At 38.1% G+C, this 144,179-nt stretch overlaps 6 protein-coding genes, 2 long non-coding RNA genes and 9 pseudogenes across 8 annotated transcripts in view; 2 read left to right on the forward strand and 15 right to left on the reverse strand.

Annotated features, from left to right (window-relative positions):
- Positions 1-19,728: 19,728 nt before the first annotated feature.
- LOC129351459 (uncharacterized) lies at positions 19,729-20,807 on the forward strand. Its single transcript, XR_008604735.1, has 3 exons — positions 19,729-19,852; positions 19,930-20,007; positions 20,649-20,807. It is a non-coding gene; the product is annotated as an uncharacterized LOC129351459 (long non-coding RNA).
- A 4,552-nt stretch (positions 20,808-25,359) lies between these two features.
- On the reverse strand, positions 25,360-33,562 carry LOC129351411 (uncharacterized; annotated as a pseudogene).
- A 3,243-nt stretch (positions 33,563-36,805) lies between these two features.
- LOC129351428 (uncharacterized) lies at positions 36,806-38,280 on the reverse strand. Its single transcript, XR_008604732.1, has 3 exons — positions 38,148-38,280; positions 37,944-38,029; positions 36,806-37,076 (listed from the first exon to the last, which is right to left on the reverse strand). It is a non-coding gene; the product is annotated as an uncharacterized LOC129351428 (long non-coding RNA).
- Positions 38,281-45,632: 7,352 nt separating this feature from the next.
- Positions 45,633-62,682, reverse strand: LOC129351453 (FHF complex subunit HOOK interacting protein 1A-like; annotated as a pseudogene).
- Positions 62,683-65,149: 2,467 nt separating this feature from the next.
- LOC129351272 (SH3 domain-containing protein 19-like) lies at positions 65,150-90,112 on the forward strand. Its single transcript, XM_055020167.1, is given in 18 exon segments — positions 65,150-65,568; positions 73,437-73,473; positions 76,911-76,951; positions 78,348-78,408; positions 79,392-79,527; positions 80,168-80,318; positions 80,394-81,177; positions 81,179-81,501; positions 83,239-83,304; positions 85,079-85,307; positions 85,914-86,145; positions 86,217-86,426; positions 87,421-87,479; positions 87,560-87,804; positions 88,654-88,682; positions 88,847-89,021; positions 89,223-89,317; positions 89,397-90,112. Coding segments are annotated over 18 exon segments (3,072 nt in total). The 5' UTR covers positions 65,150-65,477; the 3' UTR covers positions 89,505-90,112.
- Positions 90,113-93,009: 2,897 nt separating this feature from the next.
- Positions 93,010-95,096, reverse strand: LOC129351277 (tripartite motif-containing protein 16-like; annotated as a pseudogene).
- Positions 95,097-97,237: 2,141 nt separating this feature from the next.
- LOC129351288 (E3 ubiquitin/ISG15 ligase TRIM25-like) lies at positions 97,238-101,167 on the reverse strand (annotated as a pseudogene).
- Positions 100,021-105,012, reverse strand: LOC129351311 (E3 ubiquitin/ISG15 ligase TRIM25-like; annotated as a pseudogene).
- A 242-nt stretch (positions 105,013-105,254) lies between these two features.
- LOC129351312 (zyxin-like) lies at positions 105,255-107,545 on the reverse strand (annotated as a pseudogene).
- LOC129351283 (tripartite motif-containing protein 16-like) lies at positions 107,166-109,406 on the reverse strand. The gene is made up of 2 exons (XM_055020172.1): positions 107,878-109,406; positions 107,166-107,681 (listed from the first exon to the last, which is right to left on the reverse strand). Exons 1-2 carry the CDS (start codon positions 109,264-109,266, stop codon positions 107,631-107,633), a joined length of 1,440 nt encoding a protein of 479 aa, XP_054876147.1. The 5' UTR covers positions 109,267-109,406; the 3' UTR covers positions 107,166-107,630.
- A 653-nt stretch (positions 109,407-110,059) lies between these two features.
- LOC129351289 (tripartite motif-containing protein 16-like protein) lies at positions 110,060-110,956 on the reverse strand. Its single transcript, XM_055020183.1, has one exon. The coding sequence runs from the start codon at positions 110,894-110,896 to the stop codon at positions 110,237-110,239; it is 660 nt and encodes a 219-aa protein (XP_054876158.1). The 5' UTR covers positions 110,897-110,956; the 3' UTR covers positions 110,060-110,236.
- A 2,187-nt stretch (positions 110,957-113,143) lies between these two features.
- LOC129351313 (uncharacterized) lies at positions 113,144-118,622 on the reverse strand (annotated as a pseudogene).
- Positions 118,623-120,258: 1,636 nt separating this feature from the next.
- On the reverse strand, positions 120,259-121,981 carry LOC129351314 (tripartite motif-containing protein 16-like; annotated as a pseudogene).
- A 1,766-nt stretch (positions 121,982-123,747) lies between these two features.
- LOC129351285 (E3 ubiquitin/ISG15 ligase TRIM25-like) lies at positions 123,748-125,464 on the reverse strand. Its single transcript, XM_055020179.1, has one exon. It carries the CDS (start codon positions 125,462-125,464, stop codon positions 124,091-124,093), a length of 1,374 nt encoding a protein of 457 aa, XP_054876154.1. The 3' UTR covers positions 123,748-124,090.
- Positions 125,465-128,122: 2,658 nt separating this feature from the next.
- Positions 128,123-130,043, reverse strand: LOC129351279 (tripartite motif-containing protein 16-like). Its single transcript, XM_055020171.1, has one exon. It carries the CDS (start codon positions 129,880-129,882, stop codon positions 128,185-128,187), a length of 1,698 nt encoding a protein of 565 aa, XP_054876146.1. The 5' UTR covers positions 129,883-130,043; the 3' UTR covers positions 128,123-128,184.
- A 3,198-nt stretch (positions 130,044-133,241) lies between these two features.
- Positions 133,242-135,773, reverse strand: LOC129351278 (tripartite motif-containing protein 16-like; annotated as a pseudogene).
- Positions 135,774-137,395: 1,622 nt separating this feature from the next.
- The window catches only part of LOC129351275 (serine/threonine-protein kinase DCLK2-like), a 20,707-nt gene continuing 13,923 nt past the window's right edge, over positions 137,396-144,179 (reverse strand). The window contains exons 11-16 of the mRNA XM_055020169.1: positions 143,924-144,070; positions 143,692-143,825; positions 143,185-143,262; positions 142,843-142,939; positions 142,421-142,501; positions 137,396-142,317 (exon numbers count right to left, since the gene is read on the reverse strand). Of these exons, the coding sequence (XP_054876144.1) occupies positions 142,192-142,317; positions 142,421-142,501; positions 142,843-142,939; positions 143,185-143,262; positions 143,692-143,825; positions 143,924-144,070 (663 nt within the window). The 3' untranslated portion in view covers positions 137,396-142,191. The remainder of the gene's footprint in view (positions 142,318-142,420; positions 142,502-142,842; positions 142,940-143,184; positions 143,263-143,691; positions 143,826-143,923; positions 144,071-144,179) is intronic.

The raw sequence follows: 144,179 nt of genomic DNA on the forward strand, positions 1-144,179 counted from the left end.
GAGGCAGAGGACTAGTGAGTGTGAGAACCACTGTCCAGGACGAAACAACTAAGATCCATAAATACATCAGGGACAAAGCCTCAACAGACAATGTGCTCAGTGAATGTCTCAGACAACAGGGAACGGAGGTTCAGGTGCCAGAGATACCATCATGGGAGGACAAGCCCCTACATGGGATGTACCACCAGCAAATAACCCAAGTGGCTGATATCAGTAAATCCTACCAATGGCTGGAAAAAGCTGGACTCAAGGACAGCACAGAGGCCCTCATCCTGGCCGCCCAGGAACAGGCCCTAAACACCAGAGCAATAGAGGCCCAGATCTACCACACCAGACAAGACCCAAGGTGTAGGTTGTGCAAGGAGGCCCCTGAGACAGTCCAGCACATCACAGCAGGGTGCAAGATACTGGTAGGGAAAGCGTACATGGAGCGACATAACCAAGTGGCAGGCATAGTGTACAGAAACATCTGTGCAGAATATGGACTGGAAACCCCGAGATCAAAGTGGGAAACACCCCAAAGGTGGTAGAAACACCAGAGCTGAGATCCTGTGGGACTTCCAGATCCAGACAGACAGAATGGTAAGGCGAACCAACCAGACATTGTCGTAGTGGATAAACATCAGAGGAAAGCCGTTGTGGTAGATGTAGCAATACCAAGTGATTGCAACATCAGGAAAAAGGAGCACGAGAAACTGGAGAAATACCAGGGCCTCAGGGAAGAACTGGAGAGGGCCTGGAAGGTGAAGACCACAGTGGTGCCTGTGGTCATCGGGGCCCTCGGGGCAGTAACCCCCAAACTGGAGCAGTGGCTACAACAGATCCCAGGAACAACATCAGACATCTCAGTCCAGAAATGTGCAGCAGTCCTTGGCACAGCCAAGATACTGCGCAGAACCCTCAAGCTCCCAGGCCTCTGGTAGAGGACCCGAGCTCAGAGGATAAGAACCACCCGCGGTGGGTGATGTTAAGAATTAAACAGAGGAATAACTTGATTTAGCTCGTTAATTAATTCTTTGTCCCGAATTCCTGTGTCTGTGTAAGTGTGCAGAGAGAAAAGAGCAATCATACGACGTCAGACTTCAGATATTCAGAGTTTTATCCAGAGAAATTTAATGCAATTCAGAATGTTACAACAAGCATCTCACCCTAGATTATCCAAAAGTCCAAGACATGACAAAACAGAGACAAAGAACTGAGTAAAAAGACAAAAGATTAACAGAAGATGCATCCTCCGGGAAACTCTCACTCAGCACAAAGAGATTTCAACTTCTGCTGTGAAACAAACCATTTTTTATAGACTGCGTATTCTCCTCATTTAAATATAGCATTAGGAGTGTTCTTTTCCTTTGTGTGGGCTGTCTTAATGTTAATTTTATTACCTCCTGCTAAGGAGCCCCAAAAGCAGATATATGGCCCAGTCTTCTCGTACCAGCCGCTGTCCAGTTTGATATATGATTGCAGCTGCAGTGTTATCTCTGCCTCAAAATGTTTCCACAAGAAAGTAGTTTGTATTTTTAACCAAGCTTGCACACAATGTAATGCTAAATAATGACTATAAGTTTGGATCTAATAAGTAACTAATTCAAAACATGCTTAAAGAAATATAGTTAATTCTAATATAGATAAAATTATTTATAAAAAGTTTTAAGATCCTAGTGAACTTTTGAACCATGCTCAGGAATTTGTTAATTGCCTGGCAGACAGGCTCCCTATGTAAAGAGATCCAAGGAGTCTAGGCCTGTTTTCTGTCTACTCCTCTGCGTTCAGAGAGTCACCAGCTGTCCCAGTTTGGATCTGTATCTAAGTTTATCTTAACCTAAAAGTTAACTTATGTACTATTGTGCTACTTTAAAATTCTTATTCCAACAATGAGAAGGGAATTTTTAATTTTTAAAAATATATAAGTAAATCTTCCTTATGCCAGGCCATATCTTATTGCTTTTGTTTCATCTTTTTGTCCATATTTTCTACAAAACTGTGTGTGTAAAGAGGAAGAGGTTCTCAATGACCTCAGCAACCAGGAAGAGAACTCCAGTTTAGATAAAGAGGATCCAGAACCTCTGCAGATAAAACAGGAACAAGAGGAACCAGAACATCAACAGTTCAAAGAGAAAGAGAAGCAACTCTGCATCAGTCAGGATGAAGAGCAGCTTGTGCTGCTTTTTCTTAAATCATTTTTGTTGTTTTACTTTTTACTTCAATTGGAAAGTTTTTGATCTCTTGAAGAAGATGTTCTATAATCTCTGTGACTGGATTATTTATAACACCAGATTATATTCAAAAGGCTTCCTAAAATAATGGTGTATCTTTTAGAAAACTGTTCTAACATCATTTCCTCAGGAGTCTCAGGTGGAAAACACTAACAGTGAACCAGATCTGTCAGCATACATCATGGACTTAACCTGCCTGCTAATTTCATTTAGTTCAACTGTAACTTAGCTATTTAGGAAGGTCAGCAATTATTCCGACACACTGCAGATCATTTTCTTCCTGAGCTGAATCAGTTGATTGTGTCAGATCAAATACGTTCAGTTTAAAATGCTCTTATTTTGAAATTACACCAAGAGTTTGACGTTGCTAGGTAACGTCAAACTGCTTTGATTAGCTGTGAGATAACAGGCAGTCAGTGTTCCAACTCTTCCATTTTTGTGGAATCTGTTTATCAGAGAAGCACAAACAGAAAATCTGGTAGAAATCCTCTGAAAATGAATCGCTTTGTTACCGATAGTCTTCGAGACATGGGCATTTATATTCCCAAAGAAGGTGATTGTTCATACTGTGGAGATGGTTGGTTCTGCTTCTTCCACTGGCAGAACAGGACCTCACAGTGAGACGCAGCAGACCGATGGATCGCTTCCTTCGCGAAACTCTTCGAGATATGGGAATATATGTTCCCCGTGGTCCAGCTGACTGTTTCTACTGTGGAAGATGTATATTCTGCCTTTTTCTGGCAGCAACAGCACCACAGGTTGGACCAACCACAGGACCTCATGGTTGACCAACCAGAACTCCTCTGGTTGGTCAGCCCTGCGGTCCTCTGTTTGAACCAAGCAGAGGACCGCAGGTTGGACCAACCAAAGGACCGTAGGGTGGACCAACCAAAGGACCGTAGGGTGGGCCAAGCAGAGGACCACAGGTTGGACCAACCAAAGGACCGTAGGGTGGACCAACCAAAGGACCGTAGGGTGGACCAACCAAAGGACCGTAGGGTGGACCAACCAAAGGACCATAGGTTGGACCAAGCAGAGGACCGTACGGTAGACCAACCAAAGGACCGCAGAACCCTGACAGAACAGAACCAAGTATTGAAGAAATCCTACCGATTCCTAGTACGAGTTCTTATACTGAAACGATACGAGAAGATAAGTCACTGACCAGGGAGGACGTTATCAGCACTGGTAAAACATTTGTAGGACTCAGAAAGTTGTATGAAAGCACCCCATTAACTTTAGCAGATCCTGTTTTGATTGAAATACCAGAAACAAATCCTTCAATCATCGTGAGGTTGGATATTTTTTCTGACGAGATGAGGGAACTAATCTCTCAAATCACTAATCGAGCCTTGGCTGAGGTGACAGAAACTCAAGAAGTTCCCCATGATTTTATGGAGACTTCAGAACATTCTTCCACTTTTATTGGGTCTTTTAAGAAAACGTTAAGAAGAGTTTATCACAGAGTTGATGAATTTTCTGCATCTGTCGTTGGGAGGTCTGTGATGCCGTTTCCTGCAATAGGCCTGGCAACCCTTCTGGTGATCCCACTACTGGTAGGTGGGCTCCTAACACTGAGAAAGATTAGACAGTCTTGACACCAGTTACACACTGGCAGCAATCCAAGAAAATGATAATCCTTCAGATTAGCAACATTTTCTTTCAGGTTTCTTGTGGTTTTGCTGTTTCTGACTCATCAAAATGATTTAAATAAACAAAAATAAGCCTTGTAATTACCAACAGCTGTATGAAAACATTCAATTTTCATACAACACATAGACAAACAGGACAAACAACCAGGACAGTATTACATCAGAATAATTCATAAAAACATTTCTCCTGTAACTTAAAAAATTTTTTTCCTCAATGTTACAAAATTTGAGCTGACAAAAAAGCCTCATCGTATTTTGATTTAAGAAAAATAAGTGTTTTTGGATACACCATCATTATCATCATGCTTTAGAAAGGTAATTTATTGCACTACTGGATTTACTTTTGTTCTACTTTTAACCTCTTTGTCTATATTTTATAAGTGCTTGAATCATATCTTCTGATTCAGGCTTCCTTAACAGAATCTGTTCCCCTTTCTGTCAACAAATTTCTTCTTCTTCTTGTAGTGGTGAGTCTAGTTAGAAAACACAGCTTATTCTGATAGATTCCACAGTAACAGACAACAGAGGAAGGAGACGGTTAATATGGGGAGCAACATCACAAAACCCGAAGCACCAATAAAAGACTAAAGAAGCATAAAAAATAAAGTCAAAGAACAAATTTTGACAAACTTCACATTTACAACATTGTTGCATTTATATATATTACATTTTTCTCTGTTATTTTTATTTGCTGTCTCTGAAAAGTGCGTTGATTTTTAGATCACTGCAGTTTTCATTACTTTATTCGATTCCAGAACCAGTCAAGCAAACCTTGTCGTTCTTGAGATGCATTGAATTATTGACCTGTCATATCAGGTCAAGAAGGATGACCTTTGACCTTAACGCTGCACCAGCTGGTGAAGATGTGATCAGTTTCAACCAATCTATATTTATTAACAAATAATCTCAGGAAATGTATCTTTTTTATGTCATGACATATTATTTTTGTTTCTTCAGTAACATTTGCTTAATTTGACCAGATGGTGGCGCTCTGAGATTATAAAGCACTAGTTCTGCTTGAACTACTTCTATGAGCATTTTGTTTTCTTTTAAAAAGATCAAAATGTATAAACTTATTTAAATGTTTGCTCCATTAAAATTTCAGACTTTTCTAGCCTGAAGCATAACCTTCATTGCTGCAGAATCTAAAATCTGCTTAATAAAGTAGATTTTTATTTGTTCTTAAGGTGAACAAATAAAAATCTGTTCACTTTAATAACTGTCTTTATCAGTCTTTATCTTTATCAGGCTGATAAAGACGTTTATCAGCCTTTATTCCTGATAAAGACGTTTATTCCTGTCTTTATCAGGAATAAAGGCAGCTTCCTGGAGGTGTGGCTTTGGCTCAGTCAAAGTAGGAAGCAATCTAAACATTTCCCTACTGCAGATCAGCATCGACGGACCGAGGAGTTCGGTTTAATTCTTACAGAGGAAACTCCTAAAAATTAAGTAACTAAACTAACTAATCGTCGAAGGTGAGCAGAGTCATGTAGTAAAATTTGGAAATTTTTCTCTGAGTAATTTTATGTGAGTTGTTGCTCACCTTTCTCATAAATTGATCTTTATGTAAACAATCTGCTTTGTGGAAAGGTTAAAATTTGCTCTCCTGGACTTGTGTATGTTTTAATGTTCATCATAACTGATGCTAAAATGTTTGTAATGTCTTTAAATCGCTAGTTGTGTAATGTTGTTTTATTGTTTGTATTTTTGGTAATTCAACTTTTAAAGGAGAAATTCTTTTAATTTTGGTTTAGTGTTTATTTTTCTATTTATTTAATGTGCAGCTCATGATATCCTTCATTTCTAGACCTGATCTGAGTGAAAACAAAAGTGAAATGAACATTTAGTCGTTTTAATACAGATAAAATGGAAGCAGGTTTTAAAACACGATTCAAAGTGAATAAAATTAACATCTAATTTCTTGTTTGCAGGTTAATAAAAATGTGGAGGATTGTCTTGTTGTTATCGGTGCTGATCGGGGCTTTGTGTCCTGCTGCGATGGTGAGGAACTGATTTCTTCTGATTTGTTTTTCAAAAGAAATTTTTAGTTAATTATGGTTTTAGAGGATCCTTAACCAAACTTAAGCATAAATAATTATTATTACAGAGACTATTCCATGTTTCTACATGTAGAATCAGGTGTTTGTAATGTGAGTTTTATATTAACATTTATTACATTTTCCTTCATTGCAAATACAAACTTCATTCAGTTTCATTCGACCAAGTAGTTCACAGCTGACTTTATCATCTGACTCCTGCAGGAAGACCTCCGGTCCATGTGAACAACACTCAGCAACAATACCAGCAGAGGAACACTCAAACGTCACACTTTCGTTTCAGTTAACTCTACCTCTGACTCACTGTACATCGATCTGATGGTCATAGAGTCACAAAGGAGCATTTATCTGTATGACAGCAAAAGATCTGCCTGATCCGTATATAAATGATCAGTTCAAAGGTCGACTCAGTGCGACCTCCAGTGGACAGGAACGGGTGGATGAGTTTTTCCTGTCTGACCTGAGGCTGAGCGACGCAGGATGGTATCAGTTGATTGTTGTCAGTAAAGGAAGAAGTAACCTCACAAAAATGGAGCTGTAGTTGGAGGTAAGCTAAAAAAAAAAAAAAACTGACGCATGCAAATCAAACTGTGACCAGTGACTTTACTTAAACAGGATAAACCACGAGTTTTATTTTTTAATATGCCTCACATTTTAAAAATCTTGTTGCTCTTTCAACTATTTTGAATTTTGCTTTTTGGATATAAACTGATGCACTGTAAAAAAATAATTTCGTGATCAAAGAGATTTTAACTAAAATATAATCAAGATAATTATTAATTTTTTATTAATTTTGTTACTTATTCTGAAATAAAACTGTTTATTGTAAAATCTACTTATCCTAATTGAATAAAATAAAAATAATTTTGTTTATGGACAGTTTTGTCAGTGGTTATAGCTTGATATACTATCACAGTTTTTAAGTGAAAATCACTTCTTGTGAATATCTTTCTTTTCTTGTTACAGCCAGAAAAAATGGCCAAGAAACGAGCCCTTCAAATGTAACGGCTAAAGGTGAGGCTGTTGTTCAATATTTTACATTTTTGAAAATGCAAAGTTCTAATAAATCACTTCAGATTTCCTTCTGGTTTATTCAATAGGGAATTAACTTCTGATGGAGATAGAAACCCAATTTGAAGGAATTAAATAGCAATTTTCAGTATTTTTAACTGAACTTGACCTTTACTTGATTGTGCTATAAAATTATACTAAGATAAAGTCTAATTAATATCGGTTGTAATATGTTGCCTTAATTTAATGAGTATTTTTTTTAACTACACCCGGTCAAACTTTTCTACAATTTCTTCAGTCAGCTTCAGTTTCCTCACATAAAACTTGACATTTTCTTCCAGGATTTTATATTTAATGTCTCCTTCTTGCTTGAGCACCTTGAAGTTCAGACATTGATCCCTTCAGTATTTATTTATTTGTCTTACTGCAGTCAGTCGAGGGTTTTACTGACCTGATGTAAAACAGTTCCTCTCACCACACCCAGGTGTGACAGGATTTGTTTCTCAGTCACATGATGGCTGGTTGCCCTGGGTGACATGTTGCTCTGATGTTCAGGAGGTTAAATTAGTTCAAAGCTGCAGCTGCTATTGTAAGCAGAAATAATTCACTAATTCAGATCAAATCAGTTTAATGTTGAGTTCTTACTGAATGATTTTACATTTGGTCAACAAATCAGATTTGCTGCTGGGGTTGAGTCATTTCTGGAGCTGCTGAAGGTCAATATAGTGTCAGTATCTTTTTATTTTTGTGTCTACTGGTAAAAAAAAAAAATCTGTATTTTCTAAAAACGTCAAAAATTTATTTTTGTTTCATCTTTTTGCAGATGTCAAGACAACACAACGGGGAAAGATTGGATGTATGCAGCATTTTGTTTAATTGTTTGTTTAATTGTTTATTTAATTGTTAAATTCTGCAACTACCACCCAGATGACCCCCCATCCATGATATAACTTACCTTACCATGGCTCAGTTTATCCCTTTCTGTCAAACCAGGGTCACACTGACTGAAAAACAAAAAAAAAAATAAGATTTTAAATAATTTTTTGCCGTGGCTTAAAAGTAAAAAATCTTGTGCACCTTGCAAGATGCTGGATGCCAAATCATAATGTCTTTCAAGTCTTTCTTGACAAAATTATCCTTTAGATGCCCAGTGTGAACCCAGAGTTACAGTGAGGGATAAACAAGACATCAGGACACACAAAAGTGTGTCCTGATGTGTCCATCAGGACACACAAAAGTGTGTCCTGATGTTTGGCGGGTTGAGGACATTTTTCTGTCTCAACTCACCTGCACTATGAAATCTGTGGCTTCCTAGGAGATGAAAAGCATCATTTTAGGCTGCCACGCCATTTGAGTTATGCGACTACCTCGTTTTCTATTTTGGGTTGTCACTGTAATGGTGTTAAACTACATGTTCCCCATTATTGCTCTTTGCTTACATCAGTTTTACTTTAAAGTAATTCTCTCTTGCAAAGGACAGACATGAATCCCCAAAAAAAACATGAGGTCTGTATTCCGCAACTCATTTTGGTTGTTCTTAGCTTCATATGGCTTAAGTAGCTTAAAGTCATTTAAAGTTACTTAAGCCATAGTCTAAGTCTGTAAACAAGCTCATCTTTATTCATTATGGGAAAAAGATGATTTTACAGCATGCGTTAACCTTTTGGTGAATTTCCAAAAGCACAAGCGCATTAATTCAACTGACCTTGTACAACTTGTCGGTTACTAATGTAAGGTTTTTTTGGTGAAGCAATCTATTGTTGTATCACCTTTAAGCCTGAAATAGTTAAACTATGATGACAAGTGTTCATGTGTTCAGTTTCAAACAGAAACACTTCAGATGTTAAAGGAACATTTGTCGTGACTGTTGAAAAGTTAGACTTCCGAGCAGTGCTTCCACAACCTTGGATGCACGTTTGTGGTCATGTTAGATGCAGTCATGGTAAAAGAAAGTACAGCCACTTTCAGCTTTAGGGCTTCACGTATCAGAACATGATAAACAAAAACATCTGGTCTCATCAGAACCTGACTGCAACATTTGCTCTGAGAAGCAAATGTTGCTGTTTATTTAGTTTATTATTCTACAGTTAGAAACAACATTTGAACAAATTAAAGGTATTTAACCAAAAGGTTAGAGAAAAAACAAAATACCCAGAGCTTCATGTCAAGTTCATGACGAGTCAATTAGAAGAACATTGAAGTTTTAACTGGACCACGAGTTGAAATGTGGTTCAGTTACACTGATTTAGCAAAAATCTATTTTTTAAAAATCAAATCAAACTATAGGGTGAGGCTGGTAATTTGGACTCATTTTCAGACATCCCAGCTCATCTCAGTCATGAATGAAATTCAGTGTAGCAGCAAATCTACAAGACAATCAAGAGAAAGACACCCAGGAAAATGTTGGACCTAGAAACTCCTAAGAAAGTGTTTATGAAATAAACCTTCATCGTCCTCAATGGAAAGAAGCGACACAGGAAAGAGGAAAAACCCACATCTCTCCACAAACGTACAGTTCTTTTTACTATGACTGCAGGCCAGATGGGCCAACCAACTTTTATTCTGAAAACACTTTCAGAAAAAAAAGTGCTCTTAGTACCCGTGAGCAAGGCACTAAGAGCAGGTTGCTGCTAGTATGGAAAGTGATACTGGTGATTCTCTACTATCAAGTTCAGAGGACTCCAAAGCACTTCATACTGCTTTCAGTCCTTCACTCTCACACTGGTGCAGCAGGTGAGTGAGGCTGCAGCACAAAGCGTTTTGATTGGTTGTCAAAACCTGTAAAATCGCTTCATAAGTTCGTTCACCTTTCTGAATGTTTCATGAGTTTATCTAAGATTTACTCCGGGATGATGTTTCTGTTTCTGAGCTTCTCTCTGGGTTCTTTTATTTTTAGGGCTTTAAAGAATCAAATGTTAGTTTATGGTTTTGGGTAAAAAAAAAAAAAAAGTAATCTCAATTATGACCATTTTAATCCAACTGAATGTTCCTTTAGTCAATTTTTTTTCTTTGTTTGCTGTTTGACTTTGTTAAACTTTGTTAAACTTTGTTCCTTTTAATTTTTTTTATTTCAGTCTGAATCTGCTGTATTGCAATAAATCCATGTAAATATTTGATTTGTGCTGTTAAAATAAAACTCCTTGAGAAAATGTAAGTTATGTTTTTATTGGATTCTACTCATCAACACGTCCTTGAAATTTAATCTAAAATAACAAAAAAAATCCTGATTTGTTCATTTCTAACAGTTTGGTTTCCAGTTCATCCCAAAGTTCATATTTTTTAAAATGCAAACAGAAAAATGAGTTTGCATTTTATTCTTAACTATTAGGTCAAATATTTTATAATTTTTAATAAAATAACTCAGACTCACAATAAATTACAATGATCTGAACTTGCGTTCATCATTCAATAACTTTTTGCTTGTTTGCTTTTACATAGAAATAATTTTACACTTAAGACTTTTTGATTTCAAAGTGTGAAAATACTTTTAACACTTTATTTATTTAATAAGTTAAATAAATCCTGCAGTTTGCTGAGCTTCAGACAAACCAAACGTTCTCATCAGAAAGTCCAGATGAAAATAAATTCTGATGGCGAGTGAAACATCGACGTCTCTGTTCCTCGTTCTGAGCTGAATCTGGTCCAGCAGGTTTTTAATTTGCTCCTGACGCCCAGTTATCCGTTCAGCTGCATTCTGCTGGGCTGCAGCCAAGAACAGAGGAGTGGAAACACAAAACATGATGAAACATCATCGTCTGCGTTGGTGTTTCTCCTGAAATGAAACTTGATTTGAGACGATCGTCTTTCTATTTACGTTAAATTGTTAAACTTCCCAAAAGCAGATCCAGACCTGAAATTCAAACTATTAAATAGTTCTGTGAAATTACAAGGTTTTTAAAGCAGCAGCTGAATTTACACTGCAAAAACACAAAATCTTACAAAGCATTTTTGATATGAAAATATCTTAGTGCACGTCAAATTAAACAAACTAAAGTAACTTTCCAGTAAGTTTTCAGATCTTGTTTAAGTCTAATTTCGTAATACTGATGAAAAAAATCACATCAAACAAGACATTTTTCCATGTTAGAGGCGAATAATTTGTCAAAACAACTAGAACTTTTTCATCAATATCAAGAAATTATTTACTCAAAACAAGACCCTAAAACTTACTGAAAAGTTACGTATTTTAAATGTACTAAGATATTTGGAGACCAAAAATACTTGATAGGATTTAGTGTTTTTGCAGTGAACAGAGTTTTTCTGGAAAATAAACTTGTTTTTGTTTTTAGTTTGTATTTTTTATGTGAGCAGAATAACATGTGACAGTGGGATACAGCTAATGCTGCTGAAGCTTTTAATTTGAGTTGATTTAGAGTAAAGAGATGATTTTAGCCAATTTATCCAGATTTTCAGCTGATATTTTTTCTTTCGTTCCTCCGGATTCTAAACTATGTAACCATAACCAGACATAAAAACGTTAAACGTTTACATATTAATCACATTATAGTATCTGAATATGTAAAATGACCTCCATAATAACTTTCACTCTTATTTTGACCCTTTTTACACCATGCAGCTCTTGTTGCACATTTTGATTCCTAATACCTGGAAAATATTTATTAGGGTGATGAAACAACATTTCACTGCCTCAGACTAGGAGGCAATCTGCAGGAAATGAAGCTCGGTTCGAACGAAATGTGATTTAACAGGTTTTTGTACCTTAAATAGCACAACCAGCATCTGTTGGGATCTACGTCTCATTCCAGACATGTTTGTATGTCAAGGTTACTTTGTGAATCAAGCAGAAGGAAACTTTTTTTTGATCGATTCTGTGAGATTTTATGCTTTTCTCTGCTGTTGATCAGCATTATTACAGTATAAAGTAACATCTTTAAAAATGATAACTGGATTAAAAAACACACTTTAAATGAGCTAATCTGACCAAAACTGGTCTGCAGTCTAGAAACAACCTGACTTCCTGAAACTAAATCTGATAAAAATAGAGAAAAACAAGCATTTAGTGTGAGTTTAAAAGGTTTACTGGTGTAATTTGGATCAGCGGTGGATCATATAAGTATGAGGTTATATTCTTTATCAGACCAAGAAAATCTCATTGTGATCCCGAAATGTGTCAAACGTAGAGAAATCACAGATTTTTCTCATTAAAAATGTTTTAATCCCGTTTAGTTCACTTGTTCTGTTTGTTCTGGATCAGCCTAAAGCAGCAGCAGTTTTAAATCTGACCTCAGATCAGTTTGGGTTTTACGGAGGGATCAGAGTGAAGTGATCCGACTGGTTCTGCTGTTCTTCCCTTTGTCTCTCTGACAGCAGGAATGAACCTTCATGGTTTGTTTTTATCACACCGACGTTTATTTTTCATCTTTTTGGCCCATAAACAGATAATCTGACATGTTTTATTAGTTATTTATAAATGGTGTTGAGAGACACCAGTTCTGAGCTGGAACTGGACCAGGATGAAGCTGAACTGGACCAGGATGAAGCTGAACTGGACCAGGATGAAGCTGAACTGGACCAGGATGAAGCTGAACTGGACCAGGATGAAGCTGAACTGGTCCAACTGGACCATCAGTTCCTCTTCCTGCATTAGCAGCTCGTCCTGTGATTGGATGAGAAGAGAACGTGTCAGATTCTCATTCGTTCCCACAGCCTCAGTGATCAGACCAGTGATCAGACCAGTATAGCTCCACCTCTCTGCATCAGAAGCTCAGTGTGTTTATATGCTGCTTTCATTTTATTAACCAGTTTTTAATTTTTAAAAGAAAAAACTGAATTCTGAGATTAAAATCAGAATTGTAATTATAATTTTTTTGCTTTTCTTAATCCTCTTCTGTATATTTCTGTACAAAGTGCAGATTTATTGTGATGTTTATTATTTTAAATGTTCACTAAATGGCAGTAAAAAACCATGACTGTATAAACAAGGTGACCAAAGAAAGATAAATCTCTGACCAGCACAGACGGTTAATGCAGAAATAAACTTTTATTTTTAATAAGGGTAAAATTGTTGCCAACATAATTTCCTACATTGTAAAATCATAAGAACATTATTAGTCTTTTTTATAACTGAGCTTATATAACAGGTAGAATCATGTCTATACTAAAAGTTGACTTTTTGCTAAAAAGCCAAACTTTTCTGCACCAAATCAGCTTTTATTTGTTTAGCCAAATAAAATAAACTGAGAATATATTTGAACTCAATCGAACCCAAAGTCACTGGAAAGCTACATGTTTTCCTTTTGAAACAGAAAATGTGCTAAAATAATGAACGCGTGAATAAACATCAGATGAATGAAAGCATCGAGTTATTTCATAAAGCATGTTGTGATCTTCAGCGCCCTCTGCTGGCCAGGAACAAACACGGCCAGTAAATCCCTTTGCACTTTAAACCTCATTTTCCTTCCTAAATGTCTCTTCAGTTTTATTATCGTTATAGTTCAGATATCATCTAAACCTCCACTAAAGGCCAGACTCTCTTTTAAAACGGTTTTCTTCAATTGTTTCCCAGATTTCTGGAGTTTTCTGAAGATCTTAACAACTTTGGCTGATTTTCTTCACCGTTTTTATTCATTTCAGCTGTAATTTAAACCACAGGCTTGAAGAAGCTGCTAAACATGAAGATTACCATTAATAATCGCATTTCTTTATAAATATCCTCATTCAGATCATAATATTGTAAAAACCAGGAAACAATTAGCTGAAAAGTTGACATGTAAAAACTGGTCAGCTGTAAGAGAAATCTCAGGTTCTGTTCTGGAGAAACTTTAATGCAGAGACTGAGATCGAGTCCAAATTCAGGGAGCAAAAACAATCTTTAATACATCTGCAGACGGAGAGCAAAAATACACAGCATGAGGCGAAAATCAAAATCTGCTCTAAAACTCAGTTACATTATTCACCTCTCTCTGCGAACAGAGGTGGAGTTTTAATCTTAAAGGACCAAATGAAGGAAAACAAACAGACAGAACAGTTCAGCATTTTACGCTCATTCACCATCATGTCTAGTAAAAACTAAACACTCTGTCTCCATGCAGGGAAGGAGAAACAGCGAGTTCCTGCAGACACAGTTAGTTTGTTCTGCAGTTTCTTTACTATGATACACTGTATGATGCAAATAAAACATTTTCTCCTTGAAGAAAAATCTACTTCACATAAGATATCGATCATCTCCTGATAATAAACTGATATGAATAAGATAAAACTGGAACGTCATCAGAAAGTTTTAAGCTCAGAAATTAAATCAGGGAAGTTTTTTTCATTTAATCTTCTCAACATAAAAATCCAATCTGTCAAACGGATCCTCTGTGATTCCTCCGCTTTTATTATTCCTGTTGAACAAGCGGATCATTTCATCACTTCTGCAGCTGAAACAGGAAAACTGACACCCACAGACCCACGGCAGGACGCGCGGAGCGTCAGATCCACGGCAGGACGCGCGGAGCGTCAGATCCACGGCAGGACGCGCGGAGCGTCAGATCCACGGCAGGACGCGCGGAGCGTCCAGATCCACGGCAGGACGCGCGAAGCGTCAGATCCACGGCAGGACGCGCGAAGCGTCAGATCCACGGCGGGACGCCCGGAGCGTCAGATCCACGGCGGGACGCCCGGAGCGTCAGATGCACGGCAGGACGCCCGGAGCGTCAGATCCACGGCAGGACGCGCGGAGCGTCAGATCCACGGCAGGACGCCCGGAGCGTCAGATCCACGGCAGGACGCGCGGAGCGTCCAGATCCAGTCAGGTTCATGATTTAAACATTTAAACCGATCAAAACGGGACTCAATCAATATTATTGAAACAATTTAATCCTGTTTTGTGTTATTTTAAATTTTCTTTTTCTAGTTCAGGTTCTTTGAGTTCTGTTAAACATTTACTGACTGAACATTTAGGAACATCTGAAACATTTTCACCATTTAAATTTTCTGTTTTAAAGAAACTATATGAAGTTTCTAATCATTTAACTTCATTAGTCCAATAAATCCTGCAGAGTTCTGACGGGTTCGGCGGATTTTAATCTGACTGAGACTCAAAACAGTTTTCAGACTGAATCTTCAGCTGATGATATTTAATCATCTTCTGTTTGAGTTCATTTCTGTAAATGAAGCAGTCGGTGTTGTACCTGCATCTGGAACACGGAGAAGTCAGAGGTCAACCAGAAACATTCTGGCTGACATGGTTTTTCTGTGCTGAGTAAAAACCCTAAAGTTTCATAAATTATCCAGAACAATTTCATTTCTTTTTCACAATAGTGAGATAATCTGCCAGTGTTGGAACTTTTTCATCAACATCAAGGAATTATTTACTTAAAGCAAGATAATTTATTTTACTGAAAAGTTATTTTTGTTTTATTTCAAGTTTACTAAGATATTTGCACAAGAAAACAACAGCAACAGCAATGCACAGTGGCTGATCTCTCTACGAGAGGACCACAGCAACCTCCCTGAGCAAGCCCCGGTAACCATCACTGTGACAGATGTTCAAGAAAAAGTCTCAGGTATGAAAAACTGGACAGCACCAGGGCCTGACATGATCCATGCCTACTGGCTAAAGAAACTCACTGCTCTCCATGAGCGACTGGCAGCCCAAATGAACCAGCTGCTACAAAGTGGGACTCACCCTGAATGGTTAACTGAAGGGCGGACAATCCTAATCCAGAAGGATCCATCAAAGGGTCCAGTCCCACCCAACTACCGACCAATAACCTGCCTCTCCACAACCTGGAAGCTCATGTCAGGCATCATAGTGGCCAAGATAAGCAAACACATAGATAAACACATGAGCACGGCACAGAAGGGTATTGGTGTAAATACCAGAGGAGCCAAACACCAACTCCTCGTAGACCGCACAGTTGCCCGAGACTGCAAAACCCGACACACCAACCTGTGCATGGCTTGGATCGATTACAAGAAAGCCTATGACTCAATGCCGCATACTTGGATCATTGAATGCCTACAGATGTATAACATCAACAGGATTCTGAGAGCCTTCATTGCAAACTCGATGAAGCTGTGGAAAACCACCCTTGAAGCCAACTGCAAACCACTTGCACAAGTGTCCATCAAATGTGGCATATACCAAGGAGATGCTCTGTCCCCGCTACTGTTCTGCATAGGCCTGAACCCCCTCAGCCAAGTTATCAACAAGACTGGCTACGGATACCGACTCAAAAATGGGGCCAACATCAGTCACCTCCTCTACATGGATGACATCAAGCTGTACGCCAAGAGTGAGCGAGACATCGACTCACTGATCCACACCACCAGGATCTACAGCACTGACATTGGGATGTCATTCGGACTAGAGAAGTGTGGTCGGCTGATCACACAGAGGGGGAAGGTGATCCATACAGAAGGAGTCTCACTCCCACAAGGAACAATAGCGTCTACTTGCGTCTACTTGCAACACGTGTCAAACTCATGGTCCGGGGGCCAAACGTGGCCCGTTACAGCTTTTTATGTGGCCCTCCAGACTCCATATTACATCTTTAAGTCCCTCTAGATTTTCAACAAATCTGCAAAACTCAAACAAAATTCACACAATCTACAAACTCCCACATTTTATTCAGATTTTTACTGCAAATTTTTCTCAAAAGATTTTGGTTTAAGTGACTGCCGCTTAAGTTATGACCCATGATTAATAAAAATGTTTAACATCATACATGAGCACAAAAATCATACAAATTTCTTAGATACTTTTAAATTAGAACCACAAATCATGATCATTGATCATCGCAATAAAAATTGATCATTTTGATTTAAAAAAATCCATTCTGTCATTTACAGCTGCAGCGATTTGATGCCTCTATCGGATGTTAATGTTGGCCAATAACCAATATTTACCGATGTTATTGATCCCTCCTCACCAGTGAAGCTCCTGTGCTTCAGGTAAACCCCCCACCGTGCGGCGCCGCGTCACTGTGACATCATCAAACAAATATCACATGACCAATGGTCAACAACGACCAATCCTCCAGAAAAACAGCAACAGCCTTGAAATATTGATCTGTAATTTCGGTTCAGTTTCACGTTTATGTTACATAAATAATATAATCAGACTTTACCAACGTTAACACGTTAGCGTTATGCTTCTATTGGTGCTTTATTTGTACCACTTTAAGTTTTTCTGTGCAGAAAATAATAATTTCTCTTTTGTAGAGCAAATCTGAAGTATTAAAAAGAAAATGCAGCTGTGATGCAAAGATAAGGTTCTGTTTCAGGTTATTTAGTAAACAGCAGATCTAAATTTTTCTGGTTGTCTTGATTTCTGTAGATTCAGCAAATTAGCGAATCATTAAAACATTGATATTTGTTTCTGGGTAAAAGAGCAAACGTTGGATTGAAGCAACATTTTTCTGGTGATAATCTGTTGTCTTGTTGCTCTGAACTATTTTACATCCAGAGTTTCTGACCTGCTTTGTAGATTTTGTTTTAAGTGTTGATATTTTAAGTGTTGACTCATCATCAGTGACGGGTTTTAAAACTGGAAACGTGGCGGCAGCTTTAACCTTTACTGACCTTTATGTGGCGACGAGCTTTTTGATCGATTTTTACTGCAGGCGTTGATCCTCCTCTTTTCTTTTGGTTCTTCTAAAATAGACGTTTAAGTCATAAAACTCTGGGATTTTTTAAACATGTTGAAACAAGAACAAATGATGATCAAGTCTTAATTTAGACACTGGTGGATGGAGCAGCCAAAAGTTGTACTTTAATAAAAGTAGCTTTACTTCAAAGTATTTTTACTAAAGTAGTAAAAGTTAAAAGGGTAAAATGTGTTTGGTAAAAAAAGTTCTGATAAAGTCATTTAAAATTAAAAAATTACGTCATCATGCAGACAAAAACAGAAAGTTAAGTGGAAATTTAGGTGTTTTAAGAACCAAAATGGCAATAATTCATATAAGTAACAAAAATAACAAACTTAGGCAAAAGAAAATGTTTCCAAATTAACTTCACTTAAAACTATGAATAAAATATTTGTTCCAGTGACTTTTTTCTGTTAATTGTTGGATCATTTTTCAGTTCGTTCTAAAAAAAACTATTTTATGTCGTTTAAACTTCCTGGATGTTTAACGTTGAAACTCCAACATTTTATCAGTTTTATCATTTTAGAAACTGCAGTCAACCAAATCTCGATTCTCATTTTGAAATTTTGATTCTCTGTTCTTTTATTCTGCAGGTCCATAAATTATCTGTTCATGCTCAGATTGAGCACAGGAAGTGCAAACGGAAGGGGGTAAATCCTGAGGGAACTGAACAGACGGATGAATGAGACACCTGCGACCACAGAGCTGCAGAAACCGTTCATACATGTAAGTATTAAAGTAATCTATTACTTTTAAGGACAAATATGTTTGTTGCAACAAGAGGCTTTAATGAGCTTAGAAAACAAGAAGGGGGGGTTTGCTAAAAAATCCTTCAAACATCAACATGTGAAAAGCTCAGCCTGTCCTGCTTGAATAAACATCAATAGAGCTTTGGGCTAATCTGTAATCTGACTACTGTTTGGATTAAATCTGAGATTTTTACAGAAATATCAGGTGAAGCTAAAACAGCTACATAAGGAGTTTAGGGTAAAGCATTTACAGACAAAAACGTTATTTTATCTTAAATGTAAAATGTTTGTATTTATTGTACAGTTCTGTCATAATTTCTGCTCTGACTGGGTTGTTTTATTTAGCTAATTGTCTTTTGTCAGGGTCTATATACTCCAGTTAACGATTAATTGATTTCTAAATTAGTTAACGGTTATTTCAACAATCAGTTAATTGTGATCTGATTAACCGTTTCAATCCTGCTAGAAAGTGGAGTTAGTCAGAGGAGGATAAGTGAACTCCGGTGCTGTTTGAGTGAATGTGTGAATGCCAAACAGACCAGAAATGGCTCCAAAAGCAGGAAGTGGACTGCGCAGGGCATTCTGGGTAAATGCAGCCAAAAGAAGCGTGCTAGCCTAGCGCTAGCCAGTCCCAAAGAGCAATCCTACTGTTGCACTGAGTCTATTCTTCAGAGGTTTTCATGTTATTTCCTTCCTCTGGTTCTTGTTGTAGCGCCCCCACTGGTGAGGAGAGGAACTGTTTTGTCAACTAAGTGACCAAATATTTGATATTAATTGATCAAAGTGTAAAAATATAATATAATTTATGATTATTATTAGAAGCATATTGATTAAAATGAACACAAACACTGAGCCATATTATTACATTTTCACTTTTAAAAAGAGCAACTTTGTATTTTTAATAATTGCATGTATGTTATCGCATAAAGTATTACAAATTATGTTCAAGGATGTATTTATTTACATTTTGTGTTGATTTTAAGACATTCCTCAGTTATATTTTGTAACTTTATGGCCACGTTGTGCTAACAGAGAAGAGCCCTTCCAGAAACAGCCGGCCTATTATACAGGATTTATAAAATAAAAATTTTTTATCTTAAACTTGTAAAACAAACCTTTATTTACATTCTCTTGCAGGAAACATGATGCAGGCGATAAAGTTCCTCCTCTACATCTGTGATCTCTGCAGTCAGTTTTTATACTCAATTATTCTTTATTATCTTACCTTTGAAAAGAGAAGCGTCACGAACTGCTCGATGGTCTACAGAGCCAAAGAAAACGACAACATCACCGTCGATTGGAGCACTAACATGAAAACTAACTGGACTCTCATCAACGTGATCTGTGAATTTGTCTCGGACTCGGTAAAGATAGTTTTCGACACAGTCGGAGGTTCCCTGGTTCCGGCTGATGAGCAGTTTGCAGGACGGGTCCATTTGGACAAAGACGCTCCCCAGGAGGCAAAGATCCGACTCCATCTGTCCAGAGTCCAAACCGGAGACTCTGGGATTTACACCTGCTACCTGAACGCCGACTTCGATGACGTCACAGAGAAATGGAGACTTCAAATGAAAGGTGAAAAAAAAAAAAAACATAAGACGTTTTTGTCAAACAAGAAAAGAAATGTCACTGAACTGTTTTTTCCCCTGCAGAACAATTTGTTCTGAACGTTACGATTGGAGGAAATGACAATCCGTCAGGAAACATACTTTTTGTCGCGACGCCTCCATGTAAGTCTGTGGACTTTGATACAGTTTTCATGCTTCCACTTCTGTTTCTGCTGCTCCTAAAAACATCCCAAGAGCTCAAACTAAACAACCCAACCATGTTTGGTGATACGTTGTCCTGCGTTCAGTCTGAAAAACGCGTCCAAAACTCTGAGTTGGACGCTGGACATTTTGCTCCAGACTCGTTGTTTTTCGTTTCTTTCTTTGTACAACGGCGGATGAAACTGAGAGGTTGCCACCAAACTATTATGCAGTGAAAGCTTGTTCATAACGGAGGCTCAGATTTATTTTCTGAACATTTTGTGTTGAGTTTCTACTGAACAAACGACGGCGGCTGATACCTAGCAACCCAATCCTAACTCCAGCAGATTTGGTCAGCCGTTTTTTTGTTTTAAACTGTTAGCATCCATTTTCATGTGAGTGTAAAGTTGAATTGGGGGCGTGGCCAGCAACAGCTTATATGGATTTAAAGTGACAGGATAACGAGTTTGCTCTGTTGTTTCCTCCACTTCTCCAATTTAAGGAAGCGTTTATAAAGTCACACCAATGTTTGTGTTGTTTTTCCTAATCTTTTTGGAAACCTGACAAAACAGCATAAATATTTGTTCTTTTAGTTTTTATTCTGATGCTTTTTCTCCATGCAGATGCTGAACTCGCTCCAACCGGACCGGACCAAACCATTAGATTGGCTGTGACACTTTCAGTCGCTGCTGTATTTGTGGCTCTAATACTTTACATTCTTTACCGTTTTGTTCAATCTCGAAGGTAATTTTCAATGTGACTCTAATTCAAAACCAGTAAGAGTTTTGCACCAGAAAGGTGCGTTTAGTTATAGAAAATTGTCTGTCGCTCCTCTGAATGTCGAGGGAAATTTTTCAGGTTGCTCTCTCCGCCTCGGGCCTCATGGTGACATTTTTTCATCAGCCCAGTTTCAGAGGAGTGGCTGTTCCTGGAAAAGTACTCCCTCTGCCACCACAAGCTTCTTTGTAGTGGTTTTTGTGCTGAGTGCTACAGAGCCTGCGTTTACAGAGACCAACCACAGCGGCTGTAATGGAAACTGTTACACTAAATAATATTCTGCCTGCAGTGGAAGAACATTAATAATGAACTGAATCCTCTGCTGATTCTCTCCGCAATAAGAAAAATCCACAGAAAACAGCTTTAAATTAATTGCTTGTCACGGAAACATCGTGATCCACAGGTGTTTAACTTTATGTACCTGTTATTCTCCAGTTTTAAATATTGTTTTATTGATCCAGGAAGTTTGATTCTGATTGAATCTGAGGCGGATATCCTCAAGAAACATGCTGGTCAAATTAAAAAAATATTTCCATTTTGAATCTAAATATATCTATTACTATTTTTGTTCATTTTTACTAATTGTGGATTTAGCCATTGGTGGATTTTTGGTGCTGAATTAGTTTCGTTTTTTGTTGTTGTGGTCAAGCTGTTTAGGTAAAATAATATAAATGTACTGTTTTGTATATTTGCTCATTTATTTGTTGTTTTAATTTTAAGCTACAGTTACCAATTGGTAAGCTAGCAATTAGCTTTTAGGGCTGCTAAGTTAGCATGTTGCAGCTAAATGCATGTCAATAAAAATCAAGTGTTAAGAAAATAAAAATAATAAAATGACAAAGTCAAAACAACACAAAAAGTGTTAAGTGATATTTTGACTTTATTCTCATCATGTTACAACTTTATTGGTGTAATTTCTTGACTTTATTCTCTTGATTGTATTTTTTCTGATACAGCCCTTTTATGCCACCATATAAAGAGCTACATCAGTGCAGGAGGATATTTGAAAATATTTTTTATTCTTATTTTAGCAGATGGTTTGAATGATTACGCTGAGTGAATCAGTTTGTGTCAATTTATCCATGCATCTATGCAAACTGACCTGGTTCCTCGATGTTTGGGTTAAACGTGTCACTGACGTCATGAAACTATTGAGTAAAGTTAATTTGTCATGTTTTTTTGTGCTCTAGTTTTCCATCTGCAGTGAAGCAGAGATCAGGCTCTGTGGGACATTACAAAATGTTTCTGTGAAACACAAACTTATGCACTGAAGTGAAAGTCTGAAGAGCAAAGAACACATTTCAAGCTCAGACTGATATTTAATACACTGCTGGGCTGCTGGAAACATTTATTTTGAAAGTCCAGTTGGACCTTTGCTCAGTGCAGATGATGGATGATGAGTAACTCCATACATGCATGAGTGATTTACCACTTCATGACTCTGGAAAGTCATAAATCACATTACAGGTTTACGTTCTTATACTTGATTAAGAACACAAAGTCGTATTTATTGCATCCACTATGACAAAAACAGACATTTTCTGTATAGTTGTTGATTTTGTTCTGTGTGAAATTATTGTAACTTCTTTATTAATTTTGTACCATCCATGTTTTTAGAAAACGTAAATTACTTGATGTTTTTCAAAGAATGTTCAGTATTTTTGAGCCTGGCTTGTAATAAACCTCATAATTTCATTAAACCATAAAGTCACATTGTGTGTAAAGCTTGCTGCACTGCAAAAACACAAAATCTTACCAAGAATTTTTGGGCCAGATGTGATTTGTTTGTTATAATCTGAGCTCTTCAGAGCATGCAGATAGTAAATAGTAGGTGTCCAAAGACAAAACCTTGGGGTACACCGGATGTAATTTTTGCATCTGGTGCAAAAATTACCCTGTTAAAGATAACAGGGTAATTATACCTTGTTTTATGAGTTAAAAAAAGGTTAATTTGAAATAAAATGGCTAGAATACTACAATGTTGTGTTTTTGTAATGTAATATCGAATAAAATAAAGCCTTTGTAATCAAAAAGCATCAAATTAAGAAGAAGTATGACCTTTCTGTCACCTTTTTGTCTTGTCAAACAAAAATAATTTAAATTCTTCTGCCTGAGAATTTAGATTATTTCCTGTATTTTGATTTGTTGTTGACAAAAGGAAAATATTTACACTTGAAACTAAATAAATATGTTTGATAAAATGTTATGTTTCTGTCATGTGGAGACTAAAATTATCACTCAAGAAAATATAGTTAATTTTAATCTTTGAAACTTCAAATTTAAGCGAAAGTAGAAGGTGTCAGTTTATGTGGGAGTGTGAAGATGACTTGCAGAATGTGCAGGAGGGAGTGGGGGACTTTCCCCTTTTTATGGGCACTACAAGCCGTTTGTCATCTGAAAGCTGATAAAGCCTCGGTGGGTGTGAGGAGGACGGCTCAGGTTGCAGTGATGCTGCCATGTGTTTTTATTTTCTGTGGTTCTCCGTTCAGTTGGAGGTCAGCAAAATTTTAACTGTATGTCAAGTAACAAAAAGAAGAATAAAAATAAGGCCTCTGTGGAAACATTAAGCAAAATAAAAGGCGAACTGAGGCGGAAATATAAAGGTTCTCAGTAACTCCAGTTGCAGAGCATCTTGGGATGTCAGTTCTTATCAGTCTGTCTTTATTCACTCTGAATGAAAAACCAGAAGGTTTATTCAGATGCTGAATAAACTTTAGTTAAATGTAAAAACGTTTCCTATTATAAAGGTTTTAGGAAAATCCAGACTCTGCAGACATCTGATTTGTTTCTATCTCTCTTTTACACACGATGACTGTGACACTAGATGAAAGTCTAATTATCTGGTTCGTTTGGAGTTACAGTGGAACAGAAATAGTTTATCGTGATGCATCTCTTCCTGTCTGATTCTTAGTTTTTGCGGAAACTGTTTGGACGGAATAAACCAGTTCAGGCATTAATCAACTCCAGCCAAATTTAAACAGAGTTTACGTATTTAGAAAGTGAAAGTCGTCACACCTGCTGGACAGTACGAGCCAAATCTGAGCTGAAGAGGAGGAAACAATGATCTCTGCATGAGAGACAAGTTTGTGACAACCTCGTGATTCTTCGAGGCACCTGGAGTTTCACTGTGACTCTACAGCGCCGAGTTATTTTCAAGTTTCTACAGGATAAGTATAAAGTTACTATTCAGTGTTTGAAGTGTGGCTGTGTGGGGTAGTTATGAGTAATCAGTATCTCACCAGCAGCGCGTCTTTCAGAGATGAGAGATTTTAATGTGGTAAACGTCCAAATAAATCATTACCATAAAAGCAGGAAGTTCTTGATCTAAACGAGGTTAATGAGGTTAGCTTTAACCTCATTTGATACAAGATGTGTTCAGGGACGTCAGTAAATTACCCTTCTGTAATGTTGGAGCACACAGAACATGAAACTTCCAGGCGTTGGTAAAGTTTTTGATATCGCACGACTTGTTGAAAAGATAAATTATCATGTCAGTTAAAAATAGACAAAATGTTTTAAATAATCACCATTTTGTTAGGATTCAAAATAGAAATAAAGATAAAACAAAAAGGAGATGGAAAATTATGTAAAAAATAAAAAAGCTGAAATATTCCAACTAATGACAAAAAAACATCTGATCTAAAAGTACATTACTAATACTTACTTTTGTCGTCATTTTTTGTGGAAACTAAATGCAAATATTACAGGAATAAACAAAAAACTCATTGGTTTGCTATATACGAAGTAAAAGATATGAACTGTTTTATTTTTTTTTTACTGTTAGCCAAAGTTAAACCAAAAATGTTTTTATGTCACTTTTCGACAGACTTAATCATAACGTGATATAACAGGATTTAAATTAAAGCAGAAAGATGTTTTATTAAAACAAAACAATTTTATTTTAAAACCAACAAAAAATGTTTTTATTTTAAAACCAACACAAAATGTTTTTATTAAAACCAACACAAAATGTTTTTATTTTAAAACCAACACAAAATGTTTTTATTTTAAAACCAACACAAAATGTTTTTATTTTAAAACCAACACAAAATGTTTTTATTTTAAAACCAACACAAAATGTTTTTATTTTAAAACCAACACAAAATGTTTTTATTTTAAAACCAACACAAAATGTGCTTCACTGACAGGAAGTTTGATTCACTCATGTTAGAGTTAATGATAAAATGACATCATTTCCATGAACGTAATAAAGTTAGGACTAAGAAAACGTTTCTTATCAGTTTGGATCAGAGCATTAATTAAAGCAGTAGCTGCATATTTTTACTTCTGTACAATAAAGAAATTATTCATAATAACCAAAAACAATTCTGCAGAATTAGATTTGAAATTCAAAGCTGTTGGGTTTCTGTTATCATGTGAGGCACAAAATATAGATTTAATAAGAAGTTTTTACAAAATTGTACATATTGACGGTAATTAGCTTCTAGTCTTTACAGTTTATTTAGTTTGAGAAACGATAATGTGTAAACAGGAAGCCATAAAAACTGTCATAAACTAAAACAGTTTGATTTGATCAGATGCTGCAAGTTGCAGGTTTTCTAGATTTTTTTAATCATCTGTAAAAAAAAATTAAAATTAATAAAAAACTAACATTTCATCGTCAAAACAGTTCAAGCTAACTTTGGTTTAGCTTTGAGTTCAGCTTGTTTCAAGTAAGCAGGGAAGAGAGAGAAACCTTGAAAGACCTTCTGCTGATTGTGGTGGAAGGACATCCAGTCTCACTCAGTGTGAATGTTCTGGTGCTATGAGGAAGAGGAGGAAGAGCAGAAGGAGAAAGAGGAGAAAGGGAGAACCGAGGAGGCTGGTGGAGAAGTTAGGAGCTGATCGGACCAGGCCGGATCGTCAAGGTTTTTTCCACAAACGGGTCGCTGGAGCAAACGGCTACAAAAGGAGAAAATGCAACAAAAGAGAGATAAATATGTTTCTAAACAAAATTATTTAAACTCAAAAATCTTCCAGAAAAAAACAAGCAAAAATGTATTTTTACAAGTGATTCATAAGTCAAACATAAAAACTAATTTTTCAAAGTAAAAGGTCAAAATTTTACTTAAAAAATACAAAAAAGCAGCTAAAGTCCAGAAAAGATGATTGTTGGGGTTTTTCCATGTTGCAGAGTGTGGATGAGCGCCACCTACTGGCCGAAGTTTCATCAACTGAAACCCACTCAGCAGTGCAACGTGTTACTTCCTCATTATGAAATAAAGTGTCTGAAATTCAAATGGAGCCAAAAATATTTGAACATAAAACTTTCACACACAAAGTTTTTCATTTATGTCACATTTTCCTTTTGCTTGCAGATAAAATGATATCAAACTTAATATTTAAAACTGCACTTTAATTAGTTATTTTAATTTTCAAATATTATAGATAAATATGATATTTAAGCCTAATTTCTAACAATATGTTGAATTGATGTGGAACTAACCTTAAAGTTTTTATTTTCCATTTTTAGTGGAGCTTCTGCTCCTTTTGTTTCCAAATTAAAACAAAAGTTTTAAATCCTTTAAAGTTGTTCTAATACTGAAGCTACCGGGAAACTTTGATACTTTAGAAAAGAATCAACATATTTTTTCCACCGAAATAGTTTTTATAGCACCTGTTGATTGTATTTGTGTATTATTTAAATGAGCTTACATGGATTGTTGTTGTTGTTTCCGTTCTGTTGCTGCGTCTCCTCGACTGCGTCGAAGAACAAGTTGTTGCTGCTCATCTGGTTGGATTTCTTCTCTTCCTGGTCGCCTCCCGATAACGAGCTGCGGCTGGAGGAAGGAGGAGGACGAAGGTCCCTGCGGTCGTTTGCTTCTGGTGGATCCTGAAGAGCTGCAGGAAAGGAGTAAATGTCTGAATTCACCAAACCTGGATCTGGATCATCAAATGTTACCTTGAAGGGGAAAAATTGTGCAAAACTCACTTTTCACGTTTCCATTTAGTTTCTACTGCTTCCAAAATCAGTCTGAACTCTTTTCACGCAAGAAATTAATGGATTTTGGTGTCTGGAAAACAAGTTCTTTCAAAAACCCCTGGTTGTTAGGTCACTCTGTGCCGTTACTGAGCTGGATTTACCAACGTTTGCGCTGTACAATGGCTGCTGGAAAGAACTAGTGATTTGTTGTTGACTCAGCATCCATTTCTTCTTCCTCAGGCTCACAGATGTGCGGTTGTGCAAATGTGTATCTGTTTGCAGCCATTTTCAGTTTATTCTGATTCTGAAAGGAGCTAAAATAGGCAGAATCTAATTATGCATCCTTGATGAGGTTAGGGTTGATCGATTGATGATACGAAACATGTTTATTAAATTTTTGCTCAAAATAATTCTGAAGTAATGAGATTTTAGTCTGGTTAGTTCTGCATAGTTTGATCTCCTTTCAGGATGAGCTGCTTCAGAGGCTCATGTGGCTTTAAATCCAAATAAGCTGCTGTTGGTCACGTTTACGCTGGCACGTCAAAATAGCTGCAAATAGATGCGTAATTATACAACCATATATCTTTGAAAAGCAGAAGTGGAGCCTGATGTGCAACCAACAAGAATACAGCAAGACAAAGCTCTTGTGTTTTGTAGCAGTCATTGCACGGCAGCAAAACCAGCTGACAGAATATGCTGGAGCTCCATGTGGGGCGCAGTGTGACTGAACAATTGGGAGATTTTTGGAACCGTTCATTTTCCAAACACCAAAAATCATCTGGGTTTCTGTTTGGGATGTTTTTAGAAGCAATGGAAACCCAGATGGAAAAATTTTCATTTTGAATAATCTGTGCCTTTAAACACGCAGGTATTTGCTGAAAATCCTGCTATTTAAATACTTTAGACTTCCAAACATTGGTACCGTTCTCTTCCCCGTCTGCGGTTTCCTCCGGCTGTGGGCCGGTGCCGTTGGGTACCGGTGTGGTGGACAGGTCATCAGAGATCACGTCTTTGTTAACCGGTTGGTCTGAGAAACAAACAAAAACAAACAAAAACATTGTTTCTCAGGTTGTTAGACTTTTAAAGACATTTAGATGGAGTTAGTTTGTTACCCAGGTCGTCCAGGTAAACCTGGCCGAAGGTGCCAGTTGGTTCGTAGACGTTGCTGGAGGCCGCAGGTCGCTGGAGGTCAAACGAGTACGTCTGGAAAAGATAAATAGCAATGAAAACATTTAAATGTTGATCGTTTTTCTTTAGGGAAACATGGATTTATTTGTTGTTTCTCACCCTGGACGCCCTGCGCAGCATGTAGAGGATGACACACGAACGACGATCACGATGATTATCAACACCAGCAGGATGTAAGCTGCCGAGAACAAAACGTTACGTCCTGACTGGCCTCATTTTACATTAAAACACAGAACAAATAAACAAATATCTTATTTGGATGGTTGGAAGTATTCACATTATGCTGAGTCAATTTGCCTTGTATTCTAGTGACCACTAGGGGGAGCTAGAAACTTAGCAACATGATAGAAACAAAACATCTGCAGTCAATAAGAACAGTTTTAATAGCATCTATTTTTAGTTTGGCTTGTTTTTAAAAACAGAATGATGATGAATCTCCCTGCAGGAATCATGATTATTCACCTCATAGTGAAAAACTGAGTTTAAAAAGAATAAGAGTGAAGATGAACTCAACAGATGAACTGGAGGAAAAAAAGTGAACTTACCCCAAGATGAACTGCTTGGAGACCCTGAAAGAAACACATTAGATTCAGTTTTTCTCTCAGGAGAAAATTGATTTAATGTTGGTTTCCTTTATTTGTGCCCAGATCCAGAACGCAGCAGCAGCGTTCTGGATCTGGCTCAGGGAGCCAGGGACCCAGTTCTGGATCCCTGCAGCTCAGAGAACACACTTTAAAAAACTATTAGTTTTATAAATCACTGAACGGCTTAAAGATCTGCTGCTGTCGTCACAGCAACCTCCCAGAACCAGCTCTGCATCCTCAGAACCAGAACCAAACACGGAGAAGCAGCATTCTGCTTCTCTGCTGTGGTTTGTTTTAGCTTGTGTTGTTTTAGCTCCTTATGTTTCCGAAACGGCAGAAAGCATTACAGAAACAGTAAATAAATGTATCTTACATTAACAATTTACTTCTGTGGATATTCACACAGTGAAACTGAACAAAAAAAAAGACGTGTCTTTATTCAGGAACAAATTGGAGCCGGTCATCATGAATCTCCCTCCTGAAAATGGCAGCTCAGTGGTGAAGATGTGTTTGTTTTTTGTCCTGTGGCCGTTAGCGTTCTGGTTTGGTGGATTAAACATGGCGCATCTGAACGTGTTACTGTGGCTGCTGGTGAGCAGTTAGACAGAAATCAGGCGTGTGAGACGCTGTGGTTTGATGCAGGAAGACAAAACGAGGCAGAGCGTGAACCTGCAGCCTGCATGAAGCTACCTGCTGCTGATGCTGCCGTCGCTGAGGAGGTCGACCTTTCGCTGGCTTCTGCTTTTGTTTCCTGCCAAAGAGGAAACAAAAAACTCCATCAGTTAACTCCATCTAACATTATATTTGGAAGCATGTGGTGTTTTGAAATGTTTCTCCTCTTGGATTTCTGAGAACCGGCTTTGTGTTTCTGAAGCTTTTCTTGTTCTGAGCTTTGCACTCCAACCCAAAATCACTTCCTGTCTGCTGTTTGTCTGGAGCGGCTTGATGAAGCTCACAGCTAAAACTGTTTATAAAAAACGTTTTATGTAACTTTACACAACAAGCAGCATCCAAATGACCACATCCGCATTTCATGTGAAGGTTTGGCCAAACTTTGTTCATTGATGCTGTTCATGTTGTCAATGATGAGTTGATACATCAATAATGGATCAGATGGAGGTCAGAGTTTGATCTTTTTTATTTACAGAAAGTTAAAAAAACTGAAAAAGTGTGTAAAACATTACAGATTGGATTCATTTATTAATCCTGAATAGAATATTTGTTTTGCCATAGAGTCGTAGATGCAGCTCCTGCAGCAGTCTGTCTTCCAGCATGTTTGTAGAAGCCTCTGACTGAAGAATGTTGTTCCTCAATGTAGCACAAGATGGAGAATTTCTAACACAGCAATTTTGCACTTTTAGTAAAAACAAAGCAATGAAGGAGGAAAATAAATCATGTAAATTCATGTCTATGTTTAACTTTAAGGCAAATTAAACAGATTTGTGCAGAAAATTGGAAAAAATTTCCAGTTGAAATGATTCAAATCATCAGAGCTTTTTAAAATCTAATAGAAAACATGTTTTATTTTTTAGAAAAAGTATTTGGTTCTGCTCTAGAACCAAATTATTCCATTAACCTCTGGCAGATTATTTTCTTATAATATGGGAAAATGTCTTGTTATAAGTGAAATAATCTGCCAGAGAGACTTGGTACTTTTTCATCAACAATAAGCAAACACCGACTTAAACTGAAAAGTCTCTAATGAGTTAATTTTCTCTAATTTGAATTGTACCAAGATATTTGCAGTAGAAACTGGACTGAAATCCTTGGTAAGATTTTGTGTTTTTACAGTGCAGATATCTGCAGCAGCACCAACACGGTTAAATCACATTAATAATGAACTATTGAAACATGCAGATTAACAGGTGACTGGGGTTCCTAATCCCCAGCAATAATCCACTGGTCTTCTGTTTCTGACTTTGATGAATGTTTTGGTTTGAGCTGCAGCCGCTGGATAAAACCACTGGGATTACTGGGGACTGTTACCGTGGTTACTGATGGTGAGGTTGGGCCCTGATGCACCGCGGGCGATGAAGTCGATGCTGATGAGGCGTTGTTCATCTCCTTCATGGTTCCGTTAATCTCCATCTCAGATGTCGGATTAAATAAATAATCTGTGGCTAATATAAAGGAGACAAAAAGTGAAGAATAATCTCAAATCTCTAATAATCCAGAGAAACAACATTCCTGCACTTTAAGTCAATAACATAAATACTTTAGTTCAGGTTCTGTATTGGAATTAGTTTGATCTTTAATTGAAAAGAATATTTTTTTAACTTTATTTAGGAAAAACAACACAAATGTGATCTGCAGTGACGCTCCGCTCCAAACTCCACACCAGTAGGTGGCGGTAAAGCACCAATTTCGTTGTTTGCCAACCACCAAAAAACATAGAAGAAGAAAAGGAAAGAGGAAAAAGTTGAAGAATCTGATTTATTTTTACCATTTGTCTTGACATCCAGGGTCGTGTTTGTGTCATTTCGTTGTGAGGGAGTTCCTGGAACTAAATACGATGCAGAAAACAATAAAATAAATATAAATAAACAGATAATAAAACTAGAACATTCTAAATTAAGATCAGTGATGGTGTAGAAATGGTCAGATTTATAAAACATTAAAAACAGAATTTAAGTTTGGAGATTTTATTCTAATGTTTAATAGGAAAAGCCTTTGGGACGGGAGTCTGTAAGTACCAGGATGTAAGAGTTTATGAGACAAGAAGTTAAATGTTAAAACAAATACAAATACATACTTTATCTGAAATTCATTAAACGAAGCAGAATAAGGTGAAAAAAATTGATGCTTGCAGCAACGATTGCGTCTCTTTGGAAGCAGTTTAACAGGTAGAACCTCAGTTACATTTAGTTTTAGGAGTATTTTTAATTTAACGTTAGTAACTTTATCACATATTACATTTCTTCTCTTACTTGAGTAAAATGTCTGGATTTTCTACCCACTGAATGAAAACAGCAGACCTGCAGTTTCTGTTTTCATTGACAGAAACTGATTTGGAAAAAGTTTCTTCAGTTTTTTTGTTATTTATTTGATTTATCATCATTTTGATCCATAAATGCCAAAAATTCCACTTAAGTTTATATTTTGGTCCGTCTGATGGTTTAATTTTTAAATATTAAATGACTGATGATTTGATCAGTTGCTCAATACTTGAGTCAACTTTTACCAAATACTTTTTACTCTTATTTTTGACAGTAGCTTGTTCACTGTGTGCTAAAAAAATAACCTTTAAATTTGAAAATGAGTTCAGTTTTGACCAACAGGGGCTGTGACCCAGAAAGAAACAAATATAGACTTTTCTAAATCGTTTAAATGTCAATCAGGCCTTTATGAAGCATTCATAAAACTTATGTAATTTTTTAAAGGCCTTTTAATAAATTAGCAAAATTATACAGTGAATTTTTCAGAACAAATCCCACCTTACAGAGTTTATGTTTTAAGAAAGAAAAGTCACAAACCAAATATAATTCTTCAGCATCTGTAGTTTTTACTTCTATTATTTGGTGTATTATGTATATAGAGCTCACATGATGTGGATAATAATATGTTTCATGATAAATCAAGTCAGTTTTTACCTGGAGTTGCAGGAGGTGTCGTCATTAGTGAAACAGCAGAAGCTGCTAGAACTGCAAACAAAGATAAATATTATAAAAGAAACATCTTTAAATCATAAAGTAACATAATGTGAGCAGCATGCAGTTCACTGATACAGATGACTGAGTTTTCTTTAAGCTGCAGCTGCTTTCAGATGTGTGAGAAAACAAACTGTTGGTGCAACACGAGAGCAAAGAGGTGATAAAAGTCTGAGAATAAAGAAAACATTCAGCTTCTCTGATCACATCTTGATTCTGCTCCATCTGCTGCAACACGGGATGATCAGAGCTCATAAAACCTTCAGCTGCACAGTTGCTAACATTTAGCATGAAAACTTTTAAACCAAAGCAACAAGAAGCAGCTGCAGCTGTCGTCACACTGAGATGTCAGATCACTGCTGATTCTCTGCATTTTGTTTAAACTTTTAGAACTGAAAACATGTTAGCATCACTTATCTAAGCATAACGTTGCTAAACTACAACCTAGCATTTAGCTTCAGGTTCTTTTGGTCTAATTTTAGTGCAACAATCTCATTAGTTTTGAAATAAGACAAAAATAACTTAAAATGACTTTTCAGCAAGATATAGGATCTTATTTAAAGTAAATTTCTGCATCTTTTCATTCTAATCATCAAATGAAGATTTTTCATTATAAGAATCCTAAACTATAATTAAATCTCAGTTTAAAGCTGCAGCCTAATCAGCAGGACCACAATAACACTGCATGTTCTTTATTTGATCATTTTAGCTCTGATTAAAATGAACTTTCAGTAAATTTGGACACACCTCATCATAAACCTGAGTTATTAATTCCTAAGCAGAAATATGCAAATATTACACTTGCACTGACATCACTTTGCATTTGAAAAAAAATAAAAGTTCATTTGGCGGAAACCTGAGCTCACTGCGGCGTTTGCTGGCTTTGCATTACTTCCTGCATGGGAGGCATCCACTAAATTAGCTTGTGGAAATTATGCAAATGCAGATTTATGACTAAGTTAAGGTTTTTCTGGTGAGTAAATAAACAGCTATGATGGCTAATTTATGTCCAGAAGCTGATTTTGAACAAACATTCTTGTAGCATTTGATAAAAACTTGTTTAATCATTTGATTAAACTGAACTGAAGAAGCAAAAGTTTTAAAGTAGTCGCCTCAGAGAGCATCTCTGTGTTTTCATCAGTAAAGATTTAAAACCGGAGCTGGGAGGAAAAGTCTGTTAGTAGTTGAAGTGAACTCACTCAGGAAGCAGAGCTGCACCAACAGCTTCATCATCTTGATTCAAACCGTCTCCCACTTGATTGGTTCTTCTTTTGACAACAAAAAGCTGTAATCATCAGCGAAGCAGCAGTAGTTTCCCTTTTTTATTGGAGTTATTTTGTTCCTTTTTCTTTTAAGCTCCTTCCTCAGTCCTCGACTTTTAGACCTGAAGCTCTAAAAGCGTCTCTTCCTTTCTCTGTCTGTTTCTCCCGCCCTCCCCCATCCTCTCTTCTCACCCGTTTTACTCGCCGTCGCCCTGTTTCACCTCGCAGAGTGTTTTTGTCGCATGTGTTAAACTTTGGGTTTGAAGAATTTAAATTTGGCCGGCGGGCTCTGAGGCCTGACTTCACAAAGTCTCTTTGCTCTGACGAGGAACTGTGGATAAAATGTGGATTATTTTTGGACCTTTTTATTATTTTTCATTGAGAATTTAGCCAATATCTGCAGAAAAGAGAAAAAATCTAATAAAAACACAACTTTATGTGCCTTAAATCTGTCACTCTTTGTATTTTTTCTTCCATCTTAACCTTTTCTTCCTCCCCTCTTTCTCCCACCTGTGTTTCTTAAGGAAAAACAAACATCACTCTGAATCTTCTTCTGTGTGCCACACTCGTTGAGCGTCTTTCTGTAAATCACTCTTGGTATTGCTCGGTTTTCAGGAACTGAGTCACCCGCCGCAGAGCGAGCTCCACATTCACACAGGATGCAGCAGTAGCTCTGCGTTCTCGCTGCTTCTGCGTCGACCCTTTTCAAGCTGCTTCCGACCTGCAACTCGCAGATGAACGTTAACTCTGCAGGTTTCTGCAGCTCTCCAGCCACTTTCACCTCCTCAATACATGTCAGCATGGAACAAATTCAATGCATTTTGGCATTTAGACGTAGTGAAAAGGTCAATACGTCTGAAGGTTAAATTGAGCATCAGAACGGGATAAGTGGGGGTTTGAGGCATTTTGTAGGCGGCCAGGCTGGTCTGACTAAAACAGAAACTGCTTTTGGGTTTTGGGTTTTCACCATCCGTGCCATCTCTCCACGCCTGAAATAGAGAAAGAGTCAAGCAAGGCACAGTTTGTGGATTGAAAGGTATTGCTGATGTCACAGGAGAATTAAATGAGATATGAGAAAAAAATGCCCAGACAACCAAGAAGTGCAGAAAACTTTCTCTGAGGTCATAATATGTTCACTAAAATCAGACGATCAATGAGTGAAACCGCGTCACCTGGTAGAAGAGGCTGGAAATCCAGATCCATCCTGCGATATATGCAGAGCTGCAGGTATAGAAATATGAAACACTGGAATGTTTAACCATAAAACAAACATTTTTCATATGGCAGAAGTGTAATTACAAGAAATTTAATTTAGAAATAACTTGGAATGTGTTGCAAAACAGCGTCTTGCCTAAAGAAGAGGGATGGAGCGGCCAAAATTCACATCCGGTGTACCGCAAGGTTTCACCTTCGGGCCCTTCATATTTAATATCTACATCGTGGCTCAGATTACAACAAATAACAGGATAAGTATAAATACTTAGCAAGTATTTCAGTCAAGTTTCTATCACTTGAAATAGGACAAAACAAATTTTAATCAAGATTTAGGAGCTGGTTCTGCTGACATTTTATTCACTATTAATTAAACTTTTCAATTATCTGGTTCTTTTTCATCAATATTACAGAATAATTGGCTTAAAGAAATCAATCAAGTTAATGTTGGTTTCATTTCTTAGGGCTCAAAAGCAGCTCTAACCAGTCTAGGTTCAAAGAAACTCGGTGTTTCAGCAGTTTTGCAGTTTTCTGGAAGTTTGTTCCAGATTTATGTTGCATAGAAGCTGAATGCTTTGGTTCTGGTTCTGGGGATGCATAGCAGAACCAGAACAAGCTCCTATGTATTACCAAGAAGTTACTTGTAAGTTAGTTTTCCTCATTTCAAGCATTTCAAGAATGTTTCACCTGAACTCAAATTAAAAACACTTGGTGAGATTTTGTGTTTGTGCCGTCGTTATGCAGATGATGAGCAGCTCTACATCACAGTGTCACCAGGTAACGATGAACTAGTAGAAACTTAGAAAAGATAAATGCATGGAGGCACCATAACTTCCTCCAGCTGAACAGAAACAAACTGAAGTTTTTTTTTTCTGACCTCTAATCTAGAACAAATTTTCAGAAAACTGAAAAACAGCCGAAACGAAGAGGATTTAAGCGGCTGAATCCTCTTCTGAATCCTGAATTTCATCCAGTTATAACGCCCAGACTGAGTGGTGTGCATGAGGAATATTCACTTCTGCCTCTCAAACTTCCACCAAGAGGTTTTAAATGCAAAAGGAAAGAAGTTTTAAGCTTTAATTATTCAATACCCTCAACTTCTCCTTCATGTCTTCTCCTTCAGTTGCTCTCTGAACGTCATAAAGGTCGTTCAAAGCTGAGCTGCACAGTTTAATGAATCACAGTTAGCATTATAGAAGAATCAGCAAAATGTGACAAAATAATATCGCTGATGTCTGCAGTTTTCACAATTAAATGATTTTCTGCGGTTTTATTTCAAATGTTAGTTTCTCAAAAACCAAAATATGACATTTTGAAATAGTGACAAATAAAAATGTTCACTATTGGTGTTTTCAAAAAACATGCAGTTTTGGCACCAAAAATTTGTTTTTTTGCATAAAAAATGTGTTTATAGTCTAAAGACATCGAGAAAAATCTAAAACATCTAAAATGTCCTCAAAAATACACAAAGAAAAACAAATACATAATAAATGTCAAAGGACCCAGAATATTTTGTTTATTTAAAGTTTATTACATAGTTGCATAATAAACATTATTTGGTTTATTTTAACACTATTTGTTTGTCATATTTAACGCGTCTTCATCAGGGTTACAGTTAACAAACAAAACCTGAACAAACAAAGTTTTTCTTCTTTATCATCATTATTTTCAGTCTTTCAGGCACAAATTTAAGATGGCAGGAAACAGACAGAGGCTGAATTTAGTGACAACAGCTCCTCTCTGTGGTGAAGGTTCGGTAGCTGAATGGAGAGAAGGAGAAGAAAATCATCAAAATTCAGCTGGGAACTGGAGGAAACTGGAGGGAACTGGAGGAAACTGGAGGGAACTGGAGGAAACTGGAGGAAACTGGAGGGAACTGGAGGAAACTGGAGAGAACTGGAGGGAACTGGAGGGAACTACTTCCTGTTTCACAGCAACACAGTTTCATCTTTCAGTTTTCTCCGCAAATATTTATAACTCAGTGTTTATTGCACTATAAAACTCAGTAAAAATCACAGTTTGAAGATTTTGTGTAAGTATGTTCAGAGTAAAGTAGAAACTCGAATATCTATATTAATATTTCAGTTACTGTTGTGCAGATTTTCCATTTTGAAAATCCCACATTTAGCCAATGAAGGACTTTCATTCACATGTGAATCAATGCATCATTTTTAATCAGGAAGTTGGGAAAACTTTATGAAGATTAGATCAGGACATGCATGGCCAGTAAGTTAAGAATATGAAACGCATAGAAACAGAATAAAGAATAAATTAATTTAAAATCTAATTAAAATAATTTGTATATATTTCTGTTAGCAGATCAAAAAGAGTTTACCTGTAGAGGAAACAGAGTCACTGTCAGATATGCCCCAAAGTTCTGTGTAATTGAAGTGATAAAAATGGGTAAAATCATAATCATCATAGAATTCATCGTCTGGCTGGGATGAAACAGCAACACCTGCAGACGTTGTAAAAGTTACAAGTTAAAATCATCCAGTTCTGCACAACTGCAGACTAAACTAAACATGCATGGCTGTAAACCTGCATGTTTTAGTTCTCACCCTGGATCAATTAACATTGACATTAACAGAAAGTAATAACTGTAGCAGGGACCAAAACTAAAACATGCAGGACTTTAATCAGAAAAGGAACCTGAGCTGATGCAGTGGCTGATGTGCTTCTAGTTTTCATTGTAACATTCTTTCTTCTTAAATGATCCTTTTCCTATTTCTCAGGTTGTTTGAGTTGATTTTGTTAGTTTCTGTGTTCCTTCGTTCCTTTTCTTTGATGACATCAGAATGTTTCAGAGTGGCCTACTCAAAGTCTGGAAAATGAAAATGCTGTGGCTTGACCTAAAGCAGAATTTGAAAAAGGCGTTTTGTTTTTCTCTGGCTCTCTGAGAATTGTGAAAGGCTTAAGGCATAAAAGCAGAACTCGGCGAAGGGAAGATACTTCAATACAAAACTGCATGTGGAAAAAAAATCACTTAAACTTTAAATGCAAATAAAAATCTGTGAAAATAATTTAGCAAAAAGATTTCTTTTTTTTCACCCGTATAAAATAATCTGAACTATTTTTCCAAACTCAGAAGCTGTTTTCCCTGTTTGTTACAAACTAACTTGGCTGGTTTGAGTCACTAATAATCCATTGATTCTTAACTCCACCATGTAATTCGACCCATTTTGTGTCAGCTGAGCTCAAATCCTAACAAAGAAACACTGGAACAGTAAATCAGCAGCAGCAGCTCTTCCATCAACCTCCTCGTACCAAAACAATGAAGCTACAAGGCAGAATAAAAACATTCAGACGCCTGAAAAAAACTCACCAAGAGCCGAGATCAGCAGAAAAACATAAAACGTTTCCATCGTCTCGTCCGGCTCACCGCGTCTCCTCAAACGCTCTCCTGACCGACTTTAAAGGTCACCAAACATGTGAAAACGAAACAAGGAATTAGTTCAAAACTCTAGTTATTGGTTTCCTGTAGAGTTTCAAAGTCTATAGATGCAACAGTTTCAGAGTCTATACATACCAAAGTGTAAAAGACAAAGAGCAGCACCCAGCTGACACGATGAAAGACGTTTCTCAAACTGATCTGAAAGATCCAGAATCCCATCAGAACAATGTCTGTCTTGGGGGGCGTTGGCTTGTTGGCTTGTGCACTGAGCTACCAAACAGCTGACAGGAAACAGAAATTATTGCTCTGAAGCAAAGAGAACATTCTGTACACATGTGGCTGATGTCACATGTGTGGCTACTATTGGCTAAATCTCTTTAAGTGAGATTCGCCACCTTTCTTTATGCTTTCTTTCTAAGTGACACTAAAAGTCTGAGGTTGTCTCACCAGTGAAGTGCTGCTGATGCAGATTCTGATTTATTCATATTTTCTTTCCGGTTTATGTAGCTGAATTGTATTTCTGAGGATTTCCAGACAACCACGACTCGCTGTGTTGGCGATTTGTCTGAAGGCAGAAGCAGAAGGTCTGTTGTTGAATATGGTTGGTGATTTTGTTCCACGGGTTGGATCTGATGTAGAAGAAAAATTCTGGAAGGATCTCATTTATTCAGCCAGTCCTCATATAATTATCCACACCTCCAAGCAGCTTGACTGAAAGGAAATGGTGCCTTGGCTCCGAGATCTTGTTTTTGTTGAAACACAGTTCTCTGTCTGCTCTGTGTGTGTCTGGCACGCTCTGCATATTGTCACCTTCCTCTTTCGATAACAGATTCCCGTTTCAGAGTGGCTAATGTCTATTTCTTCTTATAATTTGTCCTTAACTTTCCACCAAATCTTTACTCAAACCCTGTTCGTGGTGACGCTCTAAACCAGAAGGTGGGCCCAAATTTCATCTACCTATAGGGCCTCATACCAGGTTGAGGCGTATCTGAGATCAAGAGACACTTGAGACTCATGTTAGCCTTGAAAACAGGAAGTTATTTCTGGTTTACAAAGTATTAACCTCAAGGTTTTCTCTTACGCCTCCTTGAAAAGGTTATTTTTGCTCTATGGTCTATTCAAAACAAGCTCATTACCTATTTTGCACAAAATCATTGTCACTTTAAATCCAAATAAGCTCAACTTAAACTGCACTCGCACGTGAAAATGGCTGCAAACAGATGTACAATCATACATCCGTACATCTTTGAAAAGCAGAAGTGGAGCCTGCTGCACAATCAGCAAGAATGCAGCAAGTGGTTTCTGGATGGCAAAGGCAGCAACAAAACACTTGTCTTTTCCAGCAGCCATTGTACACAGCTGGAACTCAGCTTTGGTTGCTAGGTAACTGAGATTAAACTACTCAGTCGACGAATTTGGTGGAAACTGACAGAAACATTGTTTTGGATTTCAATACAGAGTTAAAATGCTTAACACAGTTTTTAGATCTTTATTTGTAAAAATGAAAGGAAATGGAATCCCAAAGTGTAGAGGAACATTTTTTACAGTTTATTTTCCCAACAGAATCAACCTTAGTAAATGGACAACATTGCATGGTAGAGGAAATACTGTCATTACTTGGATTATTTTAATACACTTTAGTCATTAAAACCATTTTCAACAAGGGACAAAACAATGAGGGTAAAATATTCTTTAACTCTGAAAATTAAAATTTTCAGGCTTTCATGCACAAATTTAAAATTATAGGAAGCAGGCAGAGGCTGTATTTGGTGACAACATCTCCTCTCTGTGGTGAGTGTTGAGCAGCTGAAAGGAGAAGAAGAAAACCAGTCAGCTGGAATCCAAAGTGTCATTAAAATCACAGTTTTAATGAGGAATCTGGTTGTCAGGAAATTACATTTTTTGCTTTAATCTAATTTGATTTTAAGTGCAAGTGAAACTGGATAATGTGTGTAGAAACTCCTCATGATTAGCTCTTGACTTTTTGCAGTAATAATCTTAAATCTTGATTCTTCAGCTATTTGTTACTTTGTTTGGGATTCTTTGGGACACTGTGGCTGGAAAACAGGCCCACATCATCAACCCTCCACTACCGTGCATTTGACTAATGAAGCGCTGATGCATCAAAATAACCACAGCAGGAGGTTCTGTGAGTTTCAGCAGAGCAGGTCAAGGTTACCTGAGGAGGGAAGGATGCTGGAGTCGTTTCCAGCTGGTGGTTCTAATGTTGCTTCACCGCTTCCAAAAATCTCGTCTCCAACATCTCCATCATCTTCATCATCTACAGAACTGTAGTCTTGTGAAAAGACGGCGACACCTACAGATAAAACGGCCCAAACAAACCATGCAAATGTTACCAGATTTACTTTTAAAGAAACTCAAGAACTCTTGTTGAAATGTCAGGAGATTAAAGGAAACGTTGCAGCAGAATGTTGGTTTATTTCATGTTTGTTTCTCTAGTATTTGTGGTTTTCAGCACCACTTCTTCACCTCCAGCTTCCTGCAGGAAGCAACCAGACACATCTGAGTGGTTTATTACCAAAACTACAGCTGCTGATGTTTCTGATCCACTGCCAGATAAACTCATCTCGCTCTTATTTTAACATCTCATTAAATCCTAAATCTAGCAGCTTGTTTATGAATAAACACAAAGTCAGACATAAAGCATAGAAAAGGTGTGAATATTTATTACAAAATCTGATAAAACAACAAACAATATCTTGTAGTTTATATACAGAGCTAATATGTTGTGCTCTTAAATGCTGAAATCACATTTTTGTTATTTGCACTCAGTTTAACTTTTACTGTAAATGAATTGAAGCTAGATCATTTTTTATTATTATTCTGAGCAGAAGGTGGTTTAATGAGCCACATATCAGTCAATCAGCTTTCACTCTTCTGAACCCACAACCCACAAACTATCTGCTGGTGATGTTTTCCATCAGAATCTATTTTTACCCGCGCATTTTTAAAAACTATAACATGTTCAGAATTAAGTAGTAATTTGTTACATTTCCTTGAGGAGCTTTTTTGAGGAAATGTGTTTCTAGGAGTATTTTTACTACTTTTTACCAAATACTTTTTCACTCTTGAGTCATTTCTTCAGCAGCTACTGTTTGCTTTTACTTGAGTAAAATTTGTTGAAATAGAGCTACTGTTACTTGAGAACAGCTTTTGGGAACTCCACCAGCGCCCGACTGCATTTCATGTTTATTCAGCTTAGTTAATATTCAACAAGATGAAGAGAATCCACATCGTCTCGTTGCAGACAGATTAATTCATGAAGCTTTTTCTCCACAGTGACAGAAACCACTGACTGTTGCCCCGGTAATATAAACAGTGAAATTAAACAACTCCTCCAACGGACAAATTTGTCAGTGGGCGGAAAAATGTCCAACTTCCTCCTGATGCGCTTGGATTTCCAGTTGCAGTGATTATAAGTCAGGAACTCTGTTCATGTGTACCAAGAGGTCTGGAGTTAATCTGTCAGAATTTCATGGTTTTCTAAAACGGAAATCCCCTGACATGTCAAAGAGTAACCCAAAAAAACATCCAGATCACGTCAGGCCTTTGGTAACGGCAGCGCTCATGAACAGTAACCAACAAAAGCACCATCTACAGGAGAGTTTCAAGGCCAGATCCTCTGCTGACCCAAAAACAAACACAACGCTCCGACTCACATTTATCAGCAAACATCTTGATGATCTCCACACTGCAAGCACTCGATCTTATCAAGCATTTGTGATCTACTTTCCAGGGCAAATGTCTTGAAATAAGACAAAACTAACTTATAGTAACTTTTAGCAACGTATCTGAGCTTGTTTTAAGCAAATGATTCCTTAATAATATCGATTAGAAATAAGATTCTAACAACAGAGAAATAAAATGTAAGAGGAAGTGGGACTCTTTTATCAAGATGAATAAAATATTGTGGTTTGTGTCGCGTTACATCTGACATAAAACTAACTGCATTTAAGGAAGAGAGCATTATGCCAAGAATGAAACACGGTGGTGGTGGTGTCATGCTCTGGGCTGCTTTGCTACTTCAGGACCTGAACGACTTCCAGTAACGGCTGGAACAAAACCAAAACATTGTTTTGGCACAAAGATCCAGTTGGTACACGTCCAAATGACTCAAACAAACGGAAGTTTCCGAGTGGCCTAGTCAAAGTCTGGACAAAGGCAGGTGATTCGTACCTAAATTTCTCCAGATATCTGTCAAAACACTCAAAATCTTGACAGCAACCAGTCAGATTAGTTCTTAACTGATCAGAATTTAAAAACAGTTTTTAGAGTTTTGCTTTAAATATTAAAGCAAATCTCTGAGTGGAAAATACTTTTTCACGACACTTTATGTGAATTATCAGCTCATTAACATGAAAAAACCAAGTTATTCTAAATCAGGGGTGTCCAAAGTGTGGTCAGAGGGCCATTTGAGGCCCTTTCAGTCATTTTTAGTGGCCGCTGGACACAATTTTATGAGATTTTTAATGACATATTTATATATTTAATAGAAAATGAGTGTTCTTTTTTTATTATTTTGATTTATTTTTGCTTTTATTTTAATGTCATAGTAAGTGGGGCCACAAATCTCCAGCAACATTTAAGACCAAAACAGACTCCGACAGTTAATGGCCTTTTGTTGATGGCAATAAACTAAAATTGATAATTTGACAAACAACTTTAGAAACTGTGCAGCTTTAGGATCCTGTTTTTGACCATTTCATTCAAAATATTACATGTTAATTTGTTGCTGAGCAGGAAAAAAGAAAATAATTAACAAGAAAACCATTTTGCATTTTTAAGTAAAAAAACAAATAAAGAAGAAGTGATTTTAATTTGGTGATTTTGGACATCACTGTCCAAAATAATGATTAAAAAAAGCATCTTTTTATATTTTTTCTGTTAGAAAAACAATTGTTCTCAATTTTCCTTCTTGTTTTCCATAAACTAGAGGTTTATTTGAATCATGTCATTAATTTTCCTCCAATTTTTAACTCCACCGTGTCGTTTACAACTGATGAAGCTCTGCCAGAGTAGCAGCAGCAGCAGCCACTTTCAGCTCCGCCCTCCAGAACCACAAGAATGAAACACGTGCCACTAAAGACGGAGTAAAGACTTTCAAACACCTGAAAGAAACTCACCGAGAGCCGAGATCAGCAGGAAAACCTGCATCGCCTTCATGGTCTGGTCTTCCTCTGCTGGTCGTCTCCAGCTGGCGGCGGGTGCAGCGGCGGGTGCAGCGGCGGGTGCAGCGCTCGGCTGCGTGGCTTTATGAGGAGTGATCAAACATTTCACAGTCAGCCGACGAAGTCAAACGTCAATACAGGAACTGGCTAACCGCAGCGTGAGGACCTCATCAGATGTGCATCATCTTGAGCCGACTGCCATGAAAAGTACTGCAAGTATGTGACTGATTTACTGCAGAACGTGTTGGAAAAGTTTTTATACTTCCTGAATTTTTAAACTGTTCAATCTGATACTTTACTGTGTTGAACACAAAGCAGTTGCATAATTTTAAGGTTTTATCCATTTGTGTCGACTCTGACTTCATCTGGGTGCCACGACTTTAAACAAGGTTATTACATATTTTCCAGACACAATCAAATAATTACATTTTACCTTCAGTTGTAGTAATAATTCTGTATGTGTCAAAAATAACTTAAAAGAAATTTGACTTCGATTTAGCGCCGTATCTGAGGTCTCTGTCTCTTTAAGAAGCTCCTACACTTTCCACCATTGCAGCAATGCTTCTCCATGATGCAATCGTTTAAAAGTGTTTTTAGGAGCTGAGATGTGCAGAGTGAATTGCTGCTGCCACTAGTCTGGAGGAGCCGTGCGCTCTGTGGGGCGAAAACTCGACTGAGGACTGAAGCTCCAAGGCGGTGAATCATTTGAAATAACGAAATAATCCTCAAAACGTCGGTTCTGTTATGATAATCACAACATCCCTACTTGTAGCATTTCACCATGAATCAGACGAAGCTGTGGTTTTGGTCTAGTTCCTACTGCAAATATCTTAGTACACTTGAAAGGACAAATTAACTTTTCAGTAAGACTCAGCAGTTTGTTTTAAGTCAGTAATTCCTTAATATTAACTTATGTTGTGGGAAAAATGTCTTGTTATAAGTGAAATAATCTGCGGTGGATTAAGGGATTTGTGTTGTTATGTTTCTTTTAATCTAAACACAGTATTTTTATAAACAGGTTTGATTAATATCTGTTGTTTTGGCATTAATAAAACTTTGTTTCTTCAGAAATTCAACATCTCACCAACTTTTTACTTTGAAGAACTGAAAGTTGCATCAAACAAATATGTCAACAAATATGTTAGAGGCACAGAGAGCCGGAGAGAAACAGGAACCTGTTTTCAGCACCGAACTTCGTCTTCCTTCCTAGATGTTTGTGGCTTTTAATCAGCATTATCTCCTCTGTGATGTTCTGCTTTCTGCTCAAGTGGAGGAAACAGGAACAGTGAAAAGAAATCTCATATTTAAATATAAATATACTTTGAGTGAAAAAGACGGTTCGTCTACTGATTCTAGTGGAAAATGTCTGGGCAAAAATCGCCTCACTGCAACCCAGAATGAGCGACTTTGACTTTTATCTTAACGTGGCGTTGATCCTGTGAAAACATCCTCATTTAGCTGGTAAGAGATTTAGTGAAGTTTATAAGGACAATTATGATTTTGTCAATGAAAAATTTCCACTTTGTAATTTTACTTTTTGAAAGTGCAACGACTAATCTTCACTGTTTGTTGTGTTGCAATAGTTACGGTTCGCCGCTTTTCTCAACTTTTGAGCTCAATTAGACCACAAATACATTTCAGCAAATAATAAAGTTTGTTTGTTTCAGAGGTTTGAACAGACAAAAGTAAGTTGTTGCACTTTCCCTCTGTTTCAACATCACAGTTTGATACAGTCTAAAATCTTGTGGTTTTTTTCTGTCACAAAGGTTCACACCTATTGAACCCGGAGTTCAACAGGTGTGACTTTAGCGAGGCGCTGAGCCCCATATGGTTGTGCAACCGACACATTTACACTATGAATTTACAGTTTCACAAAGTCAAAAGACTTGTTCTGCTTTTATCGCTGTGTCTGTAATTTTTTTCTGAGACTTTTCTTCTCCTGAAATTGTTTTTCACACCTTGCAACTCAATCAGGCAAAAGCGGTTTTGCTTATTTCCTTTGAGCCGAGCAGCATTTTCATAATTGATTCCCTCAGTTAAACTTCTGCAAGAACTGGAAGAAATTTTACACTCAGATATCACAATGTGAAATGTTAGATAAACTTTTTGTGTTAAGCAATAACAGCCTGACCTCCTGCCTGTTTATCATGCTTTTAGGAAACAACGCTTTTCTGCTGCAACATGCAGCATTAATGATAAGCTTCTCTGTGAACAAACATCACGTACTCCTCACCTAAAGATGTTGTAATTCTCCTATTAACTAGAACATTGAGGTTAACTTTACCTCAGTTGTTTATCATAACGCATTTGGTGTAATTTTAGGTGATGCCACACTGTGTCGCTATTTGCTGTAATTTAATAAAAATAAATTGCATGAGGTGAGACTGAATCTCACCTCATGCAAAAAGATTCAAGGAAGCACAGACACTGATTTTCAAATATTCCACAAATTGATACAAAATTTAATGTCAATCATCTTCAAAATAATCTCCATCCAAACATTTTATAAATATAATCTATCTTCACATGGGGAAACATTTTCAAGTGCAGTCAGGCAGAAAAATGACTGTAAAATCTTTTGAAATTGTCCAGATAAGTTGCATAAACCAGCAGGTTGATTTGTGATGAAGCTCTCTGCTGATGAAGCTGATCAGATCCTTCGATCTGCATCATTCCTCTGCGCAGCAGTCCAGCGCCACGCTGTGCTCCTGAGCGATGGCCGCCAGCTCCTTCAGGAACTCGGCGAACAGGACGATGGCGAACACTCGGCTCTGGGCCGGAGGGGGGATGGTGGGGCAGGGGGGCGAGACGCTGAGGGGGGGCAACGGCAGGGCGTTCCTCACCGAGCCGTTGGGTCGAGACGGATCCAGGATGATGTCTCCGCCCGGAGACTGGAGCGCCTCTGGGAGGAAAGGTTCGAGAAAATATGAGACTATATCAATCCTCGTTCCACTGGCAGGTTATTTCACTAATTATACATTTTCTCATATTTTAAGTGAAATTAGTACTTTTTATTCAGTATGCAAGAATTACTAACTTCACAAGAATGAAGGTTTTTACCAGGATTTTGCATCATCACTGCTTAAATTCCCGTCACTCAAATTTATTATAGTTTCTTTTTCAGATTTAACTAATTATACCTTAAAAGTGTGCTAAAATATCTGTAATAAAAAATAATTAGCTTAGCATTTGTTTTATGATTCAACTATTTATAGGTCAGAATAAAAATTATTAAACTAAAACATTCCTAGTTATGGACTAAAAATGAGATAAATTTAATGTCAAAACAAAAACAGTTTCAGACTGAAAAACAACTTGAAAGGAAAATTAGAAATAAATAGGGACTGGTTCAAAATGTATTTGGTTAAATACTTTCAATAAATTCTTAAAATCACATTTCTGGTCATTTTAAAGGTAATTTTATTTATACATCACATTTTCAGAAACATAAAATGGAAGGAAATGCAAAGAAAACAACAAACATAAGATAGAAAACTATAAAACTAATTACTGATCCGCCCTTGTTTAATTAGAATTAACTGTTCATGATTTATGAATTAATGTGAGTTTCTCTGGATTCTTGTTCTGATAAAATTAAATGTTGGTTCTCCATATTTGATTCTTGTTCTGGGTTGTTGAGCAGGTGATACTTTCTAAATCTGTTCCAGATTGTAAGTTTAAATTGATCTGCTTGTCAAGGCAAATGGACCAATAAAACGCAGCGTCACTGAATGTGTTTATGTTCTGATGTTGTGTTTATTAACCTCTAAATTTTCCATCCTGGTCTTTCGCCAGCAGGAACCTCCAGGCCTGGGTGACCAGAGCAGGATATTCGGGTCTGTTCTCCACGTAGCGCTCGATCTGAGCGTGCACCGACGCCAACACCTGCAGACACGGTTGACACAGCGCTGGAGTCTGGAACCGCTTCAGAAACTTGGGCCCGGTGCGCCGCTGCTACCTGGTACAAGGTCCGAACGCTGTGCTGGTCGTGTGGTTCCGTGGTGAGCAGGAAGGACCTCAGCAGGGGTTGCGGGTACGACGCCAGCTGGGCCAGGATCCCCGTCACCAGCAGGTTGACGGCGATGGAGTTTTCCAGAAGGTTCTCCAGGCGGGACAACAAGACGCTGATGAACGGACCTGGAATGGTTGGAGATCACAGGTAAAGAGAAAAGTGAGGAAATCTGGACGAAACAATGGCTGAAAATAAATCATAATTATGAAATAATAAAGAACTTCAGTTCCACTGAAGCGCATTGCATCACAATCGCAACACTGACCAAGTATTTTTAGTCCAGATTCACCTGCAATACGTTCAAACTCATTTTTAAATAACTTTTCAGTCACGTATAAGAGCTTGTTTTAACTCAATAACTTCTTCGCCTTCAATTCCCATCTTGCAAGAACAAACCTGTGAATGGACCTCCTCGCCTGCCGCTCTTCTCCTCTTCCTCTTCCTCCTCCATGGCGTCCACGTCTCCTTCCTGCTCTGCTTCCTCCTGCGAGGAGCTGAACCCAAACTCAGAGACGAGCTGCTCCTCCTCCTCTGACAGTTTCTGCCTCAGCGCTCGGACGCGCCTCCTGAACGCACCGATGTCGTCTGTGATGTCATCGCCATCAGGCTCCACCCCTAGAGAGAGCATGAGCTCGTAGTACTGGGACAGGAAGTCGTTCTTGGAGATTCGGTTGCTGGGAGGGATTGAGTTTTGGGTTTTTGTTGCTGAAATTCGAAGCGGCTCTGGTTCTAAATGTCCGTTTGTGAGATTGTTTGTCTCTGGAGACGGAGTGACGCCGGTTTCACGCGCCGGCTGGTTGTGACCGTTAAAAGCCGGGATGTCATTCTGGACGCAGTTTTGTTCAAAAGACTCAGTTTCTTGATCAGAGTCATCAAATTCGCTGATGATGTGATTCTTTACATCAAAGCCATTCAGAACAACATGCAGCTCTCCATCTTCCTTTGTTCCAAATCCGTCGCTTTTCCTCCTCACTGACCTGTCACATTCTTCACTCCTTCTTCTCTCCTCCTTCCCTCCATCCTCGCTCCTCCTCCTTGTCGACATGATGCTGTTCACCGTCTCCATCACCGTCCTGCCTGATTTCGAGAAGCTTTCACGCGGCTGTCGGTTCGCCGCCTTGATCCGCTCAAGCAGAGCCGTCTTTGTGTCCTTCTGAGCGACCAGATCGTAGACGATGACGTCGTCCTGAAACTCGGACTCCTCTACGTAAGCGCCGCGCACCAGCTTGGTGGCGGTGAGCCTCATTTCCTGGATGTGGCGAGGGGGAAGCGGCGGTGGAGGAGCGGCTGAAAAACTGCATCCGTCTGACTCCACAAAGCCATTCGATACGTTAAAGATGGCTGACGAGGAAGAGAGTTCCTCCTCTGCGAAGATGTCGTCCCACTCCAACTCCATGGCTGAGCTGGCCCTGCCCGCCTGGTTGCTGGTGGAGACGGTATCTGACGGCGTAGGGAGAGGGCAGACGGAGGGCGAAGGACGACCAGAGAGCAGATGGAGTCGCTCTTTGTCCGCTGAATGAATTCGTCCTCGTCCTCCAGGTCGTCTCCCGGCGTGTCGGAGCGATACTCCTGATGCGGCGGGTCGAAGCCGTCGTACGCCGCCGACCAAAACCTGCAGGCTCTGGGGACAAAACACACCCAGAACGCCGACGTTTCCCTTAGTCAGCTCTGGAAATCATGTTGCTTCTGCATTCAGCAGTTGCTTTTACAATATAAACAGGTTTCATGTTATTTTTTACACAATCCTGGACGGCAAAAAATGATTCTTCTACATGCACTCAAACATTTTCCACTAAGAAAACACAACATTCAGACTGTTACAGTTTCAGGCTTGGTGTTTATCTTGGGATTATTGATAAGTGATCGCTGTGGCTGATTAACTACCGCTGCTATTTGCTACTCTAATACAGCAGTGAATTTGTTTATATGTATAGATTATAAAAAACACTTAGATTTTTTTCACTGCTTCATCTTTACATTGTAATGGATGTAATAGCAACACCTCTCCACCAGATGGCACTAAAAACTATATTTTTCAGTTTTTGCACAAGACTCAGCTTGACCTTAACTGGTCAACTAAAAAGTTGCAAAGTGAAGCTAATTTACTATTTTGTCACATTTTTATGAATAATCTATATTTTCCTTCTATTAAAAATGAAAGAAAGTTCAATTTTCTGCTTTAAAAATCTCTTTAAATGTTATTTTACTGCTTTTTTTGTCCTGATGAAGTACAGATTGAGGAGCCAACAAAGAAAATTTAAATGTTTTGTATTTTTGGTTTTATTTTTATGACAAATCTAAACGATTCCTCTTCAGTTTTCTATTCTCAGTCACATTCAGAAGCAGGTCAGACCAACTCACCTGCAGGAAGTGGAGATCGCCTGGCGGGCGTCCCACAGGTAATGGACGTAGTTGACATCCATCAGGAAGTCTGACCCTCTGCTGTAGCCAACGCTGTCTGAAACCGACAGATCTGACACAAACACAGAATCACAGTCAACATATCGGTTTTTCTTCATGTTTTATGTTTTAAATCCACACCAACCTGCTGCTTTAGGCCAGTGGATGTGCTCTGAGCCGGAGTGTCTGTTGTTGAGGTACATGGGGCACCAGGAGGGCAGGAGGAGCAGGAAGGAGGCGGCGCTGGAGGAGTAGCAGTCTCTCTGCTTCAGGGAGCAGCGCTGCTTCCTGCTCAGGTGGCTGCAGGGGATCAGATACCTGAGGACAAAACATATCTGGTTTCAGTGAGACAAATCCTTTATGGAACCCTCAATGCAATTTAAAACTATAAGGGATGTTTTTGGGGGAACTTGCATTACAATCAAGCATAGAAAAAACTGTGAACCCAGCTTTCTGCTCATGATTGACACAAAAAAGCTAGTTAACAAATGAAAATGGGAGCTAGGGAGGCAAAAAAGATAGCATGTGAGGCAAACCAAGTATCTAGTGGGCATAAAGGTAGCTAGCTGGGCATACAGGTATCTAGCTGGGCATACAGGTAGCTAGCTGGGTGTAAAGGTAGCTAACTGGGCAAAAAGGTAGCTAGCTGGGCATAAAGGTAGCTAGCTGGGCGTAAAGGTAGCTAACTGGGTGTAAAGGTAGCTAGCTGGGCATTAAGGTAGCCAACTGGGCGTAAAGGTAGCTAACTGGGTGTAAAGGTAGCTAGCTGGGTGTAAAGGTAGCTAGCTGGGTGTAAAGGTAGCTAGCTGGGCGTAAAGGTAGCTAGCTGGGCATAAAGGTAGCTAGCTGGGTGTAACAGTAGCTAACCTTCTCAGTATTTAAGACCAACTTAATTTTTCAATAAATGTGAGACATTTAAGGCCTTGATTTTAGACATAAATTTAAGACTTTTAAAGGATGCATAGTGGAACAGCCAGCCTGCTCTTTACTGCCCCCTGTGGCCAATTAGGAGAACGTCTGCTCTACAACTAGTTGAAAGCTTCTCTTTTTAACATGTTTACATGAACAAAGACATTAATGGCCGCCTGTGTGGGCCTTTCAGACTGACCTGAACACCAGCTGCAGCATAACGTCTTCGCAGAAGAGACCAATCAGAGTCCTGAACAGGGCCAGAGACACAGTTCCTAACTGAAAGTAAACAGAAACGGGTCTCAAACTGTTAATCTTGAGTAACTGAAATAATCCTCAACTGATTTAGTAAATGATTTATTATTAACTAAACTATACAGACTCTTTAGAAAGGCTAAAATAATGACACAATAATGACACAATTAGAGTATTAAATAAAAAATTACACAAAAAAATCCCATAAATTTTTCATTTTAGAAATTTTAGAGCTCTCACCAGAAGCAACAGGTGATGTGAAGCGGTAACTGTGAGTGTGTTACCTGGAACGGCGTGTTGACCCTGCTGACCAGCGTGTCCAGGATGTGGACATTGTCATGACGATGCAGCAGGATGAAGGACAGGAAGTTCTGCAGCAGGGCGGGCTCAGAGATGGAGCGCAGGAACAGGTCCAGGTACGCAGTGGTGGTCATCACTTCCTCCAGGGTCAGCTGACCACAGGGATAAACAAAGCTGGTTTTGATTTAAATTTAATCTAAATATACTTGATAACCTGGAGACACGTTAGAGACTTTACATTTCTCTGGATTAGTAAAGGGAACAATGTTCATGACACAACAGTAAAACAAAAACATAAAATAAACTTCAGAAATCACAAAAAACTGTTTTAGACAAATAAGATGCTGTTTCATTACTCCTCTGCTGTGCGCCCTCTAGTGGTGAAAACATCTTTGCTGCCATTTGTCTAAATCCTCAAAGTTTGAATCCAAGTGCAATAAAAAGAAAAGTCAGCTATCAATCAAGAAGACATTTGATTTTGACGCAAGAAGACATTTCTTTCTGCCAAGGTGCAAATGAAAGACAGAATGAAATATTCATACTTCTTGTGTTTTCTAAACGGTATTTCTGCTCTTTCTTGTCTTTTGGGCCAAGCAAAGACGTCCCCACCATTTGCACAGTAAATGTGCAAAGTGTGCAGAATCAGTAATCTATGGAAGAACTTTGGGGCCAATAAAAAATTTTATAAAATTCTGATTTTTTTTCCAGAATTATGACATTTTTATGTCAAATTCTTTCCTCAGTATTTGTGCCTTTTTCTCAGAGGTCTGGCTTTAATCTCATAATTCCAATAAGTGTCCCTAATCCTCTTCCGTAGTAATCAGCCCTTTGGTTGTGAGATGAATTAGTACTTTTTTGTTGTAATTTCCTTGTCTAGATGTTGTTACCTTGTGCAGAGCAGGAGCGAGAACAGGAACGAGGAATCCGTTGTAGATGTAACTCAGCAGCTGGGAGCGGATGGAGGGATGAGCCACCTGAGGAAGAGGGACAGACGAAGTGTGACCTGGTGTCACATCATAACGCAGCTTATAAAACCCAAACGTCTGGGACAAACTGAAGATATGAGCTCCAACTGTGGCCCTCTTGAATATGAAGCGATTTACGTGCATGATGACCTCGTCATGAGGCTAAATGTGTTGTGCATATCTGAATATTTGAGTGTTTTAGTTCTGGTTTTCACCTTGGTGACAGCACTGCAGAAGTCCAGTGAATGCAGGAAATGAACTAGAGCTGGAACCTGCTCACACAAAATAATATTCAATTATTCACACATTTTGTTCTCGCTAAATAATCTCAATATATTACACAACATAAGGTATTTTGGGAAATTTCTGTCAATTAATCTTCTTTTACTGCCATTGAACTTACTCCATTACTACAAATTAAATTATTCTGCATCATAAAGTACTACACAGCGGTTAGTTGCAGCTGTCCTTGTGTATTAGTTTATTCTTTACAACGCAGAGGCCGCTGAATGTCTTTAGTAACAGATTCTCACCTGCTGCCAGTCTGCAGACTCCAGGCAGTGCCAGTCCTCACTGTAAACCTGCAGCCTGGCTGGGAGAGACGAGTACAGACCAGACAGACCAGTGGCCAGAACCTGCAGAAACACAAAAACAAAAAAATTCAGACATGCAGAAAAGTCACAAACTGAATGAAGAGCCTGAAACCTTCAGCATTTTACGATTAAACCTCGATTCTCAGGTCTGAAGCTTAAATAAAACGGCGTTTCTTCTCCTCCAGACTCTCAATCAGCTTCAGAAACATCAACATGTAGTCAACAAATAAAATCCTGAAGAGTCTTTACTGGATGCTGGTGTTTCTGTTTTTTTTGTGGCCTGTCAGTATTTTCAGGTGAAACCCACAGAATCAGAAAAACACACAGAGGCTTTCATGCAGATTAAATTCCTGAGCAGATTAGCAGAGATTTAGGGCAGATTGAAGGAAAAACTGATGGCTGGAAAAGATGCTTAAGGGAATATATTCAACTTTTTAGGGAAAATTATAAATAAACACTCAAATTATCCTTCAACTTTTAATATAAATTATCCTGAGAAGCAGGAAAAATCTCTCTTAGCTTTCTGAAGCGGCTTCAGGTTTTTATTATCCATGAAACAAATTTACAACAAATAAAGGCTGGGAATAATTCACACTAAATTTAATGAATATATTTAAATAAACCCATTCAAAAATTAGAATATAAATGAAAAGTTCTTTCATTTTATTGAACCCATTATACTGATAAATTAAACATGTTTTAACACTTTTCTTAATCAGAATTATTTTGATTGGCTAATTTTAATTCTTGGTTAACTTTTTAAAAGTCAAAATAATGCCTGGACTTCTGCTCCTATACGTTTTATAAACCAGCCAAAACATTTTTCAAGGATTTTATATTTTACTAACACAGATCAAGGAACACTAAAAAAGGAGAGAAAAGACAGATTCATCATCCACATGAGTCTAAACGTCATCGTCATCATCATCATCATCATCATCATCATCATCATCATCAGTGGTAAACAGCTGCAATCTGGAGTCTTGTTAAAAATCAGGCAGCCGTCCAATCCTGCGCAGCCTTGTTAATCCCCGCCGGCCCAATCCCTGGCTGATTTACTAATCTGCTCTCTTCAAACAGATTGAGGTCAGAGTTTGGTCACATGGGCTTAAAGCTGGAAAACTGCGACACGCTCACAGGTGGCACGTGCAGAGCAGCTTGAACCGCCGCTGGCTGTCATGTATAAACCCTCAGCCTCTGTTTCCTCCTGAAACTAAAGGAACAAACTGGTGACCAAGGAGCCAACATGGCCGACACAGTTAACTCCTGACTCATTTATTTTAGTTTGTTCACTTTTATGAAACTTCTCTTATATTCACAACGTTAAATGAATTCATCTTAAATGTTCATATTCTTACTCAACCTTTCAGCACTGCACTAGCAACCCAAATGGAACTCCAGCACATTTGGTCAGCTGGTTTTACCTCTATCTGTGCTGCGCAATGGCTGCTGGAAAAACAAGAACTTTGTTGACGACATACCATCCAGAAACCACATGCTGCATTCTTGTTGATTGTGCAGGAGGCTCTACTTCTGCTTTTCAAAGATGTATGGTTGTATAATTGCGCATCTGTTTGCAGCTGTTTTCATGTGCGAGTGTAAACGTTGAATTTAAAGTGACCATGAAAGAGCTAGTTCTGAAACAAAATCTCATTACCTAAGAATGATTTTCTGCAAGAAAAAAAGAAATGAACATGTTTTGTGTAGACCACAGACCTATGATAACTTTTAATGTGCACTTGCTTCAGCCTATTATTTTCTTATTTTCCTGTCACTCCTTGGATTTCCCTCATTAGTTGCCTCGGGGTTTTCTTCTCCCTCTCTGTACACATTCAGTCTCTGAGGAGGCATTACGAGCTCATTAGTTTATTATATAACTCGTGATAATGAGATTACAATGCAGAGGGGAGATGAATGTGGGAAAAGCTCTTCATTCATATGAACAGCCGTTTGATTCATGGAAATCTGTTGAATAATCACCAATAACATTCTGTTAGTGAGAGTTTTGATCTAAAGAGCAAGAAAATGGGACTGAATCTTAAGCTTTGAGTTCACTTTTATTTTAGTTTAGCTTTTTTCTAACAGGTGTGAAGGATGAATTAGTATCTTCAGTCTGAAACAATTTGAAGGGAATGCCTGAGATTATTTTAGCAGAAATGGCCATGAAACATTTTGCTGTTGCCTTGACATGAACCATCAAGGACTTACAGTATCGGTGCTGAAGGATTTTTATATAATGACGTTGTTGTTTGTGTGAACTCTTACAGGACAGAAGTATGTGTTTTCTGCGATGTGCTGAGCGACTCGAGGCTCCGAGGCCGACAAAGACATGATGAGCAGCAGAGCGTCTCGCGCCTGCTGGCCGACCAGACCCTGCCTGAAACACAAACACGGCCTGAAATCACTTTACACCAACAATATGTCTTCATTCACACATTTCTGTCACCACTTGTAAGTAGTTCTTAGATAAATTTTTTCACAATTTTCAACGGTTTTTTTTGGACTCTCACAGTTTTTGCTGAATTTCTGTCCAATAACCAATTTTACTAACATGTTTTCCTAAACAACTGAACATCTATCATCTGACGTTACGGAAAAGACGAAGAAGACGACAGGAAGTGGGAGGAGCATGACGTGTTTTGAATTATTGATGAGATGAACAAACTTATTCAAGTGCAATTTTAATTGTTTCTGATTTAGTGGAAACAACACAATTGCAAAATTGTGTTTTTTTCAACAATAGTGGAATTTTGACAATATTTTGTAAAGAAAACATGCTAGTCACATTAAAACTAGCATGTGATAAGATAATGTTAGCGTAGCATTTCAGCTAACTGCTCTGCATTAAATCTGTGCTACATCTTTCAGTGAACCTGTTTACTGAAAACAGCAATTATTTATCATCCAACCATATTCACCAAGTAGAGCAACTTCATAACGTTTATTTTGCATCAATATGTGCTATGAGCCACATCAACAAGTCATATAAAAAAAGTTCATATGCTAACATTAGCTTAGCGCTTAAGCTAACTGCTATGCAAGAAAAAAAAATGTCAGAAGGAGTAATTTGTTGGTTCAAAACTTTGTTTAGAGACAAAAGACAAACATCCATCCATCCATGTTAGATTTGAACATCCACTCTCAGAATCTTTTATTGAGACTCAGAATCAGTAAATGAATCATCTAAAATGACTTGGATCGTTTTGATGACAAACAGAGTTCTGATTGGGACGTCGTGAGCTCCTACCTGTGTGTGTAAGGTATGAGCAGGGAGAAGAGCAGGAAGTTGGCCGCTCCCTGGTCCTGACTGGTGTGGAAAAACAGTTCCAGCACCGACGGGTTTTTGACCAGAGCCACACAGAGCTGGTTCAGCAGCTGGACCAGCTCGGCCTCCACCACCCCGCCGGTGTCTGCAGGGAACAGAGTTAGCATCTAGCAACACATCCAGCTGTTAAACTGCTGCTGCTAAACCATCTCTGAAAGTGGATTTCATATTTCATCTAAAGCTGCCTCTAGTTTGAGAAACGCTGATCTAAAAGGATAGTTTATCAGCTGGAGATACAAGTGAAGTAAAGCAGAATTTAATGTTCATTTTCTGTCAGATTAATACTTTGACTATAAACTGACCAGTTGCGGCTCCAGCGCAGGAGGTGAGCAGCATCATGAGCGGCCGCAGAACCGGTTTGTGGTGCAGCAGCGGCTGCTTGGCCTGAGAAAGCAGCATCTGGTACATCCTGAGCTGCTCCAGCTTCATGTCCTCAGTGAACTGCCTCCTCAGGCTCCACAGGAACAGCCGCTCCATCACGCCCTCCAGGACCACGAACTCCAGGATGGGACCCATGGCTCCTCCTGGCACCACAGCGGTCAAAAGTACTCACATTCAACACTTCAATAGAGATACTTGTAAATATGTAGTAAAAGTACAGGTTGCACTGTTTTATTCAAGTATGAGTAAAAAGCTCAAGTTTTGAATAGTGCAAAAAGTAAAAAGTTGTTTTTCTTCAAATCAAATCTCAGTCAGGATAATTTAAATTGCACAAAACGCGGCACATTCATCACTAATCGCTCTTCGAGAGAAAAACTTGGAAGGATTTTTTTAGATCAGTCTACAGATCAGGAATGTTTTGCGTCTCTCAGTGTTTTCCTCTGTTACTCTGGTTAAAGTCTCCATCCATGTTGTTTCTCTAATTGCCATTTAGACAACATGAGAAATCTGCTTTGCTGGACAGTTACACTTTAATACACCTTTTGTGCGAGAAGTGGATTTTTTCCGATTTGATACGACTCCATATCATTGTTTTTTTTCATCATGGAAGTTTCGAGCAATATGTAAAAAGATGAAGGGAGTGAAAGCAGAAAGTTGAACAAAAAAATCTCCTTACGCTCAGTAACAAAGTACGTTTACTGTTTTACTGTGACGTCCTCCTCACCTTGCCCCGCCTCTTCCTCCATCAGCAGAAACAGCATGTGCTCCACGTAGTTCTGCACGGCGCTGGCCTCGTCGGCGGATCGGACCCAGCTGCATGGTTCTGCTGCTGCTGCTGCCTGGTGACTGGACAGAAAGCCAAGCGCTCTGGAGGAGCTGCGACTCGGTTCGTGTTTCTCCAGAATCTTCACCACCTTCACAGAGAGCAGCAGGACATCAACATAAAATTTCTAAATTTAAAAATAAGAAATCTGATACAAAATAAATAGGAAAACTGCAAAAACACAAAATCTTTGGTTTACTTTTCAACACAAATGTCTCAGTACCCTTAAAATAAAATAAAACTAACTTTTCATCAACAAGTATGAGTTTTTTTTAAGTAAATAATTCCTCAATATTGACATTACTTTCACTCCCAGACTATTTCATTTATTTTTCCCATCATTTAGTACTCTCTGTATTAGTACTTTTTCATCAATATTAAGGAATTACTTACTTAAAACCAGCTATTATTTCAAGCTGAAAAGTTAAATGAACATTAATTTTGATTATTTAAGATATTTGCACAAGAAACTACACAAAAAATACTTGGTAGGATTTTGTGTTTTTGCACTGAACATGGAGAATAATTTAAACAAATGTTTGTTTTTCCAGAGAAAAAAAAAGTTTATCAAACTTTATTTATTCAACAGGTAAAAAGTGATGTCACTGCATTCATTATACAATAAAATCTCATTCAGTTCATTTCATTGGAGTCTAATTCAAATCTGCAAAGTCTGATTAAAGCAGTTTTGCATTTCCATGTGGCCTTCACTGCAAAAATCTACATTTTGCAAGTATTTTCTTTAGTTTCTAGATCAAATATCTTGGCACACTTAAAAGAAGACAAAACCAACTGAAGTAACTTTTCAGCAAGATATAGCAGCTTGTTTTATGTAAATAATTTGTTAATATTGATGAAAAAGTACCAGTTGCACCAGCAGATTTTATTAATAAATAGAAGATTTTCATCAATATTAAGGTATCATTGAGTTAAAACAAGTTGGTATATCTTGCTGAAAAATTACTTTTAAGGTAGTTTTCATTATTAAAAATGTACTGATTGTTCATTAGAAACTAGAAACTAGTTTTTAATGCCCTAATTAAAATGGAACAAAAATAAATTAGCAAGAAATAGAGCAAATAAATAAGCATTTAGCATTTTGTCTGAACTGTGTTGACCTTTGACTTTTGGATCTCCAGACACACACATACTGAGTGCATGTGGGGTTTTCTTGGCAACAGCAGCCAGAGACGTTGGCTGCTGTTGCTGTAAAAGGATTCTGTGTTTCCGGGCCAGAGTTTGGGTCAGAACGACCCGGAAACAAACGACCCAGGAAACGACACTGATTCACACACAGTCCGCCAGCCACGGTGAGACAAACCGGAGTCAAAAACTAAAAACTCATCAGTTTGCTACCTGCATCCAGTGGTTCTTGAACACAATCATGCAGGTCTCCGGGTCCACCCCTCTGAGCGAGACGGACTTCCTCCGGTTGCCCCCGATAACCACCGAGGCCATCATTGTGACGCGCCGTCAGGCGGCTACTCCATCTTCCAGCTGAAAGTGAGGAGGACGTTTGGTTCTGACAGGAGAACCTGGAGGCATCACCGGGTCGGTCGGCCTCTGTGTTCAACGAGCTGCAGAGGAAACTCCTGGAAAAACGCAAACGACCCGCCGGGTCACCAACAACACGGACAATAAACATGTTTCACTGTAAAGGCCGACTGCAAACAGCTGAACCAGAATAATTCTCCATCAGAAAAGCAAATCAGAAATCTTTCTCTCTACCATCCATGCATGTAGTTTTACTTTGATGATGTTTCTATTATCTCCATTTGGTGAAACATGCAAATACGTCTAATAATAGATCACAAATGTCCTTTATTGTCCCACAATCGAGACATTTTCTGTGTAATGGATGGTTGGATGAACATCAAACAGATTCACACAAAGATAAAATATAAAATGGACTGAAGATATGAGGTCATTGCAGCGCGTCAAACGGGGACATTAATGTTTGAGTCATAGATTGTCCCTTTTTAAATAAAGTCCTCCAAAATCAGCGGCCATCCTTAGCAGTAACTAAGACATTAAAAGTTAGTTTTATCTTTGTTTGCATGAAGTCGACTCACCGTGAGAGCGTCCATGTATTGTCCACATGTTGCAGTTTGTTTACATGGATTTCCTTCCCATCAGGCAGCTTCTGGTTTAATTCAATCCACCATGTTTCTAAAATCAACTCTCAAAATCCATCACAATGAAATATATTTTTAGCTCTGCTGAGACGACTCAAGGATTTCAACAATTTATGATCTACTGATAAGCAGCTTAATAATATCGTCTATTTTACTCAACTTTGCATCTTTTAAAGTGACTTTCTTTATGTTTGAAACAGGAACAGGCCGGCCATCAGCAGTAACATACAAACAGGAAAAAGGGACAACGTGTCTGCATCCCACCCTGGGCGTTCCGGGAAATTCCAGGAATACCCAGAGAGGATTCGAAGATATCGCAGCGATCCTACCTCTGTTCAGCTGCCGGGAAGACGCCGAGGAGCCAACATGACGCCTTTTATCCTGCAGGAAAGGAATGGCATCCAAGAAAGCTTAAAGGAAGGAGCAATAACATTTAAAATGAAGCCTTTTGCCGACACATTCTAACTGTTTGAACACAAAAATGTCCCAAAAGAAAAGTCAGACTAATTCATCCTGAACCATCTGGGCTCTAATCTGTGTGGACGGGATAAACAGTTGGATTTTGTTCACATTTCCTGTTTGGTCATCCCAGGTTGTGTGTGTTAGTGTGTGTGTTTCTGTCTGAGCATGTTTTGTGTGAAGTCTGCTGTTAAAAATTTGCCTTAAAGAGCATATAATCAGCTTCCCTTGTTGCTGGATCACATAAAAAAATAAAAGTATTTTAAAAAATATGCAGAAAATTGTTTGGTCGGACTCAGAAACCTCGCAAACCGACTGGACTGCATTCCTGCGAGCCAACAGGGCTGCAGACGTTCAAGTCTCACATTACCTCTAATATAATGGGTGGTGTGTCTGAGGACAAAAACTCGCTGATTGAAATCCTAACTGCACACGCAACGTGCAAATAATCCAGATAATATCACGAAAACAAATGAAGTGATCATCTGTTATTCATACAATTATGAAAGGATTCATACTTTGTTTCCCTCTGCAAACCAACAAACCGATTTCAAAATATTTGGTGAGTTTTTGCAGGGCAGAACCAAACTGAAACTTGATCATCCCTTTAAGGTTTGAGTCTGATTTGAGATAAGGGCTGAGGAATGCATCAGGTCAGCGGCCGTCCTCACAAAGATGGAAGAAGCGGTGTGTGTGTTTCTGTTGCAGACAGAGATGGGAGTAATCTGAGATGAGACGATGATGTTTAATCCCAAACCCGCTCTGTGTTTGAGTCCGAATCAGTCAGACGGTCACATGCCTTCAGAGATTAAACTAACGGCCAAACACAGAAACCTGGACTCTCCTCTGACCTGTTTAATACAATGTTTTATGGCTTGTGCTGATAATAATCTAATTAAACTGCAGTGATTCAAAAAGTGGAGCTTTAGTTGATTATATGAAGAGTTCTAGCAACATTATGGACCCTAACCGTCTGAATTTAAGGTCTTTATGTGTGAAAACGTGTCATTTTCTTACATTATGAATCTGAGCTAACGAGGATCACATCTGGGGTTCCTCAGGGTTCTGTTCTCAGAATGCTTTTCATTAATACCCATATTTAGGCCTCTCAGGATAACAAATTTTGCTTGATGAAAACGGTCTTAAAAATTATTGTGATAAATGATAATATTGATGTTTGGAAGCCATTTTCACCCAATCAAAGATCAATAAATGTGAAAACTGTCATAATAAAGTGTTTCTAATTAAAACAGATAGAAACTGGAGTCAAAGTCCAGCTCACTCTGGGTTCCCAGGAGGAATAATCAACAGGAGGAAATATTTAGTTTCTATAATCTTCAGCTCTAAACAAACTGCTGAGATGTGCAGAAACTATTTGATCCATTAAATCAGAGCTGGAAATGTGAATGTTTACTGCAACTTTCCCTTAAAGTCCAACAATTACTTCATCATTTTTTACCAAGTTTTTAATGTTGCTTATTTGTTATATTTTATTTTACAGTATTATCTATTTGCAGCTCAGTTTTCTTCACATTAATTCATTTACTTTCTTGTATTGTGTTTTGCACTGAGCTCCAATAAGTTGTGTTTTATGGCACATTTTTTATATTTGAAGTATTACTTTAACTTAGAGGCTCATTTTGTTTATGTTTCATATTTTGAATTTAAAGTAACAATCACTGGTTTCTGTTAGAGGATCTTTCATGTTAAATCAGTTTTTTGTCTCCACTATCCTCTTGCTTTTGCTCAGGATGGAAGTGCTAAATGTTTTTAATAACAGACCTGAATCAGATAAATTTAAATATTATTTAAATGGATTAAAATGCACTCTGTTTTAACTAAACCCCATTTAAATGTATGAATTACGCCCTTCATGATTTAAGCATTTGGAGTTTCAAATATTATTAATAGTACTTAAATAATGTTCTAAAAAATGAATTGCAGCCCTTGTAAAAATGTTAAAAAGTCTTAAATGCTCCTCTTTTTATCACAGCGGCCTGCTCTCACTCTGTTAAATGAAAATCTGTATAACTTATAATATTTATTTGTAGAGGAAACAACTCCATGTTACAAAAATATTAATCAGTTGTTTATAAAACTTATTGGCATCCTTAGCAGTTCCTATAAAATAAAAATAAACATATTTGTTGGGTTATTTGTGATTAAAAGTGTTGAGGAACTTTTAAACCCATATTTGTAATAATAATTGTAATAATAATGTAATAATAATATAAAACTCCAATTCAGCCCACAATCAGAACTAAGAAGACGACAATAAAGTATTGTGTCATTTTTGATTTGAAATTAAATATTTATTTATAGATCCAGCAGATCAGATAGTTTGTGTTTACATGAGAAAACAGTCAAACCAGCATGTAAAGCTGGTGAAATTGACAGAAAATTACTAATTTTAAAGATAGAACAACATCAAAACGTACTGATTCTATAATTTGAAATTCTGATGTCAAAAGATAATAAAAAGAAAGTTTCTTAATCTCTTGAGAAGCATCTCCTCTTCCTGATTCTGGTTGAGTTGCAGGCAGCAGCATTCAGAGCAGAACTTATTTGTTTAATGTTTGTTCAGGTCAGTGAATCCTCCTACGTCACACAGGTACAGAAACAGGTGGATCAGCATTGCTTTGTCTAAAACAAAACAAACCTGGATATTATTACATTAAACACGTCAAACTGAAGAGATGTGACCCTTCTGGATCCATCTATCGATTATTGATACTTGTTGCTGTTTTATTCTTATTTACCTCTTTATAGGTTATTTAAATGCGTAAAGCGTGTTTATTGCTGTGTACATTTAATTGCCTGTCGTTTTCAGAAAGGAGTCTGTCGGAGTGATTTAGTAACAGCTGCTAGATGTTTCTTACCTCTGCGGTCGGATGTCTGTTGCTCCAAGTTGCTAAAAGTATTAAATAAAAATGTTTTTTTTTTAAAGTTCCCACAGGCCGTTTAAAATCCAGAAACGCTCATAATTCCAGAGGTTTGTTGCGGTTCCGCTGTTTCTGGGCGCTGTCATTTCTGAGGCTTTAAGCGGCTCAACAGTCACTCATTCTGCTGCTGCAGAGAGGCTCGCGTTAGCCACGCCCACTGGCCGAACAGGTCACGCCCACTTCGAATTGAAGCCCCGCCCACTCGGGTAGTACTGTAATCATAAACACTGTTTGCTTTGATTTGAGAGAAATTATGACTTCAGTTGGAATGTAAAACTGTTTATATAAATATATTGAGTATATCAGACAGGTTTTCAGACAGTTTCATGCAAAATTGTCCTTATACCCAATTAAAATAGTTTTTAATGACATGATCCAACTTTGGTCACAATATCGCCACCTTAATAAGAATAAAACATTTTTGTGTTTGATGCAGATGATTAAAATTAGAACTGACAGTTATTCTGAGACATGTTTTACTACAATAATGTCTTATTATTTTATATTATTATATTCTTAGGTTGCCATCGCCCTCAGTAATAATATACTTCTAAATTTAATTAATTTTACGTACTTGTATTGTTATATGCTTTGTTAGATTTCAATTATTTGTATCATTTTGGTTACACTTTTACTATTGTTTGTGTTTTCATCATAAATTAAATGTACATTCAAGATTATTTTATTTTTTTGTTTTATGGTTGAAAGTTGCAAATATATTAAAAAAATTGTTATTAATTTTCACTTTTAATCCGTTTGATTGTTTATTTACTTAGTTTAACATTTGGTGTTGTGATTATTGTGTTCATTCTTGTCCCTCATTTGCTCTCAATCTGTTTTGTCATCTCATTTTGTTCTGCATTTAGCTCTATAAACTGTCCTCTACCAATAATATCATTGATCAATTGTCTTTATTTTGGCTATTTAATTTTTTCTTTTGCCAAAAATAATCTGAAACCCTTTTATTTTTTTAATTTTTTAACAAACTGCCAGATGTAGTTTTCCTGAGAATTTAAACTGCAACGTGATTCAGCGCTTTGTTTTGTGTGCAACAGCACCATCTTCTGGCAAGAACCTAAAACTGCAACTACTGTGTGTGTCAGTAAAGTTTAAAACATCTGAAGTTTTTTTCACTGAAATGCTGCTTGTGTCGCTTTTCAAAGTTGTTTTTTATTTTATTTGCTGGTTGTTCCCCCACTAAGGTCTTCACTGTCTACATTTGAAGGCCTATTATTAAAGTAACGTTGAAGCACTTTTTAAAAAGAATAATAAACAATTTAGTGAAAGCTTGTTTACATTTACAAAGCATAATTAAAATCAAAAAACATTTTTTCTAGACTAATATTAAGAAAACAATCCACGTTTTTGTCACTAAAGCTTTTCTAAATGGTTTATTGTTAGAAATGTTCAAAAATTAACATAATGTTAAAATATGATTGATATTAGTATTTTGAGAAAAACTGATTAGTGTGGACTAATATACCACATGATAAAATAAGTTTGACATTTTGAAAAATGATAAAAGTCATTACTTTCCAGTTAAGGTGCAAAACATTAGGTGCTGCTATGAAATCTGTGGCCAGCAGGGGGCGCCCAAGACACTTGCATAATAAACCCACATTAAAATTTGCTCTATTTCTTTCTGGATGGTAAAATTAAGCCAATGTCCGTTTAAATTATCTAGAAATTAGAAACAATTTATAGAACGTGTAGAGATGGAAATCCTCAATCACAATTCCACACCACTTTTGAAGCTGAACAATTTCTGCTGCTCGTATTTCATGCAACTTACTGTTAAAAAAAAATCTCTGCAAAAAAGGAATTTTTTTTTTTAATCGCTTGAAAGCAAAACAAATGAAACATGTCTACTCCTTCCAAGCTGTACAGACTGTAGCTTCAGAATCGGTCGGAATACTAGCCTCTCTCTCTTTATTTACAACTGTCACTTTTTATTCCTGTGGCTATTCAGTTTTGAAAGCTGGAATATTTTTTACTATGCTTCACATTTTACTTTTACTTGAGCATTTTTATTGCGAAGTATCACTACTGTTACTTAAGTAAACTTTCTGGATACTCTACCCATCGTGAATGACTTCACTAAATGGAAAGGAAGCTTGTTTGAACCAAAAAGGCACAGACACATACATGAAGTTTCATACTGAAAGAAGATGATTTGAAAAAAAAAAATTACTAAATCATTTTCTGAATTTTTTCTTTTCTTTAAAACGCTAAAATTAATAAAAATTAAAAATTGTAAAACACTTTGATATTTTAGGAGGCCCCTAATTAAAATGACGTTTCGGTTTGGGCCCCATTAAAGCTGGCACCGCCTCTGCAGTTGAATTACCTTTTGTCACTTCCATTTTTCTTTTTTTTTTTTTTTTGTCAGTTGGTGACGTCATGACGTGGGAGCTCGTGCGGCTCCGTATCAGGAGCTCGCGGGAACAGGGAAGCTTGAGGAAAGTCTTCAAGCGGAACGGATCCGGTCCCCACCGGACAACAACCGCAGGTTTTTATTTTATGCAGTTTCTTCCTCCGTGAATGACGTCCGAGCACCGAGGCAGAGTTTCTACCCAACCCTGGAAGTCGTTTGGGGCTAGAAAGTTGTCGGAGCGTGGGTGAACTTGTCCCGGGTCGACGCCGTGTTGTGGTGGATGTTAGCGACGAGGAACCGCGGAGGGGAGATGGAAACGTCGCTGCGCTGAACCGGGGCTCATTTTTCACACAGGAAGGAGAAAAATATTTAAGTCTCGGAGACGTAGAAAGGGGGTTTAAAGATGGCAGAAGCTCGGTCAGAAGAAGAGGAGGAAAACCTGCGGAGAGACACCCGGGATCAAGTGGTCCGACGACAGCCGAACAGCTCCGGAGGTAAATAAGGGCAGAAATGCTCAGATTACTGCCCTGTTTGCACCTGCTCACGCTTCGTTGTTTCAATACAGCTTGTATAAAATCAACCGAGTAAGCTTCTTTTGAACAAATAATTTTTCTCTATAACTAGTGACCATAACAATACATGTTGGGTGAAAACTGAATTAAAGTGCGCTGTCTCTTTAAATGAGCGGCTCCTTTGTAGTTTCAGCTGTGAAATTTGAAGTATGACTGTGAAATATTGAACCTTGCTGACAAAAACTGATCTTCCTCTCATCTCTAGCTGACATGTCGGCATTTTAATGCGTCACCATCAGGAAACAGAAGCATTAAAACCTCCCACGGTTAATAGGCTTAACAAAGAAAGTATTTAACCACTTTTTAAAAATTATTTTTGAGCCACTTTGAAGTTTATGTTGCTAACTAGTCGAACATTGTGTTAGCAATGCTTCAGGACTTTCTAATAATCTAATTATAGTCCACAATTCACAACATGTAAAATTTAAGAAAAGAAAATGAAACATTTACTCTATTTAGTTGCTGCAGTAAATGTAATTTTGTAGACTGTTGTCCATTTTATTCGGACAAAGATCAATTTTGTTTCTATAAATTGTATTTTCACAATTAAAACAATAATAGAGAAACAAAATGACACTCAGCTAGTATTATTTTCAAATTTTCTTAAGGCACATCTAACTAGAATAGAGAGGTCATTCTCAATGAGAATAAAAACAAGTAGATGAATAATTTCATGCATATGTTTACTAGCGATATGTAGGAACTGCCTACATTTATTTAAAATGGTGTACTTTTGGTAGTTTGACTTTACTGTGTTTTTTTACTTCACTTATATGTCAATAAACAAACACATTTTAGAAAAACATCTATGAAATTTAGATTGAGCCCTACAGTTTATCACAGAGTGAGACCTCTTGTCTCTACATCAGCTTTGTTGTAATGATATTGAGGCTGTTGTTGCCATTGGAGGTCAAATGAATATAGATAAGCACCATTTATTGGAAGTTCTTTAAACTCTGTACACTTTCTCAACCCTCGTTCCCAGTTGGTTGTGGCGTTCAATGTAGTGTTTTATCTGCTTAAAATTTGATATTTTTATAATTGTGTTTTTATTTGTAATTTTAGTTTTACAATGACCAGAATTTGCTCATGACTTTGTTTCGTTTGATATCATTGTAAAAGACAAAATCAAAAGAAATCAAATGTTACTCTGTACTTGCGCACAAAATGCTTCTTTACTCTTACTTGAGGAATATCCTGGGTGGCTACGTTTTATTTGAATACAACTTATTGATACTCTACCAAAATTCTGATGTTTACTTTGTTATCAGGAAATTCCGACTGTAAAATGTCTGCTCAGATCTGTAAGTTCAGTGTTTTAATCACCCAGTTGTTGGTAATTTAGTCCATTGACCAAAAATTTGTTTTTTTCTTTATTTTATCCTCTTAAGTTGTAAATATTGGAGGCCTTGCTGGACAAATATGCATTTGCAATAAGTTAGCTTCAAGTTTCTTGTTATTGTTTGAAATTACATGAGCCAAATGTTTAATCTGGTATTGCATAAGGAAAACATCTGACAGGATTATTGATATTATCACACTATAAATCTGTTTTGAGGGATAATGTTTGAATTAGCTGCTTCCTTTCGGCACTCGGTGACTCAGAGAGAGAGTGGGTAAACCATGCGGTTTCACAGTGGGTGTGGACTGATTCAACCCAACAGTCATATCACTGTACAGGTCAAAACTCGCCCAAACCAAACTAAGAAACCGCTTTCTCCTCCTACACTAACAGCTGTTTAATTATATGCATATGTTGTTGATTGGCAGAATGTTTTTGGACTCAATCATAGAAACATAAGGTCATCATTTTACACCTTTTACCTGTTCTAGACTGTTGTTTGTTATTGTCTATGACAACCTAACCTGTGGTTAAGGTGGTTGTGGCTGTAGAAAAATTGCACACAACACATGTAACCAGGTTTTTAAATATCTATATTCCACCATGACACCATTTTTATGTCGTTGTCATTGTTGTGTTTCTCCTTGAGGTTGTTTTTAAAGCACTTTGGTTTGGAAGTCAGCAGGATTTAAAGTGTTGTGGCGGCGGCTTTAACCATCAGGAACCACTGAGAGTCATAATGTTGCTATTTTCAACTATAAAATTATAACTTACTAAGAAATATGGTGGTTGTTCATTCCTTGATATAAAGTGACAGTTTTAGACTTTTATTTCTTCCCCGAATTCAATGGCCTTGGTGTTTAGTCTCAAAGTCTGCAAAGTATTCTTCTTTAGAAAGGTAGAAATAACTTTTATGTTGAAAAGTTTGTAGTTAAAAGAATAGCTCTGTGTTGAATATTAAAACTGATTTTTATCGGTTTTACAGATTCTATCAGCCTTTAAGTCAGAACATATTGAATATCTCTGGGTTTGTCCCGATAAACTGTCCCAGAAGTTATTACGATAAACAATTCACATTCCCAGAGATCAATAAGTTTTCAATTCAAGTGAACATTTAACACTGGAACCGAATATCCAAAATAAATAAACAAACCACAAAAATAACAAATAAAATTGATCTTTAAAAACGGCTGGTACAGACCAAAACAGCAGGCTGAAGATTTTTATCATCCAACTTTTAGTAGAAAATTGCATAAAATCATGCAAATGGAAAATATTGAGTTTTTTTAATTTAACATGTGATTAATTGATTTATTGCTTGTTCATATGGATGTTTCAGATGTGATTTAGTAAACTTTAATGATTAACAAAGCTGTAAAGAAACAGAAAATATAAATGAATATGTAGAAAAATATAAAAACCCCATACACTACATTAGACCAAGCAGATTAAGTTAAAAACAGGAGAAAAAGAAGAAAATGTTGATTTGAATCACACTAGAACAAAATAGTTTCAGTGGGTCTAGTCCAAACATTTTCTCCCAGCCAAAATACAACAGTAACCAAGGCAACAGTCACACAGCAGGAAAAATTAAACCAATATTTGACTTTTTTAGGGCAGTCTCAAAGGCCCATTTCAGATCTACTCACCCTTAAAATATCAGATTTGTGCCACTTTAATATGTTGTGCTGACCTGGTGAATATGAATCAGATCGATTTGAAAGTGCCTGCAGTCTGAACGGTCATGTCGCATTTTATGTCATTCCATACCAGAAGAAGACAGATCTAGATCTAAACAGTGGCTGAAGGTAAACGTTGCTAATTAATTAAAAAATAAAATAAAAAAGCAAACATAAGTGTTTGCACTGTTTTGTGTTGGTCTGTCACCTAAAATTTTAATAAAATGCAGAAAGTTTGGGATTCTACTGTGAAGAACTGCGAAAAGTCTCAATAGAGAAGAGAGCCATTCAGTTTCACCTGAGTTAAAGATCAAATTAATGTAAAATCAGGTTCAATTTAACTTTCATTTATTAAATAAAACATAAACCTGGCAGAAACAGGTAAAGAAAAATATTTTTAAAAAATACAGTTTTGAACTCGTTGACTGGAACCAGTATTTTGGTTTTAAAGATGGCGGCGTCCATTATCACTTCCGTAAACAGAGCGCTGCTGTGTGACGTCAGAGTTCTTCTTCTGCACACGCATCTTGCTTTGGGCCCGTAAACCGTGCACACAGAAGTCTGACAGAGGTTGCAATTAATTAGTAGTTTTAATGAGCTTAAAAAGAAACAACTTGAATTACAGCAAAAAGTCTGAGCATTTATTAGAATTTTTTTGTGAATGTAAAAATCCACAGCAAAGGCAATTTGGAGAATAAATCCTTGATCCTAAACATTAATTTGAAGAGAAAAAAGCACAAAGTATAAATGCTCCAGTCACTTTCCTCAGCTGTGATGCTGTAATGTATTCATGTTGTGGAAGTGTGTTGAGTATCCGGGTTGTATAACGGGGCTTAGAAAGCTCATGAATAAAGGAAGGTCAGCGTCTCACCTGCTTCACAGAGACAAAACCAAATGCAAATGAGACCCACTAGTGGGTCTGATTGGAGCTGCTGCTTGTTTTTAACCACCAGGTCACAACCTGCTGCAGCTTTTCAGTCGTTCTGCACAACATATTAAATCTTTTTAAACATTATTAAAAAAAGATACTACCGTTGAACAGCCTGTAATATATTTAATGCATTATGCATCTAATCTCTGCTTTCAATAATATATGAAGCCAGATGGTTTTAAGTTTTAATGTTTTTTCCACTGTACTGTCAATTTATTCACTGCAAAATACAAAATCTGGTATTTTTAATCCAGGTTTGAGCAAAAATATCTTAGTAGAGTTGAATTTAGATAAAACCAACTTAAAAGCAACTTAACAGAAAGATATAGAAGCTTGTTTAAATAAATAATTTAAGTAAATGAAAAAATACTTGTTCCACTGGTAGATTATTTCACTTTCAGCATAGGGACATTTTCTTAAGTAAATTTATCTATATTTTGCTGAAAACATATCTGTAAGTTAGTTTAGTCTTATTTTAAAATTTATTGGTGTTTTTGCTTTTGTTTCTTTTCAGTAGATTTGATATTTTTTTGCAAGTAATTGAACTTTTTTGACGGCTTTGCTACTTATTTAATCTTTAGTTATTTGTATTTTTTATTCCCTTGATGGGCATCATACACTATCATGAATGTAAAATATCCTTATTTTGACTATTTTACTAAATATTCAAATATTATTAAGCTTAACAATCATAGCTTTTGGAAAGAAAATCCTACAAAAGCTACAATTACTTTAACACTAGTTTTGATTGTTGTTTTGACTTTACACAATAAGTAATATTTTAGGAGTCGAACATGTTTGTCAACAAAAACAAGACATTTAATAAATAAATAAAAAACAGCAAATACTTTCTATATCATAAACCTTTTCTTTTGTTTTTATCCTTCCAGGTCAGAAATATATTATTAAACTTCATTTCATAGCTATTTCACCGTTTTGTTTGTTAATTATGCGATTATTTATGTAAAACTCTCGTAAAGTGCTTTTGGCAGCCTGTTGTTGTTGGCAGCTGAACGGGATGGATGTCGGACCTTCAGGACAGGAAGGAAACGAGCTGCTGACGTCAACGGAGATGTTTTCACAGTATAATCACCAGACAAGCTGGAGAGGCAGACATGATTTTATTATCAATAACACAAGATGAAAATAGAATTCAAAAAATAATAGCTAATTAAATTAAACATTAAAATACCCTTGAAGTAAACCTTTTAACTGTGACCTTTCACACTGAATGGTTTACAAAATAATACACACGCCTCCTCTAAAAGCTCTTATTACTGCAGATTTTAACAAAAAAATCAAATATACTTTCTTGCTTTTATACAATGAAAACCATCTTAGTGCTGCCACAGAAGCTGACATCCAAAGTCTTCCTTATTTCTCCTCTTCAGCCAATCAGAGCCCAGGAAAATAAATGGCCTCCAGGATTGGCTGCTTTTCGAATGTCAACTGGTATCGCGTCACTATTGGAGTGCCAGAAAAATATCGGCGAATACTGAACATAACATTCTACTGAAGAGATGTGGTCAGAAAAAAGATTTTAAAACTTTTCATCAGTTAAAATCGATTTGTTTGAGAAACTGCAGATTCAATCAATTAACACACTGATTCCCCTCCCCTACCTGTTGCTTGGTCAAGCCTGGCTGAAAGAAAACTTCTTCTTTCTCTTCTCTCACAAGAAGGACTCTTTATTCTGTTTAAAAGTCACCTTTCACCCTGCAAATGAAAGTGAGTATTTAACTGAATGCAACATTTTAATGCATCATAAAGATAAAATGTGAAGGTTTTCTGCACCAGCTCATTATTACCACAAGAGATTTTAACGCATCACAAGAATCTGAGCTCCATTAAGATGCTCTTCGGTTTACATCATTGCTATTTTGCAAATCTGTTTTAAATCAGCGCTCTCATATCTCCACTTTTATTTCTGCTGACTCCAGTATTTAGCAACACAGTGAAAGATTAAAACTGAACTATAAAACAACAGATATTTTCTGCTCTGCTCTGTTTGCATGCAGAGTTCAAGCTTTAACGCGCTTGCGTCATTAATTGTTCTGGTATTTCGTTGTTTTTTTTTCTTTAGGGGCGGTTTGTTATGAAACTGTTTGATCAGCCGCTGTGAGCTAAGCTTCATTTTCCAGCCATTTTATCAGAAACATGCTGGAAAATAATTGGCCAAATGTTAAAACATTCAACTCACCTTTCCAACAGATGTCTGTCTGAGTGTTAGAAGTTAAAAATGTGAGTTTTGGTTTATTGAAAGCTGCTAACTGACTAAATAATTAGAAGCTTTAAGGTTATGCATCTTAAATCCAAGTATTTGACTTTTTTATAACAAGAATTTAAGAAAATAAGTCGCATTGGATTTAGAGATCAAAGTGAAAATGTGATCAGAAATGTGTCATTTTCTTTTAAAATAAAATCTTTTAAAAACTCTTTTTAATTATTTCCCCTTGGTAAATGTAAAATGCAAAATACAGCTGGAAATGTCTCAACCTTGACCTCTGACCTCCAACTGAGAGAGCAGAAAGCATCTCGATGACGAGCGATGTAAAATCTGCTGCGTTAGTCGTCTGCGTGTTGCAACGCAGCTCCAGCTCATCGCTAACACAAACATCTGGAAGCGTTAAAACCCTGATGACTCCTGCAGAATCCCGCTGCAGCCAATCACAGCCCCACTTCCTGGAAGCTCCCAGCCAATCGGGGGAGCCGTCCGGAGCTGACAGGCGGTCCGGTTAGAGTTTCAGAGGCTGGGAAATTAGAGGAAAAGCAGACACAAGCCTGAGGGGATTAACTTTCAACTTTTCAAATCGCAAAACGAGAAGAAAACTAAGAAGTAAAAAAAAACAACTTTTTAGGCTTTAAAGTCAGTTTTCTTTAGATTCTTAGAGAAATCAAGCTGACCTAGTTACTCTTTGGACAGTGAAGAAAAGCAGTGGAAAGGAGGTAGGCAATGGAAACGTTCACATCCAGAAAGGAAAATCTTTTCCTCTCTAGTTTTTTTTAATCATTACATTTAAAAAATGTGAGACTGTTTTGTGTTAACAGCTTAACATGTATCTAAAGTGATGCTTTACTACAAGACTAAATAGAAAACCGCTTCATTTGATTAGCATATTATACATTTTAATGTTGTAACTTTAGGTGAAATGTTGAGTAACATTTTCCACCTTAATGAATGTCTTTATTTGTTATCTTGTTTGAGGAATAAAATGCCAATTATGACGAAAACAGATGAGAAAAAGTGTTGTTTTATGCAGGAAAGAAGGTGGCGTCCATGTTAAAGCCGGAGTCATGAGTGGGCAGATAAAAGCAATGATTCATCTGGTGGAAAACAAAGTTTAGATGAGCTCATCACTTTTCTCTACGCTGCAAAGCTACCAGACTGCATGACAACACATTTAACATTCCTGGATAACATGATGTTTAAGCTCAGATTAGAAAAAACGAAAAATAGCAAGAAATGTTGGGTATGCAAAGCAACAAGAAGACTCTGTTAAAGTTAGTTTTGTTGTGAAACTATCAAGAATCGCATGGTTCAAACTAGGCCTGTTGAAACGAATATTTCAGTAATCAAATAAAGATAAAATAAAACATTGGTGAATATAACATAGCAGTAGTATTAATATTGCATATCATCAGTCCATTTTTTTATATTTGAGAAAATTGGACAACAAAGACCAAACTTGATTGGTGCTGAAAATTGGATCTGATATAAAAAAAAAACTGATATTGCTTTATTTTAAATGTTTTTCTAAAATTGTGACGCTCATTTAGCTGCTAATTGTTGCAGTTTCCAGATTTAAAAAAGTAAATGTTGCTTTGTGTTCCTCCTCAGGTCGTCCTGACAGACGTAAGCCGGAGCATCGCCACAGGTACGAGGTTTCTCTACCTGTCAGGTTGACTGTCTGCCAGCAGGAAGTGTGTTTTATTCCTCCCACATGCAGAGAACTGCCTGGTTCATGCAGAGATTCTGTTTGATGCTGAATATTTTTGATCATTCCAAATGAAGGTTTGGCTCAAGAAAAACTTCAACGCTTCATTTGAAAGGTGTGCATAAGACTGACTGAAGGAGTCTTCATGAATGTTTACATTCTTGTCATAAAGTGTCATTTGGTAAATAGTGACACTTTGCATCCTCAGAACCAGAACCGAACATGGAGAAGCAGCATTTAGTTTTTATGCATCACAAATCTGGAACAAACTTCCAGAAAACTGCAAAACAGCCAAAACTCTGACTTCCTTTAAATCTTAATGGTTGACTGTGTTCTATGACTTTGCATTTCTGTGTTTTTATGATGAAAAGCTCTTAAAACAATCAACTTTGTAAGAATGAAGTTTATTTGTTTAGCGAATTTCAGTTTTAATTAAAGTTTTATTGGAACTTGTCATTATTTACCAAATAATCTAAAGCAGACACTTTTAATGGACTTTTAATGCAACTTTTAGAGCAACTTTGCATTAACAGTGTCATCATTTACCAATGACACTTCATCATAACATTTGTACGCATTCATAAAGACTCCTTCATGTTTACGACGGTGTCATCATGTCAGTTTTATGCACATCTCTTCTCATAAAACTTCCCCCGATGTCCAGAAGTTGAAGTCGTCCTGCTGTTTTTCTGCAGCTCAGACTTTTCTCCTGTTTCTTTGCAGACTTCCACGTTTAACTTCCCTCCCGTTTGGTCTCTGCTTCTTACACACTCCTCAAAGTATTTAGTCTGTTGCCTGGTTGGCATAGCGACCTGTAAAAGTCACTGGGTTAAAGGAGCTTGTGTTTGTTTATTCAATAAAAAACAGGGGAACCTGATCGATCAGGTTTTTTATAAATTTAATTGGTTTTACGTGTTAATGAAGTTACCTTGGTTTTATTAGTCTTTGACTGCAGTAATTGCTTTCAGCCTTCAGCTAACTGTGTTTAAAAGTGCTAAACAAAGGCAGCTTTGAGTGCAGAAGTGAACCAGTGCAAAATAAAACCCCACAGAGGATGACTCAGAGCCTTAAACTGCATCGTAAAGCAATTAGAAATGGCTTTTCTGTCCTGTAAAACCAAACCTTCAGAACATTCAGAATGAGAGCCTTAATTATAGACAAGTGGCGAAGCATCAAATGGTAAACATGCTTAATGGAGCGTTTTCTGTTTGTTTAATTGGTGTGAAAGTCTGGATTCTGCTTTACGTCGGCTGCCAAACAATAGAGTATATTACAGTTTTTAATTTGAGAGTAATCTTGATGTAACCCCACTGTTAAAATATGGTTAAGCAGTTGCTAATAAACTCTGGTCTGCTCTGCTGTCAGTTATTCACACACAGACATGCCTAAACATGACGTAATGGAGGGAAAGGCTTTAAAACTGTATCAACACTTAAATTAAGCACGAAAACCCTCAGAAATAAGCAGTTAATGCAACGTCATTTACTGCAATTACTTATTTCTAATCAGGTATGCAAGTCATCAATTAATGAGTTAATTGATCGACTAACGGTCTTGAGAACTGGTCGGTCCTCCATCTTTGCATGACATTCATTTTGTACGTCCTTATATTTGAACTTTTTTGTGTCAGTTGTGTCAAATACTGACTGAAAAAACAAAACAAACAAACAAAATCAGCCATGATTATTGTCATTGTGTCTTTTTATATCATGTTTTCTGTCGCCTTCCTATAAAATCAGTAACTTTTGGTTGAAGCTGACGTCACTATTAATGTGAAACTTATGGAGATCATTGGGTTTTATATCTCAAAATGGACTCTACGTCCCAAACTGGACTCTGTCCGGGCCGCTTCTCTTTGCAGTTTTGGTGTGGCCCCGCCGCCATCTTTAATTCTGCATGGCTGGCTCCAGAAGCCACGCCCCCTGCTGGATGGCAGAAATACTACAACACTGAAACAATGTTGTATTTGTAGGATCAGTTAATCCAGTGCTTCTCAATTATTTTCCGTTACGCCCCCCTAGCAAGAAGAAAACTATTCGCGCCCCCCACTCCCCACCGTGACTATCCATCTCTGCATAAAATTTTTTCCTTATTAACATTTTTTTCGCTGAAAAAACTCTAGCGGCTTATCGGCGTGATTGGGATGTAACATATTTAAGTGACGCGCTAATTTATTTGGCTTCATGCTGTCCGCTGCGAGCATTTTTAGACACAGCAAACACACCGGTCTTTCCTCTTCTCCAACTGTAGTCACAGTGAAGCCAAGCGCTAAATACGCTTCGTCGTATTTCCTCTTCTTAGCTTTCGGTTGACTTTCTGTTGTCTCATTATCTTTGTCTCTCTCCGCTTTTCTTTTCATCCCTGTGAAAAACTTTTTCATGTTGGGGGTTGTTGAATAACGGAGGCCATAGACAGAACGCAGTCGGAGCTTTTTGTTGACTTAACACTGCTAACCAAGGCAAACCTGTTGTCTTGTAAGTCATAAAATGTTGCACTGTCGCAAACGTGACAGAAGTAACAATGAGAGCGCCACTGCCGCCTACTGTGCGCAATTACACTTTATACTAGTACGGCCAAAAAAAAAGCCTGTTCCCCAGGATCACATGCCCCCCCAGGTATCGCACCGCGCCCCCCAAAGGGGGCCCGCCCCACTATTTGAGAAGCACTGAGTTAATCTAATGGAAAGTTTATAAACCATTGTTAGTCCATTAATTATTTGCATCCCTATTTATAATTGTTTTATTTATCTTTGTATAACTTAAGCAGTACATATTTTTTTATATAAAGAAGAACAGTAAATGAATTGTTTTGTTTCTATCAGTGTAAATATGTTTTTATTGACGGGGAAACTCTTGAAAGGAGACCAGAGTTAAAGGTCCAGGAAGATCTGTTGTCTTGTGATGGCTCCATGATTTCTGTCTGTTTTTCTTCAGCTTCAGAATATTTATCTTAAAAAACCAACAACTTTGGCTCAGTTTAAATCTGTTTGATGATTGAAGTTTGATTTTAGTGTCCAGGTAACTTTAACCTCTGTTTTCATGTTAATGTTAATTATTGCAGAAAAAAATCACATAAACTTTATGATGGCTGGTAATTGTTGCTGTATGAATTTTGTGTATTTCTTGTTATGCTAGGTAATTAATATTTAATCTGTCCTCATTAGTTGATGTTTGCTTTGTTTCTAAACATTAAAGAATGACTATTTTTTGCAAAGGTCAAGTTTTTTTCTAGCATTTGTTTTCGGAAATTGACTTGTTTATAGTCTAAGTCCTGGAGAATTGGATATGAGGATAATTTGTCAATAAAAATAATAAAAATATTTTCAACAGCGAAAGATAGAGAATGAGGTGGAATAACTTTGTTTCCTGTCTCTGCAGCCAGGGTCCTCTCTCGTCCATCAGAGCTGTCATCAAGAGAAGTAAGTGACAAACTTTATGACCATTTCCTGTGAAGTAGAAACATGAACACTTGCAGCCATGAAGCCAAAGTTTAACTTTGATTAGAAAAGAAACTGTTTGCTTTTTCTGGGCGATACAGATCTTTTATTTTCAGATCTGACTTTCCAATTCTGTTTTTCTTTTGTCAGATAATTAAGTCAAGTCAATAACAAAAAAACGATAATAAAATAGAAGACTTACTTGATTTAGCTAACTTTTTGTCTGAACTTTTGAAGCTATAACTGAGTTAATCAAACTATAATTATTTGCATGGTGGATGTCTAAAAGCCATAAACAGTGATTCATTTTCTGGACCAGAACCAATGAGATTGATCAGTATTTGATCTGATCAGAGCTGGTCCCAGGTTACATGCTGTTGACTAAAGAAATTTAACCTCCACTCCAGAAATCCAAACTAAAGCAAACTTTCCATTTAAACTGTTTACCGAGTTGCGTAACTTTTAGGTAATCTGGAAAAATGTTGCTTTTAATGATGGAAAAAATCCAGTGTGACCTTTTCAGATATAATGAAACCTGGCTCAGAGTTTATAACGTAACGACTTCCCACCTTTTGCTTCCCCTTTGCTTTCCTCACGTTTCTCTGAAAAATGTCACACAGGGCTCTACTATCCTAAATAATCACATGTCCTGCTTCTGCAAACCTGAAGCTTTTCCAAGTGTGTCAGGTCAAAGTTTTGATGTTGGACCATCTCATGTAAAGCTATAAATATCTTAGACATCTGTTTTCATATTCTGGTATCTTACAGTTTTAATGCAGCTGTTTGGACCTGAATAAAACGGATCCCGTCTGCGTTATAAATCCAAACATAAAGAGCTGAAAGAAAGGGAGGAAAAAAAGCTCTGGATTTATTTCAGACACTGTTTTCTACTTGAAGCTTGGTCCAATTTAAAACAAGTATGTCAGTTTTGTTTATATGGCACTTTATCCCCAAAAGGCCGAATAAAAAGTATAAAAAGATTAAAACACATAAAAACATAATGAAAGCTGAAGAATAGAAGCAGATTATCAGTTTTTACTTGATGCAATTGGTTTCTTTTTAATCTAATTTGAATAATTAGCTGAGCTTATTGTTCTGTAAAGTGTGATTGAGTTGAAATTCTTTTCTTTTAATTAATGTTCAGTAAAATGAAATATTGTAGAAAATAAAAACCATTAAATCCAACCTGTGGATTTGAGGTATTTTTCTACGAACTTTAGATTTTCTGGTGATGTTATGAAAGACGTTGGTTCATGCTTTGAAACATTGTTCAGGTTCACCGTAATAACAATCTGGGGTTGATCTATTTGAATCATTCATATTAAACTTTCAGCTTTGTTGTTGCTTTATTTTAACTTTGTTTCAAATCTCTCATCAGCTTCAAGGTCCACGTCTGTCTCAGAGACGCAGAGAGACAGAGACAGAGAAAGAGACAGGAGGTAAAACTCCCGGATAATTATTATTCATTTGAGCTGAAATAAATGCAGTGTGCAGCAGCAATAATTATTAGACATCTCTGACATTTTTACAGGTCAGACAGACATAAATGATTAATTAGTGTCATTTATTACTGTTTGTTAAATATGAATAGTTTTTCAGTCTTTACATATTCCTAAAATACTTTTAGGGGTTGTATAATTTAGGATAAATTTAACCGTATCAAGATGAACCTCGTCTCTAAAGCGCCTTCCCATCACAAACTTGATAGAGCCTGAAAAGAAAGAAAACATGGAGGAAGTTTAAAGTCTTAGTTTCCGAAAATTACGATAAAATATTTGGACCAGTTAGAAAAAAAATGATTACAAGAATAAAGTCAAAATATTCAGAGAAAAAAAAGAATTAAATCATATTATACAACAGTAGGTCAAAGTATGAATAAGTCATAATATTATCAGAATAAAGTTGCAACATTAGGAGAAAGAAGTAGTGATTTTTTTAAACTCCTACTTAAAAATACATTCAAATGAGGAAAATTGAGCCTCTTCTAGGCTTTATTCTACTGATATTATGACTTTATTTTTGTATTTTAAATAATTTAGTTTATCCCTGATACTGTCATAAAAAATATTTTAAAAGATTTATACAAGAACATGATTCAGTTTGTTTTATTTTTATATATATAGTAAAATTGTTTTAAGTGGAACCTAAAAAAAATGAGACATTAGACATGTAGTTATCCAAAACCACATGAGAATAATATTAATTATGAGAAAGGATCTATTTTTTTCTTATTGATAACTTTGATCTTTATTAACAGAAACTATTTCCACAGCTTGAATAGAAAGACACATAATTAAATTAATTAGCTGAAGCCATTCTTTACAAACCGACTCCTTGTTCTTTTTATAAACTAACTGATTTGATTTGTGCATCGCTGCCTCGTCGTTCTCTTTATGACTTCCTGTTGTGTGTCGGTTTCTAGGCGACCAGAGATCACCATCTTGGCAGCAGAGCCGCTTCCCTCCACATCCTGGTTTCCTGGAGCCGTTGGGGGGATTCCTCCACCTCCTCCTCCGCCTGCGCAGATCTGGGGGGCCACGATCGCTCCGACGATTCAGGTGAGGCTCGGATGATACACGACGACTTTAGAGTCCATTTCTACGTCATGGCAGGAGATTTAGCAGCAAACGCACTTCTGTTGTTTACTGGTGTGTTTCGATTACAGCCTTTCTTGGTGTTCTGTGTTTTAACTGCTCGGCAACCTAAATATGAAGTAGGCGTGGGAATTAATTGTTTATCAGTTTCTTAACATAAGAATGTTGATTCACAGTAATGATGTTTAGAGTCCACTGAACTGTCCTGTTTGTGGTCGGCTGGTTTTAACGCTGTACAATGGCTGCTGGAAGTGACAAGTATTTTGTTGTTGACTTAACATCCAGAAACCACTTGCTGCATTTTTGTTGGTTATGCTTTTTAAAGATGTCCGATTGTATAATTCTGGATTTGTTTGCAGCCATTTTCACATGTGAGTGTAAACGTTAAGTTGGGGGTTGTGACCAGCAGCAGCTTATTTGGACTTAAAGTTACAAGACAGCCTAAAACAGCTCAAAATAGGCTAAACTGACCAGAATAAAGTCTCATTATCTAAGCTGATTTTGTGTAAACGTGTGATAAATGTGTTTTGTGTAGATCATAAATCTGTCCTAATCTGTTTATGAAGGGTTATAGGTCACCTTTAACCCTTGTTTTCTTCTTTAGCCGCCTCCTTCGTATGAGGAGGTGATCAGAGAGAAAACACAGGAGCAGGTTCTCCTTCCTCCTGCCCCCTCCTCCTCACCTTTGGGTTGTAGAACCACCATCGCCACACAGACCGACCCAGGACCCGCCGCCGACCCTCAGGAGACTCGCGGTAAACCAGGAGGCTGATTGGAAGGAGTTTCAGATTTGAATATTTATTATTAAACTGAGTTTTTTCTGTTCTCAGAGAGAAGATCAGCGAGGCCCCCCCGGCCGCCTCCCCCCTCCTGCACTTCCAGACCTCCGAATGCTGCTGATGTCATCATTACCTCCAGCCAATCAACTGTTAGCTCTTCTGAGACGAACAGCGTAGCTACCAACGCACATCCTGAACCTCTAACACGCACCTCCACACACACGCAATGCTCCGACTTCCTCAGTGACCAGCAGTTGCCTTCAGCATCAGCATTCTCTGACCCATCTCCAGATGTGCCCTTGGAGCGCCCCAGGCCACGCCCACGCACTAGGCTAGCTCGCCAGCCAGTTAGCGACGAGGTCAAAGTTCAGACATTGGTTAAGCTGCGTGAGGACGGTTTGGCCACGTTAGCGGCGCGTTCAGCCAGCGACGCCATCAACTCAGAGGGGAGCAACGGGAAATACCTGCAGGAGCTGCTGGAGGCGTTCAGCTCCGACGACTGGGGCTTCCCTGATCACTGCAGCGACGACAGCGAGCGCAGCCAATCAGAGAGCGAGGACGGACCGAAGGAAGAGGACATGGCGACTCTGAGAGCGAGGATACAAGCGTTCGAGCAGCAAGTCTCTGATGAGAGCTGTGGAGACTTCAGTACTGGGAATGTTGATGATTTTGTTGTCACAAAAAGACCAGAGCCTCGACCGCGGCCTCGTCTCCAGGGGCAACTGGCCAAATCGACCCCACCTGTCATCGCTCCAAAGCCCAAAAGCTTTTCGCCCTCCCCCAAACCCTCCAGCAAGGTATTCTGGGAAGACGAAGGCGTTGCTGTGGAATCAGGTAGAAACAGCAGAGTCAAACCCTGAAGCTCCGTCTTCTGCAGAAGCATCAAAATCTGATCCAGGGTCAGACATCAAATCTACCCAAATCCCTGAAAAGCCCGCTGTAACTCTAAAACCACAGACTGTTACAGAACCGCTGCCATCAAGCGCCCCAGTCCCGGCACCCAGACCGCCTCCACCCAAACTCACGTCCTCCATCAGCAGCGACTCCTTCCCCCTGAACACAGGACCCCCAAAGAGGCCTCCGGTCGCCCCCAGAGCTAGCCTGGGCGCGCCGCAGCAGAGCATAGATGAAGCTACGCAGAACACTGTGACCCAAACTGGTGAGTTTTAGTTTTCCAGCTAACGCTTCAGGTTTGTGATTTTTATTTCTTTTTTCCATTACTGTTGCCCAGCAGCGATAGAGGATGAGCTCTAAAACGTGCCTGGTTAATTTGATGTGGTTGTTAAACTCTTCATGCCTATTAGCATCTGCTAAATTGTCTTTTCCAAATATTTGCTAGAAGGAAGTGTCCTTCTTCCTGTTTACGCTGCCAGATAGCCTGAATTAGCAACTGCTGCTGATAAGGAAGTTAAGTTATTGACTCAACTCCACAATGGCCTGCAGATGAGCTTCATGTGAGATTATTATCATCACCACTGTTCACTCTGAAGTTGTTACAGTGCAAAAAATTTATTTCTTTTACTTTTGATGATAATAGTGTTTAAAAAAGAGACTAAAATCATAAAATTGGCATCAATCTCCCAAGTTCTGGTATTCTTTCTAAGCTGGATATTTAATCAGAGATCAGCAGAGCAATTTAAACTAAATGATGAAGCTAATCTATTACAGATCTTTACAACAAGAACAAAATTGTTGATATTAAAATGGTTATTATTGATGCTAACATATGAGCATCACATCTCTTGCTTCTTCTGCACTGCTGCCTCAGCGTTACTTGAGGTCAAGTTTTAGTCTTCGATTGATGCGGCGAGTATCAAAAAGCCACATTTACCATCGTGCCGCAGTGACAGACGGCTGCATCCTCAGTGTACAGTTATCATATGTCCTCCTCCCAGACTCAATAACTATTACTGCTCCCAACAAAGACAACATGCGTTTATGTCCCTGCTGGTATTTGCATAATAATCTACTCTGCTTTACTTATGTTTATTTAATGATTCTGCAGTTATTGCACTTCTGTTGTTCAGTAGTGAAGTCCTTATTGACCAGCAAGATAAACCTGAACTAGCAACATAAAAATACTTATCTATATTCTATATAAGAATGGCTACATGTATAAATGTCTTCTGTTTTCCTAACTCAAGGGAAACTAATTTTATTGTCGACTTCATGCGGTACAATGTTGTTTTTGTTTCTCCTGGTTTTAGTGCAGACAAGGAGAACCTTCATTTATCGATGGGTGATAAAGGAGGGCTTGTTTTGGCAAACTCAACAGTCAGGAATTATAAATAGTTTGCAGGACATTATTAAAGAATGCAATAAAATCTCTGGCATTCGTCCTGACAATCTTATTGATCTCTATTTTGTCAGATTATTAACGAAAGCTTCAACACAACTTGATGAGTCAAGTTTGAACCGTCAAGATGATAGAATGACGAACCGATAGACAGACAGTCTGGAAGCAGACTTTGTCTTTTCTATGCTTAAAGATTGTTAATGAGGCTGTTGTTGGTTTTTATGTGTGGACCTGCTGAGTGTGCAGCAACTTACCCTTCAAGGACAATTATGTTTAACCAAACTTTACGAGTGAGGTTGCACAGTGTGGTGTGGTTGGAGACAGTCTACGGCGAGCTTTGTACCTTATTGTTGCTGATAAACACTGGTTCGGCCTTTTTCTCTTTCTCTCTTGTCACTATAGCTGTATAAGAAACGTTAATATTTCCAGTTAGCAGTTTAACTAGTTTGTGTCCAGAATGTGTGTGGTCTGCAGAGATGTTAGCTGGGTGAACCTAAAACCTAGTGAACAGCTAATAGATAGCAGCAAAAACAACAACTGTTTCAGGGATTAGTTACACTTTGAATGATTTTTCCATGTTGTGTTTATTTCCTTTTTCAGTGAAAGGAGGAAGTATCCGTTCCACCGTCAGACCGGCAGCACCGACTTCCCCTCGCAGAGCCAGCGGTAAGACTACAGGCCCTGCTGTGCGTCCGAGTTTCTGAGACACTGATCTGGATGTAGCTGCGACACAATGGGGCGTTTGAGAGCTTAGAGACACACATGCAGCTCATTTGTTTTGTGGCAGAAACATGCAAACTTGTGGAGAGGTTTCATGTGCTAAGTGTTTGTATGTGACGATGTGCTTGGGTCCGGCTCAAAGAGGGAGGCCTGTGTGATGCAATCTAAACTTTGTGGGAGGAAAATGGGATGATTGTGTGAGAAGAAACAAGCCCCCACTGTTGTTGTGTGCTTGATGTGTGTAGATGTGTTGGTGTGTGTTGCTGGCTGAGTCTTCAGCAGTTTTATTGCTGAAGTTAGATGCATGTTGAGGGGATCTTTGTTGATGCCTCGTGGTAGAAATAAAACCGAATCAGCACTTCTTATGTCTCTATAGTTTCATCCTGGAAATCATGACTTTCTATTAATAAGTAGTGATTTGAGCCAAATGTTGCCTTTCCATCATCAAACCAGAGGAAACTTTTATGTTTGGTTTGACATTCAACAAAGTCGAGCTAAACATAAAAGTTGCCTTCAACCTGCTCTGATTTGATGACAGAAAGTCAACATTTGGCTCAAATAAACTTTTATTAATGGGACTGAAATTATTAATTATAATTAATCACAATTAGTTGAATTTGAAAAATAATAGTCAACTAACTTAGCAATCGATTAATCATTGATTGGAGGAAACAGATACAGAGACGGCCATCTGCTGAAAGAATAACACATTTACATTTACATCTGGTATCTAATATAAACAAAACCATTTTCTGAAAACATGTCAGAGTTTCAGAAAACAAGAGAGGAGATTGATCGATTAGCTTTACTTATAATAATATAAATATTCTCCAGTTTTTCTTCATACAACATTTTATTTAGTGATAGAAAAACCATTTCATTTTTTCACAGGAAACAGTCAGAGCAACCAAAGCTGCTGTCTTTTCATCAGCATCAATTTGGATCAGTAACATTTATTATTTAGCTGATTATTAATTCATCAAATACTTAATAGGCTCCAACACTTAAACAACAAAGCTTTTCAGAGTTGCTGACCATTTTCTTCCCTTAATGAAGAAAGGGAAGACTCCTCTTCTGTCAGCGCACTGTTAGAAGAGGAGTACACTCTTCTGAGTGTACTCAAACAACAAAGTTTAAAACTCTTTGCTGTTTCAAAACAAAGTGTTCGCTGTGCTCCCATGACCTCCACAGTCCCAAGATCTCAAACCAATAATGGAACACCTCTGGGATTCAGTGGGATGACTAAAGAGTCACATCATGAAAGTTCATCCAACAAATCTGCAGAAACTGTCATTCTGTCACACAGAAAAATCTCAGGAATATTCTGTGAAGCTTTGCCACAAAGAATGAAAGCAAAATGGCGTCTAGCAACACACAACTAGCAACTAATAATCTGGTCCTTAGTTTTAATTCCTGTGAAAACACCAGCCTGTTTAAATAGTCTATATAAAGAGTAAATAATATTCTGAAATATTGATGGATCTGTATAAACTGCATGCAACAGTTGCATGAGAATTTAAGGCCAATAGAGGGCGCTAATGTCCTATCAGAGATGATTGTAGCAACACAGAAATTAAAAAACTGAAGATGTGATAATCACCACACTAACTGTAATAAAAGTAGCTACAGATCTAAGTTTTTTATTTGCCAGATTTATTCATCTTAGGTTAGTATTTATATGATGGATAATCATAATTAATTACCAGTTTTCCTTCTCCAGCTCCTAGTCTGGCCCCCAAACCAACTGCAGTACCACCGGCGCGTCCAGATCCAAACCCAGTCGCTCTGAAACCTGCAGCAGTCAGTCCTGCTGCACCCACCAAGCCTCCAGGACCGCCGAAACCCCCGACGCCGGCCCCCGCCGTGAGGAAAGCCTCCGTTCCCCAGGCCAAACCTGAACCTGGCATCCCTACTAACCCAGCGTCTTCTGGGCCGACTCTCCCTCAGCGGTAAGAAAAGACTGGATAACTGGGCCTAAACACTTTGATTAAAGGCCTCATTCTGTTTTTGTGGATGGAGATGACATATTGTTAAGATGATTTATGCAGAAAGTTTCTATTTCATCCAGATCTGTGTTTGATATACTATTTATATCATCCATTTAATCAGTACTTTCACATATAACCCAGACTGCAGGTTTGGTGTTTCTGAGTGAACGAATAGAGAACATGGCTGTAGGGTTGAAACGATTAATTGTGAAGACTTGATTATTAAATTAACTAATTTAGTAATTAATTAATTGATTAATTAATTAACAGGAATATATAATCTCTAAAAAGGACAATTTGCTAAAAGAACAACACACAGTAATTAACTCGACCAAAGTTATGTACATTTTGCATTTAAGATGAAAAATTATCTTTGTGACTATATTCTGCTTAAATCTCCTCCAGTGGAAGATTTAGCTTCACCTGGTACAATTCCTGCCCTGTTAGACATTAAATTACAATATCTGTGTCATATTAAATGTATAAACTGTTTGTATATTTTCTAAAGTAACCTTTAAGTTCAGACTGTTTCATTCATCTTTTGTCTTTTTCCTTGTCTTTTCCAAGTCCACCAAGTGTGAAGCTCCTCCCTCTTCGTCCTCCACCAATCAAATCCGCCCCCAGCAGGCCGCCTCCCCCAGCAATAAACTCCTCAACCAATCAGATCGCTGCTGCCAAAGCTGCACCAGCTGAGCAGCTTTCATCGGCCAATCAGACGCAGACTCAGAGGATGTCAAAGAAAGGACCGCCTCTGCCGCCTCGCCCCAAACCTGGACACCCTCTGTTCAACAGCTACATGGTATTCTCACACAGACACACAAAATCATTACAAAACACAGAGTATTGTAGTCACTTAAACTTGTTTTCCAGAAACAGGAAGTCCTGATTGTTCTTGACGATCCAAGTCCTGCTCCTGCTGAGTCGCAGCAGGCAGGGGAAGGGACGGATGAGAGCAGCGTTACGGCCGACACCAGCCCATCTCAGTGTCTCCTGGACTTGGACACCCAGCCAGAGACGGTCCAACATCTGGACTGCGAGTCCAAAACGGCCATAGAAGACCTCAACCAGTCCGACTTCCAGGTGCCAAACAGACAGATTTTATTTAATCCTTTTAAAACGTGTAATTCCTGCAATCTTACTGAATAAATATTTAAAGTTTTTAGACAATTTCAACAAACCTTCGTCTCTCAGATGGTGAAAACCCAACACAGCTGCTGGACGTAGTTTTTGAGCCGAAAATAACAGATTGACACTTTGACTTGAAGCAGGAAGAGATCTCGGGTCATCCATTTAAATATATTGGTTTTATTTTTTTATACTTTAACAAAAAGCCACCTGAGGATCAGTGTTCATATTTTAAAAACATCTTGAAAACATCATCTCAAGAGGATGAGTTTAAATAAAAAGAAATGTATTCCCAGTTAAATCATCATTCACTCCTTAAAGAGCCAGAGTTGTATAAATTACACCACTAGGTGGCAGATGAACTTTTTTCTTACTTGAGTAATTACTTTCACAGCTTCTTCTTACTTGTTTCTGAGTAAAGATCAGGCTATTGAGTTTTTGGTTTCTCTATCCACCTCTAGATAATCTAAATTATTTGTGTCTTTTCTGCTCACTGACACTCTCCAGGGTTTTATTTGCATATTCACACAGACATCAAATGAGACAAACCACATGTGGAGACAAGATTTTTGCTCCTTTCTTAATATGAAGAAAATATTCCACTACATTTAAAAAAAATAAATGAATTTAAATGAGAATTTCTTTTTTTACCAAAACAACAGGGAGTCCATCATATTTACATTTAAAACCCATTTTTATTCTTTGCTGTTTGATTCAGTTTAAGTTCCTTTTATAATGATAAACATTTTAAACTTTACTTTTAAATGTATTTTTCTTGTTCTTATTGGTGAATTGTGCAATACTTTTGTCAACAGCTGTTGTTTTAATGTGCTACATAAATAAGTTGACATTAACATGGAATCTAAAGAGTAATAAGCAGAAGTTGTAATGAGAATGTTCAGTCGGTGTTGTCTCGTGTTTTAAATGTTTTTTTGTTGTTTTTCTTCAGTCCATTCTGCCTGTCCAGCCTGCTGAGCTCAAAGAGCAGCCAGACCCTCCTGCTGTCAGGTCGGAGAGAAACGCTGCTCACAATTCAACGACTTGAAGCTGAAAGCGGTAAAAACCTGACGTGCTGTTTGCCTCTGCAGCGGCCCGCGATGCGTCGCTCTGTTCGACTACGAGGGAGAGGGCGACGACGAGCTCACCTTCTCTCAGGGCGACGTCATCGGCCTCCTGGAGCTGGTTGGAGAGGAGTGGGGGCGGGGCCGGATCCACGGCCGGACGGGAATATTCCCACTCAACTTCATGGAGGTGGTGGAGCCCCTTCCACAGCCGACGCCAGGAGAAACTTCTACACAGGAGGCAGCAGAGACCGGAGAAACGGAAAGCTCTGGTGAGACGAAGAAAGCTTTCACTCTTTTAGTTTTACGTCAACGTTAAACACTTTAATCACTGGAATGAATGCTTAATCTCACCTGAGTTAAGTTGGTAAATCCTAGCTCACACAGCAACATTTTAATGCTGATTTTAGTCCCAATTTTCCCTTAAGGTACCTCAATTATTAGGATAGTCATAACAAAAATGCCTTGATTGTAATTGAAGAAGACAAGACAACCTTCGTGGCACAGTAGAAAGTTTTTCTGTAGTTTTTTTCTCTGTTGCTTTTTCTCAGGCGTAAAAGGAAGGAAATGTGTTTATGTGTTCAAAACTGGCAACAAAATATCACTACACAAAAATCATAGTTTAAATTCTGACTTGAAGGAAATGGAACCATTTCAGATTGTAAGTAGAAGTGGAGGATAAATAAGCTGTTGTGATGCTTGTGTACTTTTGTGATTGAGCGGTGAGGATTAGATACGTAGCAGAGACAGGGAGAGAGCAGCTAGCAAGCATCAATTTGGACTTCGTGTTTTCTTCTAAGGTCAGTATCTGAATAATGCAGCACCAGACAGAAACATGTTCACAGAGAAAACTCTACAACATTCTTGGTGTAATTAAAGCCTCAGAGTGTAGAAACTGTAGAAGTTATTAAATATTATTTTTTAGAATTGTTACTATTTGTATTTACTGTCTGCTAATCTAACTTCTAATTTTTGAACTTGTTATATAAATGTATAACTAAATAAATATGTTTTTGTTGTGAGCTTCATGTTTTTTTCTCTGCTTTAATTTTTATGTTTTTTATACATTGTTTTGTCCTTAAAAACAATCTTCCTGATTTTTTTTTCATATTTTTCCTCAGCAACACTAAAACAACCATCAGATTTAAAGGTGAGTGTGTTTAGCTATATCTTCTATGTACATCACTTTATGTGTCATTAAAACCATGTTTTTAATAATAAAGTCTGATACAGTTTCTCCTTCAAAGCAGCACTGATTTTAGTCAGTTTATGAAATTATAAACGCTCTAAAACTAAAACTGTTTGTGTAAACAGACGGACGAGTGGGTTGTGGCTCTGTTCGACTTCCCGGGTCAGACTGCAGACGACTTGTCCTTCCAGAAGGGGGCGCTGATTCAAGTGACAGAGCATGTCGATGCAGAGTGGAGGAGAGGACGACTGGATGGGAGGGAGGGACTTTTTCCTGCTGCTTTCACACAACCCAGTCAGGGTATGAGAATACACTCATTTATAAAGCTTTTTAAGCTTTAAATAATAAAGAAAATTAAAATAAAATAATAAATTGAGTTTACAGATAACTTTTAAGCTCAATTTAATGTGTCAGGTTGATATTTTATTGAGAAAAACTTTGTTTTTGTAGACTTTTTAAAAGCTACTTTTGTTTTTTATCTATTTAATTTTTCCTCACCAGCTCAGCCAATCACAGGCCAGCAGCCTGCAGCTAAAGGAACGGCTAAAGCTGTGTTTGATTTCACAGCAGAGAACGAGGATGAGCTCACACTGAAGGTGTGCGACTTAAAATTATTGTTGGATTAAATCCTCTGCTGAAATCATTTTTGAAAGATTTATTTTGTGTTTTCTGCAGGTCGGTGACATCCTGATGCAGGTGGAGCCGGTTGATGAGCAGTGGATTCTGGGAGTTGTAGGCGGAAAGCGTGGGATTGTGCCCAAAAACTACATTTCATTCCTCTGATGAGTTTAACAGATTTTTGAACTTTTGATGACACTACAGGAATGTTTCCTGCATTGTGTGTTTTTTATCTAGCATTTTTGGATGAAAACATGAATAAACCCATTCCAGTATTTCTATTTTATTTTATTTTAATTGCCAGGTGGTTAAAGGACCTGAATGAGCCTGGATAGTTTTTATTGTTACTTAGCTGGAGATGGAGAGAGTCTGTATGTTTTAGACATCTGAGATTAACGGAAACGATTTCACATTGATGGACTGTTGATAGTTTTATTTCTTTATTTCCTCTGGACTTGATCATTTTTCTTTTTTATTCACTGTTCACCTCCAGTAGCAGGACTGAATCGACCTTCAGTTTTTACGCCATCTTGGGATTTGATCACTGCTTCAAAGATCCTTCTCCTCATTTCTTTTTTCTTTATTCTCATTTGCAATTATGTCAGTAAATACAAAATATGCAAATAATTCACTTTAACTGAACTGTTAATTGATTGTGCAAAATAAAGCCTTTTGTTTCCATTTGCTGGTTTAAATGATGCATGAATGGAGCTGAATGAATTGTTCAGAAAATAGTTGTCTGACGGTAAGTATCTGGAGTTTAAAAAAACAGATTTCAACACTTTTCTACGTGCTCTAAAGCCATTTATTTCTAGTATTTAAATTATATTTTTATGATTGAAAGCAATTACATTACTTAAAATCACCTCTTAAAATATTGCTGTGCTTCTTTTTTCTTGTAAGGGTTTTCTTTTTCATGATTTTCTCAAAAGAAACTCATGTTCCATCAATTACAGCAAATTATCCAGATCCCACAGCAGCCCAGACCATCATACTGCCACTACCGTGTTTTATTTTCACTGTGATGCTCCCTTTCCGAAATACGGTTTAACATCAGATTTAATTATTTTATTTTTTTCATAACTTCATTAAATTATTTTTAGCCAGGTCAGGCCTTGACATGAACTCTTTCCTGCACTGAGGGCAGATGGATTCTCCTCTCATCGTCTCATCCCAGTGGTCATTAATACAGTTCATACAGATGCTGTGACCACAGGGAATAGACACCGGATCCTTCAGTTGATCCCGAGAGATCGAACAAAATCCACGTGACTTCCTGGTTGTGCCATTTCAATTCAGTGTCTGAGAAGTGTCTTAAAGGTTTCCAATAAAAAGTCAGTTTTCTTCCTCTTCCACAGGCTTTGTCAATCTCTTTATTTAAATCAGAGTTTTTCCCTAAACTCGACTTGTCAGACTAGTGTGACTTGTCCACCTGTTGTTACTTGTCTGTCTAAAGAAATAGTTTTTTTTAGCCTTGATTTAAAGATTTTTGCAGTTTCTGGGGCAAATAAACTGAATGCTTTTTCTCTGTGTTCTTATTCTGGGGATGCAGAGCAGACTTGACTCAGAAGATCTGAAAGCTAAATATGACAACTTGACTTTAAAGTAATTTAGTGGTAAATCATTCAGTGATAACTGACCTTTGTCCTTTAATCCTAAAAATGTTCTTCAGAGGATAGAAGGCCGTCTTTGTAACTGTCTTTATATGACTGGAGATTCAGGTCAGAGTTCATCACTGCAAACAGATTGAGGTCTGGTCACTGTAATAACTGAATCTTACGCTTCATGTTTTCTTCTTTAGGCCCCAAGATGATTTCATTAGTTTTGTTTAAATGGTTGGATGGGTTCAGAGTCACCTGGTGACATCATCATTTTGAGCTGTGTATTTTCTCCGTAGTTATGGTAACAAAACTTATCTCTTGTTATAACCTGAGTTAATGGGGACATATATATATATATATATATATGTTGACTAGGAGGGGTTCTGGGAGTGAACCTGGGAGTATCCCGCATGTGGTTTCTATTTGTTCTCTATTGAAACTAATAAATTCCTCTCCGGTCAAGTTTAATTACTTTACCAGAGTCCAATCCAGCTAAGCAATTGCTTTGTCATGGTCAACAATGTCAAATGCTGCACTGAGATCCAACAAAACCAGCACTGTGGTTCTTCCACAGTCGGTGTTTATATGGATGTCGTTGAATGCTTTGACTAGGACAGTCTTAGTACTGTGGACTGAAATCGGACTGAAAGGTGTCAAATCAATTGGTCATTGATAAACCATTTATCTATTGAAAAAACAACTTTTTCAATTATTTTGCTGATGAATGGAAGGTTGGAGATCAGCATGTGGTTCTACATTAATGATTTGTCCAAATTGTTCTTTTTTTTTCTTTTAGTGGTTCTGTTTTTAAAGCCTCGGGGGAAACACCTCATCTCAGGGTTGAGATTTACTATTTGTATCGGATCAGAAGCAACGACAGGCACATATTCTTAACTAGAGCTGTGGGTTGGATATCAAGACAGCAGGAGCAGAAGTACCTTTTATTTCTCAGTTTTTGTGCTTGAGTTGGTAGAATTGTCATATTGTCTACATTTACTTTAATAGGACATGGAATTCGAACTGGACTTGATAACATGAACATGACAGCTCATGTAATTATGAACTGTGTATTTATTTATTATTTAGTATTTAAGCACTTCTGGACTTTTTATATTTATTGAATGTAATGATTGACAGTATTGGTGTTTCCATAAAGCCTACACGTATTACTGTTTGATGGTCAGTCCACCATCACAACAAAGTAAAATTCAGTTTACAGATTTTTAACCAGGCAGAAAAGAACATTTCTAAAGATTATTTCTCAGTATTTTAAAATTTTTTATCTAAAGTTGTTTTTAACCATCTTTGTAATTTTTGTATTTGTTGTAGAATTATGTGGGAAGAAATTCATTTAATACAATTTAAATGAATATTGTAATATCACACAATGTGGAGAAAGTGAAGCACTGTTAATATTTACTGGATGCAGAGTATTTTTCTCATGTTGAATAAACCTTTCAGCCTTTCCGCTTAATTTCCCAAAAGCTATTAAAACTCTACATTGAACATTTTAAATTCAGATTTATTTTTTTCTGTTTAAAATAGGCTGATCTTTTACTATGTGATTGGAATACTGAACTTTTTCATCATAATTTTGTCTAAGAAGTTTAAAATCAATCACTTTGACACTGACAGAAAGCAAAACGACTTTTATTTTTGGTTCAATATCTGATTACTACAAACAATCATACAGAAACATTCATTAATTTCATTATGGAAATTAATAAAATTTATTTTCACTCAAACACCCAATTTTGAAGAAGAAAATATATTTGGATAAACAAACACCCAGATCAATAATAAGAAAAAGAAAACTGTTTTAAATTAATTAATATACCAATATTCAAGGTGTAATTCACCATTTGATCACATCAAATAAAACACAACTTATAAAACGATGCCTCATATTTCTGCGGTTTGCATGGTTCTGAAACATAAATGAAAAACAGCTCCAGAAATGTCACTGTGTGCCCTATTAACAATGCCCTGCTATGAGTTAAAATAATAAAAAAAAAAACATAAAATATACAAGTTTATTATGAACAAATTCAAGATGGAAATTTATTACTGTGAAATATAATTAAAACCATGTTATGCATGATTTTATTTACATTTCTACTTGCCACGCCATTGATTCACAACCCCAGTATTTTCATCTTCCAGAGTCAGTATTTAATCAGTTTAACCAGGAATTATTTGGAAAGTTGGTCACAATTATTTGCTTGTAAAAGTCGGCAAGTAAAGTGACAAAATTTAGCTTGTAATTCTAAAAAAGTTCCTGTTTACAACTTGATAAACTGCTCAACATTTGAAATAATAAAGTGTTAAGATAATCTAAACCAAAGCTATAAACTGAGCTTCAGTAATTACTTTGTTTTACTTTAATAAACTCTGCACTGGTTCCTGTTGAACGCGAAAGCCAAATCCCAGCATGTAGCGGCTGAGTGAATGTGGTCTCGACTTCATGGAGGAGAGTCATCTCAGATCCATAGACTTCGTAGAAAGACAGAATACCTGCTCTGTGATCGAGGTACACTCCTACTCTGGAGGAACAGGGGAATGTGACAGGAATATCCACATTATCATCATCACCATAAAACGTATAATTATCTGACTGGCAACACAATGACCATGAGTTCTCATTCAAACCAAAGGAACTCTCGTCTGTGTCCCCTGTTCTTTCTATATCCTTGTAAGCCAGGGCTATTTCAACTGACCTCCCTGTCCACTCGACCTCAAAGTACCAACGTCCAGTCAGGCGTGATTTACTCAGTACCTGCCACCTTCTAGTGAATCTGTCTTCATGATCTTCATAATATTGATTTTCATTGGTCATTGTTACTTTTCTGTTGCCTTCAGATAATTTCAGAAATTTGTGTGCAGTGTTTGGATTCAGTGTGACTTTCTTTGAATACTTCAAAAAGTCCTCTCTGGTCATTGGTTCTGATGGTTGTGGTAAAACCTCTGGTTTAGCGGCTGTAGGTGAGGGACTTTTTGATTTCTCTCTAAAGTTATCCTCTATTTTTTCTTCTGTCTTTGGTTGTGGATCCGACAGTAAAGCATCCACTTGAGTGATCTTCAGTTTGATGTTTGTCCATGGATTTCCTCTCAGGATGTCCTGTAGCTTGTCTCTGAGCTCTGACACAGCTGCTGTCACGTCCTCAAAGTGTCTCAGAGGACGGATGTTGATGCTGGATGATCCTGTAGACTCACTGAGTGCTGGCAGTGAGGGGTAGTTGAGGAGAAACTGGTTGTGATCCTCTGTGTGAGAGCTGCTCCAGCTCAGCGTCTTTCCTCTTCAGCTCAGTGATCTCCTGCTGCAGCTTCTCCTGAACATCTTTGACTCGACTCACTTCAGTTTCTTGCTGGGATCTGATCTGCTGCTTCACTTTAGAGCTTCTTTCCTGGAGGAGACCGATCAGCTCAGTGAAGATCTTCTCACTGTCCTCCACTGCTTTATCAGCAGAGACATTGATGGCCTCCACCTCCTGTTGAAGCAGCTTCACATCTTTCTCTTGGTCCTGGATTCTCTGATGGATTTGTTGTCGACTCTCCTGGAGCTTCTTCTGCTTCTCATCCATTTCTGCTGCAGCTGGGACTGTTTCATGGCCTTTATGTTCATCCATAGTGCAGAGATAACAGATACACAGCTGATCAGTACGACAGAAGATCTTCATCACCTCATCATGACGAGAGCAGATGTTCTCCTGGAGGTTCTTGGAGGGATTCACTAGTTTGTGTTTCTTTAATCCAGGTACGTCATAGTGAGGTTGTAGATGATTCTCACAATATGAAGCTGGACAGGATAAGCAGGACTTGACAGCTTTCATCTTCCTCCCAGTGCAGAAATCACAAGCCACATCTTCAGGTCCCACACAGCCGTCATCATCAGCAGCAGATTGTGATACAGTCTTCCTCATATCCTCCACCAACTCTGCTAACATGGTGTTTTCACCAGATCAGGCCTCGGTGTGAACTGCTGCCTGCACTGAGGGCAGCTGTGGATTCCTTTCTTGTCTTCATCATCCCAAAAGCTTCCAATACAGTTCATGCAGTAGTTGTGTCCACAAGAAATTGTCACTGGATTTTTCAGCAGATCCAAGCAGATCGAACAGGAGAATTTAACAGAATCCATCTGATATTCTTGCTGTGCCATTTCTCCTCTGGTGAGCAGTTATGGTGTGTTAGGTTTCGTTTCCCCGGAAGCAAATTTGCTGCGCAGCAGGTCTGTAACGTGTCAGTACGTAAAAGGGCAGTAACCAGGAAAAGCAAACAATTTTTAGCCACACCAATAGAAAAGATGATGGAAGGTTTCCTCCTCCTGCATCAAAAACTCCTCCCTTTTCTCAGAGGCAGAAAAGGGACTTCCTCTTCTGGGAAATCTGTTTTGTGGTTTACTAATTCAGCTTCATCTTGTATAACCATGTTTTTTGGGTTACATAGGCTCCATCCTTTCATTATTTTTGTGAGAAATCTGTTAATTACTAAAATATGTCCCCAGTCATGATAAATATTCTGTTTTGTTTTATTGCGAAATACCATATATGACAACCATTGGAAAAAGTCAAGTTTTTATACATTTTCAGTCATTTATTAGTGCAACTCCATACAAAGATGCATGTATTTATCGTAAACATATGAATGTTTGCATGTACAAATCATGGGTCTTAAAATTTATGTCCAGTCCTTTGCTTCCACCTAGTGTTCATTGTTCGGTACTGCCAATGACCTGATATAAGACGTAGTGAGATAAAAGGATGAGCCATTTCCAGATATGTAAATATCTGGTCTTGACTGTAAGTGATTCAACTACATAAGTAAAGAAGCAGCTGCTGTACAATCATTGTTTTTGTTAAAATAAAACTCTTGATCTGTCTTTGCTACCTGCTGTGAGACAGTTTTGCCTCTTTATCTTTCAGTTGCAGCATTTTGTATTAGTGTGTATTAGGGGAAGTCCGTTGTGCAAGGATGAGTAGGAATGTTTGAGAGTTCGTATGTGACTGAGCAGAGCAGAGGCTGTGAACTGTCCTTGTTGCACCAAGAAATCAACCCAACAAACCTACAAGTTGTCTCAACCATCTTTATTCAAGATTAGCTCACCATCAGTTATTGAAATCAGAATGATCACATTTTATAAATACTCAGAATATTCTTAATGGTTCTCTGCATACATTTAATCATGAACACATGGATTCATTAAAACAGTGGTTTAAAGTCTTTTAAAATGGTTGATGCCTGATCGTGTGCAGCAGTCAGTAGCTATAATTATGAGACATGAAATGATCACTAGTTAGCAGAACAAAATAATAGAAAAAGATAATAGTCACCATTCTGTTAAAATATTGAACCAGCGTATATTGAAGGTATCAGTTTCAAGTACAGTAATGTTTCCACACCTAAACACGTGGGCAAATATATTTTTTTGTTTCGTTACTTTGTGAGCTTGTTTTTCCTGACAATTTCTGAGAAATCAATTCCGATCATATCTACTGATCAAAATCAAACTTTAGGAAGACGGGCAGAAATAATATATTTTATTTGAGGGCACCTTTCAAAACTCAAGGTCACAAAAACAAACCTGCCACTTTTATCACTGTGCATATGCAGCTGAATTTCCAACCTCTGAAATCCAATAGAGATTTTTTTTTTTCATTAATTTCTACAACAAAATATTGATTGATGTCCCAGGGTCCCTATTTGAGTTTGATAAACTCGGTTGAATCCCCATTAAAGAAAGGCCCAACACCAGCATGTAGCGGCTGAGTGAATCTGGTCTGGACTCTGTGCAGGAGAGTCATGGATTCAGAGACGCTGTAGAAAGACAGAATACCTGCTCTGTGGTCCAGGTACACTCCCACTCTGGAGGAAACTGGACCTGATACTGGAGTTTCAACTTTGTTGTGTAAAAATGTGTAACTGTCTGTGTCACAACTAAATGACCAAGATTTGTTATTGGCTCCAAATAAACATTCATTTGAAGCTCCTCTACTGATGTTCTTGTATGAAACGGCTACATTAACTCCTCCTTCTCTCCACTCCACCTCCCAGTAACAACGTCCAGTCAGACTCTCTTTGCTCAGAACCTGAAACGAATCTGTGAATCTGTCTGGATGATCAGGATTTTTTTTGCTGTGTTTCTGTTAGCCTCAGATAACAACAGAAATCTGTTTGCTGTGTTTGGATCCAGGGTGATTTCTTGTGCGTATTTTAAGAATGCAGCTCTGCTCTTTGGTTCTGGTTCTGAGAGTAAAACATCCACTTCAGTGATCATCAGTGAGATGTTTGTCCATGTGTCTTTCAGAATGTCCTCCAGTAAATATGTAACTCTGACACAGCTGCTGTCACATCCTCAAAGTGTCTCAGAGGACGAACAATGATGCTGGATGATCCTATAGATTCACTGAGTGCTGGCAGTGAGGGGTAGTTGAGGAGAAACTGGGTGTGATCCTCTGTGTGTGAGAGCTGCTCCAGCTCAGCGTCTTTCCTCTTCAGCTCAGTGATCTCCTGCTGCAGCTTCTCCTGAACATCTTTGACTCGACTCACTTCAGTTTCCTGCTGGGATCTGATCTGCTGCTTCACATCAGAGCTTCTTTCCTGGAGGAGACGGATCAGCTCAGTGAAGATCTTTTCACTGTCTTCCACTGCTTTATCAGCAGAGACATTGATGGCCTCCACCTCCTGTTGAAGCAGCTTCACATCTTTCTCTTGGTCCTGGATTCTCTGATGGATTTGTTGTCGACTCTCCTGGAGCTTCTTCTGCTTCTCAGCTCTTTCTGCTGCAGCTGGGACTGTTTCATGGCCTTTATGTTCCTCCATAGTGCAGAGATAACAGATACTCTGCTGATCAGTACGACAGAAGATCCTCATTATCTCCTCGTGATGTGGGCAGATGTTGTCCTGGAGTTTCTTGGAGGGGTCCCCGAGTTTGTGTTTCTGTAGTGTAGGTACCTCATAGTGAGGTTGGACATGACTCTGACAATAAGACACCAAACACATCAGACAGGACTTGACGGCTTTCCTCTTCCTCCCAGTGCAGACATCACAGGCCACATCTTCAGGTCCAGCATAGCAGTGGTCAGCTGGAGCATCTTGAAGTCCAGTGTTTTTCAGATCCTCGACCAACTCTGCTAACATGATATTTTCTTTAAGACAGGCCTTGGTATGAAAGTCTCTCTACACTGAGGGCAGCTGTGGATCTCTTCATCGTCTCCATCCAGTGCTCTTCAATACAGTTCTTACAGTAGCTATGTCCACAGGGAATAGTCACTGGTCCTTCAGTAAATCCAAACAGATCGAACAAGAGTATTTTGCTGATTCCATGTGATTTTCTTGCTGTGCCATTTCACTGTTGAATGTCTATAGTTCTTCTTCCTCCTGGTTTATCAACAGGCCAAATAAAGATTTTTCTTTCTTCTTTACTCACTGATTTGCAACAGGTTAAGTTGTTGGTTCTTGAACTGATCTGAGAATAAAGAATCAAGAAATAAACTTTTAGGTTGTCAATGTTTCAAACGATGGAGTGATTAAACTGCATGTGTCATTAAAGAGCTGATTAGTACCACTATAAACTGGCGCTAATCTCCAGACTTCTTTGTTGACTATAAATCCTCTGTGAGTAACTTTTTAAGCAGTAATTTGACGAAGTATTTTAAAGTTCTTGGACAGTTTCATCTGTAATGTATGAGGACTCAAAACAAGAAGAAATTTCATGTTTACCTTGAGTCACTTTGTCTTTAACTTGCTAAACTGGTTCAGGTTGGACTCCAAGTTATAGCCCAGATGTATGAATGATCCATTTGCTCTCTCTTATTTCTTTACTCGCTGATTCCCAAGATCCCTTCTCTATGATTGTGACTTTAACAGGTTCCCTTCCTGTCTGCCCTGGCTGGATCAGTCTTCATATGTATCCCGTGTGATTCCTCCCCATCTTTCACAACCACCTAAGAGGTCATACAAGCCTCTCAATGCAGTGTATTGTACACAAGCAATTTGATGAATGACAGACTGAACTCACTGATTACTCAATGAACAAACCTAGCAAACTCCAAACAATGTCTTAACCACCAGTGTACCAGTAGACATGACATCTACAATCCCAGAGCTGCGTGATCAGGAGCAGCGCCAGCAGCACATGCATCAGCTTTTGGACTGGAATAACCAGGCTGCTTTTCTCTGAAGAATGGGCACAAATTGAAGAAATGAGAAATGGTTCAACATTGCTGGAACTATAGTTCTGCCCCAGAATGTGTAAAACACCATATTATTCTAGCTGGGATACGTCTTTTGATTAAATTACCTATTGTAATTCCCAAAGGTTGTGCTTGTTTAAAAAAAGAAAAACAAGGATGTTTAGTGTGAGCATAGCAAATATTTTGCACCTGAAATTATGCGAATCATTTGAAAGAAATATTTATTCCTTCAGACTCAACCCGCATCTGCACCTTTTGTGTTCATGTGCTAATTCTCAAACTGCAGCATGTAGAGCATAACTTTCTTGCCCTCTCCTTTTGAAATCACTGCTCTGAATAAGTGTTGGGATAATTTAGGATTTTCTTTCACAGACATAACGTGTGTTCTGTTCAAGTTTCACTCTGTCAATATCGAAACTGTTCCTACATTGAGGGCAGCTCAACGTCGATCCTCTGATCTTTGTGTCCCCAAAAGTCTTAAACACAATTCACAGTAGCTGCGTCCACGTGGAATAGGAATCAGATCTCTGAGTAGATTTAGACAGATGGAGCAATCAATTTTCCTGAATACGTCTGATCTCCTCTCTGAGCCTTTTTGCTTCTCAAAAACACAGAATCTCTAGTTTCTATTCCTCCTGTAGTTGTGTTTCACAAGAAGCCAAACAACATTGCTGGAACAAACAGGTTTGTTACTTACTGATCAGCAGCAGTTGTTCAGCTCAGTGATCCTACCGGTCATAAAGCTGTCAGATGTGAAATGGGAGGAACCAGGAAATGGAGCAACACAGCTGAACTGTGTTTAATCGGAGGAATAACGTACCAGCCATTGTTGGGAGGATCTACAAACACATAAGACTGCTGCTGTATTTCTTATTCTTACTTCTTCACACTTCACTTCTGAGTCTCATAGAAGTCATCAGTTCCTGTTTTTCTGTTGTCATTGTGAATCCACAGCTCTTCTGTAAAATCGCTGTCTTCAATTTCTCCAAAATGCCTCTGAAAAATGACACTCAATGTCTGACAGATGCTGAACACTAGCACCATGACTGAATTATGAATGTAGTTGATGTAACTGTGTACTTCCATCACTGCCATGATTTTTAATTACTTACCGTGGGAACTAGTTTATTCCCATTCGATTTTAATGTATTTCTTATTTAATGGAATAAAATAAAATCAAAAAATTTAAAGATTAGCAAAATACAGACCAAGACTTGCATACATTTGTAATGGAAATGCAGCTAGTTCCTGCATTCCAGCTAAAAGAATAAGCTTTTCCTGGCTTATTCATAATTTTGCAAAAGGAAACTTTGAATTATTGATTCCCCTAAAACGATGCTGGGATCATAGACAATGTATTTAAGGGAGCATAAGGATCCACTTAAATAGAAGATCGTTTTGCAGAATCCATCAGATTTCCTTGCTTTGCCTCGTCAACGTCTATCAACACAGTTTCCCAACTTTCAGGTTCCTCATATCAAACGTTTCCCTCTCAGAGTCAAACCTCGGAGCTATAAACTGTCACAGGAAGAAGCGTCAGGTCTTAAATCCTTATCTGTGTTCTTGGAAAAGTAGATCACCTTTTGAGCAATTTAATAGTCTCGATTTAAGTATTTAATATGTCTGAAATAAAATTAGCTGCAAATGTAGTTGGGTTTTAGAAAACTTGTTAATAATTTATGCAATTATGTATATTTATTCATCGTCTAAGCCAGAGCTTTTCGACACAGTCGGTTTTAAAAATTACACACCCCTCTTCCAAACCTCAGAGATCTGAAACCACATGTTAAGCAATAAGTTTAGCAATCTTGGTTTCGCCCTGGATTCAGGTTTTAACAAACATCAACCGCCTTTTGCAGAGATGGATGTGTCTGGACTTACCCCTTGTCTGTGCCATGGATTTGTCTGAGGGAATTCTCTGTGATATTCTTTCTTTCCTTTGAAAAGAAGCTTAAATTAATTATTATTGCTGTTACCACTGTAGTTAAAACACTTCTTAACTACTTGCAATGCATTTTACATTTATCTGTCAGACAACTCCAAGTCCCTCCCCGTTCTCTGTGCTTTCGCTTGCTGTTGCATGACAAACTGCCCAACTAGACTCAGTCAGGGTGAGTCACAAACAAGAAGAGTGCTGAGAACGGAGCAGGGGGAAGAGACAGACAGAGAAAAATAACTGTTTGCATTGGCAAATATACGTTTTAGAATGTCCTTCCTGCCAGTTTCAGTACAGTCAATCTGTCTTTTTCTGTTTCCACCTGTCCTGTTGCAGCACTACAAACGTAACACAATAACCTGGTCGCCTTCATATTCTAGGACTGATTTATTCTACAAAAAGTGTATCTGGAAAGAGCCTCCTTATTTACTAAATCAAGACTTTATTCAGGACCAAAGGCAGGCCACATTGATGCAATATAAACCTGTGTTTGTATGTTGGAGAGAACAAAAGCAAGCCTGCTAATCCAGAACACCTGCAGGAAATTTAATCAAATATCTTTGAATTTTGGTCGCACACTAATCTCAATCTACTCTGAATTTTGTCTCTAAAATCTAAATTTTGTATTTAGATTAGGATCTGTGTAGTTTTATCCATAAGTTAGTATTTCTAAGTTTGTTTAATCGATAAAAAAGGAGAGATAGATCCACACTGTTTTTAAAAAAAAAAAACATTTCCTGGAAACAGCAGGAAGCATAATCTCATTGTAACTTTTAAATACTTTCTGAAGAAAATTTATTAATAAACCCTCATATCATCTCAATGTTTGGCTATATTGTGTTGACATCACCTAGTGCAGCAGAAATAGATGACACCTATACAGGTTATGTTTCCTTCATCAGTCAATTTAATTCAGTTTAATAAAATAGCACTGATTCACAACAAACCTGAAGGCAAATTACAAACAGATTCCGATCATATTCAGAAATACTCAGTTCAGTCCAATCTTACAAACATTTCAGTTAATAAGGCAGCTGACATGATTCTGACAAGCATTTGGCAAAAGTGAAAAGATGAAACTCCTTTTCCTCCTTTAAGTAAATATCCATCAGAACAGTGGCTGTGGATTCACCTGCACCTCTTGTGTGTGAGACTAGTGGTGCAAAAGTACAGCATGCCAAAAACACATTGTGGTTTATGAATCTGGAAGTTTTAACCCACATACAAAAGTCCTTGTTGTGGGAAAAGATAGAATTCAATTTGCGTACTTCAGAATCAGTGACATGAAAGACACAGAAATTTACATTTACACAACTCCTGCCCTGATTTTTCTGTGTCTCCAAATTTATATTTATATTTTTTGCCTTAACTGTCTGCATAGTCCAGCCAGTTAAAAATGACAATTTGAATGTCCTAAGTGTTTTTACATTTAACTCTTTTCTTTTTGTAATGATCTTAATATGAAATTCATTACGATTAGCTTCACTGTCTTGTCATCATGTCATCAGGACTGGAGCTATAGGTAACGTAAAAAAAATTGTGGATTTAATTCCAGCTTCTCAGTGTGACTTTGGGTGCGTGGATACTTAGTGATGAACTGTTTTGAGCTGTTAGTTTGAATAGAAAACGTTTTATTATGCATGTTCAGTTACTCTATTTAACCAAGATAAACTCAGCAGTTCCATGATTAAACAGCCAAAGTCCAGCATGTAGCGGCTCAGTGAATCTGGTCTGGACTCTGTGCAGGAGAGTCATGGATTCAGAGACGCTGTAGAAAGACAGAATACCTGCTCTGTGGTCCAGGTAAACTCCCACTCTGGAGGAAACTGGACGTTTAATGGAAGTACTTACTTTGTTGTGCCAGAATGTGCAAAAGTTACTGTTACAACGTAATGCCCAAGATTTGTCATTAAAGCCAAGCTTAGATTCATCTAATCTTCCTGTTCTGCTGATATTCTTGTATGAAACTGCTATTTCAACACCTTCTCCCTGACTCCACTCCACTTCCCAGTCCTGACTCCACTCCACTTCCCAGTAACAACGTCCAGTCAGACTCTCTCTGCTCAGAACCTGAGACCAACCAGTGAATCTGTCTGGATGATCAGGATATGTCTGATTCATTAACGATACTTTTCTGTTTCTCTGAAGCAATGACAAACTTTGATGTGCTGTATTTGGATCCAAAGTTATTTGTTTTGAGTAAGTTAGGAATTCAGCTCTGGTCTTTGGTTCTTGTTCTGACAGCAAAACCTCTACTGTAGTCATTGCCAGTTCAATGTTTCTCCATGAGTCTCTCAGAACATCCTGTAGTTTGTCTCTGAGCTGACACAGCTGCTGTCACGTCCTCAAAGTGTCTCAGAGGACGGATGTTGATGCTGGATGATCCTGTAGACTCACTGAGTGCTGGCAGTGAGGGGTAGTTGAGGAGAAACTGGGTGTGATCCTCTGTGTGTGAGAGCTGCTCCAGCTCAGCGTCTTTCCTCTTCAGCTCAGTGATCTCCTGCTGCAGCTTCTCCTGAACATCTTGACTCGACTCACTTCAGTTTCCTGCTGGGATCTGATCTGCTGCTTCACATCAGAGCTTCTTTCCTGGAGGAGACGGATCAGCTCAGTGAAGATCTTCTCACTGTCCTCCACTGCTTTATCAGCAGAGACATTGATGGCCTCCACCTCCTGTTGAAGCATCACACATCTCTCTTGGTCCTGGATTTCTCTGATGGATTTGTTGTCGACTCTCCTGGAGCTTCTTCTGCTTCTCAGCTCTTTCTGCTGCAGCTGGGACTGTTTCATGGCCTTTATGTTCCTCCATAGTGCAGAGATAACAGATACTCTGCTGATCAGTACGACAGAAGATCTTCATCACCTCATCATGACGAGAGCAGATGTTCTGCAGAAATTTAGTAGATGCTTCAACCAGATTATGCTTTTTAAACGCAGGTGATTCATAGTGAGGTTGAAGGTGTTTTTGGCAATAGGAAGCCAAACAGACCAGGCAGGACTTGACAGCTTTCCTCTTCCTCCCACTGCAGACATCACAGGCCACATCTTCAGGTCCAGCATAGCAGTGATCAGCAGGAGCAGCTTGGAGTCCAGTCTTCTTCAGATCCTCCACCAACTCTGATAGCATGATGTTTTTCTCCATGTTAGGCCTTGGCATGAACTTTTTCCTGCACTGAGGGCAGCCGTAGATTTTTCTCTGCTCTTCTCCATCCCAGAAGTCTTTGATACATTTCATACAGTAGCTGTGTCCACAGGGAATAGTCACCGGATCCTTCAGTAGATCCAAACAGATGGAACAGGAGTATTTAGATGAATCCATGTTTATCCCTCGCTGCTCTGCGTACTCAGCAATTGTCAGGTCCTGCTCTTTACAGTACAGAAATTCTACCAAGCCTTGACCTTTAAAAGGGAGGAACCAGGAAATAACTTGTCGACTGTCAGATCTGAACTTGTGTTGCAGAGAGGGGAGTGACTGTTTGCTTTACGACAAGTCAAAGACAAGTTTGAGTCTACAGTAGAAATATACATTTATCTTACCTTCACCTGCTATCTCCAGAAGTATTCAGTCGGTTTTCAGGCTTTGTTCTATTTGTCTCACAAAGTAATTTGTGTGTGTTAATGTTACAGATCAAGTAAAAGCCAATGCTACTGGAAGTATGTTGCACTGCTTCAGCTTGTATAAACCACCTGTTGCTGTTTTGGTTTGAAAGATTTATGGTGCGTAACAACTTATATTTGGATGTCAGTTTTTTCTGTTGAAATATGTATTTTATATTCAAGTTTACTTCATTATTTTGTCACTCTAAGTACCATATATTCATCCAGTTGGTCTTTTGACAACCAACTAAAATATGCTGCAATACTTTTAGTATAATTTTCAGTTCTCTAACTGTTGTTTTTAATTACTCACAGAATGATTCTTCCAAACCTTTATTTCTCTTGATCATGATGATTTTATACTTACAGCTAACAAAAAACATGACATTTAAGATTAGAATATTACATCAGGCAAAACAAATATTCTAATACAGAAATATGGACTTAATGAAAAGTATGTCTAACACCTGATTAAGGATTATTGTCAAAATGATACTTTTAATTCGACAAATGAGCCTCATCTGAACACATATTGTTGAATTTGACCGTGTATATGAAAACAAGTATTGTATTAAAAATCTGCTAAGTGCTTTAAAACATTATGTATTTCTAACAACAAACTTGGTTGGAAGACTTATATAGATCTGCAATAAACCAGATTTTATTCAGTGCAGAACTTGTATGAAACTTATCAAAAAAAATGTTAAGAGAAATCATGCTTTTAAATTTGGTCCAACCTAAAGATCCCACATCAGTCAATCACTTCCTGGTTCTCTTGCTGTGACACTTAATACACAGAACCCTGCCATTTAGAGAATAACCTTGATATTTATCTACTTCTGTTGACAATGGTCGATCACAGTCCTCACAGTGGTAACACTCGATGTGGTAGTTCTTCCCCAGAGCCACCAGTTTTATCATTTCATCACTGCCCGCAGCCGGAACAATGGGTTCTTTACAGGTTTCACACTGAGGAGAGAAATGCTTGTGGTAATCCTGTTCACAGTAGGGCTTGTTGACTTCACCTGCAATAAATGGGAGTCCATCCAGCATGCAGGAGCAGGTGCTGCACAGGAAGCACCGGACATGGAAGCACTTTCCCATGGCCTTCAGGATACGGTCAGTGATTTTCTCTCCGCATTGAGAGCAGGAAGACAGGGATGTCACGTAGCAACTTTCACATTCTGGTGAGCCTTCCTTGTGTAGAACTGCAAGCCCTGCAGGGGGCGATGACATCTGATGCAGCAGAAACAGCTGAAGTGGAAAACTTTGCCCATTGCCTTCAAAGCTGGTTGAGTGCTGGACAAATCCTTGCCACATTTACCACAAATCTTTGTTGGAATGGAGGTGGGAACAGGGCTGGTTTATCTTTGTTGAAGTTTTTGATCAATTTCTTCATGTTTGGAGAGACCCACCACCTGGGACTGGGTCTGGACCAGGCGGTATCGGCACTGATAAAGGTCTGCTCTTCACCCTCTTTTTGTTAGAGGAGGGAAGTGACACCTTGGTATCCTCTGCTTATCATCTGAGACGCTGATGCTCCTCATCTTCTGTTGAACCACTTTCACATCTTTCTCTTGGTTCTGATGTCTCTGCTTGAGTTGTTGTCGCATTACTTCAAACTCCGGCTTGTCTGTCCTTTCTGCTGCATTTGGATCTCTTTTATATTTATCGAATAAAATCTTCATCACTTCATCATGACGAGAGCTGAAGTTCTGCTGGGGCTTCACTGAAACTTCAACAAGTTTATGTTTACTAAAAGTAAAAGACTCATAATGAGGTTGGATGTGTTTCTCACAAAACGAGGCTAAGCAAACCAGACAGTTCTTTACAGCTTTCATCTTCCTCCCACTGCAGACATCGCAGGCCACATCTTCAGGTCCAGCATAGTAATGATCAGCTGGAGCCGCTTGTAGTCCAGTCTTCTTAAGATCTTCCACCAACTCTGAAAGCACAATGTTTTTGACCAGGCCGGGCCTTGTTGTGAACCTTTTCCTGCACTGAGGGCAGCTGTAGACTCCTTTTTGATCTTCCCGATCCCAGCAAGACCTGATGCAGTTCATACAGTAGCTGTGTCCACAGGGGATAGTTGCCGGACTCTTCAGCAGATCCAAACAAATACAACAAGTTAATTTAGCAGAATCCATCTGATGTTTCTGCTGCAGAGTTTCAGTAATACTGTGTGACTCTTCCTTTAGGGAAATGAACAACCAGCCACTCCCTACTGTTTACCTGACAAATGGGAGTGGCTTTTATTGCTGTTATCAGTACTCTAGAGGACAGAGGTTGTTTTTGCAGAGTGAACTTCTTGATAAGGTAGTGGTTACTGAAGAGGTACTGATGAAAAATTACATACTGATGCCTTGAAGTCAATAGGACATATCCATCCATTTAATTTCATTTTATTCATCGCATTAAAATTGGAGAAATTTACAACAGATGTCTTAAGGCACTTTTCAAAAGGCAAACAGACATAATCTATCCTCTCAGATATATTCAAATACAGTAAAATGCATTTCATTATTTAGAACCACTTTGATATGTGGGGATATGATGACTAATTTTCTTAAAAGTTGCATTGAGAAAGAAGTTATATAATTAGAACGTGTTAAACCAGTTTTCTCTCTATTACTCTTGCATCAATGAGCTTTCCCTCAGAGTTATGCGTCTTGACTTGCTAAAATCTTCGCCCAGTTCAACTTTGAATATTTTCTTTTGTGTTTAGTCTTATCACGTGTGCTGCACAGTGCGATGGTTCGTAGCATTGTTGCCTTACAGCAAGAAGGCCCTGGGTACAATTCCCGTCCCGGGGTCTTTCTGCATGGAGTTTGGATGTTGTCCCTGGTGGATGGGTTGTCTCTGGGTACTCTGGCTTCTTCCCATTGCCCCTAGGTGTGAATATCTCACTGGTTCATTTATGCTGTTCTGACTCTATTTGACTTTAATGAACTCAACAAAATCTGCCTCATCAAATAGTCGGACCCCAGCATGTAGCGGCTGAGTGAATCTGGTCTGGACTCTGTGGAGGAGAGACATGGATTCAGAAACGCTGTAGAAACACAGAATACCTGCCCTGTGATCCAGGTACACTCCCACTCTGGAGGAAACTGGACCTGGTACAGGAGTTTCAATGTTTGTGATGAAAAGTGTAACTGTTTCTGCCGCAATATAATGCCCAAGATTTGTTATTGAATCAAAATAAACACTTATCTGACCTTCCTTCTGTGCTTATGTTCTTGTATGAAACTGCTACAGCAACTCTTCCTCCTCTCCACTCCACCCCAGTAACTACGTCCAGTCAGACCCTCTTTACTCAGAACCTGATTATAATCAGTGAATCTGCTTGGATCACTGAAATGATACCGTAATACAGAAGTTGAGGAAAGTTTTGATGTTACTTTCCTATTTCCGTCTGATAAAAACAGCTTCCTGTGTGCTGTGTTTGGATCCAGAGTGACTTTTTGTGAATATTTTAAGAATCCAGCTCTGGTCTTTGGTTCTGGTTCTGACAGCAAAACCTTTACTGTAGTTTTTGCCAATGAGATGTTTGTCCATGGGTCTCTTAGGATGTCCTGTACGATGTCTCTGAGCTCTGACACAGCTGCTGTCACGTCCTCAAAGTGTCTCAGAGGACGGATCTTGATGCTGGATGATCCTGTAGACTCACTGAGTGCTGGCAGTGAGGGGTAGTTGAGGAGAAACTGGATGTGATCCTCTGTGTGTGAGAGCTGCTCCAGCTCAGCGTCTTTCCTCTTCAGCTCAGTGATCTCCTGCTGCAGCTTCTCCTGAACATCTTTGACTCGACTCACTTCAGTTTCCTGCTGGGATCTGATCTGCTGCTTCACTTTAGAGCTTCTTTCCTGGATTAGACGGATCATCTCAGTGAAGATCTTCTCACTGTCCTCCACTGCTTTATCAGCAGAGACATTGATGGCCTCCACCTCCTGTTGAAGCAGCTTCACATCTTTCTCTTGGTCCTGGATTCTCTGATGGATTTGTTGTCGACTCTCCTGGAGCTTCTTCTGCTTCTCAGCCATTTCTGCTGCAGCTGGGACTGTTTCATGGCCTTTATGTTCATCCATAGTGCAGAGATAACAGATACACAGCTGATCAGTACGACAGAAGATCTTCATCACCTCATCATGACGAGAGCAGATCCTCTGCTGAAGTTCAGTAGATGCTTCAACCAGATGATGTTTTTTAAACGTAGGTGATTCATAGTGAGGTTGAAGGTGCTTTTGGGAGTAAGACACCAAACAAACTAGACAGGACTTGACAGCTTTCCTCTTCCTTCCACTGCAAAAATCACAGGCCACATCTTTAGGTCCAGCATAGCAGTGGTCAGCTTGGAGTCCAGTCTTCTTCAAATCTTCCACCAAATCAGCTAACATGATGTTTTTCTCCAGGTTGGGCCTCGGTATGAACTCTTTCCTGCACTGAGGGCAGCTGTGGATTCTCCTCTGATCTTCTCCATCCCAGTGGTCATTAATGCAGTTCATACAGTAACTGTGTCCACAGGGAAGAGTCACCGGATCCTTCAGTAGATCCAAACAGATGGAACAAGAGTATTTAGCTGACTCTTTCTGATTTCGCCTCTGTGCCATTTCACCTTGAACGTCTGTAGTATTTCTTTCCTTTTTTGCAAACAGATGTGCTTCAGAATAAGCCAAACCAGAATTTGTCTTTTTCTCATCGAGCTTCAGCAGGTTGATTTGTCGACTCCTCAAATTCACAATGCAGTGGCTTGGACTTTGTCTGAGGTTTTGAAAGAACCAGGAAATAAACTGTTAAACTGCCTTCTTTTTCAAGATGGGAGTGGCGTCATGCCATATTTCAATCCATGTGAAAAATCAGTTTAAATCTGCACCATCAGCCTACACTGGAGCTAACTTCATCTCCAATCTTAACACTTGACTGTTAAAAAGATTTACCTAATTTCTTTGGGTAACTTGGGGTATTATCTAATGAAGTATTGAATAAGTTTTGGACACCTTTATCTGTGTTGCCTGAGGAAGGAAACAATTTATGTCATAATGTTTTTAACCTGCTGAACTGGTTGGTTTTCTAAGGGAAACACAAACATACAAACTTCAGCTTTGATTTGCTTATTGTAATGCTCTCCCTTTTCTCTTTTAATTAAAGAAATAAATATGAGTTCTTCGACTCATTAAGTCTCTAAGAAACAATTTATAAGATTTTTATTTGTAGAGTAGATTGACATTATTTGAGACAGAGAATTTATTGCATGGGGAAAAAGATATATAATTGGCATTCAGCATCAATAAGGCAGAAACTACAGATTTTTATAACATTTTAATGCATACAAATGTCATTAAAACATTTTCTACAAAACTTTGTAGTGTTAGTTACATCAGTTAATGTTCTGCTGACCTGGAAATTAGTTAGCGTCTATAAAGCACAGATGTGCTTCAGTGGCGTCATGCCACTGATGGTGAAATGATCACCATTGCTCTACTTCTGATCATAGTTAATAATAATAGAGGAATCTCAGGAAGAATCCAACTCCGCTATGTCTCACTAAATCTGGGCCCAGCCACCTCAGATCACTGCTGACTATTTCATCTTAATGAACTCAGCAGAGGAGCCATGATAAATATAAACTCCAGCATGTAGCGGCTGAGTGAATCTGGTCTGGACTCTGTGCAGGAGAGTCATGGCTTCAGAGACGCTGTAGAAACACAGAATACCTGCTGTGTGGTCCAGGTACACTCCCACTCTGGAGGAAACTGGACCTGGTACTGGAGTGTCAATGTCATTGTGCCAAAATGTGTAACTTTTTCTGTCACAACGTAATGACCAAGATTTATCATTAAGTCCAAAAAAACATTCCTTACATCTTTCTGCTCTGCTGATGTTTTTGTATGAAACTGCAACATAAACTAATCTTCCTCTCCACTCCACCTCCCAGTAACAACGACCAGTTAGACTCTCTCTGCTCAGGACCTGAAACCAAAAACCAGCGAATCTGTCTGGGTGATCAGGATGAGACTGTTGTTCTTCCCCTCTTGTCACTTTTCTGCTCCCCTCAGACAATATCAGAAACCCGTTCACAGTATTTGGATCCAGAGTGATTTCTTGTGAATATTTTAAGAATTCATCTCTGCCCTTTTGTTCTGGTTCTGCTGCAGCTGGGACTGTTTCATGACCTTTAAGTTCAGCCATAGTGCAGAAATAACAGATACAATCCTGATCAGTACTATGGAGGATCTTCATCACCTCATCATGACGAGGGCAGGTTTAGGGTTAGCAGAAACCTGAAGCAGTTGGTTCAAGTTGGAGTCTTTTTCAGATTTTTCACCAGCAGGACTCAGTATGAACTGTTTCCTTCACCAGGCCTGTTGTGGTTTTCCTTTGATTTTCCCAGAAGTCTTTAACTTCTGGGAAAGATGTAGAGAAGTTTGTTTATGCCTTCGTCGTCTCCAGACTTGATTACTGTAATGAACTTCTCTTTGGGATTCCTAGGAAAGACATACAAAAAACACGATAAATGCAGAACAGTCTACCAGGACCCTAATGAGAGTACCTTGACATGAAACACATAATTTCTGTTCTTCATCCTGATTTGCTGTCCCTGCTAAGATCTACAAAATCTCCTTTTCTCTGTCTTCATGGGAATGCACCATTTGCGGCTAAATGGAGGGAGTATGTGCACCTCTGGACAAGACCAAAGAGACACAGTTGACAACTTAGAGACTTTGTTGTCATACTTAGTAAATTTTCAGACCCTCTTTTTCAAAAGAGCAACAAGGAAAACAGTCAAGCTAATTTTTTCTGTAATTAGAGACTTTTAATGACAACTTTTAAAACTCCAATTCCTCTTCAAAAGCTGGTCAGAGTGAGCAGTGCGGTCCCTCCTGCTTCCTGAGGACTGCAGTTGGTCTCAGTCAGCTGTCGTGCAGCAAACCAACTGCAGGACATGCAGGAATGGAAACCCATTCTGCTCTGTGTCCAGATTGCAAATTAATCACACATACAAAGCTGAGAAAAGTCACTAATACTCACCATGCTCAACATAATCAACTTGTACCTCAACCGAAATACGCTGCTTTTTCTTTGAATGAAGTGTTTTTCCATGTTCTCCCTTTAAACAAAACATCCTGTTTTAATACCTAATCTGTAAGGTTCCTGTTTTACTTTATCATACTTGCGTTTTTATTTGCATTTGATTGTTGAACATGTTTACTGAAGATTTCAGTAAATACGAAGGGTGTCATCAATAAAATGAATTATTATTATTGTTGTTGTTAATAACTATAATAATGAGGTTAATGCAGTAATTGTGTTCACAGGTTATAGTCATCAGATCCTTCAGTAGATCCAAACAGATCTGATTCCTCTCAGTCTTTTCCCTTCTCAAAAACTCTGAATGTCTCAGGTTTTTCTTCCTGATTTGTCCCATAAGCAGCCAAACTCCAGTTTGTTACTTACTGATCAGCAGCAGTTTGTGATCAACTGCGTGATTCTACTGATCTTGAAGCTTTCAGAGGAGTGAGACGAAGGAAGCAGGAAATGCAGCAGCACAGCTGAACTCGGTGTTGAACCCAAAGGAGGAGTTTAACCCAGAGCTGCGGTTGGGAGGGGCAAATTATCTGCAAAGACTTCAGACTGCTGCTGCATTTCTCACATCATTTCTTGTGTTTTAAACATTTTACTTCAGACTCTGGACTCCAGTTGACCATTTTCTGTATATTTATTTATATACAGCATTGCTCTTACTAAATAACACATATAAAAAGTCCATCCAATTAGACAACTTCAGCTTACTAGTAAAATTGGTTAAAAACTTTTCTTTCTAAGAAAGTATGTAAGAGATTACATCAAGCCATTGCCTTGCAGCAATAACTCCTCATTAATGAGTATGTAACAACCGGACTGTTTGTTGCATTGTGCTGCTGGCTTTGCAGAAATCTCTCTGAGGATATATGTAGCAAACAGTAAAACTCTTAAAGGCAATAAAACTCCAGGAGAACCAGAACTGGTCTAGGAGTGGCTTGTATGTGAAAGAAAAGTAAGAAGTTAATGGCTGCATTAGCCTCCTTTAGCCAACATTCTGTTACTAGCTATATTTGCTTATTAGCTACAGCTAACATGCTATCTGACTTTACATGACAAATTTGATCTGCAATAACTAACATGCCAGTTTTACAACTGGTTGTATTGGGAAATGTTGAAGTGGTGTCTGTACTTTAGCAGGTTGATGCCTTTTAAACAAGATGGAGACTCATTTCTTTCTGTGGAGACTTTTATTAGCATAACAGTCAGAAAATATAAATCAACAAGAAAATATTTAAAGTATAAACTTACTAAAATGAAAAATGTCTTCATATCATTTGTGTGCTTCTCTCTTGCACATTGGAGGAAATAAGAAAAAATATTTGACATGAAAATATAAATCATAAATTCTAACCTGTTAAATTTGAACAAGAATATTTTAGTAAAACATTATTTCATATAACCTATCATGTAGCCTATTTAAGAACAATTCATTTTTACACACTTTTCAAAATCTACATTAACTTATGATTGCAGATTAAAACATTTTCCTTCATTGATTTTTGTTTTCAATGTGAATATTTCAAAGCAGAAATACTGTTAAGTTTTTCTTTTTCTATTGTTTGAAAATCACTGAAAATGAAAGGTATTTTTCATTCTGACCTGTCATAGCTAAGTATTTTGTTGCGATTCTTTGCTGTTCTACTCAGTTATATTGAACTCTGCAGAGTCTCCCAGATCAAAAAGTCGGATCCCAGCATGTAGCGGCTGAGTGAATCTGGTCTGGACTCTGTGCAGGAGAGTCATGGTTTCAGAGACGCTGTAGAAAGACAGAATGCCTGCTGTGTGATCCAGATACACTCCTATTCTGGAGGAAACTGGACCTGGTACCTGAGTTTTAACTCTATTGTGTAAAGATGTATAACCCTTTGCATAACAACTTAACACCCAAGATTTGTCATTGAATCCAAACACACATTCATCTGCAGTCCCATCTCTGCTGATGTCTTTGTAGGAAACAGCAACATGGATTGCTTCAGCTCTCCACTCCACCTCCCAGTAACAACGTCCAGTCAGACTCTGGACGCCCAGAACTTGATCATAAAATGTAAATCTGTCTGGATGATGAGAAAAAGATTGTTGTTGTTTCATTATTGTTACTTTTTTGTTCCTCTCAGTTAATAACAGCTGTGTATGAGCTGTGTTTGGATCCAGAGTAATTTCTGTTGAATATTTCAAAAATTCAGCTCTTGTCTTCGGTTTTGGTTCTGACAGCAGAACATCAACATCACTTATTGCCAGTTGAATGTTTGTCCCTGTGTCTCTCAGGATGTCCTGTAATTTGTCTCTGAGCTCTGATACAGCTGCTGTCACGTCCTCAAAGTGTCTCAGAGGACGGATGTTGATGCTGGATGATCCTGTAGACTCACTGAGTGCTGGCAGTGAGGGGTAGTTGAGGAGAAACTGGGTGTGATCCTCTGTGTGTGAGAGCTGCTCCAGCTCAGCGTCTTTCCTCTTCAGCTCAGTGATCTCCTGCTGCAGCTTCTCCTGAACATCTTTGACTCGACTCACTTCAGTTTCCTGCTGGGATCTGATCTGCTGCTTCACATCAGAGCTTCTTTTCTGGAGGAGACGGATCAGCTCAGTGAAGATCTTCTCACTGTCCTCCACTGCTTTATCAGCAGAGACATTGATGGCCTCCACCTCCTGTTGAAGCAGCTTCATATCTTTCTCTTGGTCCTGGATTCTCTGATGGATTTGTTGTCGACTCTCCTGGAGCTTCTTCTGCTTCTCAGTCATTTCTGCGGCAGCCGAGACCGTTTCAAATTCATTCATTAAGATCTTCATCATCTCATCATGAAGAGAACTGAGGCTCTCATGGAGTTTCTTGGAGGGGTTGAAAAGTTGGTGTTTTTTCAGTGCAGGCACCTCATAGTGATGTTTAATATGAGTCGCACAATAAGAAGCCAAACAGACCAAGCAGGACTTGACAGCTTTCCTCTTCCTCCCAGTGCAGACATCACAGGCCACATCTTCAGGTCCAGCATAGCAGTGATCAGCTGGAGCAGCTTGGAGTCCAGTTCTCTTCAGATCCTCCACCAAATCTGCTAACAGCACATTTTTCACCAAGACAGGCCTCAGTTTGGATTTCTGTCTGCACTGTGGGCAGCTGTGAATTCCCCTCTGATCTTCTCCATCCCAGAAGTCCTTAATACAGTTCATACAGTAGCTGTGTCCACAGGGAATAGTCAATCCTTCAGTAAATCCAAACAGATGGAACAAGAGAATGTTATGGAATCCATCTGATTTCCTGGCTCCTCCATTTCAGTTCTGAGTAACACGGGGATCTTTTAAATCAAATTAAGCTTCGACAGAAAAAGCCAAAACCTCGTCTTTTCTAATTGCTGTGCTCCTGAACTTTTCCTGACGCTGAATGTTCTGATCCTTTGTCTTTCAGATTGTTTAAGGGGAAGAACCAGGAAATGTGCTGTTTGAACCTGCCTCTATGTTTGAGTGGTTGAACTGGTTATACTGGATCTTTCTTCCCTGAATATGAGACAGTGTTTACAGGTGTTCTAATCATTTAAATCTTTGGTTTTTCATGCAGGTAGTAGGCTGCCCCGGCTTCACGTCCTGTAATTTTGGTTTCTCTGGCACCTCTGGGAGCAGAAGGAAAAGCACCCTAAAGTTTTACACCATAACTTCATAAGTGAACCGAGGTTTCTTATGGGGTTATCTAACGCCATAACTGACCTATTGGAGCACTTTGAAAACTGAATTTGTAAACACCGGCGGTTCAGTTTGAGCCAGAGTTGTCATCCCAACAAGCAGCTTCCTAACAAACAGAGATAATCCACTGGTTCCAGTGACTCATTCTAGTAAAACAGGTTCATAAACCCAACTAGAAAATATGAACAGAAATGATTTTGTTTCCTTTGGATTTAGTTAATTTTTTTAACAGTTTAAAACCCAAACCATCAATTTATTATCAGACATGGAAAGAAAAAAAATGATCGTAAAAGCTAAAAGAGCTTTTATTGTTTCCAAATACTGGATGTAAATTTGATAATAATTGATAATAATTTGATAATAGATACTTAAACATGATTTGCTCAAATTCTAAGCAGCACTAGAATAATACAGTGAACATGAATCACAAAGATGAAATAATTTTGAAACAATTGTTTTGATTGTGTCTAATCAAAAACAATAAAATCAAACCTATTACAATAGTGATTTTTCTTTTTATCAAAACCAAAATCAGTTCACAAAAAGTCATCAGTGCAGACATGAAAAAAAATCAAACTGTTAGAAAGCATCCAAACTATAGATAATGAAGCCAAAAGTACATATTTATCCCACTAATAGCTTTTTCTTAGTTTTTATAATTAATTTGGAAACCGTATCTACAGTCTGAACAGTTCACAAAATTATTATAAAAATGGTTTTAAATAGTCTTTAATGAAAAATGAAACAAATTCAAAACTAAAGTTGTATTATTAACCTTGTTACAAATTTAAAACAATGTAAATGTGTTCTCTATTTCCCAGAGTCAGTACTGTCCAGAATTAAACACAATTGATGACCTGGACTTATGTTCATTAAGTTTGATTTTTTTTTTAATATCACATGTTTTGGTAAACCTTTTCATTTCTGGCAGCATGTCAGGCTTTGATAAAATCCAGGAGATTACAGTTTTTCTCATGATTGTTTCATATGAAGTGAAACATTTTAGCTTTATTATCAGCATAAATTCTTCCGACAAGAGGTCCCGACCACATGTTGGACAAAGTTAATGTAGCTTTGTCCAACAAAACAATGACTGATGTCCTGATCAATAATCATCATTTAATCTGTAGATAACCACATTTTCCTTCAGCTCATCTCAATTTCACTGACATTTTGTCAGAGAAAGCAATAAATGTGAATCAAAATCCTCCTGGTAGTCTCCGTGGCGGACCAGAAACAGGAAGACACAAATGATCAGCATACAAGATGACAAAGTAGCTTTATTTCTGAGCAGTGAAGAAATGATAACAATGAACTCTCAGCCACAATGATGGAGCTGGAAGAGACTTAAACTAGAATGCACATGTTAACCAAATGGACCTCAGATCACTGATGACTATTTCAGCTTAATCAACTCAGCAGAGGGTCCGGCATGATGGGCCATCTGGACAAATCCAACTCCAGCATATAGCGGCTGAGTGAATCTGGTCTGGACTCTGTGCAGGAGAGTCATGGTTTCAGAGACGCTGTAGAAACACAGACACCTGCTCTGTGGTCCAGATACACTCCTAATCTGGAGGAAACTGGATCTGGTACTGGAGTATAAACATAGTTGTGAAGAAAATCAAATCTGTTTTTGTCACAATAGAATGCCCAAGACATGTTATTGTATCCAAACAGACAACCACCTGAATAATCACCTCTGCCCATATATTTGTATGAAACTGCTACATAAACTTCTTCTCTCATCTCCACCTCCCAGTAACAACGTTCAGGAAGACTTTTTCTGCTCAGGACCTGATACCAACAATCAAATCTGTCAGGAAGATCAGGATAAGACTGTTCTTCATCCACTACTGTGACTTTTCTGTTCCCCTCAGAAAATAACAGATTCCTGTGAGCTGTATTTGGATCTAGAGTGATATATGTTGAATATTTCAAGAATTCAGCTCTGGTCTTTGGTTCTGGTCTAAACAGTAATACGTCCACATCAGTAATTGCCAGTTGAATGTTTGTCCCTGTGTCTCTCAGGACATCCTGTAGTTTGTCTCTGAGCTCTGACACAGCTGCTGTCACGTCCTCAAAGTGTCTCAGAGGACGGATGTTGATGCTGGATGATCCTGTAGACTCACTGAGTGCTGGCAGTGAGGGGTAGTTGAGGAGAAACTGGTTGTGATCCTCTGTGTGTGAGAGCTGCTCCAGCTCAGCGTCTTTTCTTCAGCTCAGTGATCTCCTGCTGCAGCTTCTCCTGAACATCTTTGACTCGACTCACTTCAGTTTCCTGCTGGGATCTGATCTGCTGCTTCACATCAGAGCTTCTTTCCTGGAGGAGACGGATCAGCTCAGTGAAGATCTTCTCACTGTCCTCCACTGCTTTATCAGCAGAGACATTGATGGCCTCCACCTCCTGTTGAAGCAGCTTCACATCTTTCTCTTGGTCCTGGATTCTCTGATGGATTTGTTGTCGACTCTCCAGGAGCTTCTTCTGCTTCTCATCATTTCTGCTGCAGCTGGGACTGTTTCATGGCCTTTATGTTCATCCATAGTGCAGAGATAACAAATACTCTGCTGATCAGTACGACAGAAGATCTTCATCACCTCATCATGACGAGAGCAGATGTTCTCTTGGAGCTTGTTGGTGGGTTTGACCAGCTTGTGTTTCTTTAGTCCAGGAACATCATAGTGAGGTTGGAGATGATTCTTACAGTAAGAAGCTGGACAGGATAAACAGGACTTGACAGCTTTCATTTTCCTCCCAGTGCAGACATCACAGGCCACATCATCAGGTCCAGCATAGCAGTGATCAGCAGGAGCAGCTTGGAGTCCAGTCTTCTTCAGATCCTCCACCAACTCAGCTAACATGATATTTTTCACCAGGATCGGTCTTGGTATGAAACCTTTCCTGCACTGAGGGCAGCTGCAGATTTTCCTCTGATCTTCTTCATACCAGTAGAGTTTAATACAATTCATACAGTAACTGTGTCCACAGGGAATAGTCACCGGGTCCTTCAGTAGGTCCAAACAGATGGAACAAGAATATTTACCTGAATCTATCTTATTTCCTCTTTGAGCCATTTCACTTCACAATACTGAATGTCTTCTTCCTTCTGTAAATATGTACAAACAGAAGCTATACACCAGTTTTTTTACTTACTCATCTGCAGCAGTTTGTCTCATCAGCTTAGTGATTCCACTGATACTAAAGCTTTGAGACGGGTGAAACAGCGAAGCAGGAAATGAAGCAGCTGAGCTGAACTCTGTGTTCAACAGAGGGGAGGAGCTTCACAGTATTTGTTGCAAACACTCTAAATCCTTCAGACTGCTGATGCATTTCTCTCTTCACTTCCTATTTTTAAACTTTTTAGTTCAGACTCCCACTTTGCTTCCAGTTGATCGTAATCAGTGTTACATTCATTTCTATATTCATATGATATCAATTTGTGTGAGTACACTTACCAACTCTTGTAGAATAATCCATGTGCATTAATATATGCTGGTAAATTATTTACTTGGGAAAGTAAATAATCGATCCAGAATTCATATTCATATGAGGACTTCGAACTCTATTAAACATCTTTCTGTTACGTAAAGAGAAAATAAGCAAAGGCAGAACTTATCATTTTTGAGAGATTTTGACAGATGTGGTGATGTTACTGGTTTTCTGACAAACCTTGAACAACACGACATATAAAACACATATATACAATCCTGAATAAATGTTTTAATTTTTATGTGTCCAGGTGTTGTCCACCTCTCACAAGTCAAAACTCAGCAAATATCTTCAGGATTTTCTTATTCACATGCAGAATCACATATGGGAGACATTTTAAAGGAAAAAATGTTTATTTGCAAAAGCACATAAAATGATGAAAGAATTACTAAACATTCTTCTTTCTTCCATGGTTTGTGAGCAGTGGCTGAGGAGGAGGCTATTGAGAATAAGCTGCTTACTGGTGAAGGAGGCCATCTAGTGTGAGGGGAGATGAATCAAGTTTGTGGAGTGAGAAAGTGGAACTTGAGAGGGTCCAATGCCATTTTACCAGGTACAGCTTTAAGGAGCAGGATTGTGCAATCAAAACAAGTCCACTCATTCCTTTGTCGTTAACTCCTGGGCCCAGTCAGTTTTGGGGATGGCCTCTTAGGGGTTTAACAGAAGGTCACCAACAATTATGTGCACTGAAATTGGGATGGTCAGAGTTGGCTCAAGTGTGGTTGAGATCCTCTGTTAGAAGGATCCCAAGTGATCACATCATGCACAGTTTTAAGGAGTGGGACCAGCAGATTGAAAAAAGTCAACTTATATTTTCATATCCCACTAAAACAACATATTTTTCAAGTCTTTTTTCACTGTTTAACATCTCAAGTCAGATAACATTGTGTTATTCTACCAGTCACTGCATTTATTCAATGTTTTCAAGAGCCATTACTATTCAGGATTAAAAACAACTGCTCTTCATTGTTATAATTATTTATAAATGCATTTTGTATATTCTAATTGGATTGATGTTTTTCCTGTACAAACATGAAACATGTTAACTTTATTGTAGTAATATTAAGTAGAGCAGAATCCTCCTGTCAAGAGGTGCTGAAAGCATCTCAAATGTCAAGTTAATAAAATAGTCAAGTTGAGCCAGAATGTGATGTTTGTTCAATAGAATAATGATGATGATGATGATTACAATTTCCATCAGCTCACCTGTACATGCATCTGAACAACATTTGGTCTGAAATGGCAGTTCTAAGCAGCATTGATTGAGACTAAAGAATCTGAAACTAAAAGGTATATCAAATGCAGGGACATTTGATCACTGCTGACTATTTAGGTTTATTGAACTCAACAGAGCATCCATCATCTAAAAGCCAAACTCCAGCATGTAGCGGCTGATGAATCTGGTCTGGACTCTGTGGATCAGAGTCATGGTTTCAGAGACTCTGTAGAAACACAGAATACCTGCTCTGTGGTCCAGATACACTCCTAGTCTGGAGGAAACTGGACCTGGAACCGGAGTTGCAACGTTGTCGTGATAAAATGTGTAACTGTTTTTGTCACAAGATAATGCCCAAGATTTGTCATCAAGTCCAAATGAACATTCATTTGATCTTTCTGCTTTGATGATGTTCTTGTATGAAACTGCTATGTGAACTGTTGCTTTCCTGCTCCACTCCACCTCCCAGTAACAACGTCCAGTCAGACTCTCTCTACTCAGGACCTGAGCATAATAAGTGAATCTGTCTGGATGATCAGGATACGACTCTTGTTGTTCCATTCTAGTTACTTTTTGTTCCCATCAGACAACAACAACCTACTGTGTGCTGTGTTAGGATCCAGAGTGACTTCTCTTGAATATTTTAAGAATCCAGATCTGCTCTTTGGTTCTGGTACTAAAACATTCTTATCTTTATTTTCAGTGACATCTTTTTGGATGGTTCTCTCAGGACGTCCTGTACGATGTCTCTGAGCTCTGACACAGCTGCTGTCACGTCCTCAAAGTGTCTCAGAGGACGAACAATGATCCTGGATGATCCTGTAGACTCACTGAGTGCTGGCAGTGAGGGGTAGTTGAGGAGAAACTGGGTGTGATCCTCTGTGTGTGAGAACTGCTCCAGCTCAGCGTCTTTCCTCTTCAGCTCAGTGATCTCCTGCTGCAGCTTCTCCTGAACATCTTTGACTCGACTCACTTCAGTTTCCTGCTGGGATCTGATCTGCTGCTTCACATCAGAGCTTCCTTTCTGGAGGAGCTCAGTGAAGATCTTCTCACTGTCCTCCACTGCTTTATCAGCAGAGACATTGATGGCCTCCACCTCTGTTGAAGCAGCTTCACATCTTTCTCTTGGTCCTGGATTCTCTGATGGATTTGTTGTCGACTCTCCTGGAGCTTCTTCTGCTTCTCAGCTCTTTCTGCTGCAGCTGGGACTGTTTCATGATCTTTATGTTCATTCATTAAGCAGAGATAACAGATACTCTGCTGATCAGTACGACAGAAGATTTTCATCACCTCATCATGATGAGAGCAGTAGTTCTCATGAAGATTCTTGCAGGGATTCACCAACATGTGTTTCTTCAGTCCAGGGACATCATAGTGAGATTTGAGATGATTCTCACAATAAGAAATCATACAGACCAGGCAGGACTTGACAGCTTTAATATTCTCCCAGTGCAGACATCACAGGCCACATCTTCAGTCCAGCATAGCAATGATCAGCTGGAGCAGCGTGAAGTCCAGTCTTCTTCAGATCCTCTGCCAACTCTGATAACACAATGTTTTCACCAGGATAGGTCTTGGTATGAAACCTTTCCTACATTGAGGGCAGCTCGGGATTTTCACCTGATCCTGTCCATCCAGTGGTCTTTAATGCAGTTCATACAGAAGCTGTGTCCACAGGGAATAGTCACCGGTCCTTCAGTAGATCCAGACAAACGGAACAGGAAAATTTTTCTGAATCCGTCTGATTTCCTCTGTGAGCCATTTCACTTCTCAACAACACTGAATGTCTGAAGTTTCTTTTCCTCCAGTAGATATGTCTCACAAGAAGACAAACACCAACTTGTTGCTGATCTACAGCAGCTTGTGTTTTGAGCTCAAGGATCCTATTGATACTAAAGCTTTCAGATGAGTTAAACGGGAAAAACCAGAAATGAAGCAGCAGAGCTGAACTCTGTTTAATAAAAGGGAGGAGCTTTCAGCAGTTTTCTGCTTGGGAGGGATTTCTTTAGGCTTCAACTTGCAGTTAAATTCGTCACTTCATGTTGAGCTTTTGAAATATTTCAATTCAGACTGAAATTGCCTCCGTTTAACCATATTTAATGTTCCATTTGTTTTTCATGCATCTTAGCTCCCACCATTTACACTGACTGTAACCAGTGTTAATATTATTCATCTGAGTGAATACATTTAACAGCTCATTTGAAAATCTCAGCAGTGGGATTATCCTTGTTGGTGGAGAACATCTTTGCAAACAATATCATGGTTTGTGAAACTTATGGCCCCAAACATTGCGACATCTTGGATCCTCTCAAACCAATTATCTTCCTCAGGAGATCAGACAGTTAAACAAGAAATTGCCTGTTCAAAACGAAAGCATCACAATTCAAAAAATAAGTTTAGCACAAGTAAAGCTAACTAAAGTTGATTTAGGCAAGAGCCTTTAAATTATTAGTATAAGTGATTCACATATAGTAGTCAAAATTTTATCCACATACTACCCAGATGCTGCAAATGTTCTACATTTAATCTTGACCTGTTTTTCTGTTTGCTCTGTACTATTTAAACAGCAATGAAATGTGGAAAAACAAGAGAAAGACGAATGATTCTGTCTTATAGCATGTCAACATAATATTGACTTCCACTGTTCATTTATGTGGTTAAAGTTGTTTATTTGAGTAAATGACAGGTATGTTTGTAACCTTTTCTTAATTAAGAATGGTTTGAAGATGTCTATTTTAAGCTAATTACGCATTCAATAAGTCCACTATCATTGTAGCAGCAGTTTTTTTTCTTTAGTATGATGTGCTTCAATTCCTCATAATCCTTCATCAAAAGATGTTTGTTTGAGACACATGGCTCATGCAATTTATGTAGCATAGTGTCAGTGAATCGATGATTGATCTCATTGGTCTACTGAAGACATCTGAGGACGTGTAATCACCTGAATTACTTAAACCTGGCTCAACATATGTGAAGCAGCCCTCTAATCTCTGAGCAATGAAGAAATGACAAAGAAACTGAACGTAAAATACACATTCTAACCAGCTGGATCAAATAGTTGCTGCCTATTTAGGTTTACTGAACTCAACAGAGACTCCATCATTATAAACTCCAACTCCAGCATGTAGCGGCTGAATGAATCCGGTCTGGACTCTGTGGAGGAGAGTCATTGTTCCAGAAATGCTGTAAAAAGACAGAATACCTGCTCTGTGATCCAGATATACTCCGATTCTGGAGGAAACTGGACCTGGTACTGGAGTTTCAATGTGTCGTGGCCATTTATGTTAAATTTTGTGAATTATAATTTGTAACAATTTAGTTTCTTTTTTGTGTAGTTAGAATATATTTAAGTTGATTTAGAATTGACATTTGTAATACTTTTTGTGTTTGGAATTGTTTAGAGTAAGACTATGTTAATTGTTAGACCCTCCCATTAATTTGAGTAATTAAGAACACACCTGGTGCTGGGTGCGGGAAAAAATTTGTTTGGTAAATGTCTGGTGTGTTGAGGGGAGGTTGTAAAATGATATTTTGATCACTTTTCTGGAGCATTTTGTTGGACACCTTTTTAAGATTAATTTTCATTTTGACTATGTTTTAAGACACTTTAATTATGTATTTTTTTGTCACTATTTTTTCAAAGAAATAAATTATAATTTTTACAAACATTAAAGAAGTGCATTCAAATCACCGCCTCTTAACACCCACAGCCTTGGATGGAAATTTTAATTTTTGGAAAATAGAAGGTCTTGGCACAATGCTGTGATGAACAGTGTACCCATTGTTGAAACAAATCAAAGACCAAGATTTGTCATTCAATCCAAATAAACATTCATTTGTTCTTCCGACTCTACTGATGTTCTTGTATGAAACTGCTACAGCAACTCCTTCCCCGCTCCACTCCACCTCTTAGTAACAACGTCCAGTCAGACTCTCTCTACTCAGGACCTGAGGGATATCACTAAATCTGTCTGGATGATCAGAATAAAGCACTTCTTCTTCTAGTTGCTTGTCTGTTTTTTGTTCTTGCTTTTTCACTTCTTGTTTTCTTTTTTTTTTCTACATCTTCTACTCCGTCTATTTCATGTTCTTCATCTTCTTGGTCTTCGTGGTCTTCTTCATCCAAAGTTGATATTTTATTGTGATCCTCAGATAATAACAGCTCTCTGTGTACTGTGTTAGGATCCAGAGTGATTTTCTCTGAATATTTTAAGAATCCAGCTCTGCTCTTTGGTTCTCTTTCTGGTTCTGACAGCAATACATCCACATCAGAAATTGCCAATGAGATGTTTCTCCATGAGTCTCTCAGAATGTCCTGTAGCTTGTCTCTGAGCTCTGACACAGCTGCTGTCACGTCCTCAAAGTGTCTCAGAGGACGGATGTTGATCCTGGATGATCCTGTAGACTCACTGAGTGCTGGCAGTGAGGGGTAGTTGAGGAGAAACTGGGTGTGATCCTCTGTGTGTGAGAGCTGCTCCAGCTCAGCGTCTTTCCTCTTCAGCTCAGTGATCTCCTGCTGCAGCTTCTCCTGAACATCTTTGACTCGACTCACTTCAGTTTCCTGCTGGGATCTCTGCTGCTTCACATCAGAGCTTCTTTCCTGGAGGAGACGGATCAGCTCAGTGAAGATCTTCTCACTGTCCTCCACTGCTTTATCAGCAGAGACATTGATGGCCTCCACCTCCTGTTGAAGCAGCTTCACATCTTTCTCTTGGTCCTGGATTCTCTGATGGATTTGTTGTCGACTCTCCTGGAGCTTCTTCTGCTTCTCAGCTCTTTCTGCTGCAGCTGGGACTGTTTCATGATCTTTATGTTCATTCATTAAGCAGAGATAACAGATACTCTGCTGATCAGTACGACAGAAGATTTTCATCACCTCATCATGATGAGGGCAGATGTTCTGCTGAAGATTCTTGCAGGGATTCACCAACATGTGTTTCTTCAGTCCAGGGACATCATAGTGAGATTTGAGGTGATTCTCACAATAAGAAATCATACAGACCAGGCAGGACTTGACAGCTTTAATATTCCTCCCAGTGCAGACATCACAGGCCACATCTTCAGGTCCAGCATAGCAATGATCAGCTGGAGCAGCGTGAAGTCCAGTCTTCTTCAGATCCTCTGCCAACTCTGATAACACAATGTTTTTCACCAGGATAGGTCTTGGTATGAAACCTTTCCTACATTGAGGGCAGCTCGGGATTTTCACCTGATCCTGTCCATCCCAGTGGTCTTTAATGCAGTTCATACAGAAGCTGTGTCCACAGGGAATAGTCACCGGGTCCTTCAGTAGATCCAGACAAACGGAACAGGAAAATTTTTCTGAATCCATGTGATTTCCTCTGTGAGCCATTTCACTTCTCAACAAACTTAATGTCTGAAGTTTCTTTTCCTCCAGTAGATATGTCTCACAAGAAGACAAACACCAACTTGTTGCTGATCTACAGCAGCTTGTGTTCTGAGCTCAAGGATCCTATTGATACTAAAGCTTTCAGATGAGTTAAACGGGAAAAACCAGAAAATGAAGCAGCAGAGCTGAAACTCTGTTTAATAAAAGGGAGGAGCTTCGCAGCAGTTTCTGCTTTGGAGGGATTTCTTTAGGCTTCAACTTGCAGTTAAATTTGTCACTTCATGTTGAGCTTTTGAAATATTTCAATTCAGACTGAAATTGGCCTCCGTTTAACCATATTTAATGTTCCATTTGTTTTTCATGCATCTTAGCTCCCACCATTTACACTGACTGTAACCAGTGTTAATATTATTCATCTATGTGAACCATTTACTAACTCTGCAATAGTAAGTGTTTGTTCCACAGTAAAGATTTGTACACTTTGAGCAAGTTTTGACATTAGAGAATTGAATTTGACCAAAAAAAATGTTTCTTAGGTAAGAGTCAAATTAACCAAACGTGCATGTTTCATTCTGAAAATTCAGTCAAACATTTTGGTTCATTTGAACCACCCCGTAGTAGCTACTGGATTATGTCACGGTTTGTGAAACCGACAGTACCTAACATTATTACATCTTGACTGTGTTCTTGACAGATCAATGCTGCCCTGGTTTATGTGCCTGGACCAGACTATACTTTACCAGCTGAGTTCATAATTGATAGATACTATAAGACACAACACTACTTTAGGGAAAACCTGGTTTTTCTAACGTGGGATTTTAACAGATGTAAAGTTTCCACTTTTCTTCCAAACCTTAAAATATGTAATCTCCAACAAAGACATAAAATAATGGATAAATGTTTTAATATTTACATATTCAGGTGTTGTCCACCACTCAACCAGTTAGACCACAATGCAATTAATTATTTTACCAAAATATGGTTTACAGTATGTTTCTTCACAGAAAGTAGAGCTGTTTCAATTTATAATTATTCAAGTCGTTCAAATATTCACTTCAGTAACCATTCTGGAAACAGTGATACAACAACAAAGTTTCATATGTTTGTGAATAATACAATACAATATTTAGAAATAGTAACCAAGCCATGGTTTATAAATAAGCTCCTTAATTCATGTATTAGTCCTGGTCCAATAACCTTTACCCTGGTTTTTCTGCCTTATACTGCCATCTAGTGTTCATTTACAAGTACTAGACAAAACCCATGATAAGTAATGCTCATTTTTATTTATTTATTTATATTTTTTTACTCTTTACAGTAATTAAAATAGACAAGAAAAGATCAGCTCTGCTTTTACTTCATTTCTTCATTATTTTCACACTAACAAGTTTTGTTTAGCATAAATAACTGTTTTTCTTGATGTGATGAATGTCTCACAGTGTCAAATTCTTAAACAATGTAACACAGACTGATAGTTTCTTACATGCTGGAAAATAAAATAACATAAGGTAATTGTTAAATGTCTGTGGTAAATTAGATCTGAGGACAAAAAACAGGATTTTCTAAACTGCACCTTTGCAGTGTTATAAATTACCTACCATTCGTTACAGTTGTAATTTGCAGGATAAAACTGTTAGTTTTACACAAATAGATAATCAAAATGATCATGAGGATCATGAGGATGATGATGGGCTTACAGTTCTCACCAAAACACTTTTGAATTTGCTGTGTGGATTTTAACAACCATTTGCTCTGATAAAGTAATAAATGTAGATGTGATTAGCTTAGGTGAATCAAAATCCTTCAAAGCAGTTATAGTCACCATGGCTGAACAGAAAGCAGAAGGGGCAGCACCGAAACAAACAACAAAATCAACAAAACAACAAACAAGATGAGAAAGTAGCTCCAGAAAGACAGCTGATTTCTGAGCATTGAAGAAACGACAACAATGATGGAGACTAAAGAGACAGAAACTAAGATACACATTTTAACCATCTGACTATTTAGGTTTCATCAACTCAGCAGAGGACTTGTCATTACAGAGTCCAACTCCAGCATATAGTGGCTCAGTGAATCTGGTCTGGACTCTGGTGAGGAGAGTCATTGTTTCAGAGACGTTATAGAAGGACAGAATACCTGCTCTGTGATCCAGGTACACTCTCACTCTGGAGGAAACTGGACCTGGTACTGGAGTTTTAATGTTGTTATGCAAAAATGCAGAAATGTTTCTGTCACATCGCAAAGACCAAGATTTGTCATTGAATCCAAATAAACATTCCTTTGACCATCCTGCTCTGCTGATGCTCTTGTATGAAACTGCTACATCAACTACACCTCCTCTCATCTCCACCTCCCAATAACAACGTCCAGTCAGACTCTCTCTGCTCAGAACCTGAAAACAGTCACTGAATCTATCTGGACGGTGAGGATAAGAATGCTGTCTGTCACCCACAATTACTTTTCTGTTCCCCTCAGACAATAACAAATTTATATTTACTGTATTTGGATCCAGAGCGATTTCGGTTGAATATTGTAAGATTCCAGCTCTGGTCTTTGGTTCTGGTCTAAACAGCAATACGTCCACATCAGTAACTGCCAGTTCAATGTTTCTCCATGAGTCTCTCAGGAAGTCCTTCAGTTTGTCTCTGAGCTCTGACACAGCTGCTGTCACGTCCTCAAAGTGTCTCAGAGGACGGATCTTGATGCTGGATGATCCTGTAGACTCACTGAGTGCTGGCAGTGAGGGGTAGTTGAGGAGAAACTGGGTGTGATCCTCTGTGTGTGAGAGCTGCTCCAGCTTTCCTCAGCTCAGCATGTAGCGGCTGAGTGAATCTGGTCTGGACTCTGTGCAGGAGAGTCATGGATTCAGAGACGCTGTAGAAAGACAGAATACCTGCTCTGTGATCCAGATACACTCCTATTCTGGAGGAAACTGGACCTGATACTGGAGTTTCAACTTTGTTTGTAAAAATGTAACTGTCTGTGTCACAACTAAATGACCAAGATTTGTTATTGGCTCCAAATAAAACATTTGAAGCTCCTCTACTGATGTTCTTGTATGAAACGGCTACATTAACTCCTCCTTCTCTCCACTTCACCTCCCAGTAACAACGTCCAGTCAGACTCTCTTTGCTCAGAACCTGAAAAGAATCTGTGAATCTGTCTGGATGATCAGGATACGACTGTTCTTCTTTCATTGCTGTGACTTTTCTGTTAGCCTCAGATAACAACAGAAATCTGTTTGCTGTATTTGGATCCAGGGTGATTTCTTGTGCGTATTTTAAGAATGCAGCTCTGCTCTTTGGTTCTGGTTCTGAGAGTAAAACATCCACTTCAGTGATCATCAGTGAGATGTTTGTCCATGTGTCTTTCAGAATGTCCTCCAGTAAATATGTAATCTCTGACACAGCTACTGTAACATCCTCAAAGTGTCTCAGAGGACGAACAATGATGCTGGATGATCCTGTAGACTCACTGAGTGCTGGCAGTGAGGGGTAGTTGAGGAGAAACTGGGTGTGATCCTCTGTGTGTGAGAACTGCTCCAGCTCAGCGTCTTTCCTCTTCAGCTCAGTGATCTCCTGCTGCAGCTTCTCCTGAACATCTTTGACTCGACTCACTTCAGTTTCCTGCTGGGATCTGATCTGCTGCTTCACATCAGAGCTTCTTTCCTGGAGGAGACGGATCAGCTCAGTGAAGATCTTCTCACTGTCTTCCACTGCTTTATCAGCAGAGACATTGATGGCCTCCACCTCCTGTTGAAGCAGCTTCACATCTTTCTCTCTTTCCAGGAGTCTTTGCTTGATTTGTTGTCGACTCTCCTGGAGCTTCTTCTGCTTCTTATCTCTTTCTGCTGCAACTGTGACTGTTTCATGTCCTTTATGTTCGTCCATAGTGCAGAGATAACAGATACACTTCTGATCAGTGCGACAGAAAATTTCCATCACCTCTTCATGATGAGAGCAAATGGTCTGCTGGAGATTCTTGGAGGGATTCACTAGTTTGTGCTTCTGTAATGGTGGATCATCATAGTGAGGTTGGAGGTGATTCTTACAATAAGAAGCTGAACAAGATAAACAGGACTTGACAGCTTTCATTTTCCTACCAGTGCAGACATCACAGGCCACATCTTCAGGTCTAATATAGCGGTGATCAGCTTGAGCAGCTTGGAGTCCGGTCTTCTTCAGATCCTCCACCAAATCAGCTAACATGAAGTTTTTCTCCAGAGCAGGCTTTGGTATGAACTCCTTCCTGCACTGAGGGCAGCTGTGGATTCTCCTCTGATCTTGTCCATCCCAGTGGCATTTAATACAATTCATACAGTAACTGTGCCCACAGGGAATAGTCACCGGATCCTTCAGTAGATCCAAACAGATGGAGCAGGAGAACTTCACAGAATCCATTTGATATCCTGGCTGCTCCATTGCAGCTCTGAATACCAGTGAGAGTCTCTGAAGTTTAATTTCTTACAAAGAAACCAAATGAGTCACTCCAGAAGCCAAATCCACTTAACTTGTCACCTCTTGCCTTTTGCTGCACATAGATCATAACAATCACAAAGATTTCTCACCTGTTAGAAAGTAGGAACAAAGAAATCTTTTTAAACAACTGAACAGTGGTGGAAACGCTAAACGGACTCCACTTCAGGAAAAGAAGTTGTTTGCTTTTCCGGCTCTCCCATAGACTAGATCCTGGAGTCGGGAAGGGATCTGGACCTCCCCAATCTTGGAAAATCCTCCCCGACCTCCCCAAAAGAAAAAAAAAAAAGATTAAATAAAGTCTGCCTTTAAACAGGCTCAATATAAAAAGGCAAAAGAAACAAAGAACGAAATAAATTTTTCATTCATCTTAGAAAATAAGAATACATTTTTACATTCCCCCACCATTAGATCAATGGTTCCTCCCAACGTGTAGGAGGACCAACAGCAGCACTGAAGGCACAGGCTCCCCTAGAGCCGCTGAAGGGAGGAGCTAACTGTGGCCTTTCAGCACAAATAAAAAACCCTCCAGTTAGTAAATACTTAAAGCAAAAGACATGTAACACATTTTATTTACATTCACTGCTCAATAAGAAGAAATAGATTAACAATGAAGATCAGACTGCAGTTTATTCCATTACTTTGGCTGAATCTTGATAAACTGCTTTGGGATGTCATGGAAATCAGAACTAGCAAAACAGGCTACATTGCTTTGTATAGACTTAAGCTTTTTGTCAAAGGTAGTAAACATCTCATTTATATTTATCCCTTTAACTCTTACTTTAATGAGAAGAGTTTGAAACGTTAGGGAGGAGCTGAGGATTTACCGACAGCTCTGCATTTGAGCCGAGAACAGACAAAAAAAAAACAGAATTCATTGCAATTATATCACAATAAACTGAAAAACTGCAAAGAGCAGGTTTTATTAAATCATATTATTGAAACTTGTTAAGTTGCTTTAGTTTTAAACCTTTTTTAGTTTTGTCATGTCCTGGATGACTACAGGTAGATAGAAATTAATATCTGAGAAGTATCATAACTTAAACGTAACACTTAAAGCACTAGGGTTTATATAGAAAAATATTCTGATTTTGTGGTTTTAAAGGCTCTACGTTAAAGACAGTGAGAAATAAAGGCATGGCAATCTTTACAGTGACACTGAAAATACCAGAAATAAAATCTTAGATGCATTTTTTTCTCACAAATGTCTTAGAAATTCAGTGGTTTTTCATAACATAGTTTTACACAAGTATAGCAGAAAATGTATCCATCCTCTTTAAACTAAAGATTTTTGTTTTTAATTATTTTAAAACCTAATAATAATAATTTTCTAAAATTTACGAATTTCTTATCTTAGACATAAAAATTTATTTGCTTTTTTTCATACGGCCATAATTAATAATAGAGGAAGTAGTGTGTTGCATGGGATTCATTAGTTAGTACTCCTAAATGCATGTATGCATCTTTTTATACAATTTTGACATTAGTGTAGATAAATTGGGCAGTTTTAGTTTCTTAAGAAAAACTCCTTTATTTTTACCATTTTGTGAAGTAAAAACTACTGTGAGTTGTGAGACAACTGCAGCAGTTGCACTTGTTATGCCTCATCTAATAATGGTAGACCTGTTGATCCTGTGGACTGTAATGAAACAGAAGGATAAAACCCCAGTGTTGGCCTCACTGCACTAGCTTCCTCTTACACACAGTATGAAATTTTAATTTACTTTTTCTTCTTAACCCTCTCAGGTTCAAATTACTTGAAAAGACTGGCTAAGTTGTTGCAAACCTGCAACACCTGCCTGGAGAGGGTTAAATCACTCAACAGCCAATCCCATTCTATGTAATCTCAGCTCCTATCTTTCTACGCTCCAGTAAGAACCATGAGCTCCAGCTCACAACTGACTTTATTTATTCTAAAGTCTTCTTAACTTGCTGCAGCTCTCAGACTCTGGCTCAGTCTGATCTGCACAAACACTGGGACTGTAAAGATTTGGGTTTTCTCTGAGTTGATTTGAGTTTTTCTGTTTATTTTGAGTTTCTGTGTTGTCTTGTCTTGCCTTGATTATTCCCTTGTCTCGTGATTATCCTTTGTGTATTTAACTCCACCTGTGTTCTTTGGTCCTGGTCGGGCCCCAGCTTCTAATCAGTATCTATTCTGTCTAGCTGCCATACTGTTGTCCATTCGTTTCTACACTTGTTACGGGCATTGAGCCCTGGCTTCCACTCAGCCGTACTGCCTGGTTGTTAGACTAATTTTGGATTGTGCTCCGGACTGTTTTTGGATTATTTTCATCATTAAACATTCGTCTGTCACTTGTACCTGGGTCTCCAGCTCTACACCGCACTTCAAGAAAGGGACATTTTAAATCTCTACTAAAGACCCAATTTTATGGGCATTGTTCTTTACCAACCTTAGTCATTGTTTGTTTTAGTCAGATTGTTTAATTTTCTTTTATATATTTTTATTACAAAAACTGCCTCAGGTTATTGTATATTTTTGTTGTTTAGTTGGTAAAGCACTTGAGTGATTGGAAATGTGGTAAATAAATAAACTTGAAGCTGATCTAAGGTCACCTCTTCTGTTTGGTGTTGGTCTTTCATGTTCTCCATAGATTTGGCTTAATTAAGTGTCTTGTTTTTTAAGTAAGTTGCTCAATTGTGTTGGAAAAGTTTTTGTAGCAGCTGCATAGTGTTTCTGCACTGGAATGTATTTATGACTTTGTGTTGCCATGAAAGATGTGGCTGAGTCAGAATTGCCTTTCAGGAGGCTGAATAATAGTGAAGTAATAAGTAACCATGAGTAAACAGTTCTTTTTCCTTTTTTATTAAACATCCATCCTCAATTCATCTTCAACTTTCAATATTCTAGTAGCAATGAGCAGAGTTAAAATGTTCAACATTTCTTTTCGTATAAGAAAACATGACCCAGTAAATTCAATATGTTTTGTGATCAAAACAAAATTAAAGAAGTTATTTTCATAAAACATTTAAAAAGAAATCAAAAGCAAACATAAGGATCAGCTAAGCAAAACAATAAACTGTTGATAATTCATTAGTTTCTGAAATGATTCATGTGTTAAACAATCATCCAATCCACATCTGATTAAAACACAATAACACAGAGTCGAATAACATTTTTATCTTTAAACTTTACACAATGCTTACAGACCTTCTCTCCCAGATTTGTGTTAATAGGACATTAAAGTTCAGAAACAGAGGACATGGAAAATATATAAACATTTACATAAAAATCTTTCCAGTTTCTACGATTTGAGTCGCAGAAATTTTTTTTTTTTCCAGTTGAAACAAGTAAAAATTAAACCTTAACAGCATTCTTAAATACCAAAGTTCAAATCTTGAACATTTAGTGTCAAATCTTCCTGAATGACCTTAAGAAAGTTATTTACATCCCACATTAATCTTTTAGATCAGTGCAATACTTTCATCGGACTTTAAGTATTAATTTATCAATTAATTGATTTGATAAGGCCTCATAAACAGTGGACTCTTATGTCAATGATCAACAAATGCATCAATCTGATTAAAAATCAAATACATGATTTTTTTATCAGTGTGAAAGTGAAGGATAAATATTCTACTTATCCAATGAGCCTTAAAAATCAATTGTACATGATTGAATGATAAGGAATCACATTACTGCCAGAATTAAAATAACCTTGTAGCTTTGCAAATACTTAATTACCAAAAGTCTCTCTCAATGCAAAAACAGGATGTTACACTAAATTAAAACCATATTTTAACAAAGTTGATCCAGACATGACTGTTTAATTTCAGTTGTCCCTTTTTCTTAGTGTTTGGACATCATCCACTTTGTTTTATGGGCTGTGCATAAGATTGACATATCACTTTCATAAACATGATGGAATTTTAATTAATGTTTGTGACGGTTGTCAGGTAGTGTCATTTGGTAAATAATTACATTTTAAGACAAAGTTCACAGGACTTTTAATGCAAGTTTTAATGCAACTTTGGATTGAAAGTGTCATTTTTTACTAAAAAAAAAATTACAAAACCCAGCTTGCGTTGCTCTTGGTACTCTGCTTAACTCTAATGAGCTCAGCTGTGGTTCCGTAATCTAGAAGCCAAAGCCCGGCGTAGAGCGGCTGAGTGAATGTTGTCTGGACTCTGTGCAGGAGAGTCATTTTCTTAGAGATGCTGTAGAAACACAGAACACCCAATTTGTAATTGAGGTACACTCCTACTCTGGAGGAAACTGGACCTGATACTGGAGTTTTAATATTGTTGTAGGAATAGGAGTAACTATTTGCATCACAGTGCAAAGCCCAAGATCTGTTGTTGAGTCCAAATCCACATTTTTCTGATGTACCCGCTCTGGAAATGTTTTTGTATGTGACAGCAACTTCAATCTCTCCCCCCTTCCACTCAACCTCCCAGTAGCAATGTCCAGTCAGACTCTCTCTGCTCAGGACTTCACAAAAATAAGTGAATCTTTCTGCATGATCTTCATAAGGCTGCTGTTGCTTCATTAATGTTACTTTTCTGTTTCTATCTGATAACAACAGAAATTTGTTTGCTGTGTTTGGATCCAGAGTGAGTTCTTGTGAGTGTTTCAGAAAGTCAATTCTAGTCTTTGGTTCTGGTTCTGGCAGTAAAACATCAACTCTACTCACTGTCAGTGAAATGTTTGTTTTTATCTCTGTCAGTAGCTCTTCTAGGACACGTTTTGCATCTGACACAGCTACTGTCACGTCCTCAAAGTGTCTCAGAGGACGAATGTTGATGCTGGATGATCCTGTAGACTCACTGAGTGCTGGCAGTGAGAGGTAGTGGTAGAGAAACTGGTTGTGATCCTCTGTGTGTGAGAGCTGCTCCAGCTCAGCGTCTTTCCTCTTCAGCTCAGTGATCTCCTGCTGCAGCTTCTCCTGAACATCTTGACTCGACTCACTTCAGTTTCCTGCTGGGATCTGATCTGCTGCTTCACATCAGAGCTTCTTTCCTGGAGGAGACGGATCAGCTCAGTGAAGATCTTCTCACTGTCCTCCACTGCTTTATCAGCAGAGACATTGATGGCCTCCACCTCCTGTTGAAGCAGCTTCACATCTTTCTCTTGGTCCTGGATTCTTTGCTGGACTTTTCTTCTCTTTGCCTCAAGTTCCTTCTGCTTCTCAGCTCTTCCTGCTGTAACTTGAACTGTTTCATGGCCTTTATGATCATCCATTAAGCAGAGATAACAAATACACTTCTGATCAGTTTGACAGAAGATCTTCATCACCTCATCATGACGAGAGCAGATGTGTTCCTCAAGTGTCTTGGATGGATTTACCAGCTTGTGTTTCTTCAATTGAGCAACATCATGATGAGGTTGGAGGTGATTTTCACAGTAAGAAACCAAACAAACCAGACAGGACTTGACAGCTTTCATCTTCTTTCCTGTACAAATGTCACAGATCACATTTTCATGTCCAGTATAGCAGTGATCAGCTGGAGCGTGTTTGAGTTCAATCTTCTTTGTATTCACCAACTGTTCTGGCATGGTGTTTTTCTTCAAGGCAGTCCTCAGTGTTGAAGTTTTCCTGCAATAAAGGCAGCTGTGGATTCCCTTCTGATCTTTTCCTTCCCTAAGTCTTTAATACAGTTCATGCAGTAGCTGTGTCCACAGAAAATAGTCACTGGATCCTTCAGTAGATCCAGACAGATGCAACAGGAGACTTGAGAATCCATCTGAAGTCCTTTGTGTGCCATATCCCACTTCAACAAAAAGTTTGTTAAAACATTAATTGCCTCTACAACACATAAAGCTACCTGCGTGCAGAAAAATACAAGGTTCTCTTTCAAAAAACAGAAGCATTCAGTCCTGTGACTTTTCAAAGTTCTGCTGTTCAGCTCTGTGAATCCGTTAACCTACTTTTTAGTTGGGAGGAACCACTGCAGAGATTTATAATTATGTTATCAGGTATCAGTATTTATGAGTACATAACAAGCACACCCTTTGAACTTTTACAGCATGTTTTGACCACATATAAACCTGCAAAAATATAACTTGGATCATGTGACAAATGTGATGAAGAAAACACGTCTCCTCTAAACATTCACAGAATGTTAATACAGTTTTCAAACTTAATTGGATGTTATGCCAGTGGAAAATAATAAGAACTTTAACTTCAACAAATCTTTAGTGGTTGAAGTCAAAGACAGCAAAACAGACTGCAAAAACCAACACTTTTTTCAGGCCGGAGATTTTTTCCAATTCACTTCTTTTATAGAAAGCATGATTAAAACAGTGTAATTTTGACAGCTAGTAATGCTTACAAACAATGAAGATGTAAACCTACTGATACCAGAATGAGTGTGTATGTGTTTGGACTCGTGTTGATGAGATTAGAAAAAGAAAATAAGTCCTTGATTTGAGTGTATTTAAAAAAATATTTGGGGTACTCCTCATCTGTCTTTCTTCTCAATGAGAAGAGATGGAGGTTTAATCTTATATGATTGGGTATTCTGCAATTTATTGTCCTCAAAGTACAAACTGAAGAAACAAGCTCCTGTATCTATTGTTCTACTTCAGTACAATTTTTGTAATGTAGAGTTATAGCCTTTCTTTGCATGTATCGAATGAAAGAGCTTGGATGAAAACAGACTTCCACTGGACCTTGTCCCAAATGCTTCAGTATTCTATGCATTACTTTATACACTTTCTTTTAAATTACACTGTTGTACAAGGTCCTTAATAGCTATGATTAGCTACCCTGCAAAAACACAATATCTTACCAAGTATTTTTGGTCTAGTTTCTTGTGCAAATATCTTAGTATACTTGAAACAAGACAGAACCGACTTACACGTAACTTCAGCTAGAAATAAAAGCTTGTTTTAAGTAAATAATTCCTTGATAGAGATAAAAAATACTAGTTCCATTGGTATATAATTTCACTTATAACAATAATCTGCAAATGGAAGAAGTGCTTTTTTTATATTAAGGAATTATTTACTTAAAACAATACCTATTTCTGCTTAAAAGTTACTTAAAGGTTTTTTTTTCTTTTTTTAATGCACTACAATTGTTGCACTAAAAACTAGACCAAAAATACTTGGTAACATTTTGTGGATTTGCAGTGTAAATACTGCAAATGTTAAAAGTCAATTAACTACAAAGTAACTGATTTTAGGCATGAACTCAAGAAGAATCAAAACGTGAATCAGAAAACTGTTCAATTCAACCAAGTTGCTGCCTTGTTTTTACATGCAGAAAATAGCTTACATTAAAGGTGGAAATGGTTTTTTGTTTCTTTATTCTTGTCTGTCCAGCTTTTTTAACAGAGTTTGTATATTTTCAATGTCCAGTGTAAATTACAGATGTCTCCAAATCATGAGGAAGTGGAGCCTTAAGGTGTTTTCCCCTCTCTGCAGGAAGCTGATACTAAAAGATATGACAGCGGTAATATGTTTTTATAGTTAAAAACACAACAGTATACAGCGATGTCAGCAAGACTTTCATTTCACAGTTTAATTAATCTTTTCTCAAAACAAATAAGGGATTCATCATTTCACCCAGATCCCAGCGATCATACACATTTTCACCTCGACACACATAAACATTACAGCTTATTGTGAGATTAAAACATGTCATTAGAAAACACTGATGTTCTCACGCTTCCTTCATGTGAAAACTTGACTCATTTTATCAAAGGCATCTCAGGAAGAAAACGCTCTACCAAAAATGATCTAATGTATATATTTCAGTTATTACTATGTTGTAACTGAGTTAAAGGAACATGAATCTCAGTATCTGCTTTTTGGAAAAATTAGATCAATTTCCTTCAAAATTGGGAATTTTGTCACTTTATGTAAATGAAAATTTGTTTCAATCAATAATAATGAGGCTTGAAATGAAGTAAACACACACGCACACATACACACCCATCCACACACACCCAAAAAAACAGGGCCCAGTAAGTAAAGCCACCTGATTCAATCTGGGAAAAATTCAGTTCAGCTCCATCTTATCTTTGATCGCTACGTTGTATGGTCCAACATCAATAAAACCTGAACACTGCCTGTCAATAAAACTTTATCTGTGATTTAAAGAGAACTGGCCTCAAGGTTTCAATGGGAAGTTTAGAAAGATGCGAGTTGCTTCTCTGCTTTTGGTTTTCTGTCAGTGAGACAGAAAACGCAGAAAAAAGTGGCAAAAACAAAAAAAATAATAATCAGTCCAGCTCTGATTTTTGGACAATTTACAGCAAACTTAAGTGCAAATGCAGATGATATTAACTATTGCTGCATACGTACTTTTACTATTAAGTATTAGGGCTGCACTAAGAAAAAGTAAAAAATTTAATTATGAGGAAAAAAAGCATTAATAATGTGAGAATAAAGTTGAATTCTGAATTAAGTCAGAATAATGAGAATATAGTACTAAAATTATGAGATTAGTCATATGAGAAAAGTTATAATAATATGAAATTAAAGTGATAATATTTAAAAAATAGTTGCAATATTATGACTTTTTCTGGTAATACCACAATTTCATTCTCATATTATTCTGAATCATTTGCATAATTTCATTATTTTATTTTCTCAACTTGGCCCTAATACTTTCAATATTTTCTTTCAATTCTAGATTTATGTTTTTTGTAAGTTTTCAGTTATCTTAATGCACCACTTAGGAGTTTATCTGCAAGACTAAATAAATTTGGTAGAACATTTTTTTACAGTTTGAAAAAGTAAAACATTGTCATCAAAGATTCTCATGAACTGAACAGATTTCCTCTCAATTTTGACTCAGGTGTTAGCAGGACAAACAACTGAAGGCTCCTCTTGGTTTGGTATAAAGCAAAGAGAAAAGAATTAAGACCACTGGGTTCATAGCAGGCATAGAAGGTCAAGGTCAAGTCGCCAATCCAGAGTTTGGCTGAAGTTTTTCTCCAAGGTAACAACAGCTCAGAAAGATGGACTTGTTAGTATCTCAATAACAAAAGTTGATGCAATTTTACAGCCAGTGATAAGTAGAGTAATCTGGGACTGTTGATAACAACCTGAGCTCATCAGAAACTTTTACTGCCAAACTTCAGATACATATTTCTGATTGAAATAAACTAAAACATTTGACTGCAGACATCTTGATGCAGCTGAAAATCTGTTTGCATCAGCAAGTCTGATTTTCTTCTTTTTTTTTTTTGCAATTGTGCCTTGACACACCTGATTCAAATCACTTTGGGCTTTATTAGGAGTTTGTAAAACAAAGTGTGGGTCAGGGGCCATTTTTTCAAGTCAAGACTGGTAACAATTGGCCAATAAACAGAAAGTAAAAATTTGAAAATTTTAGGTTTTTATTTTAAAAGGTAGCACTCCAAAGCCCTATTTATGTTTTGGATCTTTAATGATATACAATCCATAAAAATATTTTTAAATATTTTTAAAAATCTAATTTTTGCAACTTTAATTTAATGAATTTTGAGGTGAATCATTTGGACACCACTGGACCAGTACATGTAATGTTCAGATGCTTCCCATTTTAAAGTAATTCAGCCTAAATTAATGAGTTAAAGTTCAGTTTCTTCTAAATATTTACTTCAATTGAAGCCTGGTTACAAAGGCTTTCTATGTGCCAAGAATGGTTGAATTTCAATGAATTTGAACATTTATAGTTTCAGGAGAGCCTCCAGCCAAACTCTGAGTGAGCGGCTCCAACCAAAGGTCAAAGGCCATGGAAAGGTTGCATCACTGCATCAGGTCAATGTGTTTATTCAGACACTTTCTTTTCAAGTTTTATAGACGGGAACTTCTTTCCCATTGATGCAAACACCCATTTCAAAAGTTCCTCTTTCCTAAAAACAAAAACATCAAACTAACACTCAGCTTTGGACAGACAGTTTTATGAAAAGTGCAAATGGAGACGAACGTTAGTTGGATGCAACATGATTATATAAAAGAAAGAGATTCATGGATGTTTGCTGCCTTTCCTTACAGGTCATCACATGAAAATCCTGAATCCCAAATATTTTTTTAACTATCTAAAAATTACATTTGAAATGTCAAAATGGTTTATTAGTTATGTGGAAAATCATTTTCTTTAGGTAGGATTTTTTTTTTCTTTTGTTTTGAGGCATTGACGATGAGATTGTTCTTTTAATTTGTAACACTACTTATTCTTCAATCTGCTACTGTTTTCCTACTTCACAACAGACTCACACAGACACTGACGGACAGAACGTTATCTACATTATTTACAGTCTTACCCTTTTATCTAAAATGATATAAAGTGAGGAGAAGCAAAGAGCTCATCGTTTGGACTTCAGTGTGCCCTTGAATTCAGTCCAAATGCATCTTTAAAGCGATGCTTGAAAAGTTCAGGTGATAAAAATGGACGTCAGTCAGTCGATCAGGAATAAAACACAATGTCTTAAAGTAGGTGAAGGTATGAAGAGGTTAAAGACTGAGGCTGAATCCCATTTCCACAGTTCCTTTCTAATTTCTTTTCAAAGAGAAAAACTTGGAAACTACACAAACATACTTGGTAATATTTTGTGTTTTTGCAGTGTAGCCCGGATATGATGAGTAGGAAATGGGATTCAGCTCAAGCGAAGGTAAACGGATGCATTTTGAGTTCTGACTTTTCTTTCTTGCTCATTATATCTGAATGAAAACCCAAAATTCAGATTTGCTGCCTTCATTTTCCCGAGACTCTTCCAATCAACTCAAACTTCAGTTGATAAACAGACAAAAAATATGAAAATAATTATTTCTTCTAGAGAGATATTTCCAAAGATTCTGCATTATTTTTATAAAGATGGGAATATTAAGGAAAAAGAAAAAGACTGGATCAGCAGCGCAGACAGGCACAGTGCTCAAATATCTCCTTAGTTGGTTGATGGCAAGAAGACGACGTGAGTCTTCTCCAGTGAAGGAGAGACAAACCTTGGACATATTTTCAGATAAATGGAAGACATCCTGGCTTAGCAGGAACTTCAGAGAAGGTCAGAGCAGTTCTTACTTGTAGTAAAATCAGTAAAATCCCATTTAAAGTTCATTCCAGACCATGGTATTTAATCAGGAAACTTCAGTCCAATCGAAGGAGTCGGCAGCACCTGGATGGTGTCTGTATGTTCATGGAAGTCCTGCAAGCAGCATGAATGGGTTTCAGTAGCGGTGCCAGTTTTAACGGGTCAGAGCCGGGCCTTGTGCAAAACCTTCTGGTGATCAATTGGCACACGCTCTGGACGGTTACCAGAAGATAAACTGGACTTAATACTGGAGAGACTGGTCTGGAGTAAATAACCATTAAATTCAGTCTGTGTCAGAAGACCAAAGAGAGAGAAAAGTGGAGAAAATAACCTTTGGGTTCATTTTAAATACTGCAAACTCGTTCAGTTTGCTCTAAATTAAAATAGATTTAAGGCTACTCTATAAACCGATTCAGAAATTAATCCCATTTCTGAAAACTTAAACATGAACCATAATAAGCCTTATTTAGGGAAAAGAAACTAAATAAAAGACTATTGGTTTAGTTTACAAAAGTCCACTTTGAGATAATGGGTTTTGTTTTGGCTGAGTTTTTGAGAGATAAGGCAAATTTCTCAAACTTATTTAACATTTCTGACTAGATCTGAGGGAAAGTCCTGTAGATATGTTGAATAAATTTGTAAGAATGCAGTGGATTTGTCTGACTGTCAGTAGCTGCGTTTCCATTGCTCCAATAATTTCAATAATCTTTTGTTAGGAAACAGCAATTTTGAAAAAAGTTTAAATTTCTCAATAAAACTTTTTGAGCTAGGATGAGGTGGTTTTATCAAAATCAGTGTATTGCACAAATTATGTGATCAACAACTGGATGTTACTACTGCTGGAAACGACAAATAAGACGGCAGGAAGCAGTTTGAGGAAAATGGTGCACCATGATTTTTAAAGACCTGTAATTTTAATGTGTTTTTTCTGAGTGTCGTAATTGTAAAATAGTTTTTTCCAAACATTAATGGGATATCAACAGTTTTTCACACACTTGTAAAGGAGATGCAGCTACTGAACAGTTTGGTTTTAGATTAAACGTCATCTCATCCCTAAGATAATGCTGGGATAACTTCACTTTGTGTGTATTAAGTCACTAGTTGAGAATGTTTAATTACCTCTGTCTATATTTAAAGTTTTACTTTCCTAGAAATGAAAGGGAGTCGGTTGGAGGTAAATGGAGATAAATGGAGACTTTAAGAAGATTAATTGGCTCCCAGTTGGTTCCCAGTCTGCATCATGTTGGTTCCTTTAGACCAGTGGGATGTGGCCTAAACCAGCGGTGAGGGAACTTGTTTCGTCTCCAGAATCGGAGATTCACGATCCGATTCCTGCGCTTCTTCGCCGTCGTGATCTTCCGGGCCGCTCACAGTGTTGGACTCTCCTGGTGCCTCGTCCTACAAAAACAGCAACTTTACCACCTTCATAAATACATTTCTACACGATAAGAACCAAAGTGCTGCAGCGAAGTGGAAAAATGTTAATTTTTGTGTTTCTTACCGTCACCCAAGGGTGGGAGAGGACTTCCTCAGCAGTGAACCGAGCGTCAACGTTCACCTGGAGCATCTGACTGATCAGCATCTGAAGAGCAGGTCATGTGACCGTTAGCAGTAAAATAGACTGATCTGATCTGAGATTTAATAACATCTACAGACAACAGAATGGGATTCAGATTGTTTCTTTTAGGTTCACTTTGATTTCTGATTTGTTTTTTGGTGTTTTTTGACCAAGCCTTCGTCTAAAACAAACTAAAACGGACAATGATAATTTGTTCTCAGTTCTTTTTCACCAAAATATTCATGTAGAGATTTTGATTCATTTTAAAGAACAACAATGACTTTTATGCATGTTGTTAAGTCATAACCTTGCTATAGATTAACAGGTTTATATGTGACGTTTATTTTTCATAAACTGATCCGAACCTTTGCTGACAGGCTGACGTTGTCCCAGTCTGGAGACGGAAACTCCAGCTTCCCTCTGAGGATCTGATCAAATAGTTCCTCCTGGACGTTATTCTCACTGCGGAAAGTAAAGCAGATTTCTGTTAGCACACTTACAAATAAAACACACTGCGCAACTAATGACTAAATAAAGTTACAAAAATGTGTACATTTTTAATAACCTGTCACACAAATGACAAATATTCCAAAGTTCTTCCCGCCAACTTGATCACAAAACAGGAAACGTTCATGATAACATGATGATGCAGATAAAAACATTCATTAGGAATTTCCTGGTCAAAGTAAAATGTTGCGTTTACTGACCTTCTGAAAGGAGGGAATCCACAGAGCAGGATGTAGGCGATGACTCCTGCCGCCCAGATGTCCACCTTCAGACCGTAACTGGACGAAAACATCAACATTACTGGTTATTTACCACTGATGGGATGATTTACTCATAGAGATGAGTATTTATCATCATTTCTAGTCTCCAGTATGTCTGCAAATGTGAACTTTAGCTTAAATAGTTTAATTAAAAACCAATAAAAAATAATATTTCATTTAGCAGCAGAATGATTGTTGGATCTGTTTTGTATAAAAGTAGTTAAACACAAAAGAATTAAAAACAACAATAAACCTCCCATAACCTAAATTGTCCAAATAAATTATTTCATCAATTAAAATGGAAACAAGCAGCTTTTTGCCCTCTTGCAGGGGCATGAGGGAGACGTCACATCTGTCTGTCCTGATGTTTCTTTTTGCTGTTGTTGTCTTTAAAAGTAATAAATGGTTTTTAAAAATGGCCGTCATGTTTTACTTCCTGTCTCTCACCCGGTCTCGGCGATGATCTCCGGCGCCACGTACGTCGGCGTGCCGCAGACGGTGTACAGCGGACCCTCCACCACCGTCGCCAGACCGAAATCGCCCAGCTTCAGGGACTTGGTGCCGTCCGGATACTCGCACACCTGCAGAACGAAACCAGAGCCGAGCGCCGCAGAGTTCAGGTGTAACAGAAACACTTCCTGTTACAGTAACAGATCTGTGGATGACGGTGTTTTTGCACCAGCAGGTTCTCGGGTTTGATGTCTCGGTGGACGATGTTCATCCGGTGTAGATACTTGATGGCGCCGGCCAGGTTGAACACCATGGCGCTGGCGTCTCGCTCGCTGTACTTTGTGGAGGAGGTAATGGCGTCGAAAAGATCGCCGCCCTAAAGGAACCAGAAACCAGTGAAACGTGCAGAATGGAGCTTTTATTTATTCATTTAATCATTCGATGATGATTAAACAATTAACACAAATATGTGCAAAAAAACCATT

Source organism: Poeciliopsis prolifica, unplaced genomic scaffold (assembly GCF_027474105.1).
Source record: "Poeciliopsis prolifica strain line A6 unplaced genomic scaffold, Auburn_PproV2 SCAFFOLD066, whole genome shotgun sequence".
Lineage (NCBI taxonomy): Eukaryota > Metazoa > Chordata > Actinopteri > Cyprinodontiformes > Poeciliidae > Poeciliopsis > Poeciliopsis prolifica.

Bases quoted from the DNA above. Each gene is read 5' to 3' on its own strand.
- LOC129351283 (XM_055020172.1), bottom strand. From the start codon at position 109,266: ATGGCACAGAGGCGAAATCAGAAAGAGTCAGCTAAATACTCTTGTTCC. The intron at 107,682-107,877 runs GTCAGATAAGTG...TCTCCTCCACAG, and splicing joins AACATAAGCACAGAAGGAAG to AGTCCAGACCAGATTCACTC.
- LOC129351289 (XM_055020183.1), bottom strand. From the start codon at position 110,896: ATGAAGATCCTCCATAGTACTGATCAGGATTGTATCTGTTATTTCTGC.
- LOC129351285 (XM_055020179.1), bottom strand. From the start codon at position 125,464: ATGGCTCACAGAGGAAATCACATGGATTCAGAAAAATTTTCCTGTTCC.
- LOC129351279 (XM_055020171.1), bottom strand. From the start codon at position 129,882: ATGGAGCAGCCAGGATATCAAATGGATTCTGTGAAGTTCTCCTGCTCC.